Source organism: Oryza brachyantha, chromosome 3, assembly GCF_000231095.2.
Source record: "Oryza brachyantha chromosome 3, ObraRS2, whole genome shotgun sequence".
In the NCBI taxonomy this organism is placed as follows: Eukaryota; Viridiplantae; Streptophyta; class Magnoliopsida; order Poales; family Poaceae; genus Oryza; species Oryza brachyantha.
Window position 1 is genome coordinate 5303735 of NC_023165.2, and position 106280 is coordinate 5410014.

At 43.4% G+C, this 106280-nt stretch overlaps 12 protein-coding genes across 14 annotated transcripts; 6 read left to right on the forward strand and 6 right to left on the reverse strand.

Annotated features, from left to right (window-relative positions):
* The first annotated feature begins 11895 nt into the window (after nt 1–11895).
* Nucleotides 11896–15157, forward strand: LOC102701705 (polygalacturonase). 2 transcript variants are annotated; one of them, XM_040522562.1, is made up of 10 exons: nt 11896–11952; nt 12113–12234; nt 12335–12472; nt 12563–12733; nt 12855–12875; nt 12965–13172; nt 13292–13373; nt 13608–13716; nt 14432–14548; nt 14642–15157. In XM_040522562.1, exons 1-10 carry the CDS (start codon nt 11901–11903, stop codon nt 14864–14866), a joined length of 1245 nt encoding a protein of 414 aa, XP_040378496.1. In that variant the 5' UTR covers nt 11896–11900; the 3' UTR covers nt 14867–15157. The 2 variants fall into 2 exon arrangements, with proteins under 2 accessions (XP_040378496.1, XP_006649641.1); XM_006649578.2 differs by having other exon boundaries at nt 11940–12234.
* Nucleotides 15158–18728: 3571 nt separating this feature from the next.
* LOC102701986 lies at nt 18729–23518 on the forward strand. The gene is made up of 5 exons (XM_040521576.1): nt 18729–19314; nt 19424–19765; nt 19894–20181; nt 21918–22145; nt 22832–23518. The coding sequence occupies exons 1-5, from the start codon at nt 18904–18906 to the stop codon at nt 23177–23179; spliced, it is 1617 nt and encodes a 538-aa protein (XP_040377510.1). The 5' UTR covers nt 18729–18903; the 3' UTR covers nt 23180–23518.
* Nucleotides 23519–23649: 131 nt separating this feature from the next.
* Nucleotides 23650–24180, reverse strand: LOC107303832. Its single transcript, XM_040521577.1, has one exon. The coding sequence runs from the start codon at nt 24062–24064 to the stop codon at nt 23672–23674; it is 393 nt and encodes a 130-aa protein (XP_040377511.1). The 5' UTR covers nt 24065–24180; the 3' UTR covers nt 23650–23671.
* A 7913-nt stretch (nt 24181–32093) lies between these two features.
* Nucleotides 32094–38221, forward strand: LOC102702541 (protein OBERON 4-like). Of its 2 annotated transcripts, XM_040522041.1 has the most exons (4): nt 32094–36205; nt 36508–37140; nt 37553–37886; nt 37989–38221. In XM_040522041.1, exons 1-2 carry the CDS (start codon nt 32485–32487, stop codon nt 37068–37070), a joined length of 4284 nt encoding a protein of 1427 aa, XP_040377975.1. In that variant the 5' UTR covers nt 32094–32484; the 3' UTR covers nt 37071–37140; nt 37553–37886; nt 37989–38221. The 2 variants fall into 2 exon arrangements, with proteins under 2 accessions (XP_040377975.1, XP_006649644.2); XM_006649581.3 differs by having other exon boundaries at nt 37553–38130.
* Nucleotides 38182–44147, reverse strand: LOC102702264 (sugar transport protein MST4). Its single transcript, XM_006649580.2, has 4 exons — nt 43932–44147; nt 42819–43138; nt 39567–39691; nt 38182–39476 (listed from the first exon to the last, which is right to left on the reverse strand). The coding sequence occupies exons 1-4, from the start codon at nt 44062–44064 to the stop codon at nt 38507–38509; spliced, it is 1548 nt and encodes a 515-aa protein (XP_006649643.1). The 5' UTR covers nt 44065–44147; the 3' UTR covers nt 38182–38506.
* Nucleotides 44148–49247: 5100 nt separating this feature from the next.
* LOC102702827 (heat shock 70 kDa protein 8) lies at nt 49248–51328 on the reverse strand. Its single transcript, XM_006649582.2, has one exon. The coding sequence runs from the start codon at nt 51326–51328 to the stop codon at nt 49592–49594; it is 1737 nt and encodes a 578-aa protein (XP_006649645.1). The 3' UTR covers nt 49248–49591.
* Nucleotides 51329–69774: 18446 nt separating this feature from the next.
* LOC102705518 (SEC14 cytosolic factor-like) lies at nt 69775–72872 on the forward strand. The gene is made up of 7 exons (XM_040522382.1): nt 69775–70022; nt 70153–70270; nt 70750–70838; nt 70934–70980; nt 71073–71161; nt 71680–71813; nt 71916–72872. Exons 1-7 carry the CDS (start codon nt 69930–69932, stop codon nt 72666–72668), a joined length of 1323 nt encoding a protein of 440 aa, XP_040378316.1. The 5' UTR covers nt 69775–69929; the 3' UTR covers nt 72669–72872.
* A 3782-nt stretch (nt 72873–76654) lies between these two features.
* Nucleotides 76655–79667, reverse strand: LOC102703103 (superoxide dismutase [Cu-Zn] 2-like). Its single transcript, XM_006649583.3, has 7 exons — nt 79459–79667; nt 79219–79320; nt 78376–78471; nt 78232–78263; nt 78067–78142; nt 76973–77026; nt 76655–76848 (listed from the first exon to the last, which is right to left on the reverse strand). The coding sequence occupies exons 1-7, from the start codon at nt 79562–79564 to the stop codon at nt 76820–76822; spliced, it is 495 nt and encodes a 164-aa protein (XP_006649646.1). The 5' UTR covers nt 79565–79667; the 3' UTR covers nt 76655–76819.
* A 990-nt stretch (nt 79668–80657) lies between these two features.
* LOC102703378 (beta-hexosaminidase 2) lies at nt 80658–89246 on the reverse strand. Its single transcript, XM_040521910.1, has 6 exons — nt 88343–89246; nt 87323–88247; nt 83830–84044; nt 83056–83255; nt 81254–81762; nt 80658–81117 (listed from the first exon to the last, which is right to left on the reverse strand). The coding sequence occupies exons 1-6, from the start codon at nt 89178–89180 to the stop codon at nt 80805–80807; spliced, it is 3000 nt and encodes a 999-aa protein (XP_040377844.1). The 5' UTR covers nt 89181–89246; the 3' UTR covers nt 80658–80804.
* A 1500-nt stretch (nt 89247–90746) lies between these two features.
* On the forward strand, nt 90747–94567 carry LOC102703662. The gene is made up of 7 exons (XM_006649585.3): nt 90747–91012; nt 92197–92358; nt 92455–92521; nt 92608–92673; nt 92744–92862; nt 93347–93420; nt 93569–94567. Exons 1-7 carry the CDS (start codon nt 90870–90872, stop codon nt 94288–94290), a joined length of 1353 nt encoding a protein of 450 aa, XP_006649648.1. The 5' UTR covers nt 90747–90869; the 3' UTR covers nt 94291–94567.
* Nucleotides 94568–94772: 205 nt separating this feature from the next.
* LOC102703944 (50S ribosomal protein L15, chloroplastic) lies at nt 94773–96842 on the forward strand. The gene is made up of 3 exons (XM_006649586.3): nt 94773–95247; nt 95404–95555; nt 96498–96842. The coding sequence occupies exons 1-3, from the start codon at nt 94830–94832 to the stop codon at nt 96717–96719; spliced, it is 792 nt and encodes a 263-aa protein (XP_006649649.3). The 5' UTR covers nt 94773–94829; the 3' UTR covers nt 96720–96842.
* Nucleotides 96843–101464: 4622 nt separating this feature from the next.
* On the reverse strand, nt 101465–103528 carry LOC102706088 (3-ketoacyl-CoA synthase 6-like). The gene is made up of 2 exons (XM_040521956.1): nt 102594–103528; nt 101465–102494 (listed from the first exon to the last, which is right to left on the reverse strand). The coding sequence occupies exons 1-2, from the start codon at nt 103323–103325 to the stop codon at nt 101721–101723; spliced, it is 1506 nt and encodes a 501-aa protein (XP_040377890.1). The 5' UTR covers nt 103326–103528; the 3' UTR covers nt 101465–101720.
* Nucleotides 103529–106280: the final 2752 nt, after the last annotated feature.

A 106280-nucleotide genomic window follows, 5' to 3' on the forward strand; every position in this document is an offset into this window, starting at 1 on the left:
TTTTAGCGTTTCACTATTCGTCTTAATTAAAAATTTAGTATAAATATAAAAGATGACAAGTCATGCATAAAGTTCTTTTGGTAATAAAGTAGGTCACAAGCAAAATAAATGATATTTCCATAATTTTTTAAATAAGACAAATGGTCAAACATTGAAACCAAAAAGTCAATTATCTTATTATGAAACGGAGGTAGTAGGTACTTTTAATGCTACAACTTCCTCCCTAGTGGGAAAGGAGGTTTTTGCCTCTATTATTGGTAAGAATAACTTTGGTTAGATTTTTTTTGCTTGTCTTATAGCATCATAAAAAGGGAGTTAGGTGAAAAATGATAAATAAATAAATTGCAGTTAAAAAAAGGATCTTGGATGATATATATGGAGAGTTATAGCTTTGCACTATTGGCTTCGAAATATCTCAGTTATAGTCTCCTGCTAATGCTGGTTTTCTGCTGAACTTCAGGAGGGAAAAAAAACGACAACCTACCGCTCTTTATCCAGTCTTTAAAAAGGGAAAAAAAAACAATCTTTATCCATGTGTGCTATTGCCAACATCTCGGATGGTACATTGGGTTATTTTGCAGAATAAGGACGATCACTTGTAGGTGTTCACAGGTCGAAGTGCTGAACAACTTCGTCTAGTAGCTAAAATAAGGTTTTTGCTTGTGGACAAGGCTAACCTCCGGGGGTAGGTTCAGAAAGCTGAAGTGAAATGGACTGATGATTGTTTTGGTGGTAGGTTCTGATGCTGATACAGCTACCTCGCCTTACCGCGTTACAGTTTTCCACTTTCTTGTTTCTTTGAGTCGCTATTGATATGGTTCAGGCTTTCAGAAAGGAGCCAGCAAAATTCAGAATCAAGGGTTATTTCCTGAACTGAATGTTGCAGCAACTCCTGTGTTTGCTTGCCCTTTTGGTTGTAACTGAACTTGTGATGCAAAAGAATTTAAGCTTAGAATGCTCTATTGCTCTCCTAGTAGCTTTAAAAGGGAAATTGCTTGTGTGCCGTGTGCGTGAAGGGGTAAGCTTTCTATAAGGCTATAACCTTACTGAAAGGCGAGAAACCCCAAAATTTTCAGTCCAAACGGCGAGACTGCTAAACGAACTCTTTCCAAATTGATAAGCGGTTTTTTTACAAAAATAAATACTATAGAAAAAGTTATTTTAAAAAATTATATCAAACCATTTTTTAAGTTTTTATAACTAATAATTAATTTATTATATACTAATCTGCTGTTAGGTGTGGCAGTTCCGAACCCCATCTAAAGAACACTACCTGCTTGGCCCAGCTTTCCAAATGGAGATTCGATCAACGCGACAAGGGAGCATGTAAGAAGGCTAGTACCATGGGCTTTCGAGCAATTACTGACTAGGCTACAGGATGGGTGAGGTCTGGATAAAATTTCAGTGTGAAGATTCTCCAAGAGGTGACCTTGGATGTTGGGATGACAAATGGAATTCTTCAGATCCAGTGAATGCTACAATTAACCTATTTATTTTTCTTTCTTCCGACAGATGGGTAGATCATCATATTTGGATCAATTTCACGCGGCAAGAAAATGGACTGATTAAAGTGACTTGATTGATGCATCGACGCAGAATCAACTCATGTTGATGACCGGTCCAATGAAATTCCGCCAGGTTACGAGTGCATCCTTGTGTGTGCCCATAAATCCACAGTCGAATGATTAATTTCACAGTAGGGTAGTGGCACTCTCAAGGTGTGGCTTGTTGCTAGTCTGCAGACTTGCGGTGCATCTCATCTCGTTCCATCTGGTCTCCCATTTCTCTCTTCTTTTTCTAGCTTATTAGGATCCTCCCGTTCTTCAAGGTGGGAGGATGAAAAGAGATAATCCTCTTGGTCTGGTGTTTCCTTCCTCACTCTTTCCAATGACAGTGAAGAAAAGGGAAACAGCTACCGCCCTATGTCAAATTCAGATACGAAATATGCTTATCTTGAAGCTATTGCTGAACCCTTTGGTTTCGATATTTCAACAATGGTGTCTACAATTTGTTCACCGAAAGCAACGGCGGAACCAGAAAAGTTCAACGAGTAGGGCTAAGCTAATATAGTATTAACTATTTATAAATTTTATATGGTAATTTTATATGATATTAAAGGGATTAGAGAACTAGGCCTAAGGCTCTAGCTATAACTGTCCTAGGCCTAGTTCCGCCACTGACTGAAAGATTCTTTCACAACGCTGCAATTCTATAACTTTGTTTCAGATGTAATAGACTTTGAACAGACAGACAGAAGGCAGTCTTATGTGACTATAGGCGTCAGGTTAAGCATGAAATATAAATTATGTGTTGTCCACCACTGAGTCTCCTACTAGTGCCAGGATGATGTTACTGATGAGCCACTAGCAGATTGTAATACGCATGGATATAATTTACTCCGATGATACAAAAGTTAGTGGGGGTGTTCTTTCATAGTTTGATTGGCAGGAGGAGTACCTTGCTAAGTTTGGCCTTAATTTTGTGGATCAAAGTGGAGTCTCTCTGCTCTCATACGCTAGCTCAAAAAGGAACATGAACATACAACTTGGGTTAAAATAGATTTTGCATGCAGATCTCCATCCAAGAATAAGCAATAAAAACATCCCCAAACTAACGAGGCACACCACCAGTACATCAACCATTTATCCTTTAGCTTAAAAGCCAAAGCCAGAATTTAAATTTTAAACCTTACTTTTAAACTTGATTTGAGTTTTTTTTATCATATTTTGTTTTTTTAGCATTTATTCTTACAATTGCTAAGGATATATATAAAATATTATATATATATATATATATATTATAAAAGATTTGTACACAAATTATTGTTTCATTGTTGATAAAAATTTGCAGCTTACAATCAGCATAAGCGAAAGGAGAGATATATTGATCTCCTTAACAATTCTGACTAATAGTATCACACTCTTTTGCATCTTAGTTCCCGATGATAAGAGCTTTTTTTACCATACTTGAAAAAATATTTTGAGTTACTACATTTTTCAATGTAAAAATTTAGTACTTTAAGCTATAATGTACCTAAAGTTACCAACATTTTATACTATAAATTGATACTTATTAAGAGTGGTAAAAAGGCCCCTCCCGATAAAGTTTACATAGGGAGAAAAAATTATCATCTGTTAGGCAGATGTTTCTACTTTTTATTTTTTGAAAGATCAGATGCTTGAACAATTAAGGTGGTCATGCCGATGAATTCCTCCAACCGAGCAAATCCTGAATAGTGAATTTGATTAATATATCAATTCTTTTTTTCTTTCGCCAAAGTACATGTATCACAATCTTCATATATCTTCAACAAAAGCAATGAAATGCGAGCTGCGTCATGACCATTAATTAAGCTACTTTAGGGGACTAATATCATCTAGATAGATCGTGCCTGCTAACTTTTGAGTGTTTGGTTGAAACGATCGAAGGAAAGACACTACAATATACAGCCGCATGGACGTGCACTCACCAAGATAATTCTTTTTTTTTATAATATATAATAGCAACAAGACGAACATACTTTAGGTGGGGGACAAACAATTAACTTTAGAAACTTCTTGCAGTAAGAATTTAATCCTCTCGTATGTATAGTACGGAGTACAAGCCATGATCAGATACTTCACTTATGAAGATTTGCACCAAGTAAAACAAATTATATAACTAAAAAACACCATTGATGTAATGATAGAGTTGTACGTGTATAGCTTTACTCACTAGGGCTCAAATATGGTTTTAAGAAATTCTATGTTTTTTGTAGCTTGTACTATACATATCTCACTAGTTTCTGCTAGATAAATTATTACTCCTTTTGGTAAAAAAAAAGACTTTCTAGATGTGTCTAGAGTGAAATTTTGAAACTTCAGCATCAATATTTTTTAATATTTGGTTTTTAGATAAGTTACATAATTGCTATATTTATGAACATCACATGTGTGTGTATTTGGCTCAAAAAAGTACTTTCATAGTAAGAAAAGTCAATTTAAAAACTTGAATTTTGTGAAAGTCTAGAAATACACCCTACTCTAAAACTGGACGCTATATATGCAACCCAAAACTTTCAATATAGTACACGTTTCAAAACCTTGTCCGGAATTTGAAGCCACTATGCATGGATGATGTTGCTAATATGGCCACACCAAAAACATAACACCTATAAGGCCGTGTTCGGCTTCAAGTTATCCTACCCCATATTCCCTCGTTTTCCGCGTGCACGTTTCCCGAACTGCTAAATGATGTATTTTTTTGAAAATTTTGTATAGGAAAGTTATTTTAAAAAATCATATTAATATATTTTTCTATTTTTTAACAATTAATAATTAATTACTATGTACTAATCTATTACGTGTTTCGTGCCGGATAACTAACACATATTTCTACTTCGTGGACGAGGTGGGTTAGGTTGAATCCATCCCTATATTGTAGGATGAGTTGGTTCCATTTTTCTGTTTGGTTGGATGGATGGGTTGGACCTTGTTTTTTGTTTGATGGAAGGGATGAGATGGAATGGGTTGGTCCTGTTTTTTGTTTGGTTGAAGGGATGAGATGGGATAAATGTTACCTCTCATGTGCATAATAAAATATTACTAAATACTAGGATTAATATATGAATAATCTAAAGTAATTGAATGTATATTTATACAAGTAATATATTTTAAATAAATTTAATAAATAAAATAGACATCCATATGTGAGTCGTGGTCGTTCTGGGACGGACCGTTTTGATGGGATGGGTTGGACCCTCAGATCCAGGTCCAACCCATCCCACCAACTAAACAGGGTCAAGAATGGGTTGGCTCTATCCCAAAACCCATCTTATCCATGAAACCAATGATTTGTGAAAGATTGAGAAGCGCACGGTCTTGAAAGTTTTGGGTTGATTGGTGTGTCTTGCTTCAACGTGTGTGGTTGATTTTGGAACATACACAAAAACATAGATGGTTATCAGTTCCTCCATATGATGTAACTATATCAGGCTTTTCAAATGTTTTCAAGGAAACCTGGTGGCCAAATTTCCATTTTGAAGATCACATCGATGTCCAAAACAATATGTATTTGCGACTGGATGAGTATCTCTTTTTTTTTTTTTTTGCAGACATTGGTTAAAACTATATTCTGGATAAATGAAGTACAGCACACCAGCCACTGGTTAAATTAGCTGCCTGCCTCTATAATGATATACTCCATGGGAAACAGTTTTTAGTACACGGATGTAGGTTGCATGTCATCTAAATAGTCATAAAAAAATATAAAAAAAATTGACAAGATAAATTAATATGAATTATATTACTCCAAAAACATGCAAGTTAAGATTCAACTTCTACAAGTTGTAGCAAAAAAAACTGAAACTAACTATACGCATATTCATAATTGTTTTTGTTATTTTTTCTACAACTCGTAAAAGATGAATTTAAGCTTGCATGTTGATGGAGTGAGATAACTCATATTAAACTATTTTGTTAAATTTTTTCATATTTTTTATGACTATTTAGATGTCATGCACACAACGGGTGTATATACACTCGTGTGCTAATAAAGTGCTTCCTATACTCCATTGCCAATCGGCGGTCACATTCACTAACATTCATCTAGACGAATAGACAAAGCCTCGTACGTGACTAATCATCAGTAGATACGCAGCCAGTGAATAAGATCGACGTGCATACATATAGTAAGTATGTCACGTATAATCGCTAGCGCACTAGCTTGAAGAAGCGTTCAAGTCTAGCAGAGTCCAGTGCTAATAACCCTGGCTGCTGATCGAAGTACTGTTCGTGCATGCCGGAGATATGGAACTCGGTCACGGTGGCCGTCGGCAAAAGCAACACTGCTGGTCCAAAAGCATCCAACCGTACGTGCCCAAGCAAGCCAAGCAGCATCGGAGTGTGCACTCATGCAAATAAACGGAAGAGCAGAGCAGAGCAGCGTGCGTACCTCAACCAAATCTGGGTGCCAAACGGGTAGCCCTCGCACAGCACGCGTGCGCAGCAACCACCACAAGCTCGCGCGCGCGTCCGGCTGCCGATGGACTGACTAGCTACACTGCCTACCAGTACAGTAGTACTTGCTGCGTGCCACCGGGCGCACTCTCTGCACCGATCGACGAGAACACTGCCGCTGCGCTTGGTTACGCCGATCTCGCGTATAAATAGGCGGCGAATGCGCTCGCGCGGCGGCGGCTGCTCGAGGGGGGCCGGGCCCGGTGGAATTCCCATCTGTTTCCTCTCTCTCGCGGCGCCAGCTGATAGACTGTCTGTGTGGCCGTGTCACCGTGGCGTTTTGGACTCCAGCCGGGAGTCGCAATAGCGCGGTGGAGAGCGAGGGGGGAAATGCGTTTGTTTAGCCGGATCGCCGCGTGGCCTCCACATGCCCCCACCCACCTGGCCCCCCCGCGCCCGTACGCGCGTCCGCCGTGTCACCGGCCCATTGGCGAATGCATGCGTGCGTGCGACGGCATATGCGCGACAGTACGTACTAGTACGACGTACACAGGCTCGGCGGTGATATGATTTCTTATCCCGGAAAAAAAAAGTTTGCCTCCCTCGCTTAGTCCGAATTTCCACCCATGACTTTTAACTATAATATCATATCATGTAAGATATCATGTAAGGATGTTCGTCATTTCTTTAAACTAAATCAAACTATACCTCTTTATGGTTTGTACGGTGATTTCGTTCGGTATGAAGCATGGACATAGTCCACCCATGGTGAGTCATCGTATTTATGGCTCATGTGCCGATTCTAATTTTTTTCTAACATATGTATAACTAGGGACGGAGCTATAATCATATGTCGGGGTCGGACGACCCGATGAGCTCTGACGAAACATTGTTATATTGTTTATACAGATTAGATAATACTAAGAATTAAGCAGGATTGATATATTCTGATCCCGGTGATCGAACTATTCTTCTAGCTCCGCCTTACACTTCTCCTCTACGCGGTGAGGATGTCTCCTCTCCTCTCTGATATAAGTGCATCCATCGCCATTTATTAACTTTGTCAGCTCGTCTTCCTTATTCTCGTGTCTCCCTCTTCTCCTCGCTACCACCTCCTCCCCGTCTCTGCCCACTATAGCTCAGTGAGTGAGGGAATGCGATAGCTGTTGAGCTTATTAAAGCAACAAAACGCGGAGTAGAGATCCTAAACTCCCTCATCCTACTCTCTATCTGCCTCCCCAACATTTATTTCGTAGGTTAACCCTATGCCGTATGGTTATCATCATTATGGGGCTTGCCTCCTTGTCCATACCATTCTCTACTTACTTCGCATGGAGGGTAATCAATGATAGGGAATAGAAAGTCTTATGGGGCTTAAACTCATGGAGGGTGGTAGCAAAGGCGAGAGACTCCACTGCATAGGATTGACTCAAGCTCCATGCTTCCCTCTAGTCTCTGCCTCCTCCCTCTCGGCAAGTACTTTTGCCGCACAACCACCATACATCTAGAGCCACTATCTATAAGACATGGTCACACAGATGTTATGTTAGACAAAACCACTGTGCAAACTACTCATCAAGTTAAATTGACATGTTTTTAATACTTTTAAAAAAATATTACATATGTTCGTTACTGTGGTTGTTGGTGGACCAGGCTAGTAGATAGTTAAAGATGGCAAAATAAAATCTTATTTTCTCTCTTATGCTTATGCTTATAAGCTAAAATTTTGATTTTGGAGAATTTTATCGTGGTTTATTTCCCTACCTTAGTTTTTAGTTCATTTATAAATTAATTTTTTTTACAAATATGCCCCCGATAGAATTTTTCTGGTGACTTTTTTCTACGAGAAGATCAATAGCGAGCTAGGAAGAGTCCAGCAATGGAAAGCCTGGCCCACTGACACTTACCCAAGCGGCCTACCTCGCAGTTTACTCGATCCCGAGTTCCCGACCAGAGCTCATCGTGATCACGACCGGAGCGAGTTAGCTAGCTGCACGCGTGCCCTGGGGTGCTCAATCGAGCGAGCGAGCCTTCCTTTAGTTCTTTTTTGTACGCGTTGGGCTTGCTAGTGGAGAGCAGCTAGCACACGTGTACATGCTGCATGCCCCTGCACTGGCCCGGCCGAGAGATATAAGAGAGGAATTAATCGACCATGCTAAGACTTTTTTAGACTTTTTAGATTTGTCTGACTCATTAGCACTCATATAAATCTAGACAAGACTAAAAAGTTTTACATTATGAAACGGAGGGAGTACATTACTGCTACCTCCGTCCCACAAAAAACCAACGGTTTTTGTGTCGAGCATTTGATCATCCGTCTTATTTGAAAAAAATTTAAAATATTTTTAAAAAATTAGTCACACATAAAATATTATTCATGTTTTATCATCTAATAAAAATAAAATTATTAATTGTAACTTTTTTAAACGAAAAGTTAAACATTGTATCTAAAAACTAAAACTAAAAAAATTTGTTTTGGAATGGAGGAAGTACTACATTACCATTGCTTACTTTTTCTCTCGCGTCAAAAAAGAAAAATCAACTTACTTTCAATGGGAAAGTTAGGTTACGCCGACCGGAGCGTACGGGAAAGCGTCGTCGAGTGATCAGCCGGTGCGTAGTAGCGAGGTGCACGCGCCTTTACAATTTATCTCTCTTTCTGTGCTAGCTAGCTGCTTGTTGAGGCATACGTGCACCTAGCTAGGAGCACGCACTAAGAGAAGAGTTGCATCTTTTGATAAGTTGATCCGGTGATTTCTTTTGATTTGTCTGAACGCAACGGTGTGAAAAACAATGGGCGAGTGGCTGCTTGCGCACGAATCCATGGAAGGCTCTACTAACGTCAGTGGTGTGAACGGCGCCGTTCGTGCTGCCCAATCTCGCCACAGACGACGACGACGACGGATACTCGAAGAGCGAAACAGTGCAGAAGCAGCTTGCTGCTACTCCTGTCAATAATCACTGTTGTTCTTAGAGCATATACGATAGCGAACTATAAACCAGCTATAAACATATTTTACGTAGATAAGAGATAAGAGTAGTAAGCTACAAATTTGTAACCAGCTACAGCATAGACTCCAAGACATAATGCATGTATGATAGATGGGACATGTTAGTATATGTTTTGTAGTTAGCTATTATATAAATTGACTATTAGATTGACTATAGATAAGTTGGAACCAGTAGTTGGCTCACTTTTTGAACTTGCTCTTAGCTAAGGCATTTTAAGATATCTATCCCGCATTGAAACTTAACTATGAGAAAGCGCGTAATGCTTTGCCAAACATGAACTGACAACTCCGAGTTCAGAAGCTTGATATTTTTCTGTCGGTAGGTAGGAAATGTTTATGTACCTCGCTTAATTAGTATGAAACATTCTACTTTAGCAAATCACCTCCCAGTGTTAGCTAGTGTTGTACGCTGTTCTTGCCATGTTATTCAGGGTTCTAATCATCTGCTCCATACATTGTACACAGCAGCGTGCGCTTGAAACAACAAAACGCCAAATTAAAAGAGGGTAACGAGGTGACATCCACCGCGCGCATCAGACTAGAAAAAGGGAGAAAAAGCAATTTCATCGTCGCGTTATCTCTGTTAAGTAACCTCTTTTATATATGTCCCCGTCAAGAAAGTAACCTCTTTTTGTATTGGAAGAACTTGTCCTATCAAGCTGCAATTTGCAGCCCCAAAACCATGCCCAAAGTACCACGACCTAATCATCCTCTGGTCCGGACTAAATCCAGGATTTGTTTTCTCCGATGACCTGATCATCTTCTGTATCTGAAAAGATGTACTACTCCTCACTATAGGAAGGGAATTGAAGTTTATTTTCTCAGTGGCTCTTCCTGCTTGTCTCCGTATGTTTTCTCTTGTGGACCTGTGTTTTGTAGCATGCAGTGCCACTGCCACTACTAGCCCAATAACAAGGCGGGGGGGGGGGGGGGGGGGGGGGGTGGGGTGTTGCAAACGAACACTATGTTAATCTACCAAATTAGTGCAAGTTAGCGTGAGCCATATTTTTATTTGAGGAACACTCTGAACCATCCATCAAGTCTCAGATTAAAATTTTAAAGAGTTAAGAACTTAATATGGTGTTTACAGACCGGCTGTTAAAGGCCACGTAGGCACCTACGAATGTTATGTATAATCAGTACAGCCTATTTCTTGAATGATGGTTTTGTTGATAGTGATCAGCCTTAAATGGAGTGATTGTTTAGCTTATTCAGGGAAAAAAACAAAAGACATATTTACAAGTTTAAAATAATTCTTGAATAAAACATTCATATACATGTTATTAGCGATATAAAAACCAAGGCTGGAAAATAAACTATGATGAAAAAATCTCTAAAGTTTACTCTAAATTTAAGGTTAAAGTTTTAAATTTTAGCATATAAACATAAGTAGAAACAAAAAGATGATCCGAAAGTTGTTTTTGCCGCGTGGGCAACTTTGCCGTTAGGTTTTATTGAGGGGAATCTAAATAAATGGTTGAGGATGAAGGAAGAAGAAAGAGAGCGCATAAAAGGATAGAGAGAAGTATGAAAGAGGCTAATATTTTGGGCGTCAATATCCTTAATGTAGAACCCCATAGCTGTCAAGTTTAAGCAAAGTTGGTGTTACTTTTCAAATTGTACATTTTGGACTTCTTTTTTTCGTACCCAAGCGTTACGCTTACGTTGTTCTGCTTCAAAAGATGAATCAGGCTAAGTTCTGCTTCAGCACACGCCTCTTGTGAAAATTTTGTGAAATGGTCTGAGGTGGCGAGAGCGACGGCTGAAGATTTTGTGGCTGTCTGGAGTGAGGCAGGAATGCGGCCCCGCTAGTATGTGTGGTTGATAACTGGTCGCCATTTGATACCGTGAGACACTGAGACATCTGCCTTGTACCACCTCCTGTTCGTTTTAGTTCCGGATTTGCAACTTACTGTGACCCCACTTGAAGATGGGAATAAGATTAACCTAAACTTTTTTATTGAGTTCATGAACCTAATATTTAATAGGATCAATTCATACTGAGCTCATTGCGTGAATAGGTTATCCATAGGTAACCTAATTAGTAGGACATGAGACATATATAGGTCCCCTATGTAGAATGGATCAAAATTTGTACAAGTTCATTTTATACATAATAAACCATCTTACCGAATTTTAGTTAAATTTAATAATTTTTCATGGTATGAACACGAGTTTAAAAATTTTATGTCTGAGCAATGAGTACAACAGCTAGAAGGATTGATCTATAAATCCTGGGCTATTGCCTATTAAGGTTAGAAACATTGACCTATTAAATTCTAGGGACACCATTTCAAATTCATTAGAGCGGATAAACGGACTAAACCTAACCATTCCCACCCGATCTTGAGTTTAAACTTTTAATACAAAGATATGCATATGCAAAGAGAAGTGTGAGAGTTCCTCCCATTTGTTTTCCTCCATTTTGGTAGCATGCCTTCTCTAGGTATCAATAACAGAGTGATCAAATGAGCAAATACAGAACTCAAATAAATTAACATAACTGACCGTATAGTTTGATTTTTTTTTAGCAATATATGTCCATGCATGTAAAGAAAAGAAAATATTCAAAAATTAAACATAGTGACATTACTGGTTATTTTGAGGGCAAATTACAACAGGGCTAGTCAAAAGTCAAAACACAGGAACCTTGAGAATCATGTGCATCAAGGAAGGCCACTAAATCTAGAATTTATGTTTTCCACTATGCCCAATTAATTAGCCCAAGTAGATTTCTGAAACAAACAACGCCTGCACACATTGGTTTCAATTAGTTTAGCATCCCCCTGAGCCAGTCAGACAGACAGGTGGCACCCCACCCCCCTTGGCCCACTGTCATCCTCATTCGGTAATCACCGTCCTACTGGTGACATAAGATCGGGCCCACCTGTCAGTAGTATAGCAGACATGCAATGAAAGAGTCATGGACAGATGATCCTCACCAAGAACATGTATGCTAGTTCCTGTTCGTCCCTTCCTCTCCTTCATTATCAGTAAATCACTGGGTAAATCTCCTCTCTCTTAAGTTCTCGCTACTGCTCAATATGGGCCCCAAGGAGCTTGTTCATGCCTCCATTTCTACCATAGTAATATTTCTTTACATGTTTAGTCACACCAATTCAATAGAAGTTTTCCCCGTAGTTGATGGCACGTACCCTCCTGAAGCTGAAGGGCCAGCAGCAGAAAGTTCAGGCATGGACGAGCCGGAGCTCAGCCCTGGACCGCCGGCGAGGGTCGTCGACGTCGACGACTACAGAGAAAGTGCCGACGCCGGCGACCACACGGAGGTGAACGAATACCACCCGAACTGCTCTGCTCGAGATTTCTGCCGCAATCGCACCAAGAACTCTCTGAAACTTCCTGACGCGACCGATGCCCGCGTTGCAGGCGTTTCTCCAGGCCTGGAAGGAGGCCTGCAACTCCTCCGATTACCCATCCGTGCTCCTCGTGCCGGAGGGGAAGACCTACCTCCTGATGCCTGTGAGCTTCAATGGCCCCTGCAGAGCCACCACGATCACTGCAACGGTGAGCACCCGAGTAGTCCAAACGACCACACTCATCGAGATGCATTGTCCGTTGCTGTTCAGATTATGATCTTCTTCTTAATGAGTTCAGATAAGGGGGACACTGGAGGCTCCATCGGATCGATCGGTTTGGCTCGATCGCGACCTGCAGGAATGGATCACGTTCGACAACATCGACCACCTCCGTGTCCTGGGCGGCGGCACGCTCAACGGGAACGGACACGAGTGGTGGATCAACTCTTGCAAGACCAACAAATCCATGGTACTTAGCCCATTACTGCACTCACTGATCACTCGCACATTTCTGCGACATGGTCGTCTATTGATTCTGTCTCACTGGCAAAACTCCATTTTTTTCCCCCTCTTCTTTAACCGTGGACCAGAGATGCGTCACCGGGCCGACGGTACGTACCCTGCTTGACCAGAACTTTTCGAGTAAAAATCTGGTGCATGGTTGTGCTATGAGCAATGTGTTTCAGCTGGCGACTTGCAGGCGCTGTACTTCAGGAGGTGCACCCATCTGGTCGTGGAGGGCCTCCAGGTGAGGGACAGCATGCAGATGCACGTCGTGATCGCCTACTCCTGGAGAGTGCTGGTCTCGAGGCTGCTCGTCACCGCGCCAGGATGGAGCCCCAACACGGATGGCATCCACGTATCCAACAGCAGGGAAGTGCTGATCAGTGGCTGCATCATCAGCACGGGTACAGTGCAGTGTGCCATTTTTGTGAAATTCGTCAAAATGCATCATCATGAACACAACTAGTTTCAGACTTGCAAATATTGCTCACCCTTCTTTTACTTTGTTTCTGAGCTAGTGCAGGTGATGACTGCATATCAATTGTGACGGGCTCTATGTTTGTACGGGCAACCGGCATATTTTGTGGACCAGGCCATGGCTTAAGGTATGTTATCTCTAACAAGACTCTGAACTTGTATTCTTTTTTATCTCTACGAATTACAGCTACTCACCTACTATAGTGCATACACAATTGGGATTTGTTGTGTATATGGTCCACACTGGGATTCAGGACAACAAGTTTCAGACTCGTCGTTTCCAGTAATTAGTTTATTGATAACATGCAATAGACTGTAGATAAGGTTTTCTGATGTTTTATTGGCGTTGGTCTCTGCTGCAGCATCGGTAGTCTAGGAGCAAACAAGTCATTGGCCCATGTTTCTGACGTGCTGGTGGAGAAAGCTACACTGGTGGGCACTACCAACGGTGTGCGGATCAAAACTTGGCAGGTAATACATGTCCACCTTGCTGGATTGGCGTGGATGAAAAAATGTGGAAAAAAAATCTGAATTTGGTGTTGATGGTCAAATTAGACAATGCCTTTGACTGCTTAATTTAATCATAACTTATATTCAAGAACATCTATAAATATATAGTCCATTATCTAAAAATCTATAAATACTATAAATATATAGTCCATTATCTAAAAATCATAAACTTAAATTTGGAGTATCTTTGAGGTTTTTTTTATCGTAGTATATTTTTTTACCTTGGTATTTAGATCACTACGAACACATACATTGTTCATAATTTTTTTTTATAAATATGTCGTTTGACTTTTTTCCTTCAACATGCGAAAAGACGATCCCTAGTACTACATTCGTTCCAAAATATAAGTATGTGTAGGCTGTTTTGTAAACACTAATGTTAAGTCCAAAGATTCTTTTTTAGTTATTTAAGTGATCAATTTTTACTTAGATTCTCGTTCCAAACACCTTCAGGTTAGTTATTTTTTAACAAAAAATTGCATTTGTACATATAACAAATAATTCTACTCATATGTGTTTGGGCTTATCTGGGCGACTATATAGTGATATGCCTATAGAAAAGGTAATTCCAAAAGTGAAATGTAACAAGTATTGCTGGAAAACAGGAAGTTCAGTGCCTAACTACAGAAATGTTTTGTATGCTCCCCATCTCATCATCCTGTATTCCTGTTGACAGGGAGGATATGGCTACGCAGAAAGGATTACTTTTCAGGATATATCAATGCACAACGTCACTAATCCAGTGATTATCGACCAGAATTACTGTGACTCCAAGACACCATGTCATGAACAGGTATACTATATCCTACAGTAACTCTGACTTTTCTTCTAGAGATAGACCGATCAGCAGAGCACAATTAATAGTGTTTGACAAAACATTTTGCAGGGATCAGCTGTGGCCATAAATAACATACGGTACAGGAACATACGTGGAACTAGTTCTTCAAAAGTTGCCATCAATTTTGTCTGCAGCAACACTGTCCATTGTGATGGTATAGTGATGCAGGATGTTTCTTTGGTTGGAGAAGGAACCTACGTTTCATGTTCTTACATGAACGCTAGAGTAGTAGAGCTGGGGTATAACTTACCCTATTGTAGAGCTGAAATGTAGTATACCACTATATATATACCTGTAGTCCAAACTGTATCTAGGTTTACTATTTATTTATCGATCTTATTCATTGTTTTGACAACTCAAGTAGTACTATTCCCGACAACTACGGGCATGTGTATAAATTGGTAGTGCTTGTGGTTTTGCACAAATGAGAAAGGAAGCTGATAGGTGCTAGTTGTAAGCATCCATTTCTTACTACGAGCAGGTACAATAGATGTTATAAACCGACTGTAAGTATATTTTAATTAGATAAGAGAGTAGAGAGAATTAGTGGGTTACTAATTTATAGCTAGCTGCAATACAGATTTTAAGACACAATGTGTATATGAAAGGTGGGACATGGTAGTATATGTTTTATATTTTTTATTGATAACTATTGTATGAATTGACTATTGAATTAGCTATAGATGGCTCTTACAAAGTGCTACTCCTAATAAAATTTCAGTTTTTCTAGATACAAGTACCGATAGGTGCTAGTTGTACACATGCACGTTTCTTGCTTATAAAGTACGCCTGCATCTTCTACATTAGGGCATACAGTACTCGACCACTAGCCAAGTTTAGGATGTGATCCCCTCTTATCCCAACGCAATCCGCTCTAGGTTTGTCGTACGTGGCAGCCGTCATCGTCGCCTCCCACACGACGACTGAAGTGTTGTGCGTCGTAGTGCCGCCACCACTTCAAAAATTCGGCCGGAATTGGAGTAGTAGTACGTGCCGCGTCGCCGCAGACGTACAATTAGCCGGGGACCCCCCCCAAGCGCACACACACGCTGTCACATATCCTCGGCCTCCCACTGCCGATTCAAAACCAACCTGCCTGCCTGCCTGCGGTGCAGCAGCCTGCGTCCTGCGGCTGCTGCTGCTGCTCCACATGCGTCCAGCTCCAAGAGGCCAACCAGCCCCGTTGCACCGCCCGGGTTGCCCCCACATGTCACAGAGCCCGCGCCCGCATGCAAGACCGTTTTGAAACTCTGGCCTTGGGGTAGCCGCAGCCCCCGAGCCCGCGCGCCGAGACCGAGACGACACGGACCTGTGTCGAAGCGTAGCAGTAGGCCGCGCGCTCGCCAGCCACAGCGACCCGCTGACGCGCGGGGTCCCCCCCCCCCCCCCCCCCCCCCCCCCCCCCCCCCCCCCCCTGTGTGGCAGTCGCGGCGGGCGGGCGAGCGCGAGCGAACGGCGGAACCCGAGGCAGTCTACTGTATACGAGCCGGGCGCGGAACGAGAGGCTAAAACGGCCGCGTCGTCAACCACGGCCCGGGGGGCTCGATCGAACCAAGCGGCTCGGGTTTAAATTCGGCGCGGGGTCCCACGCCCCGCCGAGATAACGGCAGCCAGCGGCTCTTCTCTCTGCTGTGTGCCTCTCTGCGTCTGCATGGAGAGCGCACAGGCGCGGCTCCAAGCGTCGCCGCCACGCGGATCAGCGCGGGGAAAGTTATTACTGCGATCGCGGCCGGCCGGTCTGACCTCGCTGGCTCAGGCTCAGGCTCCGGCGCGCGGCGTGCCGTGCGTGGGCGCGTGACATGGTGCAGCACGCACCCTGTACACGGGAGTAGTTACGAGCAGGCCCGGCCGTGCCGCGATGGCGCGTAACGCGTTTGGTTGCAGCGTTGCGCACGGACAGTAGCCTAGTCTTCCTCAGCTCCTCTTCGATCAGCAAGTTTAACACTAAAGCTAAGGCTGTTTTCGTTGAGTACATATATTTTTAGATTATTTCATAACTTTTACACGCACACTTGCCGAACTACTAAATAGTCATATTCTTTAAAACGTTTTTATACATAAGTTTATCATCACATTTTTTCAAAGTAGATTCTTAGTTGTATTATATCATTATAAATTATCAAAAAAATTAAATAATCTTTCATTCTTCATTCAGAAAAAGAACACAACCGTGATACTATTGGATATCTAGTTTTGTTTAGGATAGACTAAGACCGCGTTCGTGAGAGGAGAGGGTAAGTTAACTTATCTGGTGTGAAAACGTAGTAATAAATTAGTACATGATTAATTAATTATTAAAAAAATGTAAAATATATTAATATGATTTTTTAAAACAACTTTCCTATATAAAATTTTTGTAAAAAATATATATCGTTTAGCAGTTCGGGAAGCGTACACGCGGGAACTGAGATAAGTTAACTTACGTGTTGGACGAACGCGGCCTAAGTAGATGTAAAAATTATTTTTTAGTCATTTTAGTAGTTAATTTTTGACTTTTGAATTGATTAAATTTCCCTTTCTAAGCATCTAATTGCCTTTAAAAAAATTAGAATATGAAATAGGAGGAATTAGTACTAGAATACTTATATTGTGCTACAAAATCCAAGTCCTAAAAACATTTTGCGATGGTGGGAATACTAACTATAAGTTAATATTATAGTTAACATTTACAATATTTTCTCCTATTTCTTTTCCTATTTATTTCTCTATCATATATAGGGGTGGTACCAGGCGTGGAGCAGCTTGAGCTTGAGCCCCACGCATGACCCAAAAATTATATAGAGAATTATTAGGTTTTAGTTAAAATTTATCAAAAAGATTTGTATTCTATCGTTGAGCCTAGGCTTATAAAATCCTTGGTTCGGACCCTGGTCGTATTTATCTTTGACCAAGCGTAAAGTTTACATTTTGATTTCCCTCTTCCACGTGCACTTACTGTGTTTAGTCTTCTAGCAGACGTACAACAACGCGACCCGGAAGCGGCTCTGTACCGGGGTTGGTGTCGGACGATGGCGCGTGCTCCATTGCGCGCGGCTGTTGCACGGACCGCACGGTCGACGCAACAACGGCTGATTAATGTGCGAGTTTGGTTTGCAGGGTGCGCTGCATATGTGGTGTAACTGGTGTTGGGTGCTTGGGTTGCACGAGTCCGGCGAATTGATTTGCTGCCGTTCGTTCGTTGTCGTCGTTCTGAAACTTCGTTCCTAGTACCAGTAAATGGCACCGTACTATTCTGAGCAGATGAATTGGCATGGCAACGTACAATGGCTTTATTGCTACGACTGCCAAGTGCCAACCAGACATCGGTAAATCTCACGAAAAAAGGCGACCTTAATCACATGTTTGTAAGCACAGTATTTTAGCTAACATTTGTATCAAGATCACATGCATCTCCATATGCACTCCAAGGCTATAGAATCTGTAATACGCGACATCACGCTAATAGACTACTAATAGTTGCCGAAAGCAAAGTGCTGTTTGTTTTTTGAATCAAATGATTGCATTTGGCACTGCTCCAGGGAAAATAAAAATGTGCTTTGCACAGTACGGCAGATTACAGATGCTGAGTGAGCACAGTAACTAATGGAGGAAAGAACGCATGGCCATGACATTTTTTAGGTGCCTGACTTCACCTTTATTTGCACACTATTTCTTGTGAACTGCAACGCAGCCTGCTTTTTTTAGTGTGTGTGTGTGTGGAGATGGTGCAGATAAATACTCCTCCTACAGGCTACAGCACACAGTACTCGTCGATTGGATAATTGGACAGACGCGTTTGAAATTGCAAGATGCTACACGTACGGCTGGCTGCTTTCTATTGGCCACTTGGCAGTTGCGCCCGGTACGATTCGGCCCAGCAGTAGAGTAGTACTAGCCCGGAAACGCCGAAAACTAGCTGCAGTTTTTGCACACGTCCACTCGATCAACCCCATCACCTCACCTGGCCGCCTCATCACATCCATCACCGCGGGGGTGGCTCGTAGTAGTCATTGCGCAATCGTTGCGTTTGCTGGACGGGGCAGGCCGGTCATTTCCGCACAAAGATCCTTTCAAACCGGTGGCTTTCCACGGAAAACGAGAAACACCGCCTCCCTTTTCTCTTGTCGCGCCCCGATCCTTTTTGCCCGCATCGCCATCCACCCACCTCTCGCCTCGCCTCTCCGACCAACGCCTTCCCTTCCTCGCATCAAAAGCACCCGACCGTTGCCACCTAAGCCCGAGGTCTGAAGGGAGTGGGAGCGCCCGCCCACCACGCCACGCGCGCACACCGCCGCGGGCCGCACGGTGTTTCTCTCTTTCTCCGGCGGCCGATGTCCGCGCGGCGGGCGGCCAAGTGCCACCACGCGGCGGAGACTCCGCCGGCGCCGCGGATCCTCAACCTGCCGAGGAGGCCGGCGGGCGGGAGGACGACACGGAGCGCCGGGCGCGCGCAGCAGCCACGGCCAGCGCCGGCGGGGCCGGTCAACCTCGGCGCGCTGTTCGAGATGGAGCGCCGGGTGCGCGGGCTGGAGTCCGCGCCGGCGTCGCCGCCTTACTCCAGGGCCGCGCGGTCGCAGGAGGACGCCGGGGAGCAGGAGGAGAAGTGGCGGTTCCAGGCCGAGATCCTCCGCGCCGAGTGCAACTTCCTCCGGATGGAGCGGGAGGTCGCGATGCGCAAGCTCGACCGCCACCGCGGCCAGATGGAGGCCGCGCTCAAGTCCGCCGTCGAAACACTCGTCTCGGTATGACACGGATCGCTCCTCTCCTCTCAAACTTATTTCGAGTTATCGCTCGTGGTCGTAGCCCCGACTGCGGCAGCTTTGGTAATACTCGATCGTCCGGATGAAACAGGGGAGGAAGAAGATCGACGGGAGGGGTGACGTTGGCGTGGCGGCAGCGTTGGACGAGGGGATCGAGGACCTGGAAGAGATGATGGAGGATCTACGCGTGGAGAAGGAGAGCGGCAGGAGGGCAGTGAGCGGCAGGCGGGAGCTGCAGAGGAGCAACGGCAGGAACTTCGACCGGCAGGCGTCCTCGCTCCGCCGGCGCCTCGAGAAGATGCCACCAGCCGACGCCGAGCCCTGCGTCAAGGACATCCGCGAGATCGCGCTCCCCGTCGCAACGCAGTCGCCGCCGCCACCCGCCGAGCACAGCGACGACGATGACCATTCCAACAGCGCCAGCCTCTCTGATGTATAAGCCGATGCTCCCGATCAACAACCCATGGCCCCATGCACCTCGCGTTGCTGCTGCTTCAATGCCATTTCTCTTTCCTTGATCACTAGACGCGTAACGATGCGCGGTGCATTTCTCCTTTCCAGGTGGAGATGCTGAGGATGAAGATGGAGGGGATGTCGAAGGGGATGCGGGAAAGGATGGCGGAGTACAGTCGTCGGCTGGAATCCGTCGCCGGCGACGACGGCAACAACGCTGACGATTGCCACTCCAGGAAATGCGGCAGCCGTCACAGTCGAAAGGCGAGCGCGAGCAGCCAGAGGAGCTGGAGCGGCGGCAGCACCACCAATGCGGGGGCGTCCCGCGACACCACCGCCTCGCACGGTCGCAGCCACCACAACGTGGCGCCGGAGAAGCATCATCACCAGCACAAGGTTAAAAAAAAAATTCAAATTCGCTCGCTTTACTGTTCCATCACAGTTATACGTTTAGTACGCTTACTCCTTAAGCTTTGTTAATTAATACACAACGATGCAAAAACCGTTCTTAATTTCTCCTTGCTTTAGTTCCAAGTGATGCCCGATGCATGCATGGTTAAGCATTGGGCTCGCTCACCCGAATGTCGTTGACTTGGGGTGAGCACTACTGGTCAGCGGCTCAATCTTAACAGCATTATTAATCCACGATTAGGTCGGTTTTGTCTCATTCCGGGAGAACCACTAGGCAAGTTTTGAAAATCGCCTAAGAACGCAGCTGTGCTGTGATGTGGGGATCACTTGCACAGGTTTTTGTAGGGAGATGAGTAAATTGATCTGATCCACCAGGGGTCCACAGATCTTTAGATTGGCTCGGTGCACTCGGCACCTATGTTAATACGGCTACGTTATTACCGGCCTTTTTGGATTGATACCACTATGCTAGTGCCGTTAAACACTGTTGCTTTGGTGTGTGGATGGGACCAGCTCGTAAGAAGCGTGGCCTTTCTGGTTTGCCTTCACTTCACTACTAGTCCTAGCTGTTTCAAAAAATGGCTTTACCATATGTTCCCCTGATTTGAAACCCATCAATGATTGCGAGTTGGCCCGGGGTGTCAGTGCCGGCGGCCGGCTGCGTCCATTGGCCGTGCTGGAGGGTAGGTGGTCCTGCTGCCGAGCCGGACTACTAGCTTCTGGGGTGAGAGTTTATAGTTCTTTTTGTATTGCTCGTGCGACTTGTGAGACGTGGGCCAATGAGAGGCTTTAAATCGTTTGTTTTCAAATGGTTGGGGTCTGCAAATTGCGTATTTAAAGATCAGTTTCTGTACTTGTGTGCATTTTTATTCGAGAAGTGGATACCAGTCACTTGGGGCTGAAGCATGCATGCATGACAAATTTCCTATATGTATGCTTGATTGTTCTGAATGACCCGGACGATATGGCCATATGTATGTTTGAATGCATGCAAGGCATCTATTGGAAGTGCAAGTTTGAAAAGTGGTAAGGAGATGAACTTAAATTCAAGGTAGCAAGCACATGCCGGAGTAGGAATAGAAGTAAGCACTTTGGGCAAAGGGATGTGCATCTGAAAAAGGCCTAGGAGACACAAGCCGGCGCATGTGATGTATCTGGGCCAAAGTACGACCATTGAATAGGAGATGGTGCCCCCACAACAAGAAAGCAAGCCTTTTTCCTGCCTAACGTGAAGAGGCTGGGCCAGGCCCAGGGACCAGGCCATGTGCTCAGTGCGACTAGTAGCTTCCTCAATGCGTTAATGGTATCGGCGGCGTTGCTTTCTGAATGTTTTACATACGGTTGAAGTAGCCTTTTGTAGACTGGAAGTTGGTTGAGGTAGCTGTGGATGACAATACAGTATAGTAGGAAGTACTTTGGTAGTGCAGAGATGCGTTCAGCCGTTCACATGTCGAGCAGTTTGTAGTTATGAATAGCTATGATAGTCTATGCTTCAGTTAGGACGAGGAACAATGCCGTTGGATTTGGTCGATACATACTGGGTAAACTATAATGGCGTCGTCCTATCAAGTCCATTTTGCCTTATATGAATGCTTGGTGTTTCTTGCATAGATTTTTTGAAGGTTTGGTGTCAGGCTAAAGTGATGTTATATATGCTGAATTATATTCAATGTTGCTCTCATTTCTTTTGGTTTTGTAACTGCTCTTTCTTTTCCATGCAGAGTGTTTCTGAAGAGTGCAAATTGGTGGGTTCAGGAAGCTGCTGCGACTGCAGGGAGATCGTGGGGAAGATAATGGAGCAAGTAAGAACAGAATCAGAGCAATGGACTGAGATGCAAGACATGTTGGAGCAGGTCAGGTTAGAGATGCAAGAGCTGCAGTCTTCAAGGGATATATGGCAGCGTCGTGCTATTGCCTCTGATATCAGTCTACGCTCCTTAAATTCTCAAGTAAGTGTAGCATAGAGGATTATGTTCATGCACTAATCACATTTTAATTGCATTTTGTTGTCTCTAATGGCTTCAGTGCACCAGACTGCTGCACTGAAATTATTTCACTTGCATGAATACACATTTTGGTATTGTTTAGACTGCAACTTGGTAGCTCTTACATACTGCTTTCATTTTTGAAAGACCATTTTAGTAGGATCAGGGGAGTATTTATCATACTTCTATTTAAACATAATATCCTTTCGACTAAAACATTTATCTGTACTAAAAATTTACCGACATTGATCTCTTACTCTAGAGTAACTGCTGAACTCAGTTCATTTGCAAAAGTAAATCAGTGAAGATATCAGAATCCAATGCTGAACTTGTCTTTAAGCTCCGCATAGTACATGCACTGCTTTGAGAATTTATAAGAAGCTGGCCTACTACTTCTTTAACTGTCTATTTTGAACTGACGAATAGTAAATGTTAACCTGTATTCAAGATCTAGATTACTGACTAGTTATAGATTGAGCTAAACAAATCAGCATTTCTCGAGATACATTACTAAGCATTGCACATATTCATGATTCATGCTTTCAACCTGATTCATTGACTCCAATTGAAGTCGCTATAGACATTTTAGTCGTACTTCTGAGAAGAAAAGGCCTGGTGGCTGTCTAAACTGTAAGCTTAACATTTGATAGGTGCTGGAGTGGAAACATCGTGCGCAAGTCTCTGAAGAACACGTGGAAGAGCTGCAGAAGAAGATCTCGGAGCTGGAGAGCAAGCTGCACACCTTCAAGGTCCATTTCCCTACCCCAGGTGGTCATCAGCCTAACCAAGAATGGTCGGAGGCATGCAAGATGGAGAAGCCAAGAAGCAAGGCTCAGCCGCACCCGCGGCCGTCGCCGCACGAGTGCGGCGGCAAGGAGAAAGAGAAGCACGTCCTCATCTGCCGCGTGAGGCACTCGCCCAGCGTGGTCACCAAGCGCCAGCCGTTCCAGGAGATCGGCAACATCGGCTTGCCACGGCATGCAGCGATGAAGCGTTGATGAGGAGAAAGAGAATAGGCTCGTCTCTGCCGCAGCCAAGGTTCCAGGCAGGAGTTCTGAAGAGAGAATTCTGTCAGTCAATCTCGCACCTCCAAGCTGCTTCGATCAACCAGTATTACTATCTACTAAATAAATAAAATTATAACCCACTGATGTGCGTGTGTAATGACGCCTGACTTCTCGTCAGATCTGTAGTGAGTAGTAGCCGGTAGAGGTAGCTGAGCTTGAGACGGAGTTAATTTTCGGGGTACAGTGTTGAGGAATAGGTATGAATATGATACGTATGTAGGCGAATGCTTCCCTTTTGCTCGTATATGCAGTTTTGTTCCTGCTTCTTCCAATATCTGATTCTGGACTCTGAATCATGCTTAGCACCAAACAAGCTTAAGTTTTATTGCCGCTAAATATGCTACAGAACTTGCAAACAAGGCACCGATATACAGGTATAATATATGCAGCTAGTAGAAATATTATAGTATGTACTGTATATAGCTAGTGATTGATCATGGAGATCCAGGCGCAATATGTACACACGATCTTCTGTGAGATGTAGACGTAGACGGCGAAGGAGAAGCTCATGAGCGTGACGTCCTTCCAGTCCCCCTTCTGCTTGGGGCTCAGGCTCTCCTGCACCGCCCTCCCGGCCTTCGCCACGTCGCCGGACACCCTCTCGGCCATGGCTGCCCACCAAGCTTTCTTGTTTCCTCCGCCGCCGCCTGCCGGCGGCTCGCTCGGCGGACGGCTTTGGCAGCGAAAGGACGACGACGATTTCGTCCTCGACATGTTGCCGGTCCGTTCTCCTCGACGACGGTGGCGGCTGCTATGCTTGGGAGGTAGAGCGGCGGCGGTGCTGATGGCGAGCAGGCGCAGGGAAGAAGCAGCCATGCATGGATGCTGAGATCTCCGAAGGGTGGGTGAGGCGTGTGGGGGGAGCCTGTGGATATTTTTTTTCTATAACGAGATGGCGAGTTGGAGGCGATAAGTAGCTCCTGACTTATGAGAGGATGAGAAGGGAAAGACACTGAGACAGTGAGATGTATGTCACTTATAGGCACAGTACGGAATACCGGATCAGCGCTGGACCCGTCTGTGCTCACGGTATGGATGGCCAGAGGCCTGACGGCCCAGCCCACGGCACGGCATGGCACGAGATATCGGGTCCGTGCCAGCCTTGTCCGATGGTTGGACCGTGTCCGGACCGATGCCTTGGCACAACGAGCTGGCCCGACATAGGCCAGTCTCATGAATAGAAAAGAAAAATAGTTAATGGACTCAAAATAGACTTAATTATTTATATAAGACTTAACTCAAAAAGAAGAGATATATAAAATAGACTTATTCTAGTTATATAGTAGTATAGGACACAACCTAAAGAGTTGAGAAAGTAAAATTAAACTTATTTAGTCAATAAGCACAATAAACTATAGTGCCTTCGGACTGATTGTTATTGGATCGTTGGTGCAGCCCGTGGGCGAACACAGTCTGGTCCAGTGTCGGGCCATGCTAGCCTGACAAATTTCGGCACGGGCCTAATAAGACAAGAAAATATTTCTTTACGTTAAGGGAAAGAAGCTTGAAGGTGGCACACTAGGTTTGAATCCCACCAATCTCTCTTTTTTTCACATATTATATTATTGCTTACACTTGTGGGTGTTAACGTCAGATTTTGGCAAATCGTCGTTATGGATTGAAACACAGCAAAAGATCGAATCAGACAAGAAGGGGTGAATCGGCTGGAGGCAGGAGATTGGACGTGGTGTGAATGCAGCCGATAGAGTCCAAATCGGACAGTAACTGGTGTCCGATTGGGCCCAAAGCTTAGGGATAGATTCGGTGTTAGCTATGAATCCGTGTAGATTAATTTAGCTTTATCTTAGAATTTGGTTAGGATTTTTATGTTTAGTTAAAGCCCGAACGGTATGAGTTAGTAACGGATTCTTATCAGGATAGGTTAGTTAACACCCAGGGCTATAAATATAAGTGCACAGGGTCTTTGTAAATTATCTTCAGATCAATCTAATTTGGCACATCGTCTCAAATCTTCGATTTGCTTGAGCTTTCGGCGTGGGGTTTGTTAGCTTCGCAATGTAAGTTCACGTTTGTCAAAACATGTCGATCAATTAGAACAAGACTGTCTCGGTTAAGTTTGATCTCTTGTCTAGTTGATTGGCGGGTTGAGTTCTACTATTGCTTTAATATGCTTTAAACTTGAAGTAGTAGTAGTTCTTGATCAAGTCCTCGCAGGTTTCTCTGTTTGATCTGATAGCATGATCCCGGTTGGTCTGATTCTGTCTCAGTTTAGTCCGATCAATTTGGTTTGCTGGGTTTGTGTCATCAGATTGAATCGAGGGCTCGTGAGGACTTATTGCTGGAGTTCTAGCTAGCATTATCTTTAGTAATCTATTGATTGGTTCATTAAGCTTATCGATCTTCATGTTTTCTATAATTATACCCTGCTAGATTACATATTGTCTCGGTTAAGTCTGATCTATGTTATTTGGTGTGATCTGCTTATAGAAGGTTGTCCGATCGGCGAAGTTTAGTGGGTTAGTTGATAGATTATGCTGGTTTGCTATCTTATTATTCGCATGCCGCAATGCTTAGTTGACCTCATGCATCTAGATCTGTAATGTCTCGATTAGATTCGATCTTCTAGGTTTGGTATGAGAATGCATGTTGTTGGTTATTATTGTTTCCTACTGGTAATTAGTATAGCATCCCGGTTTATATTTAATTCTGCACTTAGTCTCATATTGGCTGTCGATTTTACGCGCGATAAGTCCTGAGTTGGTCCTGTCAGCTGATTAATCTTAAGACTGTCTCGGTTAGGTCTGATCTTTTAAGATTAATTGGTTGGTTGGTCTGTTTAGTATTTATCATGCTTCTGACTCAGCCGGTTGGGCATATTTACATTCACCATCATGAAATTTCTGTAAAGCCGGTTGTCTAGTTCATCAGCTAGGGTCCTAGGACGGTATCGGCTAATCAGCCGATAGCGGTTTCAGGGTTAATTGTTTTCCATGTTATATCTTATTAGTTACAGGATCAAACTGATTGGCACGCCCAATATTTCTAAGAATTAGGTCCTACACTAGAGTGGTCTAAGATTGATTCCTAGGCCTATATGCGTGATCGTTGATTGTTATTTTCAGCGTCAACAGTGGGCCCTATAGCTAATCAAGCTAGTGCTTTGTCACCTATTATCGCTTACATTTGTGGGTCTTAGAGCCAATGAATCTAGTGTTCAGGGCCTTTACTGAGCTAGATAATGAGCGCATGTTTGGCTCTATGAGACTAGTTTTGGCTTGTTCTATTAAAAAAAACACCAGTTTGTGGTTCTTTTGCGGTCCAGTCGATGTTTTTTACTATGTTCATAGGCCTTGAACAATGCCAGACACCCATTTGAGTGGTATCGTATATCGTATGGTTGTCATGTATGTTAAAACCACACCTTAAAACAATCTTTTTTCCATAGTGCAAATAACTCTCACGATTTTTCAAAATTTCAAGTTAGACCCTAATATTTTCTATGTTTACAATCTACCACGAACTCCAACATTTTTAACTGACCCAAAACCGTAAATCAAAAATATGTATAAACTCTCTTACTCTCATCCCTCCACATCCGCTCTCCGTCGGGCACTCCACCGGCGGCGGTGTTGGTGTTCCCTCTCCTGGACAACAGCCTCCCCGTGTATAAGTTCAAGTACCATTAGTTTAATTTCGGTGATTAATGACAAATCTAGTTATATAAGACTAATGCTTTTATAAGTTTCTATTTGACTAGTCCCATTTGGATGTGAAACTAGAAATTATGAGTGGCATGTACTAAAATCCGAGTGTTCTCATTTGATCTCTCTTATAGATCCAAAATATATAGTGAACTCTCTGATTAATTATGTGCACATGTGTTTCTTTATAATCATATGCACACCTTGATGGGGAGCTAATTCAATATTTTAAAAGAAAATTTCATAACACTACGAGTACTTTGTCCAAATATTACAAGCATAGATATTTAAGGATATGTACCACAAAACTATAGATTTAGTACCAAATTTATCAGTAAACTACATATTTCAGGTTATATATATCACAAAATTACAAATTTAGTGTTGAAACTATTAAAGAACTATATCTTTTAGAGTTACAAAAGTTGTAGTTTTATGATAAAATTTATGTTAAATCTGTAGTTTTGTGATGCAGTGCATTAAATATATGCTTTCTGAAAAAATTGGTGTTAACTTTATAGTTTTAGGATACACCCCCTTAAATATGTGGTTTTGTGATAGCTTGATCAAACATATAGTTTTGTGAAATTTACTGATATTTAAAAGTATATATAGTTGATGAATTTTCCCTATCATACCTATATGAGATATCTATCTTGAAATTAAATAATCTTTCATCACATCTCTATGGTTTATATCAGGTTATCATCTATCACCAAGAAAATAAAATATTGAAAGACTACGGATACAAGGTATGCTCTTTCCCTATAAGTCGACACGTCTACAGCAGCCGAGCCGGTCTCTCGTTGCTAGGTGCAACAGCTGACAAGTCGGTCTCTCGTCGCTAGGCGCTAAGACGGTGGTTCCCTCGATAGGTGTCAGCTGCACCTTCCGCTTACCTACTCGGGCCCTTACGTTAATGCGCCTAGGTACCGTGTGCGGGCAAGGCGGTGCTCGTCCCAAATGTTTATGTTTCTGCTGGTAAAAAAAGAGCCATGCTATCTTGGCCTAGCGGTAGTCCCAAGTGAATGTTGTAACCCCATCTCTACCACACTCTAAATCAAAAATGTAATATATATATATATAATATAAATAATATTCAAATATCTTATGCAATTTAAAATTCAATTGTACCATTGTATTCATGGTAATTTCATATTTACAACAAGATCTCATATGTTTATAGTTGCAGTTAGAAAATAGATGATTGTATTCATGATTAAATCATTATGAAATATCGAGTTATAGCTATCAAAACATCACAAAAATACCCGCTGAAATATCCAAAAACACTACGTGCAACATTTACAATTGAACAAGTGAAACATAAGAGAATATTTATTGAAACATACAAATTACATAGTAACATTAACCAAAGATCCATTACAACATAAAAACTTAAAATATGTAACACGATCAAATGCTAGTTGAAATATTAAGCTCTCACACATGAAACATTAGATTTCAATGATCGAAACATGTAACTTTTTTATATCAGAATATAATCATGTGATATATTGTTGTAAAGATTTATTTGCAATGAATCTATAGTTTAAATGGATCATAGATCAAATACATAATTTACAAGAAAAAAATATCTTAAATATCGCTAAAAATTTGCATGAATATATGATAGATTATTGCATGATGATAATATGGAGATGGGGAGTAGAGAATAAAAATACACACAGAAGAGAGGGGTTGCGCGCATGGTGGTGGAGACAAATGTATCTTTTTATTAATTTTGAATATTGAAACTAAATTTTCTTAAAAATTATTTTCAAATACGAACCTTTTGGTCACATTAGCCAGACTGACTGGCAAAAGAATACTGATACACTAATTACTCGTGACGAGGCAACATTTATTTGACGACACTAGTAGGGTGGCATCGAAAAAAGATATTTGGATTTGTTAATGAGTTTTATGATGGTCTAGCTTAAAATTAAAAAGAATAATTAAAATAATAAAATTCAACAGAAAGAGGAAGAAGCCTTCAGCTCTAGGCATCTGATGTTTTAATCTACTATGACCCTATATTTTACCCAAGTTAAGTAGCCCAAATGCTCTCTTTTTTGTATGCATACTTTTTAAATTGCTAAACGATGTATTTTTTTGCTGAAATTTTACATAGGAGAGTAGATTTAAAAAATCGTATCAATCTATTTTCAAGTTATTGTAGCTAATAATTAATTAATCATATGCTAATCTATTGTTACGTTTTTTTGCCAGTTAACCAACGGCCTACTTCACTTTCTTTACTATTACTACTCATCTTATCAACCACTTCTCATTTAAATTTCTTACCATGTTATCATTACCTACACTTCTACCCCTATTCATTCCCATTTATTAAAGGGTCCATATTCTTGTTTTCTCAATCTTAGGTGGTGTTTAGATGCAGAAAATTTTTGGGAGAAGTGTCACGTCAAATGTTTGATCGGATATCGGAAGGGGTTTCGGACATGAATGAAAAAACTAATTTCACGGCTAGCCTAGAAACCGCGAGACGAATCTTTTGAGCCTAATTAATCCGTCATTAGCACATGTTAGTTACTGTAGCACTTATGGCTAATCATGGGCTAATTAGGCTTAAAACAATCGTCTTAAGATTTCTTCCATAACTGTGCAATTAGTTTTTTGGTTTATCTATGTTTAATGTTTTATTTAGGTGTCCAAAAATTCAATGTGATCTTTTTGGAAAAAAAGTTAGGACTAAACAAGGCCTTAATACTCTCTTCAGACATTTTTTTTCGCCTACCTCATGTATATCTAAACAAAACACATCCATCATGTTTTCAAACTTTCTCCTACTTTTCAAATGTCAATACACATGTCTCGTTATCAAATTCCAATATATGAATTGCTAAAACAAATAAAGTCTTTATAAAAAAGCAAGAAACCATGACAAAGTAAGTATAGGACATGTTCAAATTTTGTGACGGAGGCGGTATACTATGTCGAGAAAACATGGACTTGCATTACAGTCGACGATAAGCAACCTAAATTTTTGACATTATAGTTCTCTTGCAAAAATTTTACACGCATAGATCCTTATAAAAACTTCAAATAAAATTTGCTCGATGCCTTGGTTATTGGCGCCGAGATCGAACGTTTCAGTATAAAAGATGATGGCATCGACGCTTTAGACCCTGGGACGACTAAGACCCTGTTTGGATAAAAAAAAGTCATGGGACTACTTAGAAAAAAGTCCCTCTTCTTCCAAACAGGAGGGACTTTTTCAGGGACATTTTTCTAATAGTCTCTCAAAAATCAGTAGTTCCTTGGAAGGTACTTTTAGGGACTTTTTCTCCCTCTTTCTACGCGTTGCCCCTCTTCTCTCCCCTCTTCACCCTCTGCCGCCTGCCTGCCCGCCCGACCAACGGCACTGCCCCCTCCCTGCTCGTCGGCCGGCGCCACCCCCGTCCCCACCCGCTCGCCGGCCGACGTCGACGCCGTCCCCACCCCCCTCTTCTCTCCCCTCTTCTCCCCTCTACCACCTATCCGCCTGCCCGACGGTGGCGCCCTCGCCCTGCTCACCGGCTGGCACCGCCCCCGCCCCGCCCCGCCCGCTCGCCGGCCGACGCCGACGCCAACGCCACCCCTGCCCTCGCCCGCTCACCGGTCGGCGCCGCTCTCGCCCCCCTTCCCGCCCCTCTTCTCCCTTCTACCGCCTGCCCGCCCGCCTGACAGCGCCGCCCCTGTCCCGCTCGCCGGCCGGCGTTGCCCCTACCCCCGCCCGCTCGCCGGCCGACACCTGCGCCGCCCCCGCCTACCCGCCCCCTCTTCTCTCCCCTCTTCTCCCCACTATTTTCAGGGGTACTATAATATTTATACCCTATACTAAGACACTTTTAGTCCCTCTTCTCAAACAGGAGGGACTACAAAAAAAATCCTAGGAGGACTACTAGTAAAAAGTCCAGGGACTACTAAAAGTTCTTGAATCCAAACAGACCCTAAGTCATTGACATGTAAAAGGTCGATACTAAAGTCATTTGACATGGAGAAGATCAACGCCAGAGACATTGAAGCAGAGTATCTATTTACTAAAAATCATAAAATTATTTATACGCAAGAAAAGTTTACAAATGGGTCCTTAGCACCTACTCCCTTGGTCCCGCAAAAAACCGATGCTAGGATTCCCAAGGATAAATTTGCAGTGCCAGCAAATGACTATTATGTCCTCAAAGTAGTGCAATCATTGATTAACAATTCTCCATCTCATTAATTATTCTCCAGAAAGTATGGTATAGAGAAGGATCGAGAAAGAGGCATGTTGATTTTCTGATGGGCTCGGTCTTCGGTGGAGCATGGACAAGACCCCTACTGTACTACTGCTGTTTAACCTACTGTATTGCTGCTCTTTTTAACAACTTTGATGTGTAGATCAATTTTTTATGGGATAAGTCATGGACTCCAAAAATCGGTTTTTTATGGGACGGAGGGGTAGCGTTGAGGATCTATCTATAAATTCTTATGTATAAGTCTTTTTTAGAATTTTTTACAAATATTTTCTTGGTACCTATGTCTTTGATGGCAACCCATTCTATTTCTTGCTAGACAAGTATCTCAACGTCAATAATCGTGGCACCGAGATATTGGACCTCGGTGCCGAAGGTTATGGGCGCTGAGAAAAAAAATACCATGATTGAAGTTTTTTTAAGAGTTTAGTTATAAAACAACTTTTCTAAAATAGCTAAAATGTGAAAAATCCACGCAGGCAGCAGTGTGGCCTTTGTGCCTGTGAGGGTCAAAAAAGTCAAAGCGCTGATGCTACCGCTCGGCGATCAAGGCAGACACACCAGTCAAAAAGCTGACCCACCCACGCCACCACGCTCCGACTCCTCTCCACCACCACCACCCGTCATCAAAGGTGTATCAAACCCATAACCACCGCCCTCGCACCGCATCCCCTACTCGCCACCAACCACCCATCACCGCCGCACCCACCCGCTCCCCCTGCACGCGCCCGCGCCCGCGCCGGCGGCCTCTCCCCTGTTCCGCCCCCAGCTCCGGATCCGCCCCCGCCTTCACGTGGCGCGGCCCCGGGATTCTTACCCCACCACCGGCCACCGTCACCTCTCCTGACGCCGGGCCCCGCCCCGCCGCGACGCCAGCCCGCAAGCACGGAGGAGCGAGCGATTAGCCCGCGTGGCGTGTCTCGTCGTCGGCGGTAAAAAGGAGAGAACCGAGAGCTCGCCAGCTCGGTGCGTTTTGTTTCTTCTCTTTTACCGCGGTGTGCTGCGGGCGGTGAAAAATCTCCGACCCGGGTCCAAATCCAGGTGACGGCCGTTGACCGCGACCGTGGGAGGGGCAGTGGAGTGGTGGCCGGGAGCGAGCGAGAGACTGTGAGAGGAGGAGGGAGACATCGAGGAGGAGTGACCCGGAAGCAAGCGGAGGGGGAGGAGGAAGAGGAGGAGCGGATGGGAGTGGGAGCGGTAGCCATCTCGCGCACGCCTTTCCCCGTACACGGTGCTCCTCTCTTTCCTTATCTCTCCTGAGAGATTACCGCGCCCACCCTCCTCGGCGGCGGATCGGAGAGGGCGGTTGGTTTCCGGGTGCGGCGGCGGCGCCATGAAGAGGCAGAGATCGTACGGAGACGACCTGGACGACGACAGGAGGAGGTTCTACGACCGCGGGCCGCCGCCGCCGCCGCGGCGGCGTCCGGGGGACTACGACGGCGATGGCTTCGACCGCCGGAAGGGGTTTAGCGGCGGCGGCTTCTACGACCACCGGTACCGGGAGTCCCCGTCCCCCCGGGGGTACGGTGGGGACCGCGCGATGCACCGGTCCGAGAGCTTCTCAGGCTTCCGCAGGGAGTTCCCCAAGGGGTTCCGCTCGGAGCGCGACCGGTCTCGGCGGGACGGAGGCGGCAGCTCGGCGTGGAGGCGGCAGAGTGGCGGCTGGAGGGATTCGGAAGGTTTGGATGGATACAGGGCGGGGGCGGTGCCCAGGCGGTCAGGTGCGTCGCCGCCTACGCCACCACTGCGGTCGCCGAGTGAGTCCAGCAGGAGGTTTGAGGGTCCGAGGTTGGAGAAGCCCAGGAAGCAGAGCTTTGGCATTAGTGAGATGGAGGAAGGGGAGGTCGCGCCAGATCCTGAGACCAAGGCCCGGCCTGCTGCGGTGGAGCATCGGAAGCTGATTGAGCCTGGGCATGTCAAGGAGAAAGGACTGGAGCGCCGCGAGGCGAAAAAAGTGGATTCAGGTGTGAGAGGGAATTTAGGAACTCAGGGTAAGGGAGTGGCTGGTGCATCTGCTGCTCGCAATGCAGGGAGGGAAGAAGGGAAGAGCAAGGATGGTGTGGTTGCAGAATCAGGAACAGTAACTCAAGCACGGCATGAAAAATCAACCGCAGGTGCCGGCGTGTCAATTGGGAGAGGACATCAGGTGGAAGAGCAAGATGAGACTGCCAATGCTGTCAATCAAGTTGGGGAGTGCATTTCATCCACTATGATGCACAAGGCTCCACAGGAGGAAATGATGATACCAGATGAGGCTGCCAATGTTGTCGATGTGATTGGGCAGAACACTTCGTCTAATATCCAGCAGGAACCTGTTGGTGAAAAGGCAGCTATACAAGATGAAACTGCTGAAGCTGCTCAGAGGACTTCATCTAGTGTACAGGAGGAGGCCATCCAGGAAAAAGTAACTATACGATATGAAACTGCTAATGATGCTGATGAAGATGGGCAGAGCACTTCTTCCAGCATCCAAAAGGAGGCTATTCAGGAAAACACAATTACACAAGATGTAACTACCAATGTTGTTGATGAAGCTGGGCAGGGCAATTCATCTAACAACCAGGAGGATGCTACTCACGAAATGGCGACTGTACGAGATGAAACCACCAAAGCTGTTGATGAATACAGGCAGGGCACTTCGTCCAGCACACATCAAGAAGGACTTCAGGAGGAAGCTATGGCATTAGACGAAGCTGCTGATGCAGCTGGGAAGGACAGGTTGTGCAGTATGCATCAAGAAGTTTATCTGGGCAAAACGAGAGATCACACTAGCAATGATGTTGATGGGGTTGAATGTGGCACTTCATCTGGTCTTCTGCAGGTGACACTGCTGGAAGGACTGGCATCAGTAGATAGAACTGCCAATGCTATTAATCCAGAGAAGATCAATTCAGGTATGTTGAAGGAAACGATTGAAGGAAAGATAGTGCTTGATGGAACTGCTGATGTGGTGCGAGAGGGCAATTCATCCAACACCCTACAGGAAACAATGAATACAAAGGTAACTGCAGAAGATGGTTGTTCCAGTAGTGCTCTTGATATAGCTGACGAGTGCAAGCAGTCCACTATTACTGAGGAACGGGTGCATGAAAAGTTGATGACTTCTCCATGCAGAGGGGCTCCAGAAATGAAAATAAATGAAAAGGGTACTGTGTCCAGCAAGAAGATTAGTGAACCAATTGAACCTGCTGTGTCTCAACACGTGGAAGAGGCACTCCCACGGGATTGCTGTGAAAATAGAGTTGCATTAGCTGAGATTGAAGTCCCAGAACAAGGGGCACCTGCTGAGCATGAAGATATCAAGAAGGAAGTACAAGTTTTTTGTTTGAAAGGTAACTCAGTAGGTGCTAATATGTTCCTTCAGCCAAGCAAGGAACGCAATGGGGATAGTGAGGAAGAGGGTACAGCTTTAAATTTAATTACAGGGAAGCCTAGTGCTGAAGATAAAGGAAAGGGCATAGCATTTGATGTCCTTAATAAAGAAGAAAACATAGGAGTAGGAAGTTCAGTAGGAAGATCATTTGACCTAGCGTTGCAGCCTGACATTGGCACTGGCCAAACAGAAGTGCTGAAATCTAGTGGTACTACAGTAAAGCAGGAAGGCGACACACTTAAGATAGGGAGACTTGACCTTTCACTTAGTTTGTCAGGTGGTTTACAGAATCCTGAGTTCAAATGCTCAGTTCCCAGATCTGAATCTCTAGCCCTTGCAACTTGCTCTCAAACATTACCTTCATCATATTTTCACACCAATTCAGAAGGGTTCACAGCTTCCATATCATTAACCAACTCCCAAACATTTATTCATAACCCTAGTTGCTCACTTGACCAACAATCATTAGACAATTACGAGCATTCAGTGGGCAGTAAACCTTTATTTCAGGGTGTTGATAAGTTGAGCGATAGCAAAAGATGGCAAACTCAGTTGTCGAGTGAATCTACTAAGAAGAGGGAGCCTACTACAATCCTTCATAATACACTCAAATATGGTAATCTATCAGACAAGACCTTTGTTGGTGTGAATGTACAGAACAATGGGATTTCCAAGGACATTCAAAGGCGTGGAGGGGTCTCGGGTGTTTTGTCGCCGACACATAGTCGGGACTCTCATGATTCAGGATTTGAGCAAAGTAGACATAGAAGGCAGCTCACAAGAGAGAGAAGCAGCAGCAGTCTTACAAGGGGTGAGCTGCAGGATGGACAACAGCTTGTCTTCAATGGTGTTGGTGTCATTGAGAGGATCGTTTCCAAGATTGTGTCAGAACCTTTCCATCATACAGGAAGGATGCTTGATGAGATGACAAGCAATTCTGTAACATATTTGAGGGAGGCCATTTCTGATATCATAGCTGATGCAAATAAAAGAGGGCAGGTGGTAGCGTTGCAGGAGGCACTTAAAAAAAGGTCTGATTTGAATAGCGAAATGTTGCAAAGGTGTCCGCGCGTGTTGCTGGAGATACTTGTTGCTATAAGGACTGGTCTTCCAGATTTTATAAAGAAAAGTAATAGCATTGGTTCATGTGAGTTGATTGACATTTTTCTGTATTCGAAATGCCGCAACCTCTCATGCAAGAGCATTCTACCAGTAGATGATTGTGATTGTAAAGTTTGCCAACGGAAGACTGGTTTCTGTAGCTCTTGCATGTGCATTGTCTGCTCAAATTTTGACATGGCATCTAATACATGTAGTTGGGTTGGCTGTGACGTATGTCTGCACTGGTGCCATACAGATTGTGGCCTGCGCCACTCTCTTATTCGAAAGGGGGGGAGTGGCTCAAGGGCATACAATACTAACGAGATGCAGTTTCATTGCGCTGCTTGTGGGCATCCATCAGAGATGTTTGGTTTTGTGAAGGAGGTCTTCCGAACATGTGCTATGCAATGGAGGATGGAGACTCTGGTTAGGGAGCTTCAGTATGTAGAAAGAATCTTCTCTTCAAGTGATGATGCGAGGGGAAAGAGAGTTAGACATTTTGTAAAGCAGATGATAATTAAATTGGAAAACAGGGCCTATCATCCAGAAGTGGTGAAATATATCATGGCATTCTTTTCTGGTAAGCTAATAATATCGTCTGGTAAGCTAATAATATCGTAATTGATAAGAAAAAGTAATAGTTATCATTTTCATGCTGGCTGAAGATATTTTGTTTCTTTTATTGTGCTGTAAAGAGGTTTCATATTTCTGGAAATATAAATAAGATTTCTATAATTTACACAATGCTACAGCAGAAGTATCAGCAATATGCCAATATAGCAAAAGATTATGTGATCCATCTTCTGACATCATGTTATTATATAAGAGATAGTATGGTTTTTTGAGAATAAACCAGACTAATGCTCAAATTTCCAATTCCAGATGACGACTCTAACATTGTTAGTGGTTCATCAGTACCACTGAAGGGCATTCCATGCAACATTGCTGAAACAGCAGATGGAATTCCTAGTTCAAGCCGAAAGGCACCATGGTTACCATCAGTGACCCTGGAGGGAGTTCCATTCTTAGAAAAACAAGGGGTAATTTCAACTGCCGGCAGCCCATCAACACTAACAAAGTTTCGTGGAGCTGACTTCCAGGCGACTGATAATAAGCCTACTATTGATGAGCTGGATGGCCTAATCAGGTTAAAGCAAGCTGAAGCAAATATGTACCAGCAACGTGCTAATGATGCACGCAAAGAAGCTGAGACTATGAAACATATCACCATGGTAAAATACGCACAAATTGAGGAACAACATGCTACTCAAATTGCTGGACTCCATATAAATGAGTTACAAGAGCAGCGTAAGCGAAAGATTGAAGAACTCCAAGTCATTGAAAGGACATACCATCAATTTCTCAGCATGAAAACAAGGATGGAAGGTAGCATTAGGGAATTATTGTTGAAGATGGACGCAACAAAACAAAATTTTAGCACATGAACCAAGCTAACAAATCAAGGTAGCGGATATCAGAGCGCACTGGACTTGCTTAATGCAGCCTCCATATGATGTAAGTTCTGACTCAACCTGCTGTAAGATTATTCATTTTCTAAATATTTTGGTATATCTTATGTTTGTTTTTTTATTTAATGATCTGTTATTGAGTTACCATATATGTTCAGAAACTTAACCTGTTACTAATGCGCTATTTTAGTTATGTGCAATGAACTTTAGCTGTTGCTGTATACATTTCAATAATTATCCACTCAATCTGCTTTTCTAAGTTTGTGCGGAGTTCACTGTTTTTGTGGCTGTAAACTTTAACAGTCAAGACTCAAGACAATAACTTGTGGCTTATAATATTCCAATTTGGTGCTGCCTTTGTCCTTTGCATACTTGTTTTTAGGTGTGCCGCATCACATTCATTAACGAAAAAAAAAAAGATGTCAATGGTGATGTTTTGGAGTTTCTCTTGTTTATAGGAGGCCAGTTCTTGTCATCATAGCGTGCCTTGCTGCATATCTGGACAATTCTTACAAAGGATGCAAGCCTGCGAACCTGCAACTTCAAGCATCACAATGATGATAGAGGAGCATTAATATTCTCTCTTCTGAGAACATGCGGGTGGATCATTGCATCAGAATCGTTGTAAAACCTGTTTGATCAATACAATTTTGAATCCACTATGGATTATTGCAAGGAAGAGCACAAACTTAACCACACAAACAAGCCTGGAAGTTCATCGAAGCAAAATTTCAGAATGCACCTGTAGCCATACAGCATCTAAATTATGAATCGATGTTGGCAATAGTAAAGGTAGGCATGAAATTATTCCTCGTATGTAAATTATAATAAAAGTTTATGGTTCTGATCTTCAGTGAGAAGATGCATTACCAGTTATTTTTGTTGAATCTGTAGCCCCCTGGAGCTAAATTATGCAGCATTTGTATGTCGGCTGCTTACGTGCACGGGAGTGTGCTCGGGCATGAAATGAGTGAAATTCAATCCTGCAATGTCGTCACCAGCTGCTCCTGGACATCACATTGCTGCTGAACTGATGAATTTTGAGTATGCATAAAATTGATACCGATGAAATTTCAGACCTCCAGAATTAAAATTTCGCACAGAAGGTGCAGATATATGGCATTATGTTCTGCAAATTACAATGAGGTGCCAACTCACGTCAGGTTTTCTATGATAAAATAAGGAGGATACAATTCATACAAATAAGCTAGAGCTCAAGAAGCGCTCTGAGAGACTGAAATGGAATACTAGCCATTGCTCGCAGTACGTACAAAGCCGAGACCTCGACACTAGAGTTCTACCCGTGCTCTTTGCGTGCCGTATCAGCTAGCTGCGTATCGATCGATCTCACATGGTCATCGATGTGTTTCTCACACAAGATTGTGATTAGTGGCATATTTAGAGCGACTAACTCAAACGGTGGTGCCGTTGCTCTTCCCGCCGTTGGCGACGACGTGGTGGTTGTCGCCGTCCATGAAGCGCTTCCAGTACCAGTGCTGCATCCAGACTCTCTCGGTCATCTCCTCGATGGGCACGTTCTTGGTCTCGGGGAGGAAGAAGAGCACGAAGATGGACATGACGACGACCCAGGCGGAGAAGAAGGCGAAGATGGCGTACTTGAGGTGGCAGAGCATGGAGAGGAAGGCCTGCGCGATGACGAAGGTGAAGAGCAGGTTGACGCAGACGGTGACGCTCTGCCCCGCGGAGCGGGTCTCGAGCGGGAACGTCTCGCTGGGGATGAGCCACCCGAGCGGCCCCCACGACCAGGCGAAGGAGGCGACGAAGGTGCAGACCATGACCACCACCAGGATGGCCCAGCCGTGGCCGAGGTTGTCGGAGCGGTCCGTCACCTTGATGCCGAGCACCACGGCGATGGCCACCTGCGAGAGGAACATCTGCACGCCGGCCTCCAGCAGCAGCATCCGCCGCCCCACCCGGTCGACCGAGTAGACGGACACCAGCGTGGACAGCACGTTGACGGCGCCGGTGATCACCGCCGAGTAGAGGGACGCGTCGCTCTTGAACCCGAGCGTGTTGAACAGCACGGGCGCGTAGAACATGATGGCGTTGATCCCGGTGAACTGCTGGAACACCTGGAGCAGCACGGCGATCACCAGCTGCGGCCGGTTCCGCCGCTGCAGCAGGTTGCGGAACGGGTGCTTCACCTCCTGCGCCACGCGGCTCGCCTCCACGATCTCGTTGAACTCCGGCTCCACGTTGTCCGTGCCCCTGATCTTCCTCAGCACCGCCTTCCCTTCCTCCAGCCGCCCGCGCTCGATCAGGCTGTTGGGCGTGTCCACCACGAACAGCGCGCCCAGCGTCAGCAGCGCCGCCGGGATGCCGGCGAGCGACAGCGACAGACGCCATCCCCACGGGTGGATCCTGCAATGCACGTACCATTCCCTGCCATGTCAGCGCCTCTGTGTGAAGTGAAACCGCAGTGTACGAACGAAGCTGCGTGATGCTTTGTACTTGGCGGTGCCGTAGTTGACGAGGCTGGCGAAGAGGATGCCGATGGTGACGTTGAGCTGGAAGAGGATGTTGAGCCCGCCGCGGATCCTCGTCGGCGCGATCTCCGACAGGAACAGGGGAACGGCCTGCAGGCACCGGCACTTACCACTGTTAGAGCAAGTATAATAAGAATGACCGTGCTATCTGTATAAGTATGTCACGTAGAATTGGTTGTCCGGGTGAAAATTTGAGAGATTAAGGCCGCGTTCAATTGAAGCCCGGTAAGTTAATCCGATGTAGATTAGTACATAATTAATTAATTATTAATTAAAATAGATTAATTTTGTTTTTTAAAATAAATTTTCTATAAATTTTTTTAAAAAAAACACGCTGTTTAGTAGTTCGGTAAGCGTGCGCGTGAAAAACGAGAAGATAAGTTAACTTATGAGGGAGCCGAACGTAGCCTAAGTGGGCTACTCAACAGCAGCTACCTCCACGTGAGCTCTAAGAAAATAAGGCCCACCACTAATGCATGCAATAGCAGCTAACTTCACCTAATTAGTTATAAAAAATATGAATAAATTTAAATAAATATAAGTTATATCACTCCACAAACATGTAAATTTAAATTCAACTTTTACACGTTATAGCAAAAGTAACAAAAACAATTATGAATATGCGTATACTTGGTTTCAGTTTTGTTTGTTTTTTCTATAACTTGTAGAAGTTAAATTTAAACTTGCATGTTTGTGGAGTGATATAAATTGTATTAATCTATCTTGTCAAAACTTTTTATATTTTTTACCTAACATACAAGCACACGCTAAACTGTTTATTGTGGCAATAGCCAGCAATTATATGCTCTATCTACCTTATATGATTAGATTTAGATGACGTGGCATATGGATATCAGATTACCCGTTGACTATACTACTGCAGTATTAAACTTGCTCTTAGCATTGCAAATTTATAGAGATGGTCTTGGGCTCTGGGCCTCTTGGGTGGTATCACGTTAACTCAGATGGGCTTAACGAGGTCCACTAGGCCCAAAATGATTGCCTCTGTTTAAATTCGCCCCGCTAGCTCAATAACTCTGCCAATAAATTCCCCGTGCATATATATATACACAATCCGGATATAATATACCTTAGGCGTTGAACCTAATACCTAATCACATGGCAATACGGCAAAACCCGTGAATTATGTAGTACGGAGTACTGGATAGTTTAGTTATTCAAAGCGGATAGTTTCAATTATCCTAAGTTCCTAACCATAATCGTGGGGACTAAGCAGTGGAGGTTGAGTTAACAATCAACCATGGTTGCATATCTAGTCGTACTAGTAAGACTACGAGAGTGTCTGCTGGCTGCTGCTACCTCTGCTATGTTTGTTGGGCCTAGGTCACTCCATCAAGGTCTTGTTAGGTGGGTGATTAATTAGACTGATCACATGAACTCTGCCCTATACTAGAGCTCCTGCAAACTTAGTTTATTATCTTGGCTGCTTCATAATTGAGTCTAGATGTCCCATATGTTGGCGTGTGTGCGTAATGTGTAAACTACTGTTCCATCTATGAGACACGAGCATATAAAACCAGAAGAAACCAAGCAAATTAAGTACTACACCTAACAGTAATCAAGCACACCAGCAGCGATGTACTTTCCATCTTCAATGGCTATCTATAAGCTATTTATAAAACATGTTAAATATTTTTTTAATATAGGAGAGATAAAAGCTATCTCTTAACTAAGAGATAGTCTATTACACATTTTTCAATGTTACGTGAGAATGATTTGTGGGACCATTTGTAGTACTAGCTTTTTCTAAGAGCTATATCATTAAAAAACTATTTTTTTAAGTGTGTTTATAGATAGCTCTATATTGTCGGAGATAGCCTAAGGTCTATGCATTGCAACCGGTGCGACCTTCGTGAACAGCCATAGCAGCCTCTGTTTATTAATTCAGAGCAAGCCAAAAAGCTGTAGCAGCTAGCACTGCCGCATGAGTGTTCCTCCATGTTGCATCCATTAATTCTGACAAACTGGCAATGACAGGTGTGGCTGTAACCAGCTCCCAGTTGCAGTAAAGATCAGTCAGCAAACCTGAGCATTTCTAACAACTGTGATGAACACAAGATTTTTGATGACAAAGCTGGAACTACACAGGCAGATTCCTCTGTTGATAACAACTGTGACGGCCAAAGAGCAGACAGCCACACGCGAACTACTGGCGGCAGTAAAACTGCGATCAGTCGCAAACAATGCACACCTATCGCCTGTTGGTTGGCTGCAACTTCTTCAAGTCTCGACTTTGGACAGCCACGAATGCACAGAGGGTGATTGTTTTTTTTCTTTTTTTTTAAAAAAAATGTTAAACAATATATTTATAAATAAAAAATAATTTATAAATGGAACTTTTATATAAGTGTTCTTGGGATATAAAAGTCAATGATAAAAAAAATTAAAATCTACTCTAAATTTAAATCAAAGATTTAAATTTTACCTATATGTATAAGGAAAAACAAAAGATGGGGCAATAGTTCAGCCGGGTTTATTTAAGGAGTAACGAGAGAATGGCTAATCCTAAACTTGGAGAGTCACGAGGGCATCGGAATCTTGGAACTTAAAAAGGTTATCACACAGAAGCTGCTGCCAATGGAAGATGTCAACGTAGACGAACACAAGTCATGCACGGTCACCGGCCCAGGTGTCCATATATCCATGTATATAAATGCCCAAACTTCTACGCGTTTGACCCCAAAATTACGGCAATTACGAAGGGCCCCGTGTTACAGTTCAGTCCTGACTGCCCCAGTATCCGACGCCATCAGAAATACGTATAAAAATACACTTTTTAGTGCTCGAGTATAGAAACACGCTAAGGCCTAAGGCAGGTGGTTCATATACTCGTATTAAGCAGGCACGCACGCACGTCGTTTTCATGGATGCAAGCGATTAGTCTTGCTTGTGACACAAATTCTCAAACTAGCCACCGCTTTATATGTTTGACTTAAACTCTCTACTAAGACTTTTGGACTCAAGTGACTTATCATTTTCAGATCGGTCATTAATGTATGGAATCAAATAAGAATTATAAAATGCCATTGCGAGGAAAGTGCCGAGAAAAATGGAACGTGGAAATATCTGTGCGAATTATGAGTGATAACTACCACTATAAGACGTAAGTGACACTATTAATTTAACTTATAACTTAGTTTTATATGCAATAGTATCATGTTGTAACAAGGTTATTATAGAGAATTAAGTTGCTTGCCTGGTTGGCGAAGCCGACGCCGCAGCCGAGCAGGATCCTGCCGACGATGAGCATGGCGAGGTTCTGTGCCGCGCCGTTGAAGATGACGCCGACGAGGAAGAAGACGCCGGCGATGAGCATGGTGAGGCGGCGGCCGAGCCGGCGGGTGGTGTAGGAGGCGAAGAAGGTGGCGGTGAGGCCGGCGAGGTAGAGCGACGAGGTGAAGAGCTGCAGGCCCTGGTTGTCGTACTTGCAGTAGTTGCTCTCCTTGTCCTCGTGCTTCTTCTTCAGCACCGACGGGAAGAACTCGCGCAGGAAGTCGTCCATCGACGTCACACCGCCTAACGTAGAAATAAAAAAGGAGAGAAGATTTTTAACCATATATTTTAGTCTGGTACTAAGTCATAAAGTTTATCATCTACTGTAATTATTAGTACAGTACTTATTAGTCATAAAGTTTATCACCTATCACTGGAAAATGGCATACAAGGGATGAACTAATACCACTTTTTAGTGTTGTATTTGACGGTTCGAGTAAAGAGTGGATAATTTTTTTCCATTTAACGGGAATTTATTGGCTTAGATGAAAAGACGACGTGGCCGCACAAAATTAGGAATGAGTTGCAAGAAACGTGATCCGTGGATACTGGATACACAAATGCATTGACTTACCAGCCTGTCAAAGCAGGTGGCTAGCTCACAGCACTCAATTTTTTTTCTAAGATAACATTCAAAAATTTTTATTATGGGGATATATCCTCGAGGAATTCATACAAGCTGCACTTTGGGAGCACCACAGTCGTAAGGAGCAAGCTGGAAATTAACGACAAGGATAAACTTGCCAAAAATGGATTTATAAAAACGGCAAAAATCCTATTTGATCCTCTGCAAATGGCAGGTCTTTAATGACAAGCTAGGATAAAAAAATTGCATCGGTTTTGCTTTAATCTCTGCGTTTCTGTGCTTATCCATAGCAAGATAACTCAAACCGGCCATGAAGGCAAACTAAGTCGATAACACACTCACGTGCAAGAGGAATCTCACTTGATTTCGAGCATGAGACACGCATATGAATCGAGATGAACTAATCACGGCCAAGCCAGACATCACCGGCTGTCGTGCGGCCGTGCGTACCTGAGATCCCGACGTCGTAGCCGAACATGAGCCCGCCGGTGGCCGCCATGATGCAGGAGATGATCACGATGGGCGTGATCTTCGCCTCGAACTCCGTCCCGGACGACCCGGACACCGAGAACCCTCCCGCCATCTTCTCGCCGTCGCCTCCCCCCTCCTCTCCGGCGATCTCTCTACCAGCTGCTAGTTACCAAGAGCAAGCAAGAAGGAGAGACGACGGAGATGGACTCATGAACACACGAGGCTGCAAGCTTGTCCCTATAAATAGAGAGGGAGCCCGATCACGCGGAGACATTTCAAACGCATCCAAGCCGGCGGGATGCTGCCACGTGGCACAGGATGGGCCCCACCTCTCGGTCGGTTTCCGGGCTGGCTAGCCGGCCGGTCAGCGACGGGTTTCCCGGCCCACGGGCCGGGCGCTGGTCCGTGCCGCAAGTCTGCGACTGCGCATTAGTAACCCGAGACTTTCAAATGGCACTTTGAATTTTTTGCTTATCCAAACTAAACTCTTAAAGCTTTTGAGCTGCTTTTGGAAAAGAGAGCGAGCGAGTAGGAGCAGCAGTTTGGAAATTTTGAATATACTGAAGTTTGAACGCCGGCCTTTTTGACGCTGGATGTACGGTGCCACAGTCTGGATTCCATGCGTTTTTCTGAGCCCACATGTCAGTGTCTTGACAATGACGCTGTTTTCAGTCTCGGTGATGCTCGCTTAGTTCTCCGAAAATTTTCCCAAAAATATCGTATCGAATCTTTGGATATTTAAATAGAGCATTAAATATACATTAATATTAAAACAAACTACATAGTTATGGGGAAAATCGTGAGACGAATCTTTTAAGTGTAATTAGTACATGATTAGTCATAAGTGCTACAGTAGACAACATGTGCTAACGACGTATTAATTAGACTCAAAAGATTCGTCTCGCGGTTGCCAAGCAAAATCTAAAATTTGTTTTTTTTTCATTTGTGTCTAAAAACCCTCGACATCTGGTTAAACGTTCGACGCGATCTTTTACCAAAAATTTTTGGAAACTAAACAAGACCTTAGAATGTGAGACGATCGATCATGGGAATGGAGGACCTTGACTTGAAGACTATTTGCTAAGGAAAATTAAGCAGCACGTGCGGATGGGCACTTGGGAATTTGTGGGGCTGTGGAAAATACGAGCAAAAGAAAATGACTTCTACTTAGCTAGTCGGCTTAGCTAACCTATTTGTCCTTCACTCCTTCTAGTAAACGTGATATCATAATTACTAGACTACTAGTGTGGATGGCAGCGTTTAGAGCCATGGTGATTAGCCGCCGCTTTTCTTGCCCAAGAGTCGGGACTTTGGTCATCTTTTGTATTGTTCTTGGAATAGTTTTATTCGTTGTTTTCATCAAGATGCGATTTAATGATTGTATAGAATAATATGTTGTAGTACTGGCGATCGAGAGTTACTAGTATTAATTAACAATTATCCGTCAATCAGCCATGTGAAGTTCATGAGAAAAACAATATCAAACCCGTGTAAACAAACAACTGGTCTGACGACCAGTCACACTAAAAAATTAACCTACATATCTACACAAATGTAATTTTGCTTCGTTCTTCTATATATCCCGCATCTAAAAATACTTGTTGAGTTATACGATCGTATCATAGTCAAGTGATCATCTCAGATCGCTCTAACTAATAATATTCAAAGGCAAAATCAAGAAGGCAATCCACGCACACGTGGTGCTGGCAGGACGTCACGTACGGTAAATGATTTGGAATTTGGCACCGTTTGCAACCTATAATTTGCACATGCCAAAAGTCTCCGTGCGTATGGGAATTTTCAGTTTTTCACGGTGCGAAACGCCACGATTTCGCCTTTTTCTTGGGTGAGCTCCGATCCTCTTCGTCGGAGTCGTGCTGCCATATGCTGTTTTGATAGTGCAGGCTGGAGTTACTCCACTCGGTCGTGCAATGTACCATGCCTGAAGCAGATTTGCCTTTTCGATTGACTGAGCGTGGTACGACATTTTGTGGGTTATTGTTTCAAATTTAAATTCTAAAAAAACTAATATTCGAGATTACTGATATATACTTCCATCCCACGTACAAACATTAAAATCCTACTGTTTTCAACCAGTTTTCATCGAAGACGTAAAACATGGGCCGGAGTTCATCAGCAAAATGTTCATGCCTCGCGACCGAACAGAGGCCGTTAAATTTCGCAGAAATTTCTGGCGCTGACGGATAAGATCACCCCGAGTATTGCGAGCTCGACGCTTGGGCGGCCGCACACATTGCCACCGTAAGGTACGTGACGATGATTCCCTGCATCGGAACACTCAAATACCAGCGGTCGTGTCGTATACAGTCCAAGTCCACGCATCGCTACGTACGTGTCGGTGTCACGTAGACCACCGTTTCCCGTGGAGATCAATTTCCCAACGATCTCCGTGCGTGGCAAGTGGTGACGTACACGCGCTAATTAAGTCCCTTGGCACGTATGTTTCATCCTGTTTAGTTGACTTACTAATACAGCTTTGGACTTTCTGGTAATTACGGAGTACTGACCGTTGCATCTAACCGCACAGCTGTGAGCGCAGGAAAAGACCGACTAGGGTTGGGGTTTCTATTCTTGTTTGGATTTCACCCTACGTAGTCAACTGTTGCTGCACTGCTATTTTTTAGGCGAAGTTGTTGCTTTGTTGCTACGACGTACTACTCAGTCAAAAAAAAATATTGCTTGTTTTAGGTGTCGAGCATTTGACTATCCGCCTTATTTAAAAAAATTAAAAAATTAGTTAGGTATAAAATACTATTTATATTTTATCATCTAATAACAATAAAAATATAATTATAAAAAAATTTAAATAAGACGAAAAGTCAATATTCTATCTTCACAAACTGAAAAAGTGACGGAGTTTATGCTGGCCTTACATATCTGCATGCTTAGATTACTCTGTAGAAATAATTACGCGAAGGAACTAGACGATGAGTTGAGTTCTGTTACTAGGGCTGCACGTACCGGAGAAACACGAAACCGGGGGAGTTGACTCCGGAGAAGAGGTAGGCGTAAGCAATGGAGCTCTGTGATTGTTTGGTTGCTACGGCGTCTAGTGTCGCCTGATGGTCAAAAAATACATGCGGCCTCTGCAACCGGAAGCAGATGGTTCACAATTCACACGGCCACATCACATGTGGTGACCAGGGCTTGCAGGAAAAGTGGTCACTGCATTAGATTCTCAAAAATTATCTGTGGTGATCGATGCTTGCACCCAGGCCCCAGCATATGTCGATGCGTTAGCCCATGATCTATACATGCACATTTTAGCCCATTCCGCGACTCTCGTGCCAATTGGCCATCCGGATGTCGCAGCCAATTACCCATCATCTACCACCTGAACTTCCTTCTCATGACCGGGTAGAAAGGCCCCGGACGGATTCGCGCAGATACCATCGTAATGCTTCTGCTTATGTTTAAAAAAGTCAAAATTTAAAATTTTAACATTAAACTAGAGTTGGTTTTAGAGTTTTTTTATTAAAGTTTATTTTTCGGCCTTGATTTTTAAATTGCTAAGAATATATATATAGAATTTTATCTATAAAATATTTTTTATTTACAAATATATCGTAAAAAGCCGACAATCACACTGTTGTGGCTGAGGACAGAGACAGGCAGCACACCCGTCACTGGTACTGACCATTGCCTCACTAGTGAGGCTGAGCACATAGTTACACCTGAATGAAACGAGCATGGTGAACCGAGAATGACGAGCAGCACATACAGCACAACGATTTGCGGTGGGTTACTCAAGCAGGAATTTATACATATACTTTTCCTAAGCAACACATTGGGTAGCTCGTTAAATTTCGATAGGTGGCTGGAATGCCGGCGATCTTGAAGTATCCCAAAAGATTGTTGTCTTCAGCCTACTTGCCTGTGCCTTTGTATGCAGCAATGGGATGTTCGGTGTGATTGTCAAGCGATATACACCCTTCCATCCAATGACGCACTACCTTCGTTTGAAAACAGAAACGAAGATCATTTTTATTCTACTTTCATTATCTCAAAATAAGTTCATTTTTAGTCAATCATTACATTAGAGTTTATAAAAATAGCAAATAAATATATTTTTACTAGATAAAGTGAACAATAATTGTACTTGGATTTGATTAAGTACATGGTACTCGATCTAGTTTTTTTATTGGTATGTGTGAAATGAGCGAAAAACGAAGTTATTTTGGGACAGAATGAATAAGTATTTTTAGATTTTCTTTAGCAGAGATATATTATATCACCACGTTTCTTCTCACGGGCTAAAAATCTCACAATAATCAAAAACGAAAAAGAAACCGGTTAGAAATATTATTTTGGAATTAAAATAAAAAATAAAAAGAGTTCATTTATAAATACATTGTACAAAAACCTGAAATCCGGATTGAAAATAAAAAATAACAAATAACGAGTGAAATGTCCATCTACAAGGACATTTGAAAAAAGGGGGTCACCATGTTCTCTCCCAGGAGCTAGGCAGTCCCATGTTCATAGGACAAACAATAAATAGGATCCGATCAGGAATACAATTTTAGAATTAAAAATAAGAAAAGTAAAAAAGTTCATGTATAAATATAGTTTAGGACAGTGCAAAATTCGGAATAAATTAAAGAATAATTAAATTTAAGTGAAGAATCCATCTATAAGTGCAAAATCTCTATTACATATATTAAATAATAGAAAAACGAGTCATCATATTTGCCCTCGTAAGCTAGAAAATCTCACATTAATTGAAAAACAATAAAAATATAATTTTATTAGAAATAAAATTTAGAAATTTAAAATAGTTAACAATAAAATAGAGTCCATGTGTAAATATAGTTTATAAAAATCCAAAATTTAGATTCAAAATTAAAAAATAATTAATATTGAGTAAAGAGGTCCATCTATAAGTGTAATTTGGGAATATATATATATATATATATATATATATATATATATATATATATATATATATATATATATATATATGTATGTATGTATGTATATATGCATATGTACATATGTATGTATGTATAGAAAACAAGTCACCAAGTTCGCTGTCATGGGCTAGAAAATCCCAAGATAAAAAAATAGAATTCAATTAGCAATACAATTTCAAAATTAAAAATAAAGAAAAAACAAAAAAGTCCCCATGTTCGCTCTCATGTACTAGAAAATCTCATGTAAATTAAAAAAATCCGATGAAAATTTCAATTTTAGAATTAAAAGATTAAAAACACTTTAGTAAAACATACCAGATTATTGTTATTTGGACCCTATATTACAATAAGTTATCCCAGTAATTGAAATGTTTTAGATTATTTTTCTAATCCAGATTAAGCAATCCTAAGCTAGAAGCAAGCATAAGAAGTGGCTTGCTACCCGGCACGTTTGGTCGGGAGCGTTGATGTGGCGGGACGCGCACGAGAGCGACAGACTACCTTGCTAGTTTGTTTACTCTTTTCAGTGTTCCAAATCCGAACATGCGGTTAATTGTACAGAGATGACATTGGCACTCTTATGTTTACATGTAAAAGGTCCTGGAAAAGAGATCAGTAACCAGTAAACCATCATGGCACGTCGAACACAGGTGCACAAGCTACTTCACTGGATCACACAACGTACAGGCGACGATAAGCAAATTCTCACGGATGCAGCTTCTTTGGGAGAGAAGCCAGGTCAAGCGTACTACCATACATCTTGGCGAGAGCCTGTCCGCACCAGCCATGGCCATCGTCAAGCGTTGGCATCCTCACCTCAATGAACGGCGGAACGGCCTGGCCTTGAGGCTTGACGACGCCGGCGAACACCCTGAGGACATTGGCAGCGTCGATGTCCATGCAGACATTGATTTCAACAGTGCCCTTCGCTGCTGCAGGAATACCGGTGATCTTGAAGTAACCCAGCAGATGATTGTCTTCAGCCTGCTTCCCTTGGCCTTCATAGACAGCAATGAGAGCTTCAGTCTGATTGTCGCGGGTTGTTGTAAACAGCATGTCCCTTCTCGCCGGAACTGCAGTGTTCGTTGGAATGATTGTAGCGAAGTTACCGCCATCAGCTCGAATTCCAAGGTTCATTGGCGTTGCCTGAATTGTCAGCAGATCCAAGCTCCCTGAAGGGTCTGTTACTCCTGAAGCAATGGCTCCTTCCAAAGCAGCCCCTGAAACTGCAGCTTCAAGTGGGTCTACACCACCGTACGAGTCGTCCTTCTTGCATAAGCCAAGGACAACGCTTCTGATTTTAGGAATTCTAGAACACCCTCCAACCAGTATCACATCATTGATGTCCTCTGGTGCTAACTTTGCATCAGCCAGGCATTGCTTGATGATCCCCTCACATTTCTCAAAAATAGACTGATTCACCTTTTCAAATTCTCCACGGCCCAAGATCTTTGACACTTTGTAGTCACCCCTCAAATCTACACTGATCTCCGCATGATCATGCGTAGCCAGTTTGTGAATTGCATCCTGCGTTGCCATCCGAAGTAAACCAATTGACTTGATTCTGTCCATTGTTTGACCAGCGTATCGACTATCAAAATCAGGTAGGAGGTAGTGCATAACATTCTGAAGGATGTCCTCTCCACCAATTGTGCTACCTGAAAGTGCTCTTATCTGAGAAACGCCTCCAGCAGTGGCAGTCACAGCAGCATCACAATAACCAGCACCCATGTTAAATATCAGAGCAATTTTCTCAATGCCACTTCCCATATTGTCATGCAGAAGTTGCTGCTGTTGCTGGGCATACAAAAGTGCAATAGCAGTCGGCTCTGGCATGAGTCGTAACACATTCAACCCAGCCATTGCACATGCTCTCTCAATCCGGGTCTGTTGAAACCGACTGAATGCAACTGGAATGGTAAGAACAGCATTCCTTACCGGATGTTTGAGATGCATCTCCACCAAGGCCTTCAATTCAAGGAGAAAGATGGCAAGGACTTCTTCAGGAGTGGTAGACCGCCACATATTGTTCACCAGTGCTGCAATGAATGGTCTCACCCCGATACCCAATGTCTGCACAAGAAAAGGAAGGTTCTTGCTAGCTTGAACCACTTCATCTGTGTCCATCCTCCCAATCAAACGTTTCATGTTAAATATCGCACTTCCTGACAATATATCTCTTTCCTCATGTCCATGTTCCCTGGTTGCTCCTCCAGTAACTCCTGCTGAAAGGGTGTCATCTTTGAACATCACATATGACCTCATCCCTTTCTGGTTGCGAGTGTTTTTGAGGAGCTCAACCTGATGGCCAGTCCAAACGGCAACACTACAATTTGAGGTCCCAATGTCAATTCCAATAGCAACATCAGGAAATGACAGTTGTGACTTCTCTTCCCCAGTGGTTTCACTGTCAGATGCCACGGTGTATACTTGCTCAGTCATCCTGCAAACAATGAGCGCTAGTAATGTATGCCCGTCCTTTGAATTGGCTTTGCGATCAAATGGTTTGTGACATTGTATTCCAAAATTACAAGCCAATACAGAGGGATATATATCACCGGAGGCAAGATAAGAAGCCAAGCAACACAGATTTTTCCAAGTCCAAAATGAACCACATTCAAGGCATTTAAAAGTTAACAATGAAATTATTTTTTAAAAAAGTTACCCATTCAAGTGATTTTTTCTGAATCCTAACAGTATTTCTTTTTCTTTTTCAGGAGCCCTAACAGTACTTGTACATTTCATATAAACTAGCATATTACCAATGCATTGCAACGGAATTTTGTTTAAGAAAATTATCATTAACATGTTATTACCGCTATTTTTTTTACATATACCATCTCTTGAATTGTTGCATATATTTGTTAGAGCTCATTGGTCTCGCGGTTTTTTTCTTTCAAAACAATAGATAGTGAGGTGGTTGACATATAGGTGCCATTGTTTCCTTTTTAAAAATAGGGAGTTGGTAGTGGGGTGTGTGTGTGGCAGATTTACCCTCCACCACCACCACTTTTTATGAGTATAGATAAACCAATGACAATTACATGTTTCTGGTTCTGTCGATCATATCTGACTCACTTGAAGCAGCAACTTGAAATATGGATAACAAATATGCATATTTGAGTCAACTAACTTGTCTTGCATTACAGTTGTATACAGCAGTCTCAACTCATGTAGTTAGATACTTAGATGGCACTATTGGATCGATCAAGGAATAAGATTGCTAAGAAACAAGGAACCAACTTATTAGTTGAATTCTCTGAAACAATACAGACCTATGCATGCCCATTTTATGCCTTTGATCAAACCAATAACCTGTGCAAGAGGCCTAGTAGGAGTGTAGGACTAGCGAGACCAGGGTTCAGGAATTCCTTCAACCCCTAGAGCTGACAACATTATATCAATATTAATGGGATTAAGACTAAACACGAAAAATTTCCAGCAAGCTCCGCACAGATCCTGGATTACAGCACTACGACGCGAACAAAGTGAAGCATGCAAAACGAAGAGAAATGCAGGGAGTGCGGGTATACCTCACTCGACCACGCGACGCAGATGGCCACGGAATCGGGACTCTCCGGGCAGCGCTTGCTGCGAGCGAGTGCGGGCGAAAGACGAAGCTGGGTGAGGGGAAGGGGTGGTGCGAGGGAGGGAGCAGCTGGAGCCTTGAAGGAGGCGGACGAGGAAGAAAGCCCCCCCGCGGAGTTTTCCGGAGAGGACGGGAGGCGGCACGCGGCGCGCGCGCCGACCGCTCCCGAAGCGTCGGGAAGCGGCGAGACGCCGCTGGAGAGCGTGGCTTGGCTTCCGTGGGCCTTTGAAATGCTGCACAGATCTAGGCCCAGCACATGCGGCCCGGGGCTCAGATAGCGTAGAGATAACGGCCCAGTAGTAGAAAGTTCTGTGTACTTGGAATTGGCCCAGCCCGGAGGAGTGCGGCCCGTAAAAGTCGGACTGTTTTTTTTTCCTGGTTGGAGTACCTTTAACCGGCAGAGAATCCCCAAAACGATCGACGACGACTCAAAATGACATCTCATGATAAGCTCCCTCAGACCGCAACTGGCGCTCTGAACTACCATCATTCGCAGCTCAAGCTTTTCCACACGAAGAAAATTCAAACACTGGCGCTCGTGCAGAAGACGGCCAGCGTATCAGCTGATCAATCATATACCCTGATACCCAATCACACCACCCACTGCACGTCTGCACCCTCCCTTCCCTTTCAACGCCAACCTGCGTCAACAATAATCAACAGCCCGACCGAACGAGACACCAGACACGCACGTACGCGGTACGATCTCCACACCAGTACCACTAGTAGTCGTACCGTACTAGTAGCAGCATCAGCCGGAGATTAATCACAGGGGGCTAGCTAGCTTAGCTTAGGCGCCGGACTCATCGTTGTACCGGCTCGCACACGGACACGGCCCCATCTTTTCCGCGCAGATGCCACGCCGACCGCCGTCGTCTCGCTTCGCTGCGACGAGCGCGCAGGCGCCGTGGCATACGTACCAAGCGAGCAGTTTTCGCATCGCAGTCCCCATGGCCGCGCGCGCGCGAATCTCGATCGCACGCACGGTGAGGGGGCCAAAAAAACGCTGTATCCGCAGCAGCAAACAGCCAGGGACATCTGGTAGCCGCGGCAGCGACGGGAGACGTGGAGGATGGCAGCGAGCGACCGCGCTAAGATTGGTGGCATGATGGGGCTAGTAGCTCTCGTTCGTTCGTTGGACACACGCAGCAGCAGCAGAAATCATGCTGTTGGGTGGCCTACACTAGACGGCCTGTGGGTTACGTAGGAACGCGTAAATTCGCACGAGAAACAGTAAACAAATAAAGATTTCTGTGCGTGCTTATTTTCGAATTCGAAAGATATGATATATATCGAGGCGAAGAAACTCTCCACGCAAAGGTGGGAAAAAGGGCGACAAGATTCTCGCTTGCTGCCGTGGACTTTTTACGGGTCATGCACGCAGTACGTAAGGTGGCAAGTACGTTTTCTTCATTCCAAAAAAAAAAAACAGAGAGAAAGAGAGGGAGATGTACGTTTCAAAATTTGAAACGAAGCCCCAGGATTTATCGTGGGGGCCGGGCCGGCCGGAATCGTGAGTCACTACGACTGCTGCCTAGCTCATGATCGACCAATGCATGGCAAAGGAGAGAAAAAGGGAGAGATTCCTCTCCAGAAAACGCACGCATGTACTCCGTATTCCGTTACTACGTACCTGCGTCGTCCTGCATGCGAGCTAGCGTAGCGTGCTCGCAGGCAGACATGGCACGGCCAACAAGTGTCCACTGCATGTGCATGGGGGGCCGGCCGGCCATGAAAATTGGCCGCGATCGATTTGGTAAACCGAATACGCAACACAAGCGAGACACATGGGTATAGCGTAATGGTCAAAGATGCCCGAATCCACGCGCGGCATGTAGCAATGCGCGCAGAAATTCAAACATGGTTGACAAAAGTTCCTTAACTATAGTTGTTACGCTGATATTTGTCATCGGACATTTGAGTATAGTATAAATGAGTAAGGGTGCGTTCTTCACCCCACTAATTTAACTTATCACCCTCATTTTCTGCGCGCACGTTTCCCGAACTACTAAACAGTGTATTTTTTATAAAAATTTTCTATAGAAAAGTTGTTTTAAAAAATCGTATTAATCTATTTTATATATTTTTAATAATTAATAATTAAGTAATCATGTACTAATCTATTACTATGTTTTTTGTGTTAGGGTAAGTTAACTTACCCTCCACCCACGAACGAGGCCTAAGGGGTTGTTTGGATTCAGGGACTTTTTTATAATCCCTTGTCATATCGGATGTTTGATGTCAATTAGGAGTATTAAATTTAGACTGATAACAAAACTAATTGCATAAATAAAGGCTATTTCATTAGACAATTTTTTAAGACTAATTAATCCACGATTAGCAAATGTTTATGGTAGCATCACATTCGCTAATCATGGACTAATTAGGCTCAATAGATTCGTCTCATGAAATAGTCCAAAATATGAGATTGGTTTTATTAATAGTCTATATTTAATAATTCTAATTAGTATCCAAACATTCGATGTGACATGGACTAAAAAAGTAAGAGTAATCCAAACACCCCCTAAGTACATGCACATGATGATGATGATGATGATGATGATAATAGAGTAATAGTGGTGCTGGACAAATGGACGACGGTTTTTTGCTTGCTCAGAGCATCCCCAACAGCTCATCTAAATTTGGTCATCTATATCTTCATTTGGACTCTCTTTGTACTCCAGCAGATCATCTATATATGGCATTCTAAGAATTGGAGAGAGAACATCTAAATATAGAGTTTCTCTTATAATATGAATGATATCAAAAAATAGATGATAAGATAGATGATCTATTGAAGCTTAATTTTTACTTTTTATCCTCTATTTCTAGTACGAAGGATAAGATGGATAAACTCTTACGATGCAGTAGCGAAGGCAGGAGTACAAGTTCACTACAGTCAGTGCTACTGCAACCCGGCGTATAGGAAGGCGAGAGTGGAAGCAGTAGTAGGTGAAGCATCACGCAGACACGTGGGCCCCACATCCGACATTCCGCGTGATCTCCGGATGGTCCACCCGTAAACTTCTGTCCCCTAGTGCTTCGCTCTCTCCCCGATCGACGAAGAGAAAAAAAAAAGGTACAGCTCATCGATCAGGCACCTATTTTCTCACTGGTTCCAGGGGACCAGTGTCTCCGAAGGTCGTGGATACACCTGTAATAATAACAAGCAGTAGTAGCAGTGGCAGCTTTGTCCAAAGAAACTTCAATGGAAGCGTTCCTTTTCGATCGTCTGGTGACACCTTAATCTCAATATGTTTTAGGAAAGTGTCATGCATATTAAATAGAATATCATATTAGTAAAATTACTGACTTAGGGCATTCTAACCTAGTGACTAGGATAGTGTCCATAACATTAAATAAATTGCCATATAAGATGAACGATGATGTGACAAGTGAATAAATAAGGAAAGAGAATGAAACCATATCTTGTATGAGACATGGTTTCTACACAACATTCAAGATATCATGTGAGATAAGTAGTATTAAATTGAAGTATGGAATAGTGGTGTTTGCATTGAAAGAGTAGTGTCTAGTACTAGTTTCTTGGTGATGTGGAGTTTATGAAAACTATATCTAGTGTTATGGGTTAAGAATGCCCTTAATAGGATCACTGAATGAGAGAATTTCATGAGATGGGAGAAGTTTCATCTCCATAAAACTTATCTGGCTCGCTTATGTAGTTTATAGTCCTGTTAATTATGACATGAAACTATACATTAAGACTAGCCTAATTGAAAGAGATATTTGTCCTAACTATTATCTCTATTTTATATTATAAAATATTTTAACTATTCTAATTGACATTTACTAATAATTCCAAAAACATATATAAGCCATGTTTATTGATCCATAAATAAGTTTAAATAGAACTAAAACATGTTATACCATGATACGAAGGAAGTGCTAGCTGACCTCCCTCCTACCAAACGTATGCATGTATGATAGCACTTTGACCTTATACATAAATGGCATTCGACTGTACGTATTTCAAATTAAAATTACATGCATATGCATGGTGGCTGAATAGTTGGTGGACACAGGACACTGCTGGTTCTCTACTCGTTCGAGGACTTTTGACGCTTATACTGCGGTAGTTCCAGCCTAACCGGAAGTCACATCTCACCTACTAGTAATTGTTCTTCCATCGTATTGTAATTAGAGGATTGCTTCAGTTTTATGCATGCATGCACACTTATTGGACCGGTGGTACGTACTACGTAGGCTGGAGAGTGGGGAGTACGGTCAATCCACATGGCGCCCATGTGACCTGCAGTACGAAAAATGGTTCAAGCTGCTGATCGATATCGTAGAAAAATCTTGAGATAGGAAATAACCGTGCAAAATCTGGCCCGTCTTCAGAGCGCAGAGTAGTAGTAGTCGAGAAGTAGGACTGACCATGTCCGACAGTTTTGTCATCCCCACGACGGTCCGATGGGAACAAAGAAACCCTATGACATGCATTCCTCGTATCTTCCTTAAAAAACCATCGTTTATGTGAACCATATGGTTCTAATATATTACTGGTACTACCCGTACCATAATAATTTATTTTTTAATTTTTTCCCCAAAGTTTGACCGTTCGTTTTACTTGAAAAATTTATAAAAAAAAACTTTAGAAAGTTAGTCACGCATAAAATATTATTTTTATTTTATCATCTAGTAATAATAGAAATATTAATCGCAAAAAATTTTAAATGAGACAAAAAGTCAAAACATAGTATCAAAAACTATTTTGGAACGGAGGTAGTACTTGCATTGTAAAATAATTTTATTTTTACTTGTTACACATATACTAGACTAAAATACTCTCTATTTTAGCAAATCTTATTATAATTATCCTTTACTTTATCTATTCACAGTACATTTATTAGTTGCTTTTAAATCTCCAAATACAATAAATTTGTTTTGGGATAAACTATCATAAGAAAAATGATCTTATTTTAATGCATATGGCATCTAACTTAATTTTTTTTCTATTTTGAGGTGAATGGAGTACCTTCTTTCTAAAATTTTTTTACATTTAAGCTACAAAACTGACATTAGTATTTTAGAATGAATGTATACTATTAGATACTACTTGTGTCATCAATCATATCCGATTTAATTTTTATCCATCTACGTGCTAATGCTACGGTGCAATAGTATATTTAATAATATGTTGTTAAATTATGTGTTAGTCACATTTTTTTCATATAACAAATTCAATCAAACTTTAAATCAACTCATGTCACATGTAAAATGTAATTAAGGCAAAGTATAATAGTAAATAATCTATTTAAATATTAAACTCAATGCTATCTACAATTCTATATTGTGGGCACTTATTGTAAAGCTAATGTTATTTCGTTATAAAATGGCGTATGCCACAAGGCGCCAAAAGTAGATATGTTGGAGCTAATGACCCTGTGTCGTATAGGACATGTCTGGGTGTGCTCTAAAAAAATAAATAATATAAATATTTTTAGCCTTATAAACTTAAACTCTTAGGGTTTCATATTTTTGCACTAAATATATATAAATAAACAAAAACTATGATCATTAACTACCGTTCATCACCATTCCAATATGTCTTTCTATATAATATTCTTTGTGCTCTTTCGAGTGAGGTTTTTTTTGTTTGGCCAAAATTCTTGTTTTTACCTTGACACACCCCCTAAAAGTTGTCCATAGAGGCTCGGGAATATAGATTTTGCCATTTGAGATGGTTTGACCCTGTGATTTGTTTATTATCATAGCAAAACCTAGGCGTACTGTGAACTATTTCCTTTTGGACTTGAAAGGGAGGAATATATCATTTGATGGAGACAATGTGATCCTTAGATTAAACACACTCTTGCATGCATGATTTCCATCGACAATTTCAACCTCAATTGTATTTTGTTGGAATGATGTAACCATTAAACTTGGTCTATTGCACAACCCATTTTAGGGGCAAGATTATGGAGGAGAATCACTAGGCAGTTGATTTTACTTTAAACTTATGTTGGGGCAAGGACATTTGGAGTAATCGAGTTTAAAAATTCATAAGTGTAGTTGTTGTGCGTATCATCATTAACAGAATCAAAGCTATCATAAGGTCATCCTCATTGTAAGTTTCATGGACACGATTACCTATAGTGATATGTTATCTAAAAAATTTAAAACTAAGATAAAATACATCTCTCCCAATGCATAGTTTCATCTATTGTTGTTTTCTAGGTTATATGCAAGACACAAATTGTCTAGGTAACAGTGCATAGAAGGTTTCATCTCATGAAGCTTATTTCATCTCTCTTCATTAATACTTTGTCACATCATAAAAGATATGTATTGTCTATGAAACTTCCATTGAGATTGACCTAAGTTGTCTGTTGATCTCAGTGGCGAAGAAAGAAAGACACCATGTCTATTTTGTAAGTGCCTAACAAAGTGTATTTTAGGATAGGGGAGCCTACAAATCGATTCTATATAATATCCGAAAATATATTTTATTTCTTAAAAAATGCCATTACGATGGTCTTAATGAGACTGCGCGAACAATTGCACGTCATCCGTGTTTATAGGCGTCCCAAGCCTAAAAACATCATCAGCGAGGGTGACAAAAAGTGCTCGCCGTGTCATTAATTCTAATCGCCATAATCAAATGGTCATATATATACCGCATCACATAGAACTTTCTTTGGAAGGGTATTATTTTAAAACCACCTTTCAGTGAGCGTTGGTTATAAATATGTAAAACTTTAAAATGTAACTATGCTTTCATATATTTTAGTACAAATATATAAAAATTTCGCCGGAAAGAAGGCATAAAACAAGCTGAATTAACGAACACCGATTCCATCCACCTATCCATCACTCGTCACCGTCGATCAATCCGGCTCGCACTTCCACCCCGCGCGACATGACCGACGACGACGTACGTGGATGGCAGCGCCCACTGCCTTCCTACTACTCGATCGACTTCCCGAAACAAGCTCGAGCGGCGCGAGCCCAGAACCGTCTCCGCGACGGGCCGGGTCCATCGATCAGGCACAACGCGCGCACCAGTCTCGTCACGGTGAGTGAACGCGGGCTCTCCTTGGATCGATCATCATCATCATCATCCCTGCCTCGCTCGGGGGGGGGGGGGGGGGGGGGGGGGGGGGGGGGGGGATTCCGCCGAGCGCAACGCGACGCCGCGCTCGCCTCCAACCGCGCCCTTCCTCTCCATTAGTCAACCCGCCCGCCCGCCCACGCACGCACGCGCGATGGCTGGCTCGCTCGCTCGCTAGCTTCCTCTATCTCTCTCGCGCACCCACGGCGTGGTGGCGGCAGCCTCGGGAAGCCAAACAAAAGAACGAACGCGGCGCGGGTGCATGGCGGAGTACACCAACATACTGGTACAACATCTCGGTCATGCTGTGCATCATGCATGTACACCCCTGGCCTGCCGCGGCTGGCTGTGACCGGACCGTGCGTGCGTGCGTGCCGGTGCCTAGCTCGCTCGCAGGTCGCAGCGCGCCGTACGTGACCGGGCCAGGGTCGCATGCATGGCGTGCACTCGTGGTACGGTGTTACTCCTACCATGTATGTAAGGAGCGCCATGCGCTGCGGCCACGGCACGGGAGCATGGGCTGCACGGCAAAGTAAAAGAAAACCGGACCGGGGGTCCGGGGTCGACCCGCTCTGGCCTCAGTGGCTCAGTCCCTGGTTTATTGGTCAAACCGTCAAACCACTAGATTATCGATCGACACAGGATTCTCATTATTATTATTATTATTATTATTATTATTATTATTATTATTATTATTATTATTATTATTATTATTATTATTATTGATTTATATGATTTTTTTAATATATAATAATCGTAAATTGGTAAATATGTATAAATTAATTAATATATCTATGGTTGTAACATACAAATATAATTATAGCATGTTAATCTAATAAATTCATAATATCATACTATCGAACGATTAGAAAACCAATTCGATTTTTTTAAAAAAAAACATCATCGGTTTGGTGGTTCACCCAAAAATCGTCCGGCTCACTAGCTTTTTACTAATTTTGATTGCAAGGGTGATGTTTGATCAGAACCGAGTCACCCATGTCATCGTTTCTAGGTTTTTTTTTTTGGTTGAACCATGCCTGGTTTTTTTACTATCGTGGCCGCATTCGTTCCGAAGGTAAGTAAGTTAACTAACACTCCACAGAGAATGTGGTAATAGATTAGTACATGATTAATTAATGATTAATTATTAAAAGAATATAAAATAGATTAATATGATTTTCTAAAACAACTTTACTATAGAAATTTTTTATAAAAAATATATCGTTTAGTAGTTCGGAAAGTATGCACGTGAAAAACGAGGGAAATAAGATAACTTACGGGGGAGCCGAACGCGACCCGTGTCGAGCTGTGGCCTGTGAATAGTAACAAGAAGGGATGACGAGTTGCCGCCGCAGGCCTAGTTTATTTCCTAAATTTTTTTTTCCAAAAACATCACATCAAAATCTTTAAATATCTAAATAAAACATTAAACATAATTAAACTAAAAAACTAATTGCACAGTTACGGAAAAAATCTTGAGACGAATTTTTTGAGCCTAATTAAAAAATGATTAGCCATAAGTGCTACAGTAACCAACATATGCTAATGACAGATTAATTAGGCTCAAAAAATTTGTCTCGCGGTTTCCAACCGAAATCTGAAATTTGTTTTGTAATTAGACTACGTTTAATACTTCAAATATGTATCCGAAAACTTGATGTGATGTTTTTAAAAAATATTTTGCAAACTAAACACCACCTCATTTTCTTCCTCAAGCTTTCTTAGGGGCTGTTTAGTTCCCAAAAATTTTCACCCAAAAACATCACATCGAATCTTTGAACACCTAAATAGAGTGCACTAATTACATAATTATGTGAGAAATCGTGAGAGAAATCTTTTGAGCCTAATTAGTACGTGATTAGCCATAAGCGATAGAGTAATCAATATGCGCTAATGATGGATTAATTAGGCTCAAAAGATTCGTCTTGCGGTTTCTAAGCGAAATCTAAAATTTATTTTGTAATTAGACTATGTTTAATATTTTAAATGTGTTTTAAAGTTTTGACGTGATGTGTTTAAATTTTTTTCCGGGGATTTCCGGCCTTTGCGCGTCGATTGCGCGCGCACACGGCGAGCTTGTTGGCTTTCCGTGCTGGCGCTTTTACGTACGTGGTCGTCAGCGAGGTGGTAGAATAGGTGAAAATGCAGCCTTGCAGAGGCCTTTCGTCGTGACCGGCCGGATCGATCCGATCGTTTTGATGCATGGCCCGGCACGGCATTTCTTCCTCGCATAGGTGTTCCCTCTGTAAATATAAATATTTTTAATATATAATTTTTTATATAACTAGGGGATTTTTCCCATACAGTTTTATGCGGAATTAAATTATTTACATATAATTAGATTTAACATTCAACTATAAAATTTTATTTCTAAAAATAACAGTATGTAGATGTATATTTGGATTTTGTGTATAACTTCTATTTTTATTTTAGATACAACACTTATATTTTTTTCTTAAAGGTTTAGATTTCATATACAATCCTTATAATATTTATCTAAAGGTTCGAATTGGATTGTGTTTCATATACGTCTCTTGCATCCTATTTCTATAGATATAATTTTATTTATATACAATTATATCAATTAATTTATACCGTTATAATCTTAACCCACGATGATCTAGTTGTTAATATATGTTTTTCCTTGGATTAACATGATAATTTTTAACCTCTACAACAAATTTTTAGCACTCTCTATAATATAATTAGGGGATTGTCCCGATTTTTTAGGGGAGCTGGATAATTGACAATGAGTTAGATTTAATTTACAAATATAAAATTTTGTTTACTATAGATACCAAGTATATTTAGATCTCACAAACAACATAGATTCTATTTCTTTATTTTGTAAACGACTATATTGATTAATTTATACCGTTACAGTTATAGTCTAGATTTACCATGATCTAACAATTAAAATATTTTTTTCTTATTTTAATGTGGTAATTAATAGTCTTTAGAGTGAACAGCATGGCTTCTTTTTGAGCTGTCTTGATTCATAGATATATGTGGTGATTGTTTGATTTTCATGAAAAAAAATCAAACGATATATTTTTAAAAGAAAAATAATTTATTAATAGAACTTTTATGTACGTATTCTTAGCGATATAAAAGTCAAAGTTAAAAAATAAAATTAGTGAAAAGAATACAAAATTAACTCTAAAATTAAGGTAAGTTTTAAAATTTGGCTTATAAGCACGTGTAGAAGCGGAAAGTTTAGGGTCATAAACTTTTATGGTGTACTATTTTTCCGATCAAATAACCCTTGATGATTCCTCTTAATTTTTCCCTATAGTACAATGCACAATCTTTCTCCATATAATCAACATATACTCTTAGGAACATCAAAGTAAATTCAACCCTACCAAACCTTTATTAAAATTTCATGGAAATACTTATGCTTTGGATGGACTAACTCACTCCATTATTTTGACCTAAACTAAAGACATGATCTTAGATTAGTGCTAGTCAATAGTTAGGCCATCCATAATGCAAGCATGAACGACTAATAGTGTTTTCGAGAGATCAATCAATTTTTTGAATGACGGCGACAATTTATATTGAAGACAGCACTGATAAAGCCTAAGCAACTGGTTAACACGTGCGAGGGATCGAGATTGCCGTGTCATTTCCTTGGAGGCGGTCCACAATAAATGGCTGGGGTGGTCACGCACACATTTTTTACACTTTAGCATTTTTTAAAATTTATTTCATAAATAGACTAAAAAGTTTTATATTAGAAATAGACCATTTTTATCGGCGCTTGCGTCGTTGACGCTGAAGTCCAACGTTTCGGCATCAACGCTCTCGTCTCCATGACTACTAACATGAAAATGGTTGGCACTAATATAGTTCGTACCAAGGACCTATTTATGAAAAATAACTTACTTACTTTTTGAACTTTTTAAGCATATACATATGAATAAGTTATTTATGGCACGTACAAAGTTGCTTATTAAGACTCTCTTAGTCGGCACGTAAGCAAATTTGGTGACGTGTAGGAAAGAGAGAAGGAGAGAGAGAAACTGTTGTCATACATGGCAACGGCTTAGAGTCGACTCTTAGCATTTATTAAAGGAAACTTTCTTGTATGTCAATGTATAAAAAGAAAACTAGCTTAATAAAAAATATTTTATTACATTAATAAAGAAATCACACCTAACTCTACCTTTTACGTATCATTATAAAATATACTCTTGTTACTGATATGGCTTGAGATAGAGCCCGTTGAACATGCCTTTATAAATAGATCATCGATGTTAGTCTTTGTAGCGTTGACCCTCTCCAATCAACGCAAGGCTATCACGAGGGCTGGAGGATATCGGCGTTAGCGTTATTGTGCTAAGATTTAAAATTTCGGCGGCAATTAATTACCATGGCGTTGAGAAAATAGTCATTCCTAAACTAATGATCTATTTTCAAAAAGAATCATCAGGTAAAAAATGCCTTGCGTACGCCCCTGTAAAGCCATGCAAAGGACTCACAGGTCACAAGGCCGTGGACTCTTGCTATTGATATGATTGAACTGACATTAATTTTAAATCGGTATATTATCAACTTGCTAGCGCTACCCTTTGAGAAACAGTCACTTCGTTTTCTTCCAAAATAAAATAAAGGGAGAAGACGTACTCCTACTAGAAAACAACACATAAAGTTTGGAGCTTTCCGTTGCCAAATCATATAGGAGTACAACGCGACAACATATGGAGTTTTTTTTTTATTGAGTTAAACAAGATATGGAGTATATGTTGGATCACAAATTCACAATCATGAATTAATCATCTACTACTCCATACTTGTGATCATTTCCGTGTTCACGATTCTGCTGGCACGCTAAAGTTTCGACAAGCAACAATGATTGAGCAACATTAATTAATTAGTTTTAGGTTCGAACATACCTATCTGTAGTACTTTCGCTAGTAATTACTACTCTGACGGGGGACTCTATCAAACTGAGAGTAAGTTATTAATTAGTTTTAGGTTCGAACATTACGTATATGCTCGCTAGTAATAATATAGCCAGTAAGCTGACAATAAGATTTTTTATAGTCTTTTTTCAGTCTACATATATAATAGCTAGTTATTCGTAATTAATACATGGTTTCGTTATATCTCTCACAGAGTTTTTTTGGTTCTTGTGTCAGAGTTGGCTCGAACGTTACGTATATGCTCGCTAGTAATAATATAGCCAGCAAGCTGACAGTAATACTCTTTATAGTCTTTTCTCAGCCTACATATATAATAGTTAGTTATTCGTAATTAATACATGGTTTCTTTATATTTTTCACAAAGTTATTTTGGTTCTTATGCCAGAGCCGGCTATAAGCTTAACCCGCTCCTCATCCCTCTCATCTCTGCTCCACCTCATCATTTAGGCGGCTTATAGACTGTTATTAGACTTGCTCTTACGGGATCAAAGTCTCGTCAAAACTAGTACAACTTTAAAGAAAAAAAAAATGATGCCATGTCCAAAGTCCAAACTGCTGATTAGATTTTTTTTTTTCTGTATGGCAGCTAAAACTTGGAAGCAATTCCATTCATGTACACACCAAAACAGAAAAACTGTGTGACACAATGTCACATCAATTCCATAGCCATAGTTCGGACGGGCATCTACTACTCCGGATCATACTCAGATAAGCGGACTCTGATCAATTAACTAAGACACACTGTCAAAGTGTCAATCTCTGTAAATCCAGAGAAACAATTTTACCAAGGTCAGTTATAAAACCTACAGCAGCCGTTTTCTCTTGATAAAAACACGAGTATAGTGATCTACCTCTTGATAAATGAAAAAACACTAGAAACATACCGAGGCCACATAGGTTCAATTCCTAGTTCGCATCCATTCAACCGGAAGCATGCATGCAAGTATGCAACTCGATCAACTGTAAGGTGGTGACTTACTCCCTCCGTCCTAAAATAAATCATTTTTTCACATTTTACCTATAATTTTTAACTCTTTATTTTATTTAAATTTTTTTTGTGATTGATATTTTTGTTTTTATTAGATGATAAATCATGAATAGTACTTTACGTATGACTAATTTTTTTCTAATTTTCTGAAATTTTTTAAATAAAACGGATGGTCAAACGTTAGACATGAAAACCGGAGAATTGATTTTTTTTTGACGGAGGAAGTAAATGCTACAAGACTACAGCTATAGCTACGACGTCCGGATGAGACCAACATGAAGCGAAAGGGCATATTAGGTGGCTTATCATGTCGCATTGTGAGCAGGGTTGTGCTTGTGGAGCAGGCCAAGCTGCCAAAAACCGCAGGACGATGCGTGGGATCGCGAAATGCGAATGCTAGCTAGCCACTACTCTGATAATGACCGAGATCACAGGAATGATTGCAACCCAACGAGCGTCTCCCGTCTTTGTCAATGCTCTCGCTGTCACGCATGGCCCCCTCGAGAGATCACAAGCTGTGTGAAGCCACAGCTAGCTGCTGATGGAGACGACGGCCGACCGGGTTGGATTGTAGGCGGTGACGAATCTAGAATAGAAATTATCGAGGCTTTAATACGTTTAATTATCTAATTTTTATATCTGTACGCTAATTAATATATATAGTTTAGTAAGAATTGAATAATTTACTCCAAATCTAAGGACCGCGGTGCGCTTGCCTCTGATCCCGTCTAAGCTGCAGCCAGCTGCTGCATATGCGCGCGAGCTCGATCGCTCTGCAGCGAGCTAGCTAAGCTTAGCTAATCCGGCAGGGACAAGCCGCTAATGGACACCTCCTGATCACAGGTTACCTGTTGCTGGTGTGGGGTGGTTAGCTGTTAGCTCTAGGGCGCTGGGGGGAGTTTAGGACGCGTGGCTCACCACACGTGCGAACAGAAACCGCGTGCGTCTCGTCGTCGTCTCCGCTGCTGCCGCCCCGCTGCCCCGTGATGGGCTCAAGTTCAGCGACGAATGCGACAGCCGAACCGCAGAGAACTAGCTAGGCTGATGCTGCTGCTGCTGTGCTGCATGCCCTTCATGGCGCAGTGCTATGCTGATAGATGCAGCAGGCAAATATTGCTGAACGCACCCCCCGGTAAGATCACTGGAGTATCAGAGAACATGGTCTGTTCGTGAGATGGTGTACGTGTTTGTGCCCCTGGCTGTAGCTACTCATCGGACAAGCTCTGAAATCTGAGCCTACATGCCCTGGGACAACTTAACTGTGTTCTCTTTCAGAAAATCTATGCATATAGATAGGATGTGCGTGTATAAATGGGCCAGACCCCAGATCTTATCTTGTCGTATAAGGTCCATTAATCATCCAACCTGATACAAGAACATAATTAACTAGTACCCATACTAGAAAGGTGATTAGCACACGTATACGGTTGCGTACGCTAGATATCTATGTACATGTCATTTTACTCGTGGAGCAGACAGAGAAAGGAATCCATGCATCATGTATGTATATGTAATTTTATGATGCAGAATGTGACTCTTAATTGCAGCACGACATGGCAACCTAACCTCCGGATCTTTAGCACTTTGTGTCTACTCCCTCGGTCATAGAATTCATTATCTCTAAAATATAAATCTTATCTAAAATATAAACACTTTTGATATTAATCACACTATCGATCACTTTTTATTTAATAGTATCCCTATTTTACCTCATATGACATCTCATCCCATATATTCCTCATTAATATTAAGGGTACTAAATTCTATTCTTCGAATCTTATTTTCTACTAAATAAATATATGTAGTATAAACTATATATATAGCTTTGTGTTAATTAATGTCGGCCTCACAAGGCCTCTTTTCGCCGTCAAAGACCAACATGTATACACTTAAGTTTTCTGACTGTCGAGAATAGAAATTGGAACATCTATTTAAGACGACCACTTGGTGATTAAGAAGCCCGCGCGTAGCACTGATGTCTGACGGTCGCTTAAGATAATATATTTTCTCATCTTTTTCATTTAATTATGGCTATGCTATAATCTAAAGTTTAAATTTTAAAACTTAAATTTGAAATTGATTTTAATGTTTTTCATCGTGTTTTATTTTACAACATTTTCTTTTGATCGCTCATGACACATTTATGAAACTTTTGCTCATAAATTATTTTTTAAGTTATACTAAATGATTTCACTTATTCTTATGAAAAGTAAAACAATGAGGCTAATATTTGCAATGTCTTTTTTATGGTCATGATAATGTGCAATGGGCCTTAAAAATTTCTAATCTGTATTCAGTGAGGTCACTCTACCATTTGATAGCTTAGGGAGGGGTGGTGAATATCAGAATAAGAACGTGGTACAGCCTCTAAAATTCAATGATTTTATCGAACTACTTTCCAAGATTAATCTATACTATGGTTTCCTATTTTAAAAACAAATATTTTAAAAGAGATTTATAGTTAAAATTTTAAAGTCTGATATTTGTACTGTTCAAAGGACATATATTGTCGTGCTCGAGGGGGCAGAGGTTTTTACTTTGGCAGCTGTATCATGAAAAATTTACTTTCTCTTGTCAACTTTCAACTTTCAAGACAGACGGAGGAGTGGTATTTCATGTATATTTTTCGCTAAATAGAATTTTGGGATAATTATTCTAGGGTACAAACAAAGTAATTAGACATTATAATATTAAAAATGAAATTAAAATAATTTTCAAGAAGCATGTGGGCTCGTCCGTATAGGGCACAAAACATGGAGGTGTGTACTAGATTTTTCTTCTCTAGCCACTTAGCTTGATGGTTTCTATTCCACTATTTTGTCTTCGTTTCTCAAGCGCATTCATAATAAGATAGCAATTGAAAAGATTCTTAATATTATTTCTGAATTTTTACTTTATCCGACTCTTAGCTTTCTACTTTGACCAGAGGATAAATCTAAGGTGTATCTTTTTTCATGAAAACCACCTATATTGACCTTTGTATATATGCATTCAATAGAAGTGCATGCGATCCCCCATTTCAAAATAAAAAGTTAAAATATACATATCCACTGCTATTTGATAATCATTTTCTTGAAAAATTATCGGGCCATAGGACTGTATAGTATCGCATATGTGACGATATCGCTACAACCATAAGCAAGAAAATGTATGTCTAATAGAGGCATCAATCCATACCAAGTGAGACACACAATTAGCCATTTACTTTCTTGTATGGAAGGAAACTAAGAGAAAGCCATGAAAAAATGATTTAGCAACTCAATTGTTTCGATAATTAGTTGGTCACGACCATATTACAAAACAATAGTTATAATAATAACTAACGGCTAAATAAGTCACTTACTCGATTCCCTTTATTATCCCCACTCAACTAAGAGTCTGGATCCGTCAATAATAAAATAAAACATAAACCTAATGGCTATATTTTTTTCAAATACAGAGGCGCGTCAATCATATTTAGCATATTTAACTTTTGAAGCTAGCGTTACATGTTTGGCTTTGACCGTATTGTCGTGTAGTAGTATTTATGCATTCCGTTCAAAACACATTGTCGTGTAGTAGTATTTATGCATTCCGTTCAAAACACAACGGTGATATGCATTATTACAACTATTATACAAATATAAATATAGCCTCAACAACCCTCCTTGCAACCTTAAATAACAATGTTTTTTCTCAATATTTTCTACAACCTACTCACAATAATATTTAAAGTAGTACACCTTTTTTTTTTGTTTCGAACGAATCGGCATAGACTGTACCAATTTATTGAATATAGCATGAGTAAACAAATTATACGTTTTGGAAAGAATAAAAGAAAAACCCTAGACAGAGTGTCTATGCGACAATACTCAATGGATACATGCAACTCAAGCCATTTCTGGCTCAACAAGACCGTGTATTGGAGAATTTTCTTTGGAGAAAAAGGCATTACATCCGGCTTTACTAAAAAAAGTAAAAAAAAACATATATAAGTAGTCAAAGAAGTATACGACGAAGCCCTGAAAACATGAACCCAAAACTATGACGGTGATGATGATGACGATGATGATGATGATCAAATAAAAGCGCAAAAGTGTGGTTCTTTAATAACCGGACGCACCAACACGGGCAAAACAACACGAGCAAAAGTCGACGAGACCAAACCATGCGGGGGCCGCCAGCGCGGCCAAACAAACGTCCGTTTCCGTCTCGCCGTCAGCACGCGCGCTGCGCCTCGGCCGCCGCCGAGCCGAGCCGAGCGAAGTGCCCCCCCCCCCCCCCTGTGTGGCTCGAACGGCACACCCCGCCCGCCCCACGCTTTATAATACTGTCGCCTCTACGCCTTTTTTTTCTTCCTTCGTCCTCGTCGCTCCTCACGCCGCCGCCTCGCGCACCCTCCACGCTCTCTCTCAAGTCTGAATCTTTCGTTCTCCCTCTTGGGTTAACCGGTTCTTTCCTCTGGTAATCTTCGCCGCGATTCGATGGCCATGGAGAAGGTGGACGCCAAGGAGAGGGAGAAGATCGAGGCCGTCCGCAAGGCCCTCCGCAAGCAGGCGCCCCTCACCGCCAAGCAGGTTCGCACACGCCGCCGCCGCCGCCGCCGCTCTCCTGCCATGCCACGACGTCCCTGCGTTTTCCAGTCTTTTCAATCGGTTGGGCTAGCTAATTAACCTCTGGTCTCTGCCGGGTGCGTGGCGAGAGCAGGCGCTGTACTGCAACGACGCGTGCGTGGAGCGGTTCCTCCGCGCGAGAGGGGAGAGCGTGAAGAAGGCGGCGAAGCACCTGAGGACCGTCCTGTCATGGAGGGAGACCATCGGAGCCGGTACGTACGCTTCCATTCCATTTCCATTCACATCTCTCCTCATTTACTACTCCATTCCCATTTCCCCTCTGCCCTTTTCTCTTCCATGTTTCTGCCAACAAATCTGCGTTTTCATTAACCGTGTCTGGCTGTTGGCTGTCGCTGCGATTTTCCGGCCACCGGGGCCCTGATTTTTCTTTCTTTTTTTGAAATCCGTGGGGTTTTTGCTATGGTAATAGTTGGTGGCGCCCCGCTGCATGCCCCTGCTCTGTTTCGCTTCTGTTCTCTTCCTTTGGGTGTTGGCGATTCCTACGGCACAGTGTATTTTGGTCAAGCTACTGTGCTCTGAATTTATTGTGCCGTGTGATTTGTTCCCTTGCTGCTTGCTGCAATATGCAAAGCAAGTACGGTCTTGCAACAGTGTACGCTTGTTGGTATACTGTTCGAACTTCGAAGGACGCTTCGTTGATTAATTTCTGCCCTCTCTTTGTGTTGAGCAGATCACATCATCGCCGACGAGTTCTCCGCCGAGCTGGCTGACGGTGTCGCATACGTCGCCGGCCACGACGACGAGGCCCGACCTGTCGTGGTACGTCTCCATGGCCTGCGAGCCGGGTGCAACAAAATTCACACTCACACGCTAGCTAGAGAATATGTTCTGACTAGGAGGTCTTTCTCTACCAGGTCTTTCGGATCAAGCAGGACTACCCAAAGTTCCATTCCCAGAAATCGTAAGAACAAAATAAACGAAACGAACACCTGCCTAATTAATCATTAACTCAGTGTTAACAATGCATTGACTATTGCTTCCTTGCTTAATTAGGTTCGTGCGCTTGCTGGTGTTCACGTTGGAGGTGGCTGTGTCATGCATGTCCCGCTTCGTCGACCAGTTCGTCCTCCTCTTCGATGCAAGTAAGCAGCCATTTCTTCACCATTTCCAATCGCTCCCGTCGCTGTAGCAGCAGTAGCAGTACATCTGTGCATGTCCTTTCTTTCTCCAAAGAGGGAAGGCAGCAACAGTGAGGAAATAGTGGCCGCGTTTCGCATTGCCTTGCACGGGCAAGGCAGAATGGACCGTAGTGGCATAAGGCCAGAGCTGTGCACGAACTGCACATGCGGATGTCTCGGCGAAACCTTCGTCTCGTCGCACGGACGAGAACTGCACGCCGTGTCGTGTCGTGTCGTGTCGCCTCGCCGTGTGCACTCGCCGGCGACGGCATCGCTTGCGGTCCCCCCGGCCTTGCACAGTTACCGCTACAGTGGCAGACACGGCTGCCGCTTTTGGTGGCGGAGGCCCCCGGCTTCCCGCCGGTGCCGTTTGAATCGTAGCGGGAATGATTGGATCAGTGATGCGTGGAAAGCGCGAGCCGTAGAATCTGCAAGAAAGTGAGGGGTTGACGAGATGGAATCGAATCTTTTTTGCGGTGCAGGCTTTTTCCGGTCGGCGTCGGCTTTCCTCAACCTGCTTATGGGCACGCTCAAGATCGTCGCCGACTACTACCCCGGCCGCCTCCACCGCGCTTTCGTCATCGACCCGCCGTCTCTGTTCTCCGTCCTCTGGAAGGTGCGTCAACGTCGATCGCGTCTACTATCTCGCTTGCTGCATCAATGGTGTGTGCATGGCGAGTTAGGTGGTGATGATGGAACGTGTGGGGACGTTGTGCAGGGAGTGAGGCCGTTTGTGGAGCTAGCGCCGGCGACGGCGGTGGTGTGCTCGCTGGACTTCGAGGACTCGCTGGAGGACGCGTCGTTCACGGCGTACCCGCGGACGGCGTCGCTGCGTTTCGAGCCGGCGGCGGCCGTGCTGGCGACCGGGAAGGGCGGCGGCGTGGGCTCCGCCTCGTCGCGCTTCTCCGTCACCGTGTCGCACGACAACACCCTCAAGCCGTGGTACCTCTCCACCACGCCGTCGTCGGTGGGGCCTCGCTCCGTGGTGCCGACCTCCAGCCCGTCCCTCATCGGCGCGTCACCGCTCTCGGCGCGGTCCTTCTCCTTCGCCTCCCCCGCCGCGCGCTCCACGACAACGACGACGACGACGCCGCCCGTCTACCGCGGCGCCCCGCTGACGCCGTTCTCGACCAAGGGGTTGCAGAAGACGCCGGCGCCGCCGCAGCAGTTCCCGCGGACGCCACGCCCGTCGTTCCTGCAGTCGCCGTCGATGCTGTTCGCGTTCCGGAAGGACGGCCAGGCCAGCCGCGGCGAGCGGGAGCGCGAGTCCTTCCTGCCGTTCCTCCGCTTCTACCGCCGCCCCTACGACGAGATATCCTACCGTGCCAAGATGCGGCCGCCGCTGGGCGGGCTCATCGCCATCGTCGACGAGAAGTCAAAGCAGCACAAGACGGTGCAGCCGCCACTGCGACGGCACGCCGGGATCCACCAGCAGCAGCTGTACCAGCTCCACCACCACCAGAGGATCTGATCTCACCTCATCTCCCGCCGCTGAAGCATGAAATCCGATCGATGAAGCGCTCTTCTCCATACATCTTACAGCATAATCCAATGCTATATTATGCTAAGTTAATCTTTTGCCGACATTTTCCCCCCAGTATTTACCTCCTAGGATATTCTTCAACCCGTGTAAAATAACAGCCCTAAAATGTGAGTAAAATCGACCCCTTTTGCACTGCTTGCCTCTCGCCGTGACTCAATGCACGTATGTTCATCCCTGATTTATCAAATCAAACATGTTCATGCTAAAAAATAAAGAGTAAAAATACCATTCTTTTCGCAATGTTCGTCGTGTATAAATTTGATGATTTGACACTTTATTCGTTAGCCAATTATTTATGTTAACATTTGTGAGTATGACATGTGGGTCAATGACAGTGAGTTATGATGTCAAATAATCAAACCTCACGTCAAGAAATCAAATCTCTCCACCTAAATTGGACACATGCTATCTCTACATTTCAAACATTAAAAAAGAAAAAACTTTGAGGCGACAGTGTCACGTTGGGCATGCGACACATCGAGCCAACACAACACAGTTGGAGAGAGAGAGAACACAGCAGGCCAGACATGCTGCATGGACGATAAAACTGACGATGCTTGCGTGAGACGGCCCGTTGAAAATTTTGAAACGTTGAGACGGAAGAGAGAAAAAAGAAAGGTGACAGTGTGACATGGAGAGTCCCGACGGTTTTTTCCTTTTCGATCTTTTACAGTAACCCTGTCGGCCACTTGGTAAAACACACAAAAGCTAGCGTCACCGATTAAGCAGAGGCCAGTATTATAATGCTAGTAGTATAAACCGGAACTTATTTATGTACACTTTTTTAGGCTCCTTTGGAATATACTATTCTCCACAAACATGGAGAAAATATAATATTGAAGTATTCTATCAACTTAAATTTTACGGATTAGAGAAATACATGAAAACTGCAGTTTACACATGAATTAGAAAAGAGGTAAAGACAAAAGAAACTTTCCAATATATTGAATCTCATGCTAAAAATCATCTAAAATTCCTATGTTTTAAGGCATTTTGTAAGATTTTTTAAAGAAATTTAGAGGAGACAAAACAAAGAAGCATATAGATTTTTTTCGTAGAAAAATAATCCTTCAAAATTCCGTTCCAAATGAGCACTCGAGTTTTCTGCTCTTTTTTTCTCAATCTTCCTGTGTAAGTTGGTTTTGCTTTGAGATGATGATCAGGTTTGACGCTTTTAAGCTTTCCCACAAGAGCTTCCAAAAAGCAAAGCTGGTGACTGAATTGAACATCAATTTCTTGTGGACCAAATCGAAGTTTAAAGTCTATAAGAGCAGGTACAATAGCACGCTATAAGTCAGTTGTAAGCATATTTTAAATAGATAAAAGGGAGAGAGAAGAGAGGTGAGCTACTAATTTATAGCCAGCTGCACACGGCCTCAAAGACAAAATATGTGTATGACATGTAGGACCATGTATTGATGTTTTGTATGTAACTATTGTATGAATTAACTATTAAATTGACTATAGATAAATTAGAGTTAGTAGTTGACAATACTATTGAACTTCTCTAATACTACGAGAGTATGAGACCACTAGTCCACTAGCATGCGTTCGGCATGCAATACTGCCGGCGTGAACGGCCTCTTTTTTTCTCTTCTCGAGTTCTGGGTAAAACCAAACTAGCACAGTGTGCATGCAAGTCTTTCCTGACGAGCTACTGCTAAAACAAATTGAAACGATCTCCTGCAACAACAATGATCCAGTTCGCTTTCATTGATCCAGATGCAGCGTGATCTGCTTCGTGTGGACCTAGATCGCTTTGGTTTTGTCCCAGAAGGGATCAAGCCATTTTGCTTAGGCGTTAATTAACTCGATGTGATTAGCGCAACTATTAGTCTCATCTTTTCACATGAATCACTTCCCCTTTTGAGCCCAGCCTGCTGCGATGTTGCTGTGTATCGAGAGGTTTGTAGTGTAGCTGAGAGTGTGACGTGCAGTATCCACATGGACTAGTGTGTACAACTCATCTTTCCATACATGGAGCTCGCTCATCCAGTTTACGTGCATTCCTTCAGTTTGAATAGTAGTAGGCTATATGATCTGTGGATGTGCTCATCATTACTCATCGATGCATTTACTTGATTGCCTACTAAGGCTATGAAAAGAAGAAAAAGAGAAGAGAACTAAACTATGATTGGGTTCGTCTTGCTCCAAACTTGGTTTTCCAAGGGGGGATAGATTCAAACCGAGGGACATTTTCCACCTATTCGGTCTTCCTTTTGCATCTCTCTTTTCTCGGTCTCGTTTGAGGTGAGTGATACTACTAGCACTATTAACTGCACATGTACTCCTGTAGTTTTGTCATGAACAGTTGGACCGACCAAGTGGTTCCTGTCACAAAAAACCACGGTTATTCACAGACGACGCTATACGTTGTTGCCACTACGACGACGACCGATCGTACAGAACAACGGACTTAATGGCACGGCAGGAACGGTCGGCCCGGCCGCCCGCCCGCTCGCGCGGTGCATCGGAGGGATCACGCTGCCAAGCGAGACGACGGTGTCGCCACGGCGCACGCGCACGCACACGCACACGCAGGCGAAGCCGAGGCGCAGGGACGACACGACCCCGCACACGCCACGATGATCCCGCCCCGCGAATGCTGCCGCGCGCGCGCCGTCGCCCCCACGCAGACGACCCGCCCGCACGCACGGGCGCGCCTTCGATCGCTCGCCTGCGTGCATGATTCCATCCACAGCCGCGCCACGTACTACGTGCGGGGCTCGTTTATTTTACTCGGTCCCAAACCGACCCAGGGTACGTACGCACGCAGTACGTGCTGCGTGACGCCGTTATGGCCGGGATTCGTCAGTGGCCACCACCACCGCTCGCGCCCGCCGAGACCGGACGCCTCCGCGCGAAGTCCACGAGCCGCTTCTCCGTGGCGGCATCGGCGGCGCGGGGAGGCGTGCGGGGGGACGGTGTCCGTAGCAGCCGTCGCGGCTCGCGCCCGCCGGTATCCGCTCCGCTCCACCCGCCCGGCCCGGCGCCAAGGGGGAAGCTCCAGGCGTCGCGCGCGCCGCGAGAACGAAACGGGGGCACGGCTCGCTCGCCGCTTTTGGCGCGTTCCGCCGTGTCCGGTTCCCGTCGAGGCAATTCCTTACCCGGGGCGAGGGGGCTGACCTTGGTATCAGCATCGACGCCGGGGAGGCTACAAAACGCGATTTATATTTTACTTAACCTGCAAACTGCAAGTCGTATTGATGTAGCATGATCTCTTGCTCTTGTTTGCATCCCTGATGCGAGATTGTAGTGTTTGGACTCACTGTCTTGGGACTGTCACACCTCACGGATCGAAATGGATGGATCATGGCCGCCTGGTGCTCACGACGTCATATGCTGTCAGGATACTTGATCCTTGAGCAGCTAGGTTAGGCGAGCATTCGCAGTTTTTTTTTTCTTTTCAATACAGTAGGGAGTAGAATCTGACACAAGTTTGAAGCTGACAAATTGGATTGCTCGATTAAACACAGCGTAGGGGAGCATTTCCAGTTCTACGATCCTGTAGAGAGTAGAATCTGACACAAGTTTGAAGTTGACAAAATGGGTTTCAGTACGTTTGAAGCAACATAAAAGCGCACACCATGACAAACTCGTTTCCAGATTTGTCAGCGTTTGCTTGGTTGCATGGCAACCTTGTGAAAGCAGAGTAAATATGAGCCGGCAACACGAGTGCTAACTGCTAGCTTTGCCAGATTTGTCACGCTCGCCTAGGCTGTATATGCAGTACAAGCATATATTCACGAAAAGCTGCTTTATGTTTATTAAGCACCATAAGGACACTGGCTTATGTACAAATTCAAAAGCAGCATCCATTGTAAGCTGACGATTGTGAAATGGCAGCACATTGTTGTGAGTTTGCACAGCTTCAGTACAGGATATAAGGATGAGCATCTACCCACATGCTCATAAATCTGCAAACTTTTCCTTTATTTATAATATAACAAAGTCTGTATACATAACTGAAGGCAGTGATAACAAAACACATCCTTGAAATAGTCTGGATTGAAGAGCTCCAGTGGTTTCATCTCCGAACAGAAGCTCACCACCATCTCAAGCTTCATGGCTATAGATTGTTAAACTGCAGATCGAAGTCCAATGATACCTACAAGTTATTAGCATACATTTTATAAGCTTGTCTCTCCATTGGAGGGATCAGTCTTTCAAAGAAAAAATATATATTATTGGTATAATGTTTGTCCTTTGTGTTCCTCAGTACTATCATTTACCGCATCCAATTCTTGCTCCTGCATTTCCTGTTGTTTTACTGAGTTCATGCCCACCTTCAAAACATCAAAGTACAGTGATGATTAGTACAAGAAGTGTATGCTTCATCATTTGATACTAAATGGCAAAACATAACAGTTCATGAAGCCTATTCTGACATTATACATGTCATCCGAAATCTGAATCAACTGATTGATACTTAGAAATGACTTTGGAGCCCACTTGCCAAAGTCAGCCAGCTGTTATGAAAAGGAACCAAGTAAACCAATGTTTGAACAGGTGCAGAGAAAAACATTATACCAAAATATTGCATACTTAAATAATCAGATGCAATCTTATGTTGTTCAGAATCAAGTACATCATTATTGACCTTAATTGCAAGAGATTTATTGCCTCAACTCCTAGATATGCCTTGCCATATAAAAATAAAATAAAAGTAACGGCAGGCACTGAAGATAGTTGGTGAAACAATGGAACCTATAACGCTTGAAGGCTAGAAATATGTATTTCTTAAGACACTACAATAACTTTTGTCTGCTAGTCCAAAGTCCAAACATACAGAAATGTAACAGGGGAACAGACCGGCAGTTAGATTTTGAACTGCAGCATGACACAGCCAAAGCTAACCCTGTTATGTGGACCTGTTTAGGGCCCTTGCCTACTGGATTATGTCCAACTGTATCTCAACACATTAGCAGCAACAATTCATAGTAGCTACCAGCTACCCCGCCTCCCTCCAGAAAAAAGCAATCAGTAATTCAGCATATCCCAGATTAATGGGGCTTGGGCATGATAACATTTCCCATAGTATGACTTAGTACTTGACTACTAGTTATACTGAAAGGTTGAAGAGCCAAATCTCAAGCAGCTTTGGAACACTGAATAGGCTGAGGGTACCTAGGAACCAAGGATTACTTATATGAATCTTCAAGCATGATAGCATGCCCATTTAGCAGTTAATAAGTTCCGAGTTACTCTTTCATAGTGAAATAAATATTTTTCTAAAAGAAGTGCCCATGTAATGTAGGAAGAGAGAATTCTCCTCAATTTTGCATGACAAACAACAATCTTGCAAGAGCAATAACGGAATGCTTACCCCTTCCTAGGTCATCAGGATCAGCATGAACAACAACTGCTCTTCCCAATATGGAATGAGGCCCACTAAGTGAAATCTTCACAAAATAATGAAGATGAATTACAATCATTAACATAAACAATAAGATGTGAAATCGATATTTTACATATTTCAAGACAACGGAACCTCTAGGTCCTTTATGAAGATATCTGCAATGCCTGGAATAGACAGGTGATGTATTATTGGTAGACATGAATTAATTTACAAAATAACTTGTTTGTGTCAGTTGTCTCAACAGTCTTAGTGTAAAGACGTAGATAGAGTGCTAACCATCTTTGTTGGCTATTATGTTTCCCAGGTCGCCCACGTGTCTTTCATCATCAGATGGTGCCCCATGGGACTTATTGTGAGGATTAAAATGGGGCCCTGGGGGGAGTAGTTTAATCAGAACAAACTAAAAAAATATGTCCCTCCATAACATTTCAAATCTACATTTAGTCTACACATCAAGACAACAAAAAAGGATAAATCCTGATGAATAAGATATTCGAAATAAAGAAAAAAAAAGAGAGTTGTTCACTTTACAGGGCAATAACAACTATCGAATAGACAATTATAAAGAAAGGGTGACTAGATAATTCTGAATTGGAAACAGTTTTGTAGGAAGGATTGGACATCTGCCGTTCTCAAAACTTCATCCTGAGTACACCACAAGGTAATTGCTGCCCATTCCATGATCCATCAGCAGCTTCTGAAACTGTCTCATTCATTGGGCAAAAGCAATTTTTTCATAGGCATGTCAAAGGCATTGTAACCTACAAAGCCTCGGCTGAAGGCCTGGCAACATCTTTATACAACCAACAGTTTTCTACCTTTTTTATATACAAATAAATGAGCCATTGGGTAATCCATCACAGCACAACTCAATTCATAATGAAATTGCTATTCCAGTAAAATTTCTCACACATTTATGCTTTGACCAACAGTCCAGCAAAATTAGACGCCTAGCTTCTCTTCTAGTAGCTAGTGTTGCAAATTCTACTTGTACCTAATTGAGCATCCGAGTTCACCCTTCGAAGTTGGAGTAACCGATCTTATCGAGCATTACCACATCAATTCCACAACCTAAGTCACAAACGAAGAAATCGTGATAAGCAAACGAAGGCGACGAACCGGTGGAGTTGCAGCCGTTGGTGGTGTCGCCGAAGGAGTGGATGTGGAAGCCGTGGAGGCCCGGGGCGAGACCGGCGACCCTCCCCTTCACCTCAGTATACCCTAAAAAAGCCGACGCAGAGATCAAGGCCACAAAACCACACCACCCCCTATCAGAGAGATAAGCTCGATTCACCAAAGAGAGGGGAGCCGCTGCGCGCGCGGGCGGCCAGCACGGAGCTCCGGGGAGGAGACGCGTACCGGTGGAGGGATCCTGGAAGAAGTTCAGGGCGCCGGCGACCGTGCTGTTGCCCCCGCCGCCGCTGATGAGGGCGACGCCCTTGAGGCCGCCGGCCTTCCCTGCCATTCTCCGGCGCTGCTGCTGCTGCTCCGGCCTCAGGCTCCCTCGCTCCTTGGCCTTACGCTTCTTCTTTTTTTTTTCCGGCCCTTATTTTTTTTTTTCGCTTCGCCAAAACCACTGGTTCGTCGTCTGATCTCTCGGCCGGCGCCCACGGTAAACAGCAGCCGGCTCTAGGCCTTGGGCCGACCGTGGAATCTGGCTCGTGGGCCTGAATTGAAATTGCTTCTTGTGGATTTTTTTTTCGTTCAAATATGTCCCGGACAATTTGGGCCGGAATTACGAGATATTCTACGCTTTGTACAAGTCAATTATATAATTTGTGATAATTATTTGTTTGAGATTGACCTCAAATAATTGGACTCAAAATAAATATGAGAATATCTAAAAATACAAGGGTGGATCTAGAGGTGGTCCCGGTTGGCCATGGACCACCAAAAAATTCTAATATAAAATATATATGTATGTGAAAGAATAACTGCTATAAAGAGAAAAAAGAATGACTCTTAGTAATACGTGATAGTGAATTTTTGATTAATTTTAAGCTTGTATTGAATATTTAGTATGATACATTGTATTTAAATAAATTTATATAAGTTGGACCACCCAAACTTAGAATCTTAAATATGCCTCTGTAAAAATATACCCCCTTCATTTTATAATGTAAGACTTTCTAATCTTGCCTAGATTCATCAATTAATGAATGTATATAATTTATATATATATGTCTAGATTCATTAGCATACATATGAATACTAGAAAGTCTTATAATAAAAAAACGAAGGGAGTACTATTGATAAGTGTTCTATTTTAAAAATACCATTGACAAATGCAACTTTTTGAAAAATACCGTTGTATGAGTTTGTTTGTACCAGAATGGCATGTCGTTAGATTCCATGCATTCCTCTGTGTTAATTGCATCACATTTTTTTGATAGAAAAGTGGATTTAACCTTAGTGACGATGATATTTTTGAGACAAATATGCTTGTACAATATATTATCTGGAAGTTGTGTTCATCATTGTATTTCTTGGAAAATTATGTTTTTTTAATGGCAATTGTTGGGATTTTCTGAAATATTTATGTACATGCACACTTTAATTTCACATCTTGATTTACGAATTGTTTTATTTTGTGTGGTGGTACAAAGTACAGACCCAAACCTCGCCCACGAAATCCAACATAGACCGAGAGACCACTCCAATCAAGTAACCTTATTTCCCGCGCTAGATTCACCCAGCGCGCTCGATCAGTACTCGCCCTGCTCCTCGTCGTCGTCCTCGACGTCGGCACCGACCTCCTCGTAGTCCTTCTCCAGCGCGGCGAGGTCCTCCCGGGCCTCGGAGAACTCCCCTTCCTCCATCCCTTCGCCGACGTACCAGTGCACGAACGCGCGCTTGGCGTACATGAGGTCGAACTTGCGGTCGATCCGCGAGAACACCTCCGCCACCGCCGTGTTGTTGCTGATCATGCACACCGCCCGCCGCACCTTCGCCAGGTCCCCTCCCGGCACCACCGTCGGCGGCTGGTAGTTTATCCCGCACTTGAACCCAGTCGGACACCTTCGTTTGCATCCGGCAACAGAGCAAGAAAACAAACAAAAAAACAGAGTCGTCGTCATCATCTCCGGCTAAAATCTCAGCCACTTTTGACACAGCTCGGCGAGAGAGAGAGAGTCTGAGAGAGTTCATCACGTACCAGTCGACGAACTGCACCGTCCTCCTGGTCTTGATCGAGTGCACGGCGGCGTTGACGTCCTTGGGCACGACGTCGCCACGGTACATCAGGCAGCAGGCCATGTACTTGCCGTGCCTCGGGTCGCACCTGGCCATGACGCTGCCGGGCTCGAACACGGAGTTGGTGATCTCCGGGACGGAGTGCTGCTCGTGGAACGCCTTCTCGGCGGAGATGATGGGCGCGTAGGAGGACAGCATGAAGTGTATCCTCGGGTACGGCACCAGGTTGGTCTGGAACTCGGTGATGTCGACGTTGATCGCGCCGTCGAACCGCAGCGACGTGGTCAGCGACGATATCACCTGCGAGATGAGCCGGTTCAGGTTGGTGTACGAGGGGCGCTCGATGCCCAGCGACCTCTTGGAGATGTCGTAGATGGCCTCGTTGTCCAGGAGGACGACGACGTCGGTGTGCTCGATCAGGGAATGGGTAGAGAGCACGCTGTTGTAAGGCTCTACGACGGCCGTAGAGATCTGCAACACACACACACGCACACAGGGAGGGGTTTCAAATTTTCACCACAGGTATGCGTTGGGATATCAATCTCTAGAATCATGTATAGTTTAACAAAATGCTATATGTAAAAGTGTAATAGAAGTGTTTCTCATGATGAATATAAAAACATAACATTTATGATGTTAAACTATAACGACTTCTAATAATATAAACCAAAATAATAAATAGAAATAGTGACGTAGGATAAAACCAGAATAATAAATAGGAGTAATTTGACACGAAGAGGGAATTATTACTTTCTTCATTCCACAATCTTAAGGCTTTTTAACTTTAACTATATTCATACGGATACTAATGCACCTAGATACATATATAAACTATATGTATTGATTGACAAATAAATCTAAACTAGACCAGAAAGTCTAAAAGTATAGAACATAGAGAGCATTATGATGTACTATTATATTGTAATTTAAGTATGTTCACAGTCATCAGAAAAATAAAATCAATCATGTACCTACGTACTGTCCTATCTCCTACCGACCTCTCTATGTCAATAAATAAAGAGTAAATCCAAGAAATGTCTATGATAAACACCAAAGTCCAAAACATAACATCGACAAATCGAAGTGCGAGTTCATGAAATTGTCATCGTACATATGACTATATCCCAGAGGACCGATGATGGACCCTAGAAGTGATGTCATTTATAGAACAAAGTCGTTTGTGCAATGATATTTCATTAAACTTGCACTTGTTGATAGCATTTTTTTAGAACTGTACACCTGTCAATGACAAAATTTATTGAATTATCTCATGAATAAATATGACCTCAGATTATATCCATGCTTTAACATCTACTCAGAAAGATAGCATGAAGAAATTGGTGTTTCCATCAATTATAGGTCGATGTTGCTGTAAGGATCGTTCTACGGATTACGGAGATAGGATATGCAGATTTTTATTTGTATTTTTACCACAAGAATCAGATAGTTGTAGTAGTTAGTGTGGTCATTTTCAGATACTTACTGAATGAAAAATTGCTGACAAATGGACGTGTTTGGGATCATGCAGAGAGAATCCATTTTAAGAAATTGCAATTCTTTAATGGACACAGTTTGTGTGTGTTTTCCATGAGAGATTTTCATATTCATGCGCTTGTCAAATAATGATACAAAAGTATCATTGGACACATTCTTTATGCTTGAGTACTATAACTTTTTCATGAGACAGTAATTCAGAGTGCAAAACTCTGTTACGAACGCAAACATAATAGGATAGCGACTGAATTAAGAAGCTTTCTATATTACCTGTGGCGAAGGATATATTGTGAACCCGAGCTTCGACTTCCTACCGTAATCTACTGATAGGCGCTCCAAGAGTAATGAACCAAGTCCAGAGCCAGTTCCTCCACCAACAGCATTGAAAACCAGAAAACCTTGGAGACCAGAGCAGTTGTCTGCCAATTTTCTTAGCCGATCAAGGCAAAGATCTACCACTTCTCTTCCAACTGCAACCAAAAATAATAATAATAAACAGATTTGAATATTTCCTAAAAAAATATTTGTAGAAGAGAGGCATATGACAGTTTCACAAGCATGGCAATTATTTAAAGTAGGTCGCTGGAGGTAATTGTTTGACTTTTCCATGAAAAAACCAAACAACATATTTACAAACAAAAAATAATTTATAAATAAAACTTTTATTTACGTATTCTTAACGATCTAAAAACCAAGGCTAGAAAATAAACTTCAGCGAAAAATTATATTATTTAAAATTTAGCTCATAAACATAAGTAGAAGCGAAAAGATACGGGTCGATGTGAGAAGTAACACCATCCTAGAATGATTATATTATTTTGTTAAACAAAAGAACAATAACATTATATGTATTCGCAGTTTTAGACTCCCACGGTATCCACCCAGACCATAGCTGTGTGGATTAGTTGTGCCTCTGTAATGTTGCTTGTGAATATTCTAGTTGGAGTATAGTATATCAACATTTTGATTGAGACATTTTCAGATGCACTTTTTTTTTTGAAAAATGAATCAGGTCCAGGCAAGCATGGATTACACGATTCAAACCTGTGTAGTGTCCACGAGCAAAGTTGTTAGCAGCGTCTTCCTTGTAGGAGATGAGCTGCTCTGGGTGGAATAGCTGGCGGTATGGCCCCGTCTTCACCTCGTCAATCACCGTGGGCTCCAGGTCGACGAACAGCGCCCTTGGGACGTGCTTGCCTGAACCTGTCTCGCTGAAGAACGTGTTGAATGCATCTCTTGCAAGCCCAGGAGAGGTATCACTGCAAGCAGGTGGCAAATATGATCAAGGATTAGGATATCGTAAACTTGGAGCCATTGGTCGCATCTGTCCGTAGAAAGTCTACATGGTTTTCTTCCTTTTCTGACATTGACACACAAAAAAAAAAGCACAGGCTTTCTACTCCCAAAGCAATCGGTTTGGGGATCACAGACGGCATTTCTTCAAGAACAGTGCTAGCATGCATGATGTCAGACGTTCAATAAAAATCGCAAATTTCACTTCTGATTGTCATACATGATCAGAGACTGTCCTCGAAATTTTCCCCAGGATCAATTCTTGTTTAGGCTACGAGAAGAACCAACCTAACATACCAAAACCATCATCCAGAGATGGTAATTTCACAAAATTAAGTGGGAAAAGACAGCAAGGGATAGAGAGGAGCAAGAACTGCGATCAAGACGAACCTGGGCATGAGGCCGTCCGGCTGGATGCCATGCTCGAGGCAGTAGAGCTCCCAGCAAGAATTCCCCACCTGGATGCCCGCCTGCCCTATGTGGATGCTTATTATCTCCCTCATCTCTCCCCGTCTCTCTCGCTACAGCCTTCAGAGTTCAGAGTTTGGGATGAGTTCAGAGTTCAGAGGAAGACAGAAAGGGGACCAGAAAATGGGTTGAGCAGTTCACCACAGAGAAAAGGGGCAGGGAGATAAAAAGGAGGTCGGGCAGGCACAGTGGCGTGAACCGGAACTTTTCAGCCCCGCACACACGTTGCAGGAGAAGTTTTTGAGACCTTGACCTTTTTTTTTTGGGAGGCTGCAGGGAAAGTGACTCCAATGGAGAGGGAGCTATCAGGTGGACCAAACAACCAGCAGCTACTGCAAGAAAGGTGACTAGGCGAAGGGAGATGATGCCGGTCTACTCCATTCTTCCCGCCTTTCAGTAATGCTTAGTGTAAAATTGTCTTGGAATTACATGAGAAATTGCTTGTATTTGATTTTTACAGAATGCTGCTCAACAAAATCGATTACTACATCAAATTGGCTATACAGGCAGTTTACAGATGTACATGTAAAAATTGTTTTGCGAGATGTCTAACAAAAATGTCAATGTACTTACAGTGGTTTTCAAGCAGGACCTAAGCTTCGGAAAGAAAATTCCGTCATCTGCTGATGAAAGGAGGGCCAAGTTTGTCATCGATTTGGACACGTCCATCATAACACATGCTGTGATCAAAGACGCCTTTCATGGCCACAACGCTAAAATGAGAACATCTGCAGCGCGTGCTGATGAGTTCGATGGAGAGTCAGCCCGGGAATTGCTCGTCTTGGTGATGAACTGCACCGAGTACCATATCCTTACTGTTCTTTTTTTTTTTCTGAACTGATAAGTACCACAAACTGGGGACACCACAGAGTGTCAGAGTAGTTGCATAGACTCTGAACATGCAATCCGAATGATCTCACACCGAAGGCTCTCAAAACAAAAATTACACCCCAGTCAAACGATCCCTTAGAAAGCAAAGAAAATCAACACTAGTGTAGACTATTTTTCAACAATCTATTATATATATAAAAAGTAACAGAAAAAGGAGTCACCACGTTCGCTCTCACGGGCTAGAAAATCCCATGTTAATCAAAGGAAAATAAGAGAAAAAATAAAAACATTTTTTGGATCGGACAAGGAGATTTTTTAGATAAAAAAACGTGGATTTTGCCGTCCGTTAGTCCTGATAATATACGATTAGTTGACAGCCTCCATCTGCAAACCGACTTTCGACTCCCATATCTATTTTTTGTTGCAGCGGGATTAGCCGCAGATAGCTAACCTGATTAGCAGCTGATTACTGAATTAAAATTTAGATTTGATTCTTAATTTAAAGGGTTGTTTTTTATTATCAAATATATTATACAATATATTGCAAATTTAACACTATAATTTTGATACCTAAATAAATTCTTAAATCAAGTCATTATTATATTTATCTACTCTAGATGAAATAAGTATTTAAGTAAAATTAACTTAACCCGGTGCAAAGCACATGTAAATATTTAATTTATTCATATATTTTACCATCCAAATTTCTACTATTATAAAAATTGATAGCGTTTGCATCCACGTTCGCTCTTATGTGCTAGAAAATCCTATATTAATAGAGAAAAATAAGAAAAATAGAAAAACAGAAATACGGCAGGAGTTGGATACGGACGAAAAAAAGTTTGGAAAAGAATCAAAAAGATCGTTAGGTGCATGCGACGCGATCCATGCAGTCGCAGTCTCGCAGAGATCCACATTCCGCAGGTGGAGCCCACTTGCAGTCGCAGCCTGCGATTTTAATCGGATTGAAGGAAGAGGAAATAACGAGTTTTTTAATTGGACAACGAAAATCAAAGGAAAATAAGAGAGAGAAAAATAAAAGATATTTTTTAACCGGATAGATCGATTAAAAATAAGAAAAAATAATAAAGAGTCCATGTGTAATAAAGTTTATAAAAATCCAAATCTTGAATTCAAAGTTTTAAAATAATTAATATTGAGGGAAAAGTTTATATATAAATACAATTTAGAAAGATATAAAATTTTGGTTAAAAATATGAAAAAATTAAGAAAGAGTCAACATACAAATACAATTTAGAAGTATCTAAAATTTAAATTACAAATTAAATATTATGCATAAAAGAGTTAAGGTAGCAGTACAGTTTAGAATATAGGTAAATGTAGTTCTATGTAAAAATATAATTTAAAAAATAATATTTAAATTAACAATTAAAAAATTATTATTATCAAGATAAGTGACTTTATATAGATAAAATTTATAATAATGCTAGCCACGCAATATGCACGGGTCCACCGTGCTAGTTTTTTATTAAGATCACATCCGTACAAAATTACAAATAGGTGGTTTTGCTGCAGCCTTGTTCATCTACTATTGAACTAGACGAATGCTATACTATCTACTCGTGTTATTGAGACATAAACGATGAAAACAAAAATCTGTGCAGCATCAAGTACCGCAAGTCAGCAACCACGCATAAAGAAGACTTCGATCTTACCCAAGAACGTCTTTCTGCACGGAATAGAACTCAGCGACTTTGTTGAATAATAATTCGCGATCGGGAGGTTCCCTCCCAGAGATGGCATCAGAAGAGAGTTTTGGTCGGTTTATTCCGTTCTTGGTTTCTCCAGCGATCAGTCGATGTCACGCCCCCAAGATCGATGCTGATTCTTCTTCTCTGTCACTTGGATTTCTGAACCCGGAAGCGGCGGGAGCAGGCGACACTGCTACTGTGACAGGTTGCACATGCCGGGGTGGAGCGGGCACCAGAGCGGCTGGATGGGCTCGGCGCGGATGCCGCGTTCCACCATGCGGTGCCTCCAGTCGTTGAGGCGCTCGGTGGCATTGGCGTACCGCTTCTTGCCGTTGGAGCCCTTGTTGCCGGACCAGAGCGTCTCCGCGGCGGCGGCGGCCCTCGGCCACAGCCTGCCGTCCAGCACCGTCTCGTCCGACTGCTCCGACCACAGCGCCACCTCCCCGCCCAGCACCAGCTGGGCCTCGACGTCGGTCAGCCCGTGCAGGATGTCGTAGTCGTAGACGCGCTGCCACGTCTTGAAGGGCGCGCACCAGGACCCTCCCGTGCCCCCGGGGTCGTTGAACAGCGGCGTGCCCTCGCGCTCCTTCTCCTGCTTGTCGTACCGGCTGTCGTTGCCCACCCACCCGCCGTGCCCGCAGTCCAGGTAGTAGTACGACGCCGACGACACGATGGCGCGGTACCCCGCGGCGACGACGCGCTTCGTGTTCTCCGGCCCGTTGTTCCACGTCTGCAGTATGGTGGTCTCCTTCGGCAGAATCGTCGGCCCGACGGTCACCTTGGGCCCGAGGAGGACGTCCTCCCAGTAGACCACCGTGCGGTTCAACTCCTGCACCAGGAACGGCCGCGTCGCGTTGATGAACAACTCCAGGAGATGGTCGTGCGTGCCGCCTTCCCCGAGGAACCGGCGCACCACCGGGTCGTCCTCCCAGCACGCCGTGTTCACCTCATCGGCGCCGCCGTGGAGGTATGGGTCCGGGAACAAGGCCACCAGGTCGCGCAGCACGTCCTGCGCGATGCGGTACGTCTTGGGGTTGAGCGGGTTCAGCTGCCCCGTGCCGGGCTCCGCCGCCAGCGCCGGCTTCGCCCTCGGCGCCCAGAACTTGTTCGCGCAGGTGACGATCTCCGGGTACGCTCCCGCCCACGAACCCGTGTGCCCTGATCCGTGCGTGACGATTGCCTTGAGCATTCCGATGGTATAGAGAACAATTGAATTGAAATGTAGGATCAGAGTAGTTGGGATTCTCACTTACCGGGCATGTCGATCTCGGGGATGACGCGGATGCCGAAGGACGCAGCGAAGCTGACGACGCGGCGGACGTCGTTGTCGGTGTAGCGCATGGTGGGGGAATAGGAGCCGAGGTTGGCGAGGTTGGGGACCGTGGGGAGAACGATGGGGAAGGATTGGGCGTCGGTGATGTGCCAGTGGAAGACGTTGAGCTTGTTGAAGGCCATGGCGCGGAGGGTGTGGAGGATGTCGCGGACCGGGTAGTAATTCCGGGCGGTGTCGAGGAGGATGCCGCGGTGGGTGAAGTGGGGGCGGTCAGAGATCTCGATGCCGCTGGGGACGATCGGCTGGCCTCCGGTGGCGGCGCCGCCGCCCGCCCAGGCGAGCTGGGAGAATGTCTCGAGGCCACGGATGGCGCCCCAGGAAGTGGCGGCGGAGATATCAGCCGATCCGGAGTCCGGGAGCACGGAGAGCGTGTAGGACTCGTCGACGCCGGGGCCGAGCGGGACTTCGGGGTCGGAGACGGAGAGCGCGAGGAGGCGGATGGGGGCGCGGGCCAGGGTGTAGTTGGCTGGGGGCACCAGCGGCACATGGCGCTCGGCGCGGATGAGGCTGGTGTAGAAGGCTATGGCGTGGCGGAGCGACGGGTGCGACGGCACGGCGCGGATGCTGAACGACGGCGAGAGCGGCGCGTACACCGGGGACTGCCACGAGATTGACGTCGGCTTGGGCCAAACCTGCAGCTTCTGAGGCAGCAGCGGAGGAGGGGGAGGGTGCGAGGGCGGCGGCACGGAGGCGGCGCCGGGCGAAGCCGCTGGCCGGAAGAGCACGAGGATGAGGAGGAGATACGGCAATGGCGCCATCGCCGTATTGGACGAGCGGTCGGGTCGCCTCCGGCGGAGTGAGCAGTGGGGATCCAGTGGCTTTGACTGGATTGGTCGTGATCGAGAGGGTGGCGCTGTCCGCAACACGCGGTGACTAGGGAGCAAGGCCGTTCTACTACACACGAGGCCTCAAGGCTGGCCCATCTGCTGTTGCTCGGCCCGCTACTATCCAAAAGCAGCCCATTTGGCGCGGCTCAAGTAATCAACTAATTTTACATCCGAGTAGTTTTTCTTTAATTATGCACAAGCTATCACTAATGTATAAATTGGAGAATATTTTTCAATGGCCCAGTGTGACTGGAAATTCATCAATCCTTTGATTTCGGTGTCGCTACAGCTCTCATAATCTGAAGTTCCCTCGTGTGTTGGCTGTGGATTAATTTGGCAGTATAGCTCGACATGTACTGTAGACTCTTAGCAGTAACTCTTCTAAAATCTTACAGGTGGCAGACTATAAGAGCAGTACAATAGCATGCTATAAGTCAACTATAAATATATTTTAAAAATATAAGAGATAAGAGAAGAGCAGTGAACTATAGATTTATAGCCAGCTACAGCACAGACTCTAAGACAAAATGTGCATATGACAGGTGGGATCATGTATTAATAGTTTAGTAGTATAAATTTTGTAGGTAACTATTATATGAATTGACTATAAGATTGATCATAGATGATTTTGAGCTAGTAATTGCCTATACTATTGTACTTGCTCTAAGCATCTCTTTGAAACACAGGATTGTGAAAGCAAGGAAAAAACATAGAACTAAGTGTCATGCCCACCAGATTTCTATATGAGTTGAAAACACATTGAAATTCAAAATAATCGTTTGATTCATACACAGAAGAAACAACGAAATTTAAAGCTATAAGAAGAAGAAAATATGAGGTAGGATCTCATATTTATTTTCCTCCAAAATCTCTATAGGATTGAACAATCCATCAGAATTTCAAAGGAAAGGATATGATACAATCCTTTATTTCAAAGGCTCTCATAGAAAATTTTCAATAAGATTGAAATCCTCCAAAACTTCAATATTTTTCCTACAAATCAAAATGGTCCTAAACCTTTTCTTTGGAATGGATGGGCTTGTGAAAGATCCGAGCTAAATCATATAAAATTTATACATTGCTGAAAAAGTCATGCATTTTTATGTCTTGTTTAGGGGAGTTTAATATGGTGAATGACTGCAGTGATTATATGTCTACATCTCATGCAGGCGGCTGCAGTGATAGATGGTGAACTCCCAAGTCAATATGCATGATGGCATAGTAAATCTGTATAAAAAATGAAAGATCTAGTGCATTAGACAAGATACGATAATCATTTGTGGAGATATAATTTTTTATTATACATCCATCGAATATAGATGAAACGTGAACAGAGGAAGTATCACTTTAGGGCATCTTCAGTTTAAAGAAATTTTAAAAAGGAAATGTAAAAATTAAACTGTTTTTTCTGAAATTTAATTAAAATTACTGATCGATGAAGCAATCTCTTCAAAACAACCTAGCATTGCTAGCATCCGGGCGTGGAGGCCTCCAATGGCTTCGTGAAACACAATACCCAACCCGACCAAATGGACAAGTCCATCTTCCAGAACCCTGACCGGAGTCCTCCCCTAAACCCTCCCCCATCGCCAAATACTCTCTCCTACTCCTCCTCCGGTCATGGGGGGCGCGGATCCGGACCGGGGCGGCGGCGGGCCGGACATCTCCAAGCTCTTCTGCCACTACAACGCCCTCTACTTCCACGACTCCCTCGGCACCTGCGCCGTCTCCTGGGCGACGGACGAGGATCCGCTCCCCCATCGGTACGCGTCGCCCTACGAAAATCCTCGCGCTCTCGAGTGCTATCCGGGGCCCGATCTGCTAAGTGCTGCGAATTTAGGTTTTGGGTGTTGGATTACGCGGGGGTATTGCGAGATTGCTCTATCCATGTCTTGCCACGGAGCATGCGTGGCTTGGTAGATTCAATGCGATACTCTAGCTTTCTAGCGGAGCTGCACGCGAGAACAATCCTGCTGTGTAGGGGGTTCTGATTCGGTGCTTCAGGAGGTGCAAGATGTTCAGGCACCCCTCATCGGTCGAATCCACTGTTTCATCTACCAGTGTATCAGTGCCAAAAGAAATGAGCACTTATCTCTCTTTTCATTAGAACTAGAAAACATTGACCCCTTAAAAATGAATTAGGGCATCAAATGGAATGAACCAGAATGAGAGATTTGATTTCTTGACAATCCGCAAATTGGGGTTCAATTATTTGTCAACCAGCCAGAACATAGGTGATTTATATTATCTGTGCCCTGCCGTTGGCTGGAGTTCGATCTGTTAACCTATCTTTGGATTGTTCTCCTTTTCATTGACCATATGAGCTACACTGTTTGAGATGATCAATGCCTAGGTCCAAACCATAAAAAAGGAAGGAGTTTTAATCTACGCTTTGGCATGCTTTGTAGGAAGAAACTGGGAAAATAGTGTAAAACACATTAACTTTCGGGAAGGATTCAAAATTTTTTTCTATAAAGTAGAATAAAAATGCCATTTAAACTATTAGACTGGTTACATTGACATGTCTTCTCCATTTGTTTAAAATTTCCAGGGCACTTGCATTATGCCTATTTATGTCCCAAATATGTTAGTTTTGTAAATCTACTGGTGAATGTGCACAGCATTTTGAACAGAGCATACAGCATAGTGACCGGTGATGTATTGGTCTGGACAACTCAGCCACATTTATGGCACTGTCATGCGCATATTGTTCTAGCAAGCATGTTCAACGGCATTAGAGTTATCTGTCATACTGTCGTTTTGGTCATCATCGTCAATTATAATTGACTGGGAATGATGCTAACTGTATGAACCTTGCATATTTTTATCTTACCACTATCTTTTTTCACATCAACTCTGCTGCCAGAAATTTCATCAAAGACCATAGTACTTGCTATTACCAGTATGATTGTATTGAAACTTTCCATTTTCAATCATTTTGGTGCAGTGAAGTAGGTGGTTGTGAATATTATCCTGGAGGTGGTGGCTGTATTATACTGCTTTCGAGATCCTTGTATGAACGCTACACAGACTTGGATTTAAAGAATGTGTTGCTTCATGAAATGATTCATGCTTATATGTGCATCAAAGATAGTAATGATAACCATAGGTACTTTTCCAATAACTGACACCTTCTAGTATTAACCCCTGAATTTTCTGTCTACCTTTTCTCATTTTGATTAATTTAAAACCTGTGATCACGCAGTGACCATGGACCAAAATTCCGGAAACTGATGAATACAATAAATTTAAACTCTGTAGCTGATCCTCATGTAAGTTGAATTCAAGTGTCAACTTTCAATCAGCCTGTGCCTACATATTTCGTGTTATCATAATGATATTTTTTAATTATATCCAGCGTCCTGTTGGTGGCTACAGCATAACTATGCTTCATGAGATCAGAAAGAAATATTATCTACACAAAGTAAGAACCTGATCTTTAGCAAGTAAATCTTATTTTCTAATTTTAGGTCGGCAGCTAATGATCTTTGTAGTGTGAAAGCTGTGGAGATTTGATCAAGTCAACTGAAATCAGAGGACCTTCACATGATGATTGCATTGAGGGAATGGGTGCTAATGACTCGTGTGGTAGTTCAAGTTGTCACTGGCATTGGTATTAGCTATACATTTCTTTGTATTTTTTTGTTCCATGCATGCATTATTGACATACATTTTTCAGCCAATTCTGTAGTTTCCATGGTGTGTAATCTGTACCTTGTTGGTGTGTCCTTGCAACATGCCTCAGTTATTGTTAATTTTGACAAAGAGAGATATTAAGCTAAGAAAGTAATGATGAGTGCCTTCTTTAATACTCCTATTTAACATGTTCTTTGTGTCATTGGCACTTTACCGATTACATAATCTAAAAAGTGGCAAATGATCTGATTTAGATTTTCCTTTACTGGAGGTGAAATTGATATGTCCAGCAGCCAAACAAGATTAGTAACACATGAACAATTATCATGTTCTTTGTTGTCCTTAGAGTCTTGCGTACACCTCGCAGGTTGTTATACCTAATTCAACTTTAAAATTTGTGCCACTGAGTTTATGGATTCAGTCATGCTCTTTTGGAATGATTTGGCTTACTGTACATGCAGGCACAAGAAGCGGTGCTCTGGTAGCTATCACAGAGTTCAAGGATCATCACCAGGTTGTGTAGAGGGTTCAAAAGGTAGTTCAAGCTATGATAACATTTTAAGGCCACAACATACTATTTTGTTGAAATGCCTTGAGAGGACTCTTTACTGCAGATATACAATTTTAAATTCTTAGTATGCCTACTCATACAAAGTGATGATACTACTAATTGTTCTTGGTAGCTTTATCTGAAGAAGCACTTGATTGCAAGGATGGAGAATCAGCCCCTGGAAGTTGGCACAATGAACCTACATCAATTAAGAGCGGAAAAAGCAATAAGCATGAATTGGAAGAAACCTCTACTGGGTTTCTTCCTCCTGATGATTTAATTGGTATTTCTGGACCAGAGTCCTCAAGAGGCGCATCTAATAAGAAAATCAAATTGTCCAAGGATATTGGATTGGATGCTCAGGAGGCACTGAAGCGTCCAAGAACAACCACACTGAAGAAGAACCAAGAGTGCAGCAGACAAAAGAAAAGAAAAGTAAGCAAGTGGGATGGTTCCTACTCAGTGATAATTGAATGGCTGAACTACTATTCTGTGGATGAATCAGACGATGATGAGGTACCTTTGATAAATAAAAGAACTGAAAGAAGAAAGCGGCAGAAGTTACTGAAAGTTGCTCAGGTTAGGGAATCCAATAGTGGCAGTGAGGGTGCTAGTTCCATATCTTTTGTAGAAAATGGCATAAATTCTAGCAGTGCTGGTTCTTACCCTCAAAGCGTAGGGGAGGACAATGACAACTCTGAAATTGTCCCAGATACTCGAGTTGATGGAAGTTCGTTACCAGGTCATCCCGTGGGTAGCCATGTAGTAACTGAAGGTCAAGCTGGCCATGAAACTGCACCGTCACCATTGAACTCACCAACTAGAGGCATCATTGTTGACATTTCAGATGGTTGATGCCCAGCGTTCCGTTAGCTTTTTCCTGCTGAGGCCTGGATGTACAATTGTCCAGGCCATAGTTGTAACATTTCTGTTTAACTCGTGCACCTTTCTATGAAGCATGTTCTTGTACATATTTTCCTCTTATCCGCTATTTTCACCCTTTTTCCCTTGGTATAGAGCAGTTCAGTATACTGACTCTGTCAGATGGTGTGATTTAAGAAATCCAGATCACGTTCTCTTTTGGTTGATGGTATGTAGCTTCAGTTATTTTCTTTTAAGATCAAGTCAATTATGTTCATTTATTTAAATCTTGTATTTACAAGATTATGTAAACTGCAGTATTCACTTGGATGGAGAGAAATTCCGTTTTAAATCCTTAAATAAATAAACAGAAGGAAAGCAAATAACATGAAGCTGTTCAAAATATAGGGAAAAGAGGCCCAATTTGGCCCATTTATCCAACCGTCTTATCTCCCTTGCGTCCTCCCAGTTATCCCCTTCTATCCACTCCAGCCAAGCCGCGCAGGCGCGCACTCCGCTCACCGACCACCGCCATGGCGTCCATCACCCTCCTCTCCCTCGCCCCCACGGCCGCCTTGCTCCACCTCCCGGCCTCCGCGTCCCTCTACTCCTCCTTCGCCGCCGCTCCCGGCCCCACCGCAGGCCGTCGGTCCGTCGTCCTCCGTGCCCGCCCGCGCCGCTGCGTCGCGGTCGTGTGCAGCGCCGCGGCGGCCGAGGCCACGGAGGCGGAGCCCGCGGAGAAGTTCCGGCTTGACAACCTGGGCCCGCAGAAGGGTTCGCGGCGGCGGCCGAAGCGGAAGGGGCGCGGTATCGCGGCGGGGCAGGGCGCGAGCTGCGGGTTCGGTATGCGCGGCCAGAAGTCGCGCTCGGGGCCCGGCGTCCGGCGCGGGTTCGAGGGAGGGCAGATGCCGCTCTACCGCCGCCTCCCCAAGCTCCGCGGCATTGCTGGCGGTGAGTCTCTTCAAGCTGCGCTTCCCCTTCTCGTCTCAATGGAGGCCTCACACATTAAATGCACTGACAATTGAGTGGGAACACGCTAGTACCTTCCATTTGAAGAATGCTGTGATTGAGAGGTGACTTGTTGGTAGTTCTACCTTGCGATTTCAGGAATGCATATTGGGTTGCCGAAGTATGTGCCGTTCAATTTGGGAGACCTGGCGCGTGGTGGGTTTAAGGATGGTGACGAGATATCATTGGAATCCTTGAAATCGAGGGGTTTAATTAATCCATCTGGCAGGGAGAGAAAGCTTCCTCTGAAGGTACATCAACTAATCATTATCCTTTTCTTTAAGTCGTCACTGTAAATGATCATGTTACTGAAATCTGAACGTCTCCCTTCAAAAAATAAAAAATAAAAATCTGAACGTCTTGCATTTGAATGTTCATCAAGCTCACCACTGCTGGGTACACGTTTAGTTGTATATATTGTTGGATTGAATGGCTGCTCTGGTTATTTTTGTAGTTCTCAAATGTTACCGTGTTATTATTTAGAGCCTGAGTTGTTATGTCCTTAGCATCAATTACCAAGTTCAGCATATCTGCATATGAGTCTCAAGTTGTGTCCGGGTGATAATTTTTTCTTAGCTTGTGTTGGACAAGCACGACATGATGTGCTGAGTGTTTCCATCAGCTGCTCTAGAATCTATAAAGTATGACAAACTATATTTGTTGAGTAGGTAACCCACTAAAGGTGTAAGTCTGCATATCTATAGGTCATAAGCATGAAGTGCTATCAATATCCCAACAAAACCTTGTGGCCTTACAAGTATACTGCATGTCTGCATCAGTCCAACAAACCCAAAAGATGATGTAACTGTATTTACATCTTCACACTAAGTTTGGATTGTTGGAACTAGATGCATTAATGTGCTATGGGATTGCATCTTATAGAGGTCAGCAGTATGGTGATTGGTCATTGGTGTGACAAATGATTCTCCAAGCGCGTAACTTAAAGTGCACCTTGAACATCATAGTTGTCCAACTTTAACTGTTCTTTCTGGTCCTATTTCATCTGATTAGTTTGGGGGTGCTATCACCTTTATCCTTACGATAGGCTTTTGCCTGCTTTTAACATCTCATTTTCATAAAATGACGTTCCTTTCATCTTCCGTGGTGTAGAGTGATACAGCAATGCTGCTATTGTTATTGTATTGTTTCTGTGTGTGCAGTAATAGTATGCTAACTTGTGAAGACCTATGTAGATTTTAGGAGACGGTGATGTATCAGTCAAGTTGAATATCAAGGCTGGGGCGTTCTCTGCTTCAGCCAAGGAGAAGCTCGAGGCAGCTGGTTGTACTTTAACTCTGTTGCCAAAGCGGAAGAAATGGCTACCGCAGTCTTATCTGAAGAACCAAGCTCGTGCAGAAGAATACTTTAGCAAGAAAAATGGTGGTGCTGCTGAATCTGATGAAGCATCTGCTTAGAATTCATATACGCTGTACTTCTCTTTTACCCTTTTCTTTAGCATATACTTATTGCTCAAACATTTCTGCAAAAGTCCCACACTCCACAAATTTGTATCTATCTGATATGCAACCATTTTTTTTCTTTGTTTCCTTTTAAAATGTGATATACTCATAGGTATGCATCCCCCCTCCCCTTTTCTTTAAGGAACCTCTACTAGTAGAAATTACACTGGCCCTAAATTAGTTTTTGAAAAGGGTAACTTACCGCAATCCTTGTGATCTTGCACTTATATTTCAAAGCTGCCTGTAGTATTTACTGTCTATGTTGTGTTAGAGTTTGATGTCAGTTCTTTAAAGAAAAAGAATAGATGGTTCATCTAGGAGCTAAAACTCTGTTTTAAACTAATTTAGGTTTGATCCTGCCATTTTTTTAAAGAAATAAGTATTCATCTGAGTGTCTTAGGTTATGCCCATATGTAAATTTGCGTCTTTAAGTTGTGCATATATGCCTTTCGTGATTTTCCGGGAAAGTGGACAACTGGACACACATGGGGCATGCACACTCAATCACTGCACTTTTCATCCAGTGACAAGAAGGGGCGATTGTTATACAAGGGTACAAGCATTCTGTGTGCTTAAAAAATTGATTTGTGGACACAAATTTCAATAGAACTCATCCATGAATATTGCTTGCTTGAAGTTGTATTAGGACACTGTAATATACTGCCACGTACTATCTTCGTTCCAAAATATAAGCTTGTTTAGGTTTTTTTAACAAATACTAAGGTGGTGTTAAAAGATTCCCTTTTAGTCACTTCAATGATTATTTTTTGAATTTTGAATTGATTAGATTCCCTTCCAAAGCACCTGATTGGTGGTGTAATCATTAGAATGATCGAAATAATAGAAATCCATGCATGAATCTTTATATTGTGCCATAAAATTTAAATGCTAGAAATGCTTATATTTTGGAGCCAAGGGAGTATATTACAAGGAATTTTTGTTTGATTTAATAGGATAACGCGTCCTTCCTGAAACTGCCTACAGTTATATCGTCATTTTGAACTTCATATTCTCTCGTTTTTGGCTCATGGAAAGTGGCTGAATCATGGATTTAAATCAGTGTACCTATAAAGATAATACCTTTTCTATGACTGTCCTGATATTTATGTATGTAAAAACTTTTGTTCCGTGCATCAAATAAGTATAAAAAGCTTTTAAAGAACTTATTGATGTACATCTGAAATATCTGGTTGAAATTCATTGCAATTTATGAAAAAACGAATCCTACAAATTTTAAAAAGGAGGGAAAAAATAGTGGAGAACAGGGACATGGCATTGGTACTGTTCACAACAAACTCGTCGTTTATGTTTATTTTAGTATACCTGAATTTGAAGTTCAAAGGGTGTCATAACTCACCACTGTCCTGAAATTCTTTCCCTTCCCTTTTAGTTTATCACACTGTCCTGAAATTCTTTTCTTTCCCTTTCAATATTTCACCCTCTTACTCCCTCTTGACGTTTTACCTTTTCTTTGATTCTGTTCAGTTGTTTACATAATGTCAATTATGTCTCATGCTTGTGTTTTTCTGCTGCTATGTTTCGATATTTCTTTAGGAAAATAATCTTTACCATTTCGGTCAATTCTGTTCCATCTGACTATCTGAAGGTTTTAATTTTTTGAGATACTTTTCATTTAATCCTAAATAGTTCTTTACATCCTTTTGAAGTTAAAATCATTTGTATTTTAGATTAACATATGCACCATCTTCATTTGTGTCCACGTGTCATTGAGTAAATTTCCGGTGGCATTATGTATTATGCTGTTTGCTATGAACTGCATGCAAGATTTTAACTAGTCATACTTGCACGTTCAATGATCAGTAGTTTATTAATACAACAGATACACAAACTAGTTAAACAAGTTACTGGCCTAATCATTAGGCAGCTTTAGTCAAATATCATTGCAAAGTACTAATTGAACAGTATAAAGTTTGGATTCTAACTGGGACTACAATCGTTAGAAAATTACCTTCTGAATTGATCCAGGGTAAGTTGGATAGAAATGGAGTGACTGATTTGTTGTTGTGTATTAATTATAAATAGAGAGATCACCACGGAATTAGATTAGTGCATACGTATGCTTCAGCCTTCATGCTACTGATCAGAAGACTCCCCTGCCAAAGGGATCGGATCTCTTGCTCATGGATTATGCGTGTGAGTAGGCAGACGATCTATGATCACCACTGTGCCATGTCGAGCAAGATTTGTGGCGCGAAGTTAGCATTAAGTTGGACTACATTTAAGAACTCCTTTTCTTGGATGAATTTGGACATAGCGGAATGATAAACAGTGACAGGCTGTTAGGAGAGTGAGATGTGCTCTCCTGTTGTTTTGGGACACTGAACACGCTAACACTGTACCGCATACATCTGGCTGTTGCTTCTGCTTCTCGAACTGATCCAGCAAAGTGTGCAATAATAATCCAGAAGCATTAGTAAGGGTAGAACGGTAGTACAAGTGATGATAGCTTTGTGCTACGCTGTTTTTGGTTAGTGCGGCACAGTAGAAACGCCAAATATGGCCTATCAGGCCAGTCTCGTGGAAGTTTTATAAGTAATAAATAGGGTGTTATGTATATATTTTTAATGATGTGGCAACGTATTAACGAAGAGAGAGATGAAATAAGTTTTATGGGGGATGAAACTCTGTATGCATAGTTATCTAGATAGCTTGTGTTATGCATATAACCTAGAAAACAACAATAGATGAAACTATGTACCGAGAGATAAGTGTTTTATCCTAGTTTTAAACATTTTTAGATGACATGTTACTCTAGTTCATAGAAGATGACCTTGGAGAACGGAGCACTAGCAGCAGCCGCCATCAACTTAATATGCCATACCGTATCACGCAAAGCGAGGGCTTTTTGCGCGTTTTTCGTGCATTCCACTCCCCTCCCCTCCATGGCGCAGCGGCGCACAACAGCGACGCTCGTGAATGCACCACGGATGAAGTCCGCCCCCGCCCCGCGCCATTACTCCCCCCTCCGTTCCCTTTTCACGCCAGCCTAACCACCAGATCGTGCGACCCAAAAACAAACTTCCGCATGGCATCGCAAGCCAAGGCGGCCCCGGCCGCAGCGCAAAGCCGAGAGAAGATGACCCAGCACCCCACCACACGGCCACACCCCTCATTTCCTCGGCCCAACCACAACACCCATCCCGTCCGCCGCCTGCCAAACACATTTAACGCCTCCCAACCACGCGCCCCCGCGGCCGCGACCGGCCAAGCCAAACCCATCCGCTGCTTCGCCAAGCTCGTCGACGCCCAACCGACGCACGCGGCGACGCACGTCGAGTTACCTTCGCTCAGCTCGCGCGCCACGACGCACGCGGCCGGGGAAAGAGGAAAAAAGCCCGCCTTTGTCACCTTCCTTCCCCCTCCCCACTCCGTCGCCATGGCTCCCTCCCTCCTCTCCCCTGTGCAGTGGCCATTAATTGCGAGCCCTCCAGGCTCCAGCCACAGCCAGCCTCGCGTCCACACACCCCCACCCACCCGCACCGCACCCACCAACCCGGCGCCTCGCCCGCATTTACTGGCATCCCATCGGTCTGTGACTCTCTCTGCCCGTCACGCTGCACTTCCATCCTGGCACGCACGCACGCACGCACGCAGCCGTCGGGTCCTGAATCGAACGGCCGGTTTTGATCGTCTCCATGAATGAAAAAGCGATTACGTCCTCAGCCGGAGCATGATTGATGTTCTGAGGAGGAACGGAAACTGAGGCGATTTGGAAAGAAAGCCGTCTTCTCTATTCAAGGAAGAGCCTGTCCCGGAAAACATGTCGGCACGGTGACCGCATTTACTATTTACGTTCACAACTGTATAGAAGAAGTACTACTCGTAGGAATATAAGGAAGGGATAATCAGGGTTCTTCGAAAAAAGAAAGGCATAATAATCAGACAAATTTGGATTGCACCGAGCTGAGGGCCCGTGCAGATCAGGCATGCAAGTAAACCCAAGTCGCTGTCGCAATTCATGCTAATAAAAAACGGAATTTGGCTTAAGAGAGGAGTGAACTGTAAGGTAACACATGCCTGACGCACACTTGCGTGAGTAAATGCTCTAGGGTGGTGAGCTAATGAGCATACACGAGCTCACTTCAGTCGGTAATTAGATGCATCATGTCTGACCGGTTGCATGAACCGCGAGTTCGATTTTAATCCGGTCATATGAACACACTTCAGTTAGTAATTAGATGGATCATGAGTTCGGCTCGAACTAAAACTCTCACGGGCGGATCATGAGTAGCTCGTGCCCTCCCGCTTAAAAAGTTCTGTACGATTTCCTAATACTTATTCCCTTTCTGATTACCACAAGTTTTATGCTGAAACAACCTTTTCATTTTTGGAAAAAGAAGACTGAAATTTCTGAATAAGAAGTTGTTATCACTTAGTCATCTCGGCAATAACATCGCAACAATAAATTGTGCATGTCTGTATTTGGAATAATAATGAGCAACACTGTAGGGTTTTTCGCAAATCAAAAGGGAATTAATCGGTGTGCAGTGCAAAGACTATTATGGCCAACCAGAGCCTATGCAAGTATCCCTTTCACCAGTAACGATACGAATTGCAATTTGGAGCCTATGGGAGTCGATCACGCCCGTCAAATCCCCAACCCCTCCCCCATCTTCCTGATGAATCCTGACACGAACAATCGAACAACCACGGCCACGCTAAATTGGAATCACAAATTTATAATAAATCTCCTGTGAATGATCATTCCTTATGTGACACATCCGACAAAGTATATCGATTTAACCCGTGTTTATAGCGAAAAAAATAAAAGGAAAGACGAGGAAAAAAAATAGAGAGGGAGGGAGGAGGAAAGGTGCAAGAAGAAAACACCACAAAGAAGAAGCTCCAAAGTTTGAGGACGCACGCTTCGCTGGGGACGTACAGGTGTAGTGGTAAGGCGGCGGCCGGAGGCCGGCGAGACGAGGCTAGCATCGATCACAGCTTGACGACCTCCGGGATGTCGACGGGGTAGCGGTGGATGCAGTCGTCCCACGGGCCGCCGGTGGGCGCCTTGACGGTGCGGAGGCACTTCCAGACGGCGCTGTTGCACTTGAAGCCGCTGCCGAAGCCGATCTGCCAGACGCGGTCGCCGCGGCGCATGCGCCCCTTGGCCTCGATGTAGGCGAGCTCGTACCAGAGGGAGCTGCTGGAGGTGTTGCCGAACCTGTGGAGCGTCATGCGGGACGCCTCCACGTGCTGCGCGGACAGGTCCAGGTTCTTCTGCAGCTCGTCGATGACGGCGCGGCCCCCGGCGTGGATGCAGAAGTGCTCGAACGCCAGCTTGAAGTCCGGGATGTACGGCTTCCACTTCTTGTTGATGAGCTTGCGCCCGACGAGGCGGAAGAAGAAGAGCAGCTGCTCCGACATGGGAAGCACCAGCGGGCCGATGGTCGTGATGTTGGACTTGAGCGCGTCGCCGGCGATGGCCATCAGCTCCTTGGACAGCGAGATCCCCGAGTGCCCCTGCTCGTCCTCCTCCTCGTACACGCACCGGTACGCGCGGTCGTCGGCTCCCTTGTGTGTACGGACGACGTGCATCAGCCTGTACTTGGCCCGCCTCGCCTCCCTCCTCCTGTTCGACAGCAGGATCGCCGCCGCGCCCATCCGGAACAAGCAGTTGGGCAGCATCATGTCCCGCCGGGTGCCCCAGTAGAAGTTGGGCGTGATGATCTCCGTCGACACCACCAGCGCGTTCGAGTTGGGATGCACCTGCGCGCGTCAGTCCATGTCGCACGTCAATGATTTTGATCTAGTTAGTTAAACAGTAGCAACACCAAAGAAGTGGCCGGAGAGCCAGTGATTAATCACCTGGAGCATGTCGCGGGCGAGGTCGAGGGAGATGAGTCCCGCGCTGCAGCCCATGCCGGAGAGGTTGAAGCTACGGATGTTGCTACGGAGCTTGTACTTATTGATGATCATGGCGGAGAGCGACGGGGTCGGGGAGAAGAGACTGCAGTTGACGACGAGGATGTCGATGTCCTTGGGCTTGAGGCCGGTGCGGCGGACGAGGTCGTCGATGGCGGAGAAGATGACGAGCTGCGCCTCGGCGCGCGACGCCTCCATGCTGGGGTTGGGCGGGATGTAGTGGTTGGCCGGCGGGAGGCAGGTCTCCTCCCCGAGCCCTGACCGCTCGAGGATCCTCGTCTGGAACCGCACGCTCTTCTCGTCGTCGGTGATGAGGCGCGTGTGCTCCATGAAGGTGGCGAACGGCACCCGGCAGCTGGGCGGCGGCTTGTAGCAGGAGTAGTCGACGAGGTACACCGGCCTGGGGCGCGACATGAAGTACACCGTCCCCACGAACACGACGAGGAACGCCGAGCAGAGGATGTGCACGAGGTCCAGCTGCAGCGACCGCCACAGCGACAGCAGCTCCCCGGGCCCCATCCTCGCCAGCTCCAGCGCCGTCGCCGCCATCACCGGCACCAGCAGCAGCGTCAGGAAGTGGTTCACCAGGTACTGATACCCCAGCTTCACGTACTTCAGCTTCACCGACCCCGAGTACCCCGCCCCGGCCGCCGCCGCCGCCACGCCCCCCGGCATCGTCCCTAGCTACCACACACTCTCCCCTCCTCTCGTTGAACGCTCGCACGCCGCGTGCTACGTACGAGTTTTGCCGTGCGCGCCGCTCGCTCGCTAGCTGGTTGGCCGTGGGAGCCCGAGCGGTGCAAAAGAAAGCGCGGTGCGATGCGATGCGGTGCGGTGCGATGCGAGGCGAGGCGGATGAGTCGTGGTGGTGTGTTTGTTGGTGGATGGTGCTGCCGGGTGCCCGGCTGGAGTCTAATATAGGGGGAGGGCGGCACGCATCATCGCACGGTGAGTAATTGATAAATCAGGGGCGGATGGGGGTAGTTTAAAGAGGCCGGTCTACCGCCACCAACCGGAAGCGTTGGCTGCCTTATTAGATTTCTACATCATGCATGGGGACGGGACGACACACACAGGTTCTCTTCTTCTTCCTTCCTTCCTTCCTTGTTGTTTAAGTGCCAACTCCTAGTGACGGTTAACGGCTTAAACCCCTGCGTTAACTTGGGTGTCATACTGTCATCAGTATATGATTGCTATAGGCAGTAGTATCTTACTGCCTCCTAGCCTGTGGGGAGGACCATTTCCAGTGGGAGTGACACCTCTGTTCTGCAGCCATTACCGGGGGAAATAATAGTGTTGTTTATAACTTCACACTAGTGAGACAGATACAGTGTTGCTTTGCGTCTGGATCCAGGTGAGTATGTTCACGCGAGTTTAGTCATGGTACATTGGGCATAAATCTCATATGTTGTTATTTCCTCGGTTTAAGATTATAAGTCATTTTAATTTTTATCAAAGTCAAACTCCTCCAATAATTTTACAAAATATAGTAATATTTATAACCCAAGACACATATATTATGAAAATATATTTAATTATAGATTTAATGAAACTAATTTGATGTTGTATATGTTACTATATCTATCTATAAATTTGGTTAAATTTGGAATAGTTTGACTTTAACCAAAATCAAAACAGCTTATAACTTAAAACGGAGAGAGTAGCTGCTAATGTGGCCCATCTAAATTTGCAAATGATTGTAACGAGCCAATAAGTAATAGTTAATGTCCAAGTGTCCAAAGCACAGCCGAGTTAGTTCAACTGTTGTGTATTCGATCCTTGAGGCCTTGACCCGTCGAAGAAACTGTTGGCACACTTTTGGTCAACACCTGATTTCAGTCCAAAAATCAAGTAGTACTAGTCCCGAGTAAACTTATCTATGAAAATTGGTCTTGTTTTCCTTTTGCTCGCTTTCGAGATTAGAGATGCAATGGTAGATCAGGATGAGAGGGTAAATTTCCCTCCGGAAGTACGGCAAGACAGATAATGGCCGGGACTGAATCGGGCTCCCTTGCATCTGCACCGTACAGGGCCGTGTGTTCCGCAATGGCATCAGTTTCAGGACTGCATGTGCAAATTACTCCTCTGTTGGTACCCTCTGCTTGTACAATTAAGGCACTGTTGTTGCAGGTTGGCTACCCATCATGAAACTACAAGATGAACACTCGAGTCCAAGTCTTGCAAATCCACTTGTAATCTTGTAAACTAAACAGTTCTACTACTTTTGATGGCTCTATACCTCTGTGGGCTATAGCGTAGTCCTCCAAAATAGTGCTCTTTAAATGTACTATGACTCTGATTCGATCGGATCGACTTCGTCAGTGACTCAGTGTGCATTTACAAGCCCTGTCACTTGGCAAGCAGCTCTAGCTGGATAAATAGTAGGAGTTGTATACTCTTTTCTTTTGGAAGATCGTAGACAGTATTACTATTACTCTTTGGATGGCCACATCTAGAAGTGCCTGATATGGCAATGCTATACCCCTTGAATCTTGATATGAGTAGTATAGTACAGAGTATATTTTTTCTTATGAAGCCCCGGTTCATAAATTCATATACAGTGCTGCTGATGACAGAGCAGTGATAACTGATGACAGAATAATAGCTTGTATGTGCAGACAGCTTCTGAGCTTGTAAGAAAGGCGTTAATTGCGAATGCAGTGATCTGCGAAGCAGTAGTGCAACTGTGCAAGTGGTGAAATCTCTCTAAAAATGGGTATGATTGCCTCCAGTTGTCCCGGAGCAAATGACAGTATGCGCGGTGCTTTGACTGCAGCAGCATTAACGTAGTGTGCAGTGTGCAGGGATCCAATAATTCGAAACAGGATCGGGAAGCATCAAGCATCGTCGTGTACAAGTACGACCCAAGAGGCCATCCTGCTTCAGCTTTGCCGCCCAATGGCTGAAATTTTAGCCTGTGTTGGTCGCTGAGAGTCGATCTGTCCGTGACTCCTAAGAAACAGAAAACCACGTCCTCGTCCGGCTCTCGTGCAACGAATGAACTGCAGCCGAAGCAGCTGTCGTCTCCGTGTGAAGGGCTGCAAGGACGATCGATTGGGCCGACACGGGTTGGAGTTGGGGGTTGGGTCGGGGGTAGAAAGCTTGGCAAAACGCACCGCGTCTGCTCGTCACCGGCCAATGAAACTCCCCATTAATAAAAGCTAGCTGCACCTGCACCCATTACAACCGCCGTGTCGCAGGTGCAAGTGCAATCCTGTGTTGGTTCACGTCTCTGATTGTTTCGCACAAGCGAGCCGTCTCGTCTTGGACCCGTCCTCCTGTACCACGACGAAAGCTTCAGATCGGCAATCTTCATGGGACAGTTGTGTAAACCTAGCTTATTCTACCTGTTCTCGTCACACACACATTAATGTGTGCATCTGCTTATTAAAATGATTTTGACCTGTCCATTGAACCAATCTGTATTCGGTTTGACAGATGCCACTACCTGCAAAGAAAAACGCTTGCCAAGTTAATGCTCTAACTGTACGTCCTCTCTAGCGAGTGGTTCTGATTGCTGGGTTCTTTACTCCTGAAAAGTTAGTTTAACTATAATCAGTTACAAATGAAACATGTCATCTGAAACAGGGTTTCCCATGTTCTGTTTTTTATATCGATAAATCACTCTTC

Bases quoted from the DNA above. Each gene is read 5' to 3' on its own strand.
- LOC102701705 (XM_006649578.2), top strand. From the start codon at position 11,992: ATGGGCCCCAAGGAGCTTGTTCATGCCTCCATTTCTACCATAGTAATA. The intron at 12,235-12,334 runs GTGAACGAATAC...CCCGCGTTGCAG, and splicing joins ACGCCGGCGACCACACGGAG to GCGTTTCTCCAGGCCTGGAA. The intron at 12,734-12,854 runs GTACTTAGCCCA...ACCGTGGACCAG, and splicing joins GCAAGACCAACAAATCCATG to AGATGCGTCACCGGGCCGAC.
- LOC102701986 (XM_040521576.1), top strand. From the start codon at position 18,904: ATGTCCGCGCGGCGGGCGGCCAAGTGCCACCACGCGGCGGAGACTCCG. The intron at 19,315-19,423 runs GTATGACACGGA...CGGATGAAACAG, and splicing joins CCGTCGAAACACTCGTCTCG to GGGAGGAAGAAGATCGACGG. The intron at 20,182-21,917 runs GTTAAAAAAAAA...TTTTCCATGCAG, and splicing joins AGCATCATCACCAGCACAAG to AGTGTTTCTGAAGAGTGCAA.
- LOC107303832 (XM_040521577.1), bottom strand. From the start codon at position 24,064: ATGGCTGCTTCTTCCCTGCGCCTGCTCGCCATCAGCACCGCCGCCGCT.
- LOC102702541 (XM_040522041.1), top strand. From the start codon at position 32,485: ATGAAGAGGCAGAGATCGTACGGAGACGACCTGGACGACGACAGGAGG. The intron at 36,206-36,507 runs GTAAGCTAATAA...TTCCAATTCCAG, and splicing joins TATCATGGCATTCTTTTCTG to ATGACGACTCTAACATTGTT.
- LOC102702264 (XM_006649580.2), bottom strand. From the start codon at position 44,064: ATGGCGGGAGGGTTCTCGGTGTCCGGGTCGTCCGGGACGGAGTTCGAG. The intron at 39,692-42,818 runs GCAAGCAACTTA...CGGTGCCTGCAG, and splicing joins GCGTCGGCTTCGCCAACCAG to GCCGTTCCCCTGTTCCTGTC. The intron at 39,477-39,566 runs GTACAAAGCATC...CGTGCATTGCAG, and splicing joins GTCAACTACGGCACCGCCAA to GATCCACCCGTGGGGATGGC.
- LOC102702827 (XM_006649582.2), bottom strand. From the start codon at position 51,328: ATGACTGAGCAAGTATACACCGTGGCATCTGACAGTGAAACCACTGGG.
- LOC102705518 (XM_040522382.1), top strand. From the start codon at position 69,930: ATGGCCATGGAGAAGGTGGACGCCAAGGAGAGGGAGAAGATCGAGGCC. The intron at 70,981-71,072 runs GTAAGAACAAAA...TTGCTTAATTAG, and splicing joins AAGTTCCATTCCCAGAAATC to GTTCGTGCGCTTGCTGGTGT. The intron at 71,162-71,679 runs GTAAGCAGCCAT...TTTGCGGTGCAG, and splicing joins CGTCCTCCTCTTCGATGCAA to GCTTTTTCCGGTCGGCGTCG.
- LOC102703103 (XM_006649583.3), bottom strand. From the start codon at position 79,564: ATGGCAGGGAAGGCCGGCGGCCTCAAGGGCGTCGCCCTCATCAGCGGC. The intron at 78,143-78,231 runs GTTCCGTTGTCT...TATTTTGTGAAG, and splicing joins TCTTCATAAAGGACCTAGAG to ATTTCACTTAGTGGGCCTCA. The intron at 76,849-76,972 runs GTAAATGATAGT...AATAACTTGTAG, and splicing joins AGGAGCAAGAATTGGATGCG to GTATCATTGGACTTCGATCT.
- LOC102703378 (XM_040521910.1), bottom strand. From the start codon at position 89,180: ATGGCGCCATTGCCGTATCTCCTCCTCATCCTCGTGCTCTTCCGGCCA. The intron at 84,045-87,322 runs GTGCCCGCTCCA...ACCTGCTTGCAG, and splicing joins GAGCCCATCCAGCCGCTCTG to TGATACCTCTCCTGGGCTTG. The intron at 81,763-83,055 runs GTAATATAGAAA...TGTGTGTTGCAG, and splicing joins CAATATATCCTTCGCCACAG to ATCTCTACGGCCGTCGTAGA.
- LOC102703662 (XM_006649585.3), top strand. From the start codon at position 90,870: ATGGGGGGCGCGGATCCGGACCGGGGCGGCGGCGGGCCGGACATCTCC. The intron at 91,013-92,196 runs GTACGCGTCGCC...ATTTTGGTGCAG, and splicing joins GAGGATCCGCTCCCCCATCG to TGAAGTAGGTGGTTGTGAAT. The intron at 92,359-92,454 runs GTACTTTTCCAA...GTGATCACGCAG, and splicing joins GATAGTAATGATAACCATAG to TGACCATGGACCAAAATTCC.
- LOC102703944 (XM_006649586.3), top strand. From the start codon at position 94,830: ATGGCGTCCATCACCCTCCTCTCCCTCGCCCCCACGGCCGCCTTGCTC. The intron at 95,248-95,403 runs GTGAGTCTCTTC...TTGCGATTTCAG, and splicing joins GCTCCGCGGCATTGCTGGCG to GAATGCATATTGGGTTGCCG. The intron at 95,556-96,497 runs GTACATCAACTA...AGACCTATGTAG, and splicing joins AGAGAAAGCTTCCTCTGAAG to ATTTTAGGAGACGGTGATGT.
- LOC102706088 (XM_040521956.1), bottom strand. From the start codon at position 103,325: ATGCCGGGGGGCGTGGCGGCGGCGGCGGCCGGGGCGGGGTACTCGGGG. The intron at 102,495-102,593 runs GTGATTAATCAC...TGACGCGCGCAG, and splicing joins TCGCCCGCGACATGCTCCAG to GTGCATCCCAACTCGAACGC.